The sequence below is a fragment of the Nelumbo nucifera genome, chromosome 6 (assembly GCF_055504915.1).
Source record: "Nelumbo nucifera cultivar China Antique chromosome 6, China Antique-T2T, whole genome shotgun sequence".
Taxonomy (NCBI): Eukaryota; Viridiplantae; Streptophyta; class Magnoliopsida; order Proteales; family Nelumbonaceae; genus Nelumbo; species Nelumbo nucifera.
Window position 1 is genome coordinate 24,537,813 of NC_142654.1, and position 144,179 is coordinate 24,681,991.

Below are 144,179 nucleotides of genomic sequence, written 5' to 3' on the forward strand. Positions count from 1 at the left end.
ATTCGAGTTGTACCTTGGAATGTAGTCGAAAAGGTCATGCATAGGCTGGCCTTAGTAGCTCTGTTTAACTGCATTAGAGCCTAAAAGATCTCCACATGGTCGATAGGGTTGGTGGAACCGTCGTGGGACTCCAATGTCGAGGCCTTGAGGTCTTTGGGTCAAGAGGCTGCCAGGATCTTGGCCGTGAGGGACAAGGCCCGAGAGAATGGGGCCACAGTCGGAGTGCTAGACCTTGTCACCTCTTGGTCTCTCTCCATGCTCATCTGGGGGTCCTCCACTCGCGGGATGAGCCGTCTCCTTACGGGCTCATGTCTAGGGCGTCTCTTGTGCTTGTTTCTATTGGACTCAGGTGTCAATGTGGCATTGTCGATCCCAGTTGTGGTAGTCACTTTGCTAGTTTCCTCGTCAGAGATGTAGATTGTGTCTTGCACTTCAAAGGTCCAGGTCCTTGCTACAGTCGCCGAAAGGTCCTCTGGATGGCATTGGTCCTCTGGGGGTTAGCCGACATGTTCATGTTTCGGCTGGTGCCAAGTTCTCCGTTCGGTGTTGTGTCGGAAACTGCTAATTCTGAAGGGGAGCCTACGACGGCATTGGCCCGATAGTAGTGATATGTTGCTCCCAAGACTGCATGCACAAGTCCATATTCCTGATGTATCGCATGAGTTCCTGAAACTGGGCTTGGTCAACCTCAGTGGGAACTGAAGACGACTTGACCATTGGAAGTTTCCTTCGGTGGAGGTTCCTTCATTCTGAGAGTTTTTTGGAGATGGTGTAGACATGATCGTCGAAGTGCTTGGTTTGGTGAGAAGCTGAACTGGCTTTTCATTTAGATTTCCCTAGACGTCGCCAATTGATGATGCGCAAAATCGCATGCTTCCCTACTGGAGGACAGCTCGGACAATGTGGGTTGAGGTTGGCATACCAATCTTCAAGAGTGAGAGAGAATCAAAGTGTCTGGGGGTTTAGACCTGAGGTGAGCACTCCGATGCTTAAGTCAATCGAGCTAGTAGAGCAAGAGAGCAAGAGAATGAGAGTTATGTTTGCACTAGATTGTGCGTACCTAATAAAGGAGGGTCGAGTCTCTTTCATAGGCGTTGGGGTCTAAATTCCGTGTCTGAGATATCTGAGGATGATGGACCTTATCGGCCCGTTATCTTCGGGGCACGTCTCTCCCACGTTAATGGGGATCCTCATCTAGTCTATCCGAGTCGTATGGAGTTCGGGGTTGTCCACGTTTAGTGGGCGACGTCGGTCTTCAAGGTCCTTGACTTTCACTCCCGAGGTGGAAAATGCTTCCCTATTGTGGGGTTTTCGGTTGGTCTCCCTAGGTCGGTGTGCCATGTAGACCTGTTCATGGGTCGGGCCGAGTCGGGCTCGGGCTCGGGCTGGGCTTTCACTCTGCATTAATAGATTTTTCTAAGGCTCAAGCCTGAGTCCGGCCCGACCATCGGGCCTACAACTTGGGCCCGAGCTCAAAGTCTAGCTCATGCAGCTGCTATTGCTGAAACGACTGGAGAGAGAGTAAAAAATGTATATATTAAATTATTAATATATATATATTCTAATAAATATTATATATTTTATATAATATATAAAATACATATTATGTATCTTATAAAATATATAATGCTGAGTCGGGCCAGGCCGGGCTTTTTTGACAAATCCCGAGCCCAGCCTGAAACACAACCGGGCTTGCTGTTTTGGGCCCAAGGTCAGGCCCACAGGCCTAATTACATGTCTAAGACCAACCGGAGTGCGGGCCAGGCCGTCGGACTACCCGACCCCTGAACAGGTCTAATGCCATGTGTCGCTCGGCCAAATCACCCTCCCTCAGATATTGATGTAATTTCAAACAATAAAAGAAATTTGTCTTTCTCTAGAGCCCATCTCTGATCTCTCCTTCAACAACCCTCTCTCGTGGCAGAGAGATTTGACTCCCCCTTCTTCGGTAACAATCTCAATGTACCAGCCCATCACCACGTTCTTTGTTTTTTTCCCTTTTTTGTGTGTATCTTCTCCGCAGTAGCTCTGGCCGGTTCGTTCTTTCTTTCTTCCAATTCTGTGTTTTTGAGATGCATCGAAAATGAAATTTGCACTTCACGTTTGCACATCTAAAATGTGAAGGTTAGAAGCATGTCAACTATAGACTGGAGTTAAGCTCTGTTTTCAATTAATTTTTCACTCAACTATAACTAGTTTTCAGACTATCATTAATTCATTTGTAGCTTTGTTTGATATTTCGGATCAAGTACAACGATCATTGACAGGTTTGAAATAATCAATCAACACTTGCATTCTTCACCAAAATACAATTTGAGACTTGAGTCCAGGGTAAGTGAATGTTGTGAGCCCTGTTCTCTTTGAAAACTTTTGAATGTGTGTTGAGTGATGACTAGTTTATTTCAAATCCAAAGTTCTGCACCTCGAGAAGCAAATGCCTATTTTTAAGTAGTTGATCCATGCAAGTGTCTCAACAAAATTTCTATCTTGACTGACAGATTCTAAGAATTCGTTAACAAATAATTCAGAGGTTGCCTTTAATTACACGTTTTTGTGAAACAATTTCTCAACCTCAATTGTATTATTTTGACCTCTCTAGACTCTAATTCATGTAATTGGTTTTCAGTAACTATTCCTCTCTTTTTTGATAATGTCTATTTATAATCTTTGTCACAACTAAATTAACAAACGAAGAGTTTGGGTCAGGAGAACTCTGCTACAAGACTAGTATGGAAAGAAAGGGAAAGACAGGGAACCAATGCAAGGGTTAAAAGGATTTCCTTACCTCCCCCTTTCTTTCCTTACATTTTTCTTCAAACCAAACATAGCCTTAAGGAAAGGCTCCTTGCTCCTCTGAGATAATTTTAAGTAGCACCATTGCTAACCAAATAGGAAAAAATTTGCATATACACAAGCTTGTTTTAATCTCATCCAATTTTTGTTTTCATAGATTTTATACTCATTTGTTATAAGGGATGCTAGTTAGGATTCTTTTGTAATTTTAATTGATAGTCATTTCCTCATTTTGATATGCCATACTGCAAAGATCACTTAGAGCATGTTCTTAAAAGTTAAAATTAATAGTCATTTTCAGTGCTTATAGTATAGAACCAATTATTCTTTACTTTATCTTAGTACTGTTCTAAATTGTTTTAAACCTGGTCGGAAGATTTGAATCACTAGTCCAAAGAATCAATGGTGTTATCCAAACGTTATTTTTATTTTTATAGAACAGAAATTTGTTCCCGAGGAATAAAGTGCCAAACGCCTTAATTATTCCTCAAGAACCAGAAGCAGAATTCCTGTTTCGAATCAGGAATTTCCTCAATAATAGAAACTGGCAGGAATGATGCCAAACGGGCCCTTAATATACAAGAATAAGTTTAATTAATCATAGCATTATGTTAATAATATGAAGGTTGGTGCCTTACACTTATAGTCCTACATACAGCTAGGCAGATGCGCGACTGGTTTTAGGTTAAGGTGCACCCACAAAATGAATATGAGTGTGCCTTTCAAAACACTGAAATGAATATGAGTGTGAATTAGAGTGCCAATTGGGTGGGTTAAATAAGGATTGAATACCAACCCATCCATATTCATCCACCGACCCACCATGATCCATCATCAATCCTTGTTAAAGGGTCATAACCCATACTAACCTTAGACCCACTTGACCCATCTATATTGACCCTTAACCACCCTCACCTATAAATACAAAAATGAGTTGGGATGTCCCATATACCCGAAATAATAATTTTTAAGAAAAACATCTCTCTCTCTCTCTCTCTCTCTCTCGGTTGTCACATGGCAGACCCAAAAATAACAAATTTTTTAGAGGAACATCTCTCAAGACTGCCATGTAGCATAAATGGATTGGGGCAACCCGTATACTCGAAAATAACAATTTTTGAGGAATAATCTCTTTCAAGGATGTCACGTGAAAGAACCAGGCCGGGTTGACTCGTATACCTAAAAAAACAATTTTGAGAAAATCATCTCTCTTAAGACTGTCGTGTGACAGAGACAGGTTGGGTTGTCCCGTATATTCGAAAAAACATTTTTGAGAGAGTCATCTCTCTCAAGACTGCCATGTGACAAAACGGGTCAAGTCAACCCGTATACCTGAAAATGCAAAAATTATAGATAAATATAGAAAATAGCAGAAAATGCAAACAATACAAAAAAAATATATATATAAACTACCAGAAAATTGCAGAAAATGCAGAACTTTTGTAGAAAAAATCAGAAAAAATGCACAAAAATACCAGAATTTTCAGAAAATTACAAAAATGTAGAAAAATACTAAAAAAATATAGAAATTGCAGAAAATAGCAGAAAAACTATAGAAAATGTAAAAAAAATGCATAACTTTTATAAAAGTACTTATGCAAAAGTGCTTTCATAAAAGTGTTTTCGTGTAAAAGTACTTTTGTAAAAGTGCTTTCGTAAAAGTACTTTTATAAAAAGTGCTTTTATGCTTTCATAAAAGTACTTTCATAAAGTGTTTTCGTATAAATGTGCTTTTGTAAAAGTGCTTTCGTAAAAGTACTTTTCATAAAATTACTTTATAAAATTGCTTTTGTAAAAGTGCTTTTCTGTAAAATTGCATTGAACACGAAGTTGATAAAATCCATTTTATTTCATTTTTAATTACAAAATGAAATGTGGAATGATGGTTTGGAATTGTAATGAGATGTGAACACACTAGGAGGCTTGAGTTTGAGTCACTTTCACAAAAGCACTTTTATAAAGTAATTTTACGAAAAGTACTTTTACATGAAAGCGTTTTTATAAAAGTATTTTTATAAAAGTACTTTTATGAAAGTATTTTTATGAAAGTACTTTTATAAAAGTATTTTTACGAAAGTACTTTTATAAAAATACTTTTACAAAAGCACTTTTACATGAAAACACTTTTTGAAAAAACTTTTATGAAAGCATAAAAGCACTTTTATGAAAGCAATTTTATGAAAGCATGCTTACAAAAGTACTTTTACACAAAAACACTTTCATAAAGGTACTTTTATGAAAGCATAAAAGCACTTTTACGAAAGTACTTTTATGAAAGAACTTTTGAGGAAGTACTTTCATAGAAGTACTTTTATAATTTATGAGAGCACTTTTATAAAAAATATGCATTTTTTTTGCATTTTTTGTAATTTTTTGCTATTTTCTACATTTCCTGTAATTTTTGGTATTTTCCATGTTTTTTTGAAAATTTATGGTTTTTTCGCATTTTTTATTTTGTGCTTTTCTACACAATTTTTGCATTTTTCTGGTGTTTTCATGCATTTCCTGCAATTTTTTGGGTTTTTTTTTGCATTTTTTTGTAAATTTTTGTATTTTCTGAATTTCTGCTATTTTTTGCATTAATCTACAATTTTTGCATTTTCAGGTATACGGGTTGACTTGACTTGTTTTTGTCACGTGGTAGTCTTGAGAGAGATGATTCTCTCAAAAGTGTTTTTTTTTTTTTTTTTTTTTTTCTGGGTATACGGGTTAACCCGACCTTATTCCTTTAGGTGGCATCCTTGAGAGAGATTATTCTCTCAAAAGTTGTTATTTTCGGGTATACGAGTTGCCCCAACCCATTTCTGCCACGTCACAGTCTTGAGAGATGTTCCTCTAAAAAATTTGTTATTTTTCGGCTATACAGGTCGACCTGACCCATTTATGCTAGGTGACGACCTTGAGAGAGAGATGTTCCTCTTAAAAATTATTATTTCGAGCATACAGGCCGTCCCGACCCATTTTTTGTATTTATAGGTGAAGGTAGATGGGTTAGTATGGGTGAGGGTGGTTAAGGGTCAATATGGGTTGGTCAGGGTGGGTCAAGGTTATGGTGAGTTGTGACCTTTTAACAAGGATTGATGATGGGTCATGGTGGGTTGGTGGGCCAATATGGGCGGGTTGGTATTCAACACTTACTCAATCCAACCCAACCCACCCATTTGCCACTCCTAAACACAACCCATCATGATCTTAATGGGTACCCTCGACCCAACTCACCCTGACCCTTTTCCACTAACCCTAATGGGTTACTTGACCCATATTAACCCGCCAATAGAATGGGTGGGCTCCAATGTGGTTTGGGTGGGTCAAATGGGTTGGGGTCAAGATTGGCAGTCCTAAGTGTGAAGACACCAATATATGGGTGTTGATCGACATTTTCCTAACTTCTACAGAATGAAGTTTTAAATCATGTGAGCATTCTATGTTCTTTTCCTTAATATGGGTGATTAAATTCATATTATTGTTGTAGATTTGCTTTCAAACACTGGGAATTCAAGACCGTGGTCATGTATATATCTTTATTTTTTGCAATTCTGTTGTCATATATATTTCTCTTCTCATGGTGTACCTATAACGATGTGAGGATGGTCTCCTTTCTCCCCCAGCCATTCTCAATCTTGTGTGTTTATTTTTTATTTTTTATTTTTAAAATTGAACAAAACCTAATTGTCCCATTCTACATGTCAATACCGACAATAATGAAATTTATAGTAAGAGGGAAATCCGTCGACTTTAGAAATCGTGAGGGTTCAAGTCCCTCTATCCCCAATCTATCCCCCCAAAAGGCCCATTTTATTCCCTAACTATTTATCTTATCCTCTTTTTTGGCAACGGTTCAAAAAAAATTAGTTATGCTTCTTATTCACTCTACTCTTTCACATTCACAAATGGATCCGAGCATAAATGTTTATCTCTTAGATCGTGGAACTTTTTTTTGACTAAAATACCCTTATTAATGAATCTGATCCCTCTGTAATTGTGAAGGCAAAAAATGTAATTTGAACTACTATTTTTCACCTCATTTAATTAAATCTCATAAAATCTTTCATTTAAAGTAGAGAGTGCAAAAGTTTTATTTGACTAACATATCCCTATTTTGAATTTGATCCCTTTTGAATTGTGAGGGAGAAAAATGAAAATGGAATTACTACTTTTCACCTCATTCAATTCCCTCTCATTAAATCATTTATTTTAGGAGTTTTTTTCTCACTAATAGATACTACTAATTATATCTATATTCAATACTTCAATACATACTTTTTTAATTGACCTAAAAATGAAACTATTTTCTTATTTGGTGATGGGTTAGTAGTTTTACCTTTTGGGACAAATGTGTTAACCCTTGATGTTAGAACTAAATGATAAAAATAAAAAAAAAGCACAAATACTAAAACATAGAAAATCCCTAATATCGTATATCAATCATATTAAGGAAAAATAAGTAGAAAGTAACAAGAATCATTTTTATTGATGATAAAAAATTAATTACAAAATTTAAAACTGATTTAAAAGTTAAATTGTTTTCCTATTTGGTGGTGGGTCAAAAGTTGAACCTTTGGGGTCAAATGCGTTAACCCTTGACATCATAATTAAATAAGGGCGAGAACTATATAAGTGGAGTTCAAATCTCTTAGTAGATGCCAAGAAGAAAAATTCTTCACTACCTTAGATACATCTTTCCTGCCTAATAATGTCCTATGAATATTGGAAAAAGAAGTTTGGCATTCCATTTGGGTCAGGAGCTTTCCTCATGGCCATCTGAAAACAAGGCCTCCTCCATTTTCATCTCCATGACTTCTTTCTCTAATCAATCATTCACCTTCGATGACACTCGAGTTGTTAGGCAGTCTATATCATCCCTTATTGAAGGTCTTTTTTTTTTTCATACAGTTTTTACATTTTCTCCACAAATAATTTCATTTCCATGTCCCTTAAGCCGATCACCTTTGTTGTTTTTTTTTGCTTACTCCATTTTTAGCTCTTCTCCTAAAAAAAATTAGTATTATTATCACCATAATTAAGCAATTTGACTATTGATTTCTGAACCCATAAAATTTCTTCTCATCTTAACACAGTTTCATGTTCCTACTAAATGTCTTTGACTTTTGTCCCATAAAACTCTGATCGGGCCAATTTTAGCTAACATCAAAATACCTTTGAGATAATTCACTTATTTATATATCAAAAAAAAAAACATTCTTATTCGACTTCTCAAAAGAGTTTTGAAGGAAGCCATACTTTCTACCCAATTAATACTGGTTTGATCCTCCAATCTCTGTACCAAACATCCTGGACCACCCTCCCTCCTACTATCTTCATGATCGGTCCACATCTTTTTGAAGTGGAAAATTCTTCTAAACTTCTAGATTTGGTTGAGTAACCAGCAAAAATTGAACATGATTAAAATCCATTATAACAACTACTTGAGTAATAGCCATTTCAAACCTTATCTTCCACTCCATTGTGGCTAAGGCCCGATCTTGTTCTTCTTCTATGTTTTCTAAATTATCCCTTCCATTGGTCTAGGTGAATCTTGGGCCATTACTTTCTATATTTGTTAAACCCCATAGATTACTTTTTTTTTTTAATCACTTCTCTTTGGACATCTGCCTCCCTCCTTTTCTTCCCTTCTCAAACCAAAATTAAAATCCCCTCTAGTCACAATCAGGGAATCTCACTTTTTGAGATACATCTCCCCATTAATCAATAGGGATATCCTTTTTAGACTCATTATTAGGTTCACCATATATGAAAGTACAACACCAGTCACCTTATCATAAAAAAATAAGGAGAAGTACACTATAGCCCATTGCAGAATTCTGAAATTACAGTCCTCATAGTTTACTAGTAACCCCCTATAAACCACATCCTGTCCATGGATTTGGCATCAATCCACGGTCAGGATTCGTCCCACCTGTACAGAAAAAAAATACAAGTGTGAATATACCTAGGGCGGACACCAAGGATTTTTAGTTTTATGGTGGGCTTCCAAAAAGAGTTAGATCCCATGGCCTACCAATAGAACCCACCCCACCCTTCCTAGTTCCAAAGAAAATTAAGTTGTTTCTTACAAATTAAAAAAACTTACTTTCATTTCCATGGGAAAAAGGATATCAATTTTTTTTCCTTCTCTAGAGTCTCCTTTGCTACTTAAACTGTTAAGATAGACCTAACAAGTTGATAGTTCTAACCTTTTTTTTTTTGTATTGATTATTCGCCTTTTGCCCCCAATAGGGGCCCTAATTCAATTTATATGGCATAGTACCACACTTTTTTATCTAGCAATATTATACTCTTCTCAAACGTGGATTTGGAGTCGTTAGTAACGGTGCTCAAAACCACATATCGTCTAGGGCTTACCCAGTTACGTGCCAACTGAGCCACCACTTGGTTGGTTGATAGTTCTAGCTTAGAATCTCCATTTCACCCTTGGTGGTTATTCCGGGACAACCACCTTAACCTAATCATCCTTGACAACTGCTTTTAAGAATCCTAAATTATTTTCTTTTTCTTAAAATTTGGTTCCATTATCCATGGGAGCCATACAACGACTAAAACAACACTTAGTCCTGCCATTGTTAGTTTCTTTTACGATATCATTTTCCAACGTCTTGGCCCAGCTAAAATCTTCCGACTTAGTATATTTGCATGACCAATGCACAGTGTGGTGGGTTTTGTTCTCACTCCCCAAGTGGGTATGCCCATAAAAAAGATTTCTATTTGAATTGGACAAGATAGATAAATTTTTACACCCTAGAAATAAAAAAAAATACAACATTTAAAACATACACAAGCCATTCAGCAGCTAACAATAAAACCTAATGAAACTTACACCTAAATTTGCTAAAGCTAACAAAGTAATCGCATCATTCAATGAAAGGACTACCACTACCACACTTCCATCCTTTCAGTCATTTTTGAGTCGCTTGATTTAATAAACTGTTTTTCAAATTGGATTTGATTTTCTTAGATGGTGTTTGGTTTTATTACCATTTATCTGAAAAAATAAAAACAGGTTAACCACCTACGTATTACTCTAGTGGAATTTGAAATGTTATTTGATTAAACCATTTATTAAATGATTTTTTTCTCAAGTTGTGTGAGAGCTTTCTACTGGAGAAACATCTTTTTTAGGTTTCCCCTAAAAGACGTTTCTCCTGACACTAAGTTATCTTTTTTCTTTTTTTTTTTTTCAATATTCAGCTTATGTGATGCCTAATGTCGTCTAATAATTGTCAAATACATTTTTAGGATCCTTCCAAGTCTAAACTTTAAGTATATTATATTAAAAAGATATAATATTTTATATTATTATATATGTTATAGGTTATATAATGAAAAAAAAATATATGTTGCATTTTATGAGCCATGCTGAGCTAGAAATGATCACCTCTAGAGAGAAAATTTTCAATCTTGAATAACCTCCTGCCCAAGACCAATTAAAGCTACCTGAGCCCATCCTATATTTCATTGGGCCCAAGGTCCATGTGCAGGGATGGGCTTTGGTTGATCTTTTAACTCAATCAACCCATCCAATTTACGCCCGTTATCATAGACTTACTTGCCTTGGTCTCACATTCTCACTCACGCCCGTTAGGCCGTTATTCCCCTCTCTGGACTCTACCTTGTTTCTTTTTTCTTGCACGTGCCAGTTTCACAGGAGGGTGGAGTGGAGTTCCATACTTCCCATCGTGCATTTCACCGTTTCGAGCTTTTTTTCGGAATTGTCGCATGGCTTCCAGCGTGGAGCGCAAGATGAGAATCCAACACAGACTGATGTCCTCTCCTTTACTAATACTAAGAACGAGGAAACAGCACTAGCGATGGATTCCTGTGGAGATGAGTGAATTTTCACTGTTTTAGGCTTGGAGTAGGTTTATTTATTCTGTTTAACTTGTTCTTCTTTCACTCAGCTAGTACTTTTCCAAGTAATCTTCATTTTTGCCGGTTGCTGCTTCTCCGTCTCGATGGAAACCTTTTTGCTACAAGAAAAATACCGCTGTGACCGGAGAAAACTCCTCGATTTCATTTTGTCTGCAGGATTAATCAAAGAATTTCGAACTCCTAGCGGTCCTGTCGGGTTGTCGGCCGTTGATTTGGATAAAATTAGCGTTGATTACGTGCTCGAGTGCATCGGATCAGGTCCTTTTCTTCGTATTTTACTTTACTTGGTTTATTACTTGATGGGTGGGCTTAGAATAGCTAACGCATTATTATTGCTTGCAGGCGGGGTACTGGATCTTTCTGAAGCGACTAAGAAGTACAACGATGAATTTCGTTATCCAGCTATGGTAGTTATTCATTTTTGTTGGTCCAATTGCCATTTACTCAAGCTCAAAAATGTCGTGAGAAAACTTCTTCTATTGATAACTCTGGTCTCTCTGAGTCGATAGAATTGGTAACTCTGAAATGTACGGTGTGTTTTGTATACTTTATATGATGATGAAATTTGTATCCTGTTGTTTGTGATAAATTGGTGTATGTAAACATGTTAAGGGAATTGCATTATGTCAATTAGTTGTAAGAAAGGCAGCTAACTGGGAAAGAAGAATAACTACATTGAGTCCACACTGAACTATAGTTGTCGAGGATGATTGAGGAATGATAACATAGACAACAGAATGCACATGCAGATGCTTGTTTCTGATTGGACCCTTGTCACTCTCAGAGTACGTTGAAGCTAATGCTTCTATATGGTTAGGTTGTATGAACTCTTGGAATCTCTTATTATCGAGGGGCAATGCCTCTAAAGTTTCTTCTTTTTCTGTTGATCATTGGCAATGTCTGTAATGTTTTGACCCTGTGACCTCAGAAACGTCCATGTCTTCAGCATAAGAATGGAAGAAAAAAAGAGAAAGAGATGGTGGTTTAGCTTTAGAGCTTCAAGCAGTTCGAGAAAAGAAAGCATGAACATTGGAAATCTATCATCACTTTATTTGTGCATATGAAGAAATCTTCGTTCCAGTTGTGAAATCAGAGCTTAAACTAGCTAACATATTAACCAAGGTTGCCTAAAAAAGTCTTATTAAATGCCACTATTAGCAGGCTAGGCATGATTGATATCTTTGCAACAGTTTGAGGGGGGGGGGGGTGCTAGGGTCAGGTCGATCCATCTGGGCTTATCCATTACCCTTCTTTCAATTTAATTTAGAGCTACTGTAACCTAATCTATATAAGGTTATTTTTGTCAAATCAATTGCATTGCTAACACAGTAATAAGGGCTGGGTAATAATGATTTTTTTCTAGATTCCGTTTCTTCTTTTAATTGAACCCTAATAGTCCAATTTTCCATATTCGTGTTCATTTTTTCCTTCAAAAAAGATAATAACCTATCCAAGAAAGTAAAGAAATAGAAAATTTATCTTGTTGGACCTTCTGTTTCTTGTCTTTATGTATCTTCTCTCATTTACTTTGAGGTAGCCCCTCTTTATTTATGCCTTTCTTATTGAATTTGACTTATAAGTCTATATTTCTGATCTTTGCCTATATATTTTTTCTATGGTTCCTTTCATGCATCTATTTTCTCTTTATCGATATTTGATTTATGTGCCCATAATTTAACAATGGATATGGCACCAAACAGAACAGATTGGTGGAACAGGATTCATATAGCCGACCCCGTATCATTGGATAAAGACTTAGATGATAGTGATTTATATTTGTTATGGTTCCATTCACACATCAATATGTTCTTTTTCTCTTATTTATTCTTATTATTTGCTTCACTTGAATCTTCTGTTATGTCACTTTCACTTGGTTGTCATTATTTCTTTTCGAAATGATAAAGATAAATAACCTGTCCAAGAAAGTTAAAGAAATATAAAAGTTATCCTGATGGATTTTCTGATTCTTGTCTTGCATTTTTATTTTTTGTTTTTATTTATCCTTTTCTCTCATTTACTTTGAGGTAGTCCCTCTTTATTTTTTCCTTTCTTATTAAATTTGAATTACAAGTTTATATTTCTGCACTTCATCTATGTTTGTTATTGTTCCTTTCATGCATCTATTTGTTCTTTCCTCTTATTTATTCTTATTATTTGCTTCACTTGAATCTTCTGTTTTATAACATTCATTTAGTTGACATTATTTCTTTTAAAATGATTTTTAGCCTCATTTTGGGAGAAAATTTGTGTTTGAACTCTAACGTTTTTTTAATAAATGTAAAAAAGATCTGCTAATTGACTGTCTAGTATATCGTACTTTTAAATGATGAATCTGCAGTTTAAAGAAACAAACTATTTCATTTTGCAGATCAAATCTCCATCAAAAAGCTACTACTTTCTTATTTCAGATCCAGAGATGTCTGGATCTCCTCCTCAGAATGCACCTCCTCAAGTTGAGCTTAAAATGAACCTTAATTATTCCTCATGCTCATTGAATCAACTGGATCCTTTAGTTGTTGAGGAAACTCAAATTTCTGGAGATGAAGATGGTGCCAAATACAAAGTTGCAACTTTTACACCTTGTGAACATATTAATGATGCAAATGTACTCTCATTAGGATTGCCAATGTTGAGTACAGGTATTGGTTTGTTGACATTTATCCATATTTCCATATATTTTTTCTAGAATATAATAAGAATTTCACTAACTAATTGCAATAGAATTGCTAATAATTGACTGGTGCCTTTTCTTTTTCTTTTCATCTTTGTTAATTGACTTCCCCTTAATTATTCCATTTGTTTATGGAGCCACATAATATCATCTTTCTGTCAGACTAATATATTGTTTTAGAACCTTTGAAGGATTATCTGATGATGATTTGCGGGAAACAGCCTATGAAATATTGGTTGCTTCAGTGATCTTTTCTGGGTCTCTCTCTCTCTCTCTCTCTCTCTGGATTGAATTTTCACTGATTTTATACACCCTAAAACTCTCTTTTGCATAACTAGGGGTCAAGTATGTTCTTTTGAAGAAAAAAAGAAGGAAAAGAAGTCTCACATGTTGTCAAGGCTGAGGAGCAAAAGAGATAAATTAAATTCACAATCTCAGACAGCAAAATTCCATTTTGAACTGCCTGACATCATTCGTGTTCAAATGCAGGCAAGGCATGGTATCCATTATTTATTTTTGAAGTCTTAGCAATAATTTATATTATTTGAACATAATTTTAAATTTAGAACCTTGCAAAAGTTTTGGAGAAGCTCTACAACCTGAGATTGGTGAGCTTAACTTTGTTCAAAAACGCAATGCAAATTTTTTGAACTCGATCTTGAGCAGACTATCCTTATGTATAATTACATTATCACCTTTTATTACTACATCTTGTACTCCTGTCAAACATGCAATAAATGAGAAGATTCAGTCCACTAGGGAGATAGCAATCACAGAATTATAGTTTTCTGAAGTAGGAAAAATATGGCTCAAGCAGAACTGATGTTACTCATAGTTTGTATGTATGATTTTGTTATCGGGGAAAGTGTTGTGTAGTTTAATATGCTTCATCTACTCATGTTTTTAAATACAAATATGACACTACTTTCAACGAATTCTTTTTTCCATATTGAGGTTTTCTATAATTCCGAAAATAGGACTAAGTTGATCAGTTGGTTGTTGTTGCTTAAATAGATCTGAATATGTATTCTGCACGTTCCCAAGGTCATTCTTGGTTGTGAACGGTCTTGCTGACTCACTAGCAAGGAGAAGAGTAACGAAGGAGGAATTGGAATTGGAATTGGGGGCATCAGGCCTGGGGATAAGTATGTAGCTCACTTTAAATGCTTCCAGAATTTGAGGGAATTTCAAAAGAAGGTTTTGTGAGTAATTTTTTGTTATCTCCAGAGCTGAATTTGTGAGATGAATATGTTGTATCTTTTGGTCTTTTTACTCTTTTCTGTTGTATGGTGATTTCTCATCACCTCTTGGTTGTACTCTTTTATTACTATTAATATTTTTTTTAATACTCAGGCATGTATTCCATGAAATTGTAGCTATCGGCCTTGGGCTGTTTGCTTGATCCCTTTCTTTCAAACACTTTGAAGTGATTGAGCTTTTCCCTTTCTATGCCAATAAAGCTTTTGTTTAGTGTTTTTGATAGAACAAAGCTTCCAAGGTCATAGTTTACTTCTTATGTGATAAGATTGATTTACCTTGTTTACTTGGGAATGGCATGGGATGCTTTTTTGGCTTCTTCAGGTTCTTAAGCCGCCTCCTAATCACATCTTCATGGAAGGCAAATGGGTGACATTTGTCCAAGAGGTAAAAGAGTGGAAACTAGAGAAAATAATGAGATGTCTAAGAGTATAAATCTGGATTAGTGGTTTCCATGGTTGTTGCCACTACTGTCTCTTTTCCTGACCCCGTGTGGCAGAGGCCTGGATTTTCTGCCACCACCAACAACAGGCCCTCTACTTTCTTACCTGCCTTGCTACCCTCTGTAGTCATACCCTGGTGGATTCTTTTTTTCCCAGACGATCAGGATGTTCATATCTGCTATGCGTATAGAAAACTTCAACCTCCCAAATGGGTTCTTTGGAGAGGATTTTTTATACACACACCATTGGTGGAACTCCCATTTTCCCACAACAATTGCATTTGCTACTTGGGCTTCAATTACATTTTTCTTATTGAGCTTCTCAGGCAAAGGGAAAACCATAGGTAGGAACTCAGGCCAAATAGTGAACGTACAGGATACTGTCTAAAACAATATTAATTGATGTTAGAGTAAGCAGCCAGTCATCCCAAAACCTGCCATGCAAGTTAAATGGTTAAGAGAAAGATTACTGGTTGTGGAATCGTTAGTTGAATTGTGTATTGCTAGTGTTAATGATGATTGTGGAATCATCAAAAGATTACTTATCAGATTACTAAGCAGATATATTCCACCATGAAGGACGTTATTGTGGAATCATCAGAAGATACTTATGATCATCCTAGGCTGCTGGAGAGGTGTTTGGTGGGTCGATTTATCAATTCTGATCCTGATGTAGAAGCTGTAGGGGGTGGGCTGTTGCTGAATGGCGTCCAAAGAGTTTTCTTCAGGTTAGAAAGTTGAATGCTGCTTTTTTTTTTCCCCTTTTTACCTTCTGCAATGTGGCAGAAGTGAGAGATATCTTGAATTGAGAATTGGGACAGGCGTGTTCCCTAGATCTTAGGATTTTTTTTGATCAGTAAATATGTGTTTTATTAAAATTCAGATTGTAAGCATTTTATACAATTTGGTGATGGGACTGTTGATCCCTTTTCCTTACTCTATTTCTTACGATCAATAGTTGGAACCCATTAGTAGGAGCGACCAAAGACATAGGTCCCTTAAGCTTGGTGTGGTTAAACATTTATGGAATTCCTTTGCATGCTTGGTGCTTGGGGAGTTAATGAGGGACACGTGGAAGGAGGCCCACAATAGATTCCAAGGAAATAGTAGAAATAGGCCCTGGAGACTCATCTTTCACTGCCATATTTGCATTCCTCTCCTTGTTTTTGAGCTGGGCTGGAATAAGATGAGGATGAAACTTCCAACAAATATCTTGGTTATGCTTGGGCTTCTTGTAGTGATCACAAAACAGGTCCTTCTTATCCTCTTTCTTGTTCTCACCACTCCCACTAGATTTCGGCTTAGTGATCTCCACAGTTTTCAAGGCGCCAAGGCAAACCTAGGTGACAAGGGAGTGTTTAGTCGTGTAGTTGCCTAGGTGCCCGCCTAGGCATCACCTAGTGTCTCAAAACTAGACGTATTTTTCATAGTATTTCCAGGCCTGTGTCTCAAAAATAAACCTTTTCTTCTGTAATATCTCAGAAATAACCATTTTCTTCATATTGTTTCAAGGATAGTGTCTTAGAAATAACCATCGCCTAGTAAAAGAAGGGTTTCTCTGTTTTTGTCATAGAAAAAGAAGAAAAAAAATCAACAAATAAGGAGAAGAAAGGGCAGAGCCCCTGTTTTTTGTCTCAGAAAAGAAAGAGAAAAAACGATAAACAATATGAAAGAGAAGGGGTGAAGCCCCTGTTATTGTTTTAAAAAAATGAAAGAAAAAAACTTGAAAATGATGACCGTTTCAAAAAACACAGAAAAAAAATCAAATGAAGAACAGAAATTTTAAGGAGCGGATCCCCTGTTTTTGTTCCAAAACACGAAAGGAAAAGAATCAGAGATTTAAGGAGAGTTATTTCTTATCCCAGAAAAAGAAGCTGCTGATCTGATCCTCTATTTCTGTTCTGGAGGAGGAGGAGGAGGAGAAGAAGATACCTGTGTTCGACTGGTGTTACTTGTTGCTTTAAGTCTTCACTCTTTTAAGCCTTTGAAGTCTAAGAACATACCTGTGTTCGGCTGGTGTTACTTGTTGCTTTAAGTCTTCACTCTTTTAAGCCTTCACAATAGTGATTATTCTAGCACTCTAGAGGTCACCAATACCTCCTAGAGCCATCTTGGGATCACAAGTTGATTTCTGATCAATCCCATTTACATCCATCAATGTTTTGAACCGTTGTTGACCCGACCTGTTGAACCATTTGAACAGTTACTTGGCCTTGATTCTGTGTTTGGTTCTTCTAAAACCTGGTATTTGGTCAAAAACCTTCCAACTTGGGTGATAAAATTGTTGGAAGAGAGGGCGTTTTGGTAACACACTTACAGTTTGCAGATGACACTATCCTCTTTTGTGAGATTGGGGACCCTCAGATAGCAAGGAATTTGAAAGGGGTGATAAAACTGTTTGAGGTTGTGTCAAAGCCAAAAATCAAATTTCAAAAGAGTTGTGTAGTGGGGCTGAATTTAGAGGAGGAATTGGGTGAGGTAGCTGAGGAGTTAGGTTGTCTGATTTCTAGTTGGCCTTTGAGATATTTGGGTTTACCATTAGGAGCCAACCCTAGAGAGGGAAGCTTTTGGAATCCTGTGGTGGAAAGGTGTGCTAAGAAATTGGCAGCCTGGAAGAGAAATTGTGTCCCTTGGGGGTTGAATCACTCTAATTCAATCCACCCTAGAAAATCTCCCAATTTACTTCCTCTTCGTATTTAGGATGCCACAAAGGGAAGTGAAGAAAGTAGAGAAGATGATGGGGGACTTTCTGTGGGAGCCTGGAGAGGAAAGGAAGGATCATTTGGTTAAATGGGATTTAGTGTGCAAGAAAAAGGAGCAAGGGGGCTTGGGATTGGGTAACCTAGGAAAGAAAAACTCAATTCTCTTAGGTAAGTGGCTTTGGAGATGGCCTTTGGAGAGGGAAAGACTTTGGCACAAAATTGTAGGGAGTATTCATGGAGCAGCAGGCAATAGTTGGGATGTTGGCGTTTCTCGAAGGGCTACATTGAACTCTCCTTGGAAGGTGATATAAGGCGTTCTTCCCCAGTTCTTAAACTTAATCAGGTATGATGCATGCACTAGGGATAGGGTTCTTTTTTGGGAGGATTTATGGATTGGAACTTTAACCCTCAAGGACCTTTTTCTGTCCTTGTATTCCCTCTCTCGCTTTAAAAATGAACCAGTTCAAAGATTTTTCTCTATTATAAACCTAATCTGCACTAGAATTCTGTTAGAATTAAAGTTGAAGAGATACTAGAGAGAAGAGAAGAAGAGAGAAGAATAGAGATGAAGTTCTGGTTCGAACTGGAGAACTCAATCTCTCTCTAGTCAGCCAGATTTAATTTATATGTTTCTACTCAAGAACAAAAAGACTCCTTTGCCCCCCTACTTAAGTATGGGACACACCAACTAACAGAACATTACACATCAGCTTTAAAACAAAACTATAAAGACTAAAATACCCCTACACAGTCGATACTAACACTCCTCGAGCTAGTGAGTATATATCATATTAGTCCCAGCTTGTTACATATGTAGTCCACTCTCCCCCGACTCAATCCTTTGGTGAACAGATCTGCCCATTGATTTCCTGTGTTAACATATGCAGTATCTATCACTCCACTCAACACCTTCTTTCTCACAAAGTGACAGACAACTTCTATATGCTTTGTTCTCTCATGAAACACTGGATTAGAAGAGATGTGGATTGCAGCTTGGTTGTCACAATAGAGCTTCATTGGAGTGTCAATCAAATATCCCATCTCCTGAAGATGATTTCTCAGCCACACTAATTCACAAGTGGTATGTGCCATAGCTCTATATTTTGCTTCTGCACTGCTTCTTGCCACAATTGTCTGTTTCTTACTTTTCCATGCCACCAAATTACCCCCAAGGAAAGTACAATAACATGTAGTGGGTCTTCTGTCAGATATAGAGCCAGCCCAATCAACATCAGTATATCCCTCTATTTCAAGTTTTCCTCCACTCTTATATATCAAGCCACGACTAGGAGCTCCCTTCAAATACCTTACAATCCTTAGAATTGCATCCCAATGTGGAACCCGAGGTTTCTGCATGAATTGACTCACCACACTAACTGTAGATGAAATATCTGGTCGGGTAATGGTTAGGTAGTTTAGTTTACCCACCAACTGCCTGTACCTTCTAGGATCTTCAACCTCTTCACCCATATCACTGCTCAGCTTAGTATTTGATTCCACAGGTGTTTCAACTAGTTTGACACCTAATAATCCTATTTCTTCCAACAAATCAAGAACATATTTCCTCTGGCACAAATTAATACCATGCTTAGACCTTGCTACTTCTGTCCCCAAGAAATATTTTAGTTTACCAAGATCCTTTGTTTGAAAGTGTTCCTGTAGAAAGATCTTCAACCTATCAATTCCCAATCTATCACTCCCGATAATGACAATATCATCTACATATACCACCGATAAGATCTTTCTAGCCTGCGAGTCATAACTGAAGACTGAGTGATCAACCTGACACTGTTTCATACCAAACTTCTTTACCACTTCACTGAACCTACCAAACCACGCACGAGGAGACTGTTTATGTCCATAAATGGCCTTCTTTAGTCTGCACACCTTACCATCCTCCCCCTGAGCAACAAATCCCGGTGGTTGCTCCATGTAGACTTCCTCAAGTAGATCACCATGTAAGAAAGAATTCTTGATGTCAAGCTGAAAGAGAGGCCAATTATACATAGCAACTAGAGATATCACAACACGAATTGAACCAATTTTAGCAACAGGAGAGGTCTTTGTGTAGTCAATACCATATGTTTGGGAATACCCTTTGGCAACCAGTCTAGCTTTTAACCGCTCTACACTACCATCAGGTAGATACTTAACAGTGTACACCCACTTACAACCGGCAACCTGCTTACTAGGAGGAAGTGTGCTGAGATCCCATGTATGATTATGAGTTAAGGCAGAGAGTTCTTCTTCCATTGCATGGTGCCACCTTGGAGAGGCAAGGGCTGCCTGGACATCCGTAGGAACAGTAATACAAGATAACAAGGAGATAAACTGGCGATGAGAAGCAGAAAGGTGAGTGGTAGAAACATAATTAGAAATAGGATGAAGAGTGCAACTGCGTTTTCCTTTCCACAAGGCAATCGGAAGATCAAGATCAGAAACGGGGGTTGGGGTTGGTGTGGGAACAACTACCGGATTTGTTGACGGGGGTGGAGCTAGAGGAGGAGCCGGTACATGTTGTCGATGTGTATACACTTGACGAATAGGTGGCCGTTCAATAGGAAATTGCACTGGAGGCAAAGACTTGGTCACAGTCGGAACAAGTGGAACAGGGTCCTCAACTGGAACTGGAAGAGGAGGAGGTGGTGAGGACGAAGAAACATCACCTAACCCCGAGAAAAATGGAGTGGACTCAAAGAAAGTAACATCAACGCACACAAAGGAACGTCAGGAACTAGGGTTATAACACTTATACCCTTTCTGGGTCCGGGAATAGCCGAGGAAGATACACTTAATGAATCGTGCATCTAACTTGTCCCTTCCCAGTCCTAGATTATGAACAAAACAGACACACCCAAAAACCCGAGGAATAAGGGGAAACAAAGACAAGGTAGGAAACAAAGTGGTGAAGGGAGAATGAGCTTCAAGGACGGATGTGGGCATCTGGTTAATCAGAAAGCAAGATGTAAGCACAACATCACTCCAAAAAGGTTTGGGTGCATTCATATAGTGCATAAGGGATCGAACAGTTTCCAAAGGGTGACGATTCTTTCTCTCAGCTACCCCATTTTATTGTGGGGTGTTGGTACACGAAATCTGATGGATAATGCCATGCTGTTCCAAATACTCTTGAAATGGTGTATAAAAGTATTCACGACCATTATCAGAACGGAGAATCTTAATGTGTACACCAAATTGGTTGCGAGCATAAAATTTTTGGAAAATGGAAAACAATTCACTCCTTCATTTCATTAGGTAAAGTCACGTCATCCTTGAATAATCATCAACAAAAATAGCAAAGTATTTATAACCATTGTATGACATTATTTTATTTGGACCCCAAACATTTGAATGAACTAAAGAAAAAGGACTCGACATACGATTATCAGCCCTAGGACTAAAGGGAACACGATGATGTTTCCCCAACTGGCATGGCTCACAATCCAAAACAGAAAGATGACTCAACGATGGAACAAGAGACTACAAAACTTTAAGTGATGGATGACTAAATCGACAGTGCCACTGAAGAGGAGAAAGAGATGTCTGAAGAGCTGTTGACGCACTGCCACCACCATCAAGATAATATAGTCCACCAGCTTCATGCCCTCCACCAATCTTCATCCCCGCTTTGAGATCTTGAAAAACACAAGAAGGTGTTGAAGATTAATCAGTTTTATGATGTTTTTCTGAGTAGATGTTTTATGTTATTTGTTAGATAGGAGGTGGGGACCACAGTAATTATGTGAGTCCAAATTTTATTATGTTTTTGAGTGTTATATATGCCGTTTTATGTTTTGCCGCCTTATAAGGGCATAGTTGTCTTTGTACTATTCTATTATTTTTAGTATAAATAATAAGTGAAGGGGGCGGCCAGATTTTTGCTCTCTCTTTCTTTTCAACTTCTTTTCTTCTCCTTCTCTCTTCAAGAAACTACTTTTCTTTCATATTTTTTAATTCAGCAGATTTCTACTTGGTATCAGAGCATCAACTAGGGTTTCTTGAAGTATTCTCATGTAGCCCTAGATCAGCCGACTGCATGAAGTAGTAAAGGGCTGATCGATCTGCTATAGATTGCCCAGTTCTTGGACTTTTTGGTGGGATCTAGTCATCAGGAAGGTGATCTGCTGTTCGACATCAAAATCAAGAAGTACTGGAGTACGGGGAAGAGTCCCAGAAAAGTTGGACTCTTTGTTTTTGATCTGATCTTGGGCGCCCAGGTATTGTTAGTTTTCTTTTGATTTTCTAAAGAGGGCGGTTTGGTTTCTGGAATTTTCTGAGCCTCCCGGAGTGATCGATTCACTCTTCTCTTTGTTGGGAGGCATGAGGAGGAGATAGATTTCTCTCCAGCTAGGGTTTTCTTCTTTCAGAAGGGTTGGTTTCTGTGTGTGTGATATTAAATTATTTTTTGAAGGTCTCCAATCTATTTTTTCTTACTGTTGAACTGTTTGAAATAAGATGGAGAGTTGGAATACCGAGATGAAATCTACTGGTACTGTGGGACTGGGTGTTGGAGGTAGTATTGATATTTTTGGGTTTAGGATCATTACTAAAGCAAAACTTGATGATACAAATTATTTGGAGTGGGCACAATCAGCTAAGATGGCTATTGGTGCCCGTGGAAAATTAGGGTATCTCATTGGGGAGGAGAAAAAACTTGATACAGACTCTTTCCGATGGGTGTAGGAGAATTACATGGTAATGTCCTGGCTGTGTAATTCTATGTTACCTCATATTGCAAAAAATTTCCTATGGGCTAATACTGCTAAGGAGATTTGGGATGGAGTGACTGAAACCTACTCTCAGAAGCAAAATGAAGCCAGAGCTTATCGGTTAAGAAATCAGGTGATAAGTATGAAATAGGGAGAAAAACCTTTTGCTGTGTATTTCTCTATGCTGAAAACCCTATGGCAGGAAATAGATCACTTAGAAACTGTGATATGGGAAAGTGTAAATGATGCAACAACTTATCACAAACTGGTAGAGAGGAATGGGGTTTTTGAGTTCTTGGCAGGGTTGAACCCTGAATTTGACATTGCTAGGTAGCATATTCTTTCTAGGGGGGTGTGACACTCTCTCAGGCCTATGGCTTTGTCTCTGGAGAGGAGACTAGGAGGAATGTAATGCTGAGACGGCCTGGGATTGACCAGTCGGCTATGGTTGGTACAACAAAACCTAAGCCGAATGGAGACAGGGGGAGTAGTGAGACTAGAAGGGAAGATAAGAAGGACTTGGTGTGTAATTATTGTAAGAAGCCTAAGCATACCAGGGACACTTGTTAGAAGCTTCATCCAAATCTTATGCCTGCTCGGATAAGAAACAAGAAGGGAAATTCAAATGTAGCCACTACAGGAGACTCTTCGGCCCCTCTTTCCCAAACTGATTGGGAATCCATTGCCGTAGTAGCAATGAGAACGGAATTGGAGAGGTTTGGACAGCTTATGAGTAAGAAAGATTCACCTAGCTCTAGCCTTCCAGATGGACAGCAGAATGCAGGAGCCAACTACACCACTTCCTTTGCACATATAGGTAGTTCATATGCGACTGCAAATATTGCATCCACTTCAGTTAAGGAGGGACCTCACTGGATTATAGACTCAGGAGCATCTGAGCACATGACTAATGCCCCTTCCCTTTTCAGTTCCTATCAATTGTGCTATGGTAGAGATAGGGTTTTTATAGCAGATGGTTCACATATGCCCATTGCTGGGAAGGGGACAGTTAGAGTGACCGATGATATAACTTTGCCTTTTGTTTTACATGTCTCTAGACTTCATACCAACCTATTGTCTGTTAGTTCTTTGACAAAAAAATTGAATTGTTCCATGACCTTTCTTCCTGGTAATTGTGTTTTGCAGGATCAGGAGTCAAAGAAGATGATTGGGAGTGCTCGTGAGGTGAATAGAGTCTACCTTCTGGATGAGATTTCGAGACATCAGGGCCATCATGTTAGCAGCAACAGTAGTAGTGGGTCAGAGTCAGTGAACCAGATTATGCTTTGGCACAATCGCTTGGGACATCTTTCTTTTAGTTCTTTGAAATGTCTTTTCCCAAAGTTGTTGGAGTCTGTTCAGTTGTCTACTTTGGAGTGTGAGAGTTGTCAGTTAGGAAAGCATTGTAGAGAGTCTTTTATACCAAGTAATAAAAGAAATACCACTTTTAATATTGTTCACACCGATGTATGGGGGTCATATCATATCCCTTCCATGGGAGGATTCCGTTACTTTCTCTTGTTTGTGGATGACTATACACGATATTCTTAGATATATTTGATGAGATCACGTGATGAGGTTCCTAATTTGGTACGATAGTTCCACCAGATGGTTCTCACACAATTTGGAGTGAGAACTAAGGCTTTTAGATCAGATAATGCTAGAGAGTACTTTGAGAAGGACCTGATTGGGGTGATCTTTTTTATTTATTTATTTTGGTTAACTTTTTGAGATCTGTGTCCCAAGGCGGCATGCCCCAAAGGTGCCTTGCCCCACTATTTTCACCAAAAAACCTCTTTTTGGCCTTAAATCACAATTTTAGCATTTTTTCAAATAAAACATTAAAAACTAAATTCAAAAATATAAATTTAATATAAAATAATGCATATATTACATGTATAATATAATTATACAATATTTATTGATAAAATGTGTTGACGTGGCACGGTTTGACTTGTTCGACCTAGACGATCAAACTAGTGACCTGCAACTTGGAGGCAAAAAAGGTTTGGCCTCTGGGTTGCTTTTAAAACATTGACATCCATAATGCTTCAAAATACCAAAAACACCAAGAGATAACAATAGAAAACTTCCTAGACCCAATCAATTTGGTCCAAAGTCAAAAATTGGTAAGCCAAGACCAACGCAGGAACCCTATGAAGGGGAGATTAGCCAAGTGATCTCTCCAGTAACAACACTAGATAAATCGATGTTCTTTAGAAGTGTAAACACACTATCTGAAAAAAAAACTGACCTTGACAGTTCTAGATTCTTTTGGGTGTGATAGAAATTGTAGGCTAGGGTTTCAATCTCACCAAATGCACAAGAAATTGCTTCAGGATGAATCACCCTAGTATAACTTCTAGGAATTGGAAAAACCTCAACTGCTGCACTCGTAGGTTGAAAAACCCTAGCCAAGACCTTGTAGGGCACCTTCTCTCTCCAGTTCTTTTTGGTTTTGGTCTGTCATTCAACAACCAGCACTAGACATCCACCCTCTAAAAAATCCAAGAATTGGGCTTTCTAGACTAAATTGATCAACCTTCTAAGCTTCCCTGTAGTTGGATGATCTCAAAACTGCATGGAATCTCCCTTGGGAAGCCCTAAAAGAGGCTCTGATACCAAGTAGAAAATAGAAATAAAGAAAATTAAGAGAAGAAAGTGAAAAAAGAAGCAGAAAGTTATTGAGGAAGAGAAAGGGGTGCCAAAAGTGTTCTGGCCACTATAATATTTATGTCAAAAATATAAAGTTGTGTACAAGGACAATAATGCCCCCACTTAGGCGGCTATAACTAGAACCACTATAAACAATAAAGATAATGGTTCACAGCCTAGACCTAACAATAAATAATAATAATAAAAAACATAAAAATAAAGATAAACTGTCAACAACAAGAAGAATCTCCCTCAACTCTCTCTCTCTTTCTCTCTCTTCTGTGTCAGGAGGTTAAGTCCCCTCAAAGAAACTTCTGTGTTGAGCATTAATTAGCTCAATAGTTCATTACCCAAAAAATAGCAAAAATTCTGAATGGATAAGTTGGTGCTGGCAATCATTTAGTTTCTCACTAATAGTAAAATATTGCCACTGGAGATCTTTGAATCTAAGATGTAAAAGCATTCTATGGAAGTACAGTTGTACTTGAGCTTCATTGAAGATATTTGAAGCTAATTTTTATCTTAACTTCTATTTCCTCTTGTTCTTGTGGTCCTTTGTCTTCCTTTTGTGTAATTTCTTCCATGCAGTTTACTTTGATAGGTCCACCCATGGATTCTTGTTGCAAAGAGTTGAAAACAGTCCTCTTGAAGTATAGGACTGTTTAAGGTTAGATGCAAAACCAGAAAAATGAACAAGAGAAGATTAAGAAGTTGAGAGAGAGAGAGAGCTGGCGGCAATGGGAGTTAGAGAGTGAGAGGTTCGAACTAAACCTCCCTCTAACACTCTAAACATTTTATTAAGTTAATCTTTGAAATATTACAGAGAGGCCCTTGAGTGGGCAAGAAATTACAAAAACAGAACATTACAGAGTATGGGCCCAGAATAAGGCCCATTACAGAGGGAAACATAAACATAACATGAAATAACAGTCTATGGGCCATTCGGCCCATCTCCTCTACACTCCCCCTCAAGCTGAGCATAGATGTTAATCATGCCCAACTTGCCAGTGTCATGTTGAAGCCTTGCCTTGGAAATACCCTTGGTGAGGAAATCTGCCAATTGTCCTTCCGAAGTAATGAATGGAAGACACACTTCATTGGAAGAGACTCTTTCTCGAATAAAGTGTCTATCAACCTCAATATGTTTGGTTCTATCATGTTGTACTGGGTTGTGAGCAATGTTGATGGTAGCCTGATTATCACAGTACAACATCATGGGTTTGTCATGATCAATCCCAAGTTCTTCCATTAAGCACCTTAGCCACAACAATTCCGAGACTCCATGTGCCATGGCTCTATACTCTGCTTTTGCTGAGGATCGGGCCACAACTGACTATTTCTTACTCCTCCAAGAGACAACATTACCAGCCACCAGACTACAATACCCTGAAGTAGATCTTCTATTATCAATATTTCTAGCCCAATCAGTATCAATGTAGGCTTCAAGTTTCAGATGACCATGCTTGGTAAATAGAATTCCTTTTCTTGGAGAGCCTTTCAGATAGCACAAAATCCGTTCTGCTGCTACCATATGAGTATCTCTAGGAGCATGCATGAACTGGCTAATACAATTGACAGCATACGCAATATTTGGCCTAGTCATGCACAGGTACAGAAGCTTCCCAAGAAGTCTCTGAAAGACCCCTTTGTCTTCCAACAATGTTCCATCCGAAGCTGAAAGTTTGTGACTCATATCAATGGGAGTTGCAGCTGGTCTAGCACCCATTTTTCCAGTTTCAGACAACAAATCAAGGACATATTTCCTCTGGGAAATAAGAATCCCATCTTTGGATCTAACAACTTCTATGCCAAGGAAGTATCTCAACTCCCTCAGATCCTTAATCTCAAATTCTGTACGGAGGAAAGACTTAAGGGCCCGAATGCTTGAGGCATCATCACCAGTCACTATAATGTCATCAACATACACAATGAGATACACTGCTAGAGATCCACTTTTCTTCACAAAGAGAGTATGATCTGACCGTGTCTGAACATAGCCGAATTTAACAAGTGCAGCTCTAAATCTCTCAAACCAGGCTCTAGGAGATTGTTTGAGGCCATAAAGTGATTTCTTCAATTTGCATACCTTTTCTTGCATATCTTTCCCATACATTCCTAGAGGGAGACACATGTAGACCTCCTCATGTAAGTCACCATTCAGAAATGCATTCTTTACATCTAACTGATAAAGAGGCCAATCAAAGTGAGCTGCCAGAGATAAAAGAACCCTCACAGATGTTATCTTGGCAACAGGGGCAAAGGTCTCCAGGTAGTCAATCCCATATGTTTGTGTGTAGCCTTTTGCAACAAGTCTAGCCTTGTACCTCTCAATAGTCCCATCAGCCCTGTATTTAATGGTAAAGACCCACTTGCACCCAACTGGATCCTTCCCTTAAGACAAATTCACCACCTCCCAAGTATCATTCTTGTGTAGAGCATCCATTTCAGACTTCATGGCATCTCTCCATTCTGGAATCCCAAGAGCTTTTGACACAGACCTAGGAATGGGGTTAGAAGCAATTGAAGAGAGGTAAGCAAAGTATGAAGGAGAAAGTAGATCATAGGAAAGGTGTTTGAAAATGCAGTGTGCAGTGCACTTCCGCTTTCCTTTCCTAACAACAATGGGGACATCAAGATCTGAGAATGATGGTTCCAAAGGGGCTGAAGTAGTACCTGTTATCTCATCTGTGATTGGGAGTGTATGAGCCTCATCTTTTGTAAGGGAAACAACTTGCTCATTCTTGGATCTTTGCCTTTGATACACCTTGGGATTATGGGTAGGATGAGGAGGTAAAGAAATAGGAGCACTAGGGCAAGATGAATGAAGTGGCTGATCCTCCTTTGATTCATTTTGTGAGGATACAGGCTTGTTAAGTGACTCAATTGGGACAGGAAGAGGAAGGGCAAATACTTGTGACAAACTCTCCCCCTGTTGACAATGTCCTTCCTGAGAGGAACCATAAAAAGGAGAAAGCTCATCAAAGGTAACATCCATAGAGACATGTCGAGTGCCAGTCTTTGGATCAAAACAACAATAACCCTTTTGTGTGGGGGAATAATCAAGGAAGATGCACTTGTGGGCTTTTGGTTCAAACTTATGCCTCTGGGCACTTGGAATGTGAACATAACAAGTACAGCCAAACACACAAAGAGGAATAAGAAAAAGATCCCTGTCTGGATGAAGAAGATTGAAGGGGGATTTAAACCCTAAAACCCTGGATGGAATACGGTTAATAATAGGTAGCAGTAAGAACAACATCCCCCCAAAATCTTGTAGGAACATGTGAGGCAAATAAAAGGCTTCTTGCAACTTCAACAATATGTCTATTTTTCCTTTCAACAACTCCATTTTGTTCAGGGGTTCTAACACAAGAGATTTGATGAATAACCCCCATGTCAGAGAGATACAAGGATAAACTCTTTTCAAAGTACTCTTTTGCATTGTCAGATCTGAGAACTTTAATTCTGGTATCAAATTGGGTTAAAACAAGCTCATGAAATTGCCTCACAAGTCTTGGGACTTCATCACGGGATTTCATTAAGTATATCCAAGTGAATCTAGAAAAGTTATCAATAAACATGATGGAATATCTGTAACCCCCATAGAAGATAAGTGGTAAGGCCCCCACACATCAGAGTGCACAATATGAAAAGGAAAAGAAGCTCTTTTATTTTCTATAGGGTAATTGTTTCTACAATGCTTTGACAACTGACATGACTCACAATTGAGACTGGACACACTGACTCCCTTAAACAATTCGGGAAGTAAATGACTCAAAGCAGAAAATGGTAAATGACCGAAACGACAATGACTCAACATAATTTGACTGACAGACTCTGAAGAAGTAGAACCAAAGGAAACATTCTTGGGATGATCAAGGCATTGGCCAGGAGTGTCGAGCAAGTATATTCCATTCGCTTCATGGCCACTCCCAATCACTTTCTGAGATTCCAGATCTTGAAAAACACAGTGAAAAGGAAAAAAGGTTACACAACAATTCAATGACTTGGTCAAGCTACTAACAGATAATAAATTGGTATTCAATTTAGGTACATGAAGAGTGGAAGATAAGAGTAAGGAGTCTGTAGGCTTGACAGTTCCCTTGTCAGAAATAGAGGCAAGAGAACCATCAGCTAAGGTGATTTTGTCACGACTAGGAAGCAAATCATACGAAACAAACAAAGTGGAAAGGTTGGTCATGTGATCAGAAGCACCTAAATCTATGATCCAAGGGGTCTTGGGATTACCTGAGATGGATGCATGGTTAGCAGAAGCTCTTATACCTGAGTGAGCAAATGCGGTGGTGGCTGAACTTCCAGAAGGGTTGGATGATGAAGTTACACCTTCAAGTTGGCTGATCATCTTTCCAAACTTCTCATACTCAGTTTTCATGGCTGTCAACTGTGCACAAACAGACTCAACCTCTGTATCTGTACCTTGGTGTGTTTCGGCTTCTTGCAATATTCACAGACCACCTCCTTCTTTCCTGTGCCACTATGAGCTCCTATAATCCCTTTGGGTTTAACCCCCATATTTGCAAAATGATCATTGGTGCTGACTCCTTGAACCTGTATTTGCCTTCTACTCTCTTCACTGTTGACCAAAGCATATGCTTGTGACAATGAAACACTTTCCTTGGACAAAATGTTCTGCTTTGTGATGTCATATTCAGGATTCAGCCCTGTTAGGAACTCAAAGACCCTGTTCCTTTCAACTAATTTCCTGTATGTTTCAACATCATTGGGGGTATTCCATGTCACAACCTCTATCAGATCAATCTCTTGCCATAGAGATTTCAGGGTTGAGAAGTATGTTGCAAGTGATTTCTCTCCCTGCCTTAGATTCTTCACATCACTCCTCAGTTTATAGGCTCTGGCAACATTCAATTTTTGGGAGTAGGTTTCTGCAACAGTATCCCAGATTTCCTTAGCCGAGTTCATCCAAAGATAGTGTTGACTAATCTGTGGCTGCATTGAATTCACAAGCCACCCAATCACTGTGTAGTTCTCTTGCATCCATCTCTCATAAGATGGATCATTCTCTGGGGGAGCTTTCTTGCTCCCAGAAATAAACCCCCATTTTCCTCTGCTACAAATATGGATTTTCACTGATTGTGACCATGCCAAGTAGTTGGTCCCATCAAGTTTAACTGTAGTTACAGCCAACATAGAATCGGCTGGGGTTCCCAAAGTCTGTCCATATTCAGCAGCACTCTTGCTTTCAAGGTCCGAGGAATCCATCATGCAAAGGCTCCAATTAGGGTTTTAATAAGTTTTCCAAGGTACAGGGAATTTTGATGAACTTAGTTTGAGCTGAATCGGCAACAACAACCAGCTCACAAAAAACAGTTCAGTCTTGATAACTGTGACAGTCCAGCTCAGTGGCAGCACTTTCTAGAGTAAGAAATACTATTTCAGCCTTCAAGGGACAACCAACAGACTTCCAAACACAAAGTATTTTAGGTCCCCAACAATTGTTGTCCCAAAGAGAAGAAATAACAGTCCACAGTCCTTAAGAGGCCTTTCGACAAACACTCTGTGTGCAGTAGTTAACACCCTACTGTTAACTAGTAGGAACCACTTCATTAATGTTTTGTATAGGTCCAAAACAAAGGCTGGACAGAATTTTTGGACTAGTACCATCGAGTCCAAACCAGTTTCAGCAACTTGACAGTCCAACAACAGCCGAATTGCACTCCAAAACAACCTAGAAATCTCTGAGTTGAATCAGTCCAGCAACAGCCAAACAGTAAGGCAGAATGAAGGAGGGTTTCAAATACTTTAACAGCCCTCCCAAGCAACGAAAATAACCCAGCAATAACTGAGATAACTTACAGTAAGTGAATCTCTGATTTGAACTTCAAATCAGGCCGAACACCTTTCTCTCTGATTTCAAATCAGGCCGAACACCTTGCTCTCTGATTCTTCCTGGTCACCGAACTATTCTCCAAGTGTGTAGAGACTTGGGCACCCTCCAATGACCTCCAAGAACCAGGTGAATGACTTTAAACTTCCAGCCCTAGAACATCCTCATGCAGTTGACTGGACTAGAACCACATGAGGGTCATGCCAAGCTCTGGCCCACTCTGATACCAAGTTGAAAACAATCCTCTTGAAGTATAGGACTGCTTGAGATTAGATGCAAAACCAGAAAAATGAACAAGAGAAGATTAAGAAGTTGAGAGAGAGAGAGAGCTGGCGGCAATGAGAGTTAGAGAGTGAGAGGTTCGAACTAAACCTCCCTCTAACACTCTAAACATTTTATTAAGTTAATCTTTGAAATATTACAGAGAGGCCCTTGAGTGGGCAAGAAATTACAAAAACAGAACATTAGAGAGTATGGGCCCAGAATAAGGCCCATTACAGAGGGAAACATAAACATAACATGAAATAACAGTCTATGGGCCATTCGGCCCATCTCCTCTACACAAAGAATTGATAAACTTACAGCAAATGATTTATCTCTCTCTATTTCTTGTTTTTTATTTGCCTTGTACTGCTTTATGAGTGTGACTATATTTTCCTGTTGATTTTTCTGTTCTTTCTTTCAATTAGATTTGTTTTTCCTTCCTAGGTTTCTGAAGCTATGGACACTTGCATTAAGCAAAGGTTGTTGGTCTTCACTTCAAGAACAAGACCAATTGATGTCCCTCAAATATCATTGGAGCTTTTAAATGGAATTTTTAAGAGTGACTTTCTTATTGAAAAGTCATACAAGCAGTGGAGGAAGAGACAGGTGATCAACACTAAACATTACTTTTCTTGTAACTCATCCCAGGCTCTTAAATCTACAGATCTGTTATTACTATTTTCTCACAGGCAAATATTCTTGAAGAAATTCTATATTATTCTGCTACCCATACAGCAGCTGAACATATGACCATTAGAAGTTTTCTTGCAAAAGTCAGAAATACTGAGGTACATCATTTTGTGTAGATTTTGTAAATTGTCATGGAAGGGAACTTTTTTGTGTAGATTTGTTTCTATGTTAAGGATCATTAATAATAGTACAAGTTTGGATCTTCATTGAAGTAAATTGGGTTGGATTTTTAGCTTATGTCCTCTTGGCTGCAATATTGTCATAGAGAGGAACTATATCATAAAATAATGTTTGGTTACTTGCTTTCTCTTAGTTCATTCTTTCTGCAAATAACGAATTTTCTTCTTATTCTATGCTATAGGAGTGGAATGTAAAAATGCCCTCTGAATTTTCTGAAGCACTACTAGCTATTCAGAAGTTCACATCAAAGTTGTCATTAGTCCCTGGGAAGTTTGGTATTACGGGTGAAACCTATTATTGGACAGCTGACTATCATTTGAACCTTAAGCTATATGAAAAATTACTCTGTAGTGTTTTTGATATTCTTGAGGATGGTCAACTTGTAGAGGTATATCTTATTTTCCTTATTCTTCAGTTGAAAACTTTGCTATCCTATTTGTTGATATGACCAACTCCTAATAATGTTGGAATCTATATTAGGAGGTGGATGAAATCCTTAGGTTTATCAGATTGACCTGGTCTACTTTAGGCATCACTGAGAGGATTCATGATGCACTATACGCGTGGGTGCTTTTTCAAAAGGTATTATTCCTCTTCTTGGTGGCTCTTTGTCTAAAATTCATACATCATCATCATCATCATCATTATTATTATTATTATTATTATTATTATTATTATTATTATTTTGATAGGTAAAGGACTGCAAATAAAGGAGACTTGAACTTTCATCAACAGGTTGCAGGACAACACACACACCAATAGGCCATGTCTATTCGGTTTGTTGAGTCAAATTATCTCCCTATAACATGGTTCTAGTCAATCAAACCAATAGATGCTTATTGAACTGTAATGTTCTTAATTCAGCCAAAAATTCTATAGATAAAACCTATTTGGGTAGACAAACTAAGTCAAAGGTCTGGTGGCTATGGCTGAAAAGATTGCGAAAGTCCAAAGAGATTCTCTTTGGTTGGAGGTGGTGAAGGAAGAAAATTTTACCTTAGAAACTTCCAACTAGATCTTAGACTCTAACTCCTATTCATACTTCGAAAAAATAGAAACTTTTTTTTTAAAGGTTACTTTCATTCAAAAGGGGGGGGGGGGTGTACAAGAAGGATGAACAAAAACCAAAGCTTCCCAACCTAATTACAAAAGCAATGAGTTAACACTGAAACAGTAATTTTCACTATAAATAAAAATTATGATAACTACTATAAATAGTAATCATGGGAATTACCATAAATGTCAGTGGAGTCCACTGGTCAACTTGTCAGTTTTCACTTTGACCATTACTTGCAGAACTGGAAAATCACTAAATCAGTCATCTTGAAGCCTTTAGTTGGGGCACTTCCACAGTTTGATTTAGCTGTAAATTTTAAGTACTTCAGTACTATGAGTGTACTTTAGTGCCACCAAATTTCAGCCAAATTGAACAAGGTTTGACTAGTCAATCAGTCAATTCTTTTCCAGTTTTCCAGTTGATGATGCATTTTGTGGGTCTACCATCTGATCATCTTTTTTTTTTCAATTTCTTTCTTTGTTTCCATATTTGCATCATATAGCGATTAGAAGAAAAAAGAGCTATATATAAAATTCACTTAGGGAAATGAGTTCGGAAGTTTGAGATAGAGAGAGAAACTTTGTAGAGGACTTCAATTTGACTTATACTAAAGGTTGTATGGGGTGAGTGATAAAAAACTGAAATCAATACTTTTAAGTAAGGAATGAACACGTTGGTTGTTTTCCAACTTTCAAAAGACCTTTGTTTGATAGAGAAGTGGAGTCTATCAATTTATTCAACAGATTGAAGCTTCAAAGACTTGTCCTTCTTCTCTGCATGTTAGATGGTTGAAAGAATGTATAAATGGTTGCTCTATGAAAAAGTCCTTTTATGATTCTATCATATGACATCAGGAGGAATATTCTCATGTCATGGAGTTTGGGGGAAATCCAATCCCACCTAGGGTGGAGCAACTTGCTCAGTCAGCATGTTTGGACAGCATTTCAACTATTTATCATTTGAAATCAAGCGATTTTCAGTTGGTTAGCCTTTGCTTTATAGTAGTCATTGAGGAGTATGTGCATTGTTTTCTTATCCACTGCAGGATGATTGTATTTCTTTGCTCTTTTTAGAAAACCTACATGTAGATTAGTTAATCCATGTGATATCATCTCTATGTGCTCTTGTTTTTTCTGTTGGCAAGAGAGCTAATACTGGAATGGATACAGCATTGTAACTTCACAGTTTGTTGAGGTATAGGATTTGAGAGAAGAAGAAGAATTTTGAAGGAGAAAAGGAATGATAATAGAAGATTAGTGGCTGATATAGCTTGTCATGGACAAGTTTTTAGTGCATCTGGAGTTTGAATATGTTAATTAAGTTTTCGTTTGGCTCAGATTTTTGGTCTATCTTTGATCTCTTAGAAGATTATGATGTTTTTGGTTTTGCTTCTGGATACATTCCTTTATTTTTTTTCTTGGTTGTTTGGTGAAGTGACATGTCATCACATTCTTAAATGTATTCAGTTTGTAATTTTTTTTGATGGAAATTTCTTTAGCATATTAGAAGAAAATTGTTAGTCACTTGTTTCTTGGTTGTGAGTTTGCATAAAGTTATGGGACAATTGTATGCTCCTTTTTGAATCCCAGTGGCAGCTACTGGATGAGTCCCCACTTTTGTTTTGACATTGGTCTTTTCTCTTCCTGGTGCAAAATGGGGTAGATCATCATCATAATCATCTAAGCTTTGTCTCAACTATATGGGGTTAGCTACATGAATCTTGTTTTTCCATTCTGTTCTGTTCTGTGCCATATCAGTTGTTAAATTATGGGCACTTAGATCAATTCTAATTACTTACACCCAAGTCCTTTTCAGTCTGCCCCTAGCTCTTCTAGCTCCACAAAAGGGGGGGGGGGGGGTTAGATCACATGCAAATATATGAGGGCAGCAATGCAATCTTATAGAGCATTTGGGAAATATTCTCTAACGAATCCTCCACCTTGATATAGTCAGCGACTGATTTGATTACCATCAGAGTTGCACAATGAATACTTACTTGAGAGGAGCTAAAAGATTTTTCAGTAGATGCCATGGTTGGGGATTGTTGTTAGAGTTGTTCTTTGTTTTTGATGTTAGGGTGCTATCAGTTGTTAGACAGTGTATGCCCTTAGCTCCAATCAGATTGATGTACTTTTGACATTTATTGTAAATGAATAATAGTACATAATTGATTCATATTATATATAGTGTGTTTCTATGTAATACCTTTAAACTGGACACTTATGAGACTCGTGTTAGTTTAGAATCTTCACAGCTGCTGGATAGACCTGGGGAGGTTTATCCTACCAAGACTGACACTAATGTGCTGCCAAGTCGATTGGGGTGGCTTGTCTCAGCTGCCAGGGTGAGACCCGAAGCACATGTAGTGTGGGTTTACTTGAAACCCTAAACCGAACCATTTTCCAGTTATGCCCTGGACCTTGGAGACAGATGGGCAAAACTGGAAACTTACACTTAACCCCTAGACTCGATTATGGTATTGCACTAGGTGTTGGATTGAGCTGTCTTTGATATGCCAATCAGTGAGATACTTAGTGGGGGTCAAAACCTAGGTATGTTGGGGTAGTCTGAGAATTCACCTAAGTGGGATCATAGTGACAGAATCAGCCCCTTTGTCGGACAAAGTGAATGATCGGGGACAACACTCTCTCTGATGGAAACCTAAACTGCTGGCAGTTGATTTCAAACGTGTTTGAGATTTGTTTTGCAAAATATATTTATATAGATATACATATATTATGTTTTATGAAAAGGTTTGCAAAAATGTTTTAATTCCCGAGATCCATGTGAGTAGAGAGTGCGACACTATACCTTGCAGTCGAATGAGAGGTCCTCTCTTATCGGGCAGTGTTTGATCATTATGGGCTGAGAGGTTAAGTGTAAAACCATTTAGGGCTTATAAACCTGATGGGTTAATCTCACTTAAGTCCTTAGTCCTTGGGCCTTCATAAGGTGGCTGGACCCAAGGACCATTTAGTGTAAATGTTGGGCCTGCTAAGAGCCCATACTGATGGGCTCAAGGGTTCACTGTCTTCAGTAGTGAATTCGACCAAGCCTTGTAACAGAGGCTAAGCTGAACCCATATGACTTTTGTGGAGATCAATGTTAGGGTCCCACGCCATACAAAGAGAGCTAAGTTAGCTAGCAAATTAAAAGGAAAGTGAGCCTGATAACTTAATGGGCCTAAAACCCAACTCGAACTGGGTTAATGAGATTAATTAAAAGTGGGCAAATTTGAGTTTAGATCTGCTTCTGGATCAGCAAGAGGATAAGATATGTCTTATCCACTTAAGAGTTCAGATCCAAATAAAGATTTGGATCAAAGAGAACCCTTTCCTGATAGGATTAGAAAGCTGATCCAGAGAAGTTATAAATAGAGGGAGAAATCCTTTTATTAAACACGTGCTGAATCCAGATCTTCTCTTTGTTCTTGCCGCCCTACCCAGTTCGATCTCCATATTCTTGGACTGATCAAGAATAGTTCTTGATTCAGATTCTTGCCAGAAGAATCAGATCTGAAGTTGTGCTCACATCCCTTGCGTGATCCTTGCTGAAGGATTGCAATTCTTGCTGAAGAATTGCTTTGCTGATCCTACCTCATCCTAAGCTGTCATATTCAGTGGAGGTGGGATTTGGCGACCTCTTTGGGCGTGAACACCTACGTTGGGAGCTACTTTTGTGGATTTTGTATAAGGTATATCCCTCCCTTAATCTTGGTTACAGATCTGGTCCAGTTTGTTTCAAGAACGAACCTTGAAAAATGCTGTTTTTCTAAATCAGGGAATAGGATTCCTGGAAGGGAGAAAGAAAAATTTTCAAATTTCGCCCAACCACCCTGCATGGTTCGGCCATCCATATGATGGATCTCCCTTCCCTTCATCAGCATGTTCTTTTCTTGTTTTAATTATTTTATTATTAGGGTGTGCCGCTAGGGACATGTTTGTAATTTTATTTTCTTTTAATTACTCCATGCTATTATAAATAAGAAGCTGGGCACCGCCAGCCAAAACTTTTGACTCTCGAAACAGATTTCTTTCTCTTTCTTCTCTTCTCTTCCGTCTTCTCTCCTCTCCTCTCCTCTCTCTTCTCTTTCTCTCCTAGAAAGAAAACATGGTATTGGAGCTCAATTCTGGCCTATATGAATCCTTTCTCTCCTCTGAATCACACATTCCCAGTTTTTCCTGATTTCTTGGACAGTGAAGGCAAGAAACCCTAACCAGATTGGTCAGATCACCCTGTTACTGGTTTTTCTGGGTTCTTCCTTGGTCATAGCACCAAGGTAACCCTAGTAGGAGAGGGCTGATGCTGTGAAGGCTTCCTTTTCCTTTGGCCGATGCTGTGAAGGCCTTTTCTCTCGGTTTGCACCTTCGTACAGGTGCTGTATAGGGGTGTGTGATCCCCTTTGTCATAGGTAAGTGCTGTAATTGGTTGGTATGTGGTTCTTTTAATTGTTGGATTGTTGCTGGACTGTTTCTGTGGTCTCTTTAATTGCTGGACTGATTTCAGCTGCATTTCTCATTTCAGAAGTAGAAGTTTTTGGTGTTTAGTGCCCTGATTGTGACAGTGAGAGGTAGTAGTTGGGTGGGGACTGGTCTTGTGCACCTGTGGTTCTGTTTTTTGTAGTGTAGATTTTTCCCTCAATGGTAAATGATGATTCTGCTTCATCCGAGGTTACATCAACCTGTAGTATAGCTGGTATGGGAGTTGAGAACATGGTGTTTCCTATGCCAATTATCCCATTAAATGGCCTGAACTACCTGGAGTGGGCTAAAGGGGTAAAACTTTATGTAACAGCATGGGGAAAGCTGATTATATAAATGGAAGAGTGAAACAGCTGAACATGATAGGTGGGACCAAGAGAACAGTATGGTGATTTCCTGGCATCTTGCAGCCATGGAATTGATGTGAAGAAGAACTTTATGTGGGCAGGTACTGCTAGTGAAATATGGAAACAAGCCAAAACCACTTATTTTGAGCAAAGGCACTATGCCAATATTTACTAGTTACAAGCTGAATCGTTAACCTGTAAACAAAGGAACCATAGTTTGTCAACCTATTATTCAGCCCTTCTTCAGTATGGAAAGAGTTGGGTCACTATCAGGCTATAGAATAGAAACATGCCGATGATACTAAGGCCTATAAGAAGCTGGTTTCTTAGCAGCGGGTTTTTGCCTTCTTGTTGGGACTAAACCCCGTATATGAACCTCTTAGAGTTCAGATTTTAGGAAGTAAAGAGTTGCCTTCAGTTCAAGAGGTGCATGCCCTTGTTTAGTCTGAGGAAAGTAGGTGGAGTGTGATGGTTACAATTGAGGGGGAGCAACATATGGTATTAGTTGCAATGGGTGGTAATAATATGGGAAAGAAAAGTGATTCCAAGAAAGTTGATGAGAAGGACAAGTTGTTCCATACCCATTGCCGGCGTTCAAGACATACATGTGACACATGTTGGGAGCTCTATGGGAGGCCAAAGTCGACTGTAAAGAACCAAGAATAGGGTAAGGTGCAGGGTCAGAAGAAGCCTAATACAACACATAATGCAGCAAATGTGGCAACTCAAGATACTTAGTCTGCTAGGGTGTATTGGGTGTTTACAATGAAAGTGTGAAACACAAGGCGGACGGGACAATTGAAAGGTACAAAGCAAGGGTGGTAGCAAAAGGGTACACTCAAGTCTATGGTGTTGGCTATGATGAGATGTTTGCTCCAGTAGCTAAGATGAACTCAATTCAGGTTCTTCTTTCATTGGCTGCAAACTTTGATGGGAATTGCATCAATTGGATATAAAGAACGCCTTTTTAAATGGTGACCTGGTGGAGGTGTACACGGTTCAGTCCCCAAGTTTTTGTGCCAAAGGAAGTGAAAATAAGGTGTGCAAGCTAAGAAAGTCTTTCTGTGGTTTAAAACATCTCTTAGAGCATGGTTCAGTAAGTTTCATATGGCGGTCCAGCAAGTAGGATTCAAACAATGTTAGTCTGATCACACTCTCATTGTGAAGAGATGTCAGGAACAGGTTGTTGTGTTGATAGTGTATGTGGATGATATCATCATTACAAGAAACTGGACCTCAGAAATTCAAAGTTGAAGGCGTTCCTAGCCTCTCAATTCGAAGTAAAAGATTTGGGTCCACTAAAGTACTTTCTTGGAATTGAATTTGCTCACTTAAAAAGGGGCATCTTCAATTCTCAGAGGAAGTGCATCCTTGATCTGTTACAACTTACAAGACAAGTTAGGTGCAAAGCCAGCAGATACTCCTATGGATGTTGACCATAAACTGGGTGATTGTGATGGTGAACTTCTGAAAGATGTTAAACAATTTCAATAGGGATGCAAACAGATCGGATCGGATTCAAATTTGGGTATATTCGAATCTGATCCGACACTGTTCATGACAGATCCGATCCGATTGGATATGATAGGACTTGATTTGAATTCGAATCCTATCGGTAAGTCGGATCTTCAGATCTGATCCGATCCGATCCAACTTATTTTCTTTAAAAATAGATAAATTATTAAAAGAAAAATAAAATATACTAATTTAAATAAAGTAACAACAAAAAATACAAGTATTTTTTAATTATTTTCATCATATATATACATGTTTTTTATAAAAAAATAAATAATCTAACAAATTTATAAAAATATAATATAAAAAGTATATTTATAAATAAATAAATAACATATATATGTATTATATATATTTATATTTATAAATATATAATATATATCGGATCGGATAACGGGGTGATCCAAATCTGATCCGAAGATCCGAACAGGGGTGATATGAATTCGACCAAATAGGATCGAGTCTCGGATCGGATTGGATCATGACCCGACCCATTTGCATCCCTAAATTTCAAAGGTTAGTGGGAAGGTTGCTTTATTTGTCCATGACATGTCTAGACATTGCTTATTCAGTTGGGGTTCTGAGCTAATTCATGCATTCCCTTGAGAGACCACACATGGAAGTAGGGGTGTCCATGAAAAATTGAAAAACCGAACCGAGAAAACCTAACCAGAAAATGAGGTTAACTGAACTAACTGATTTAGTTTCGGTTTGGTATTTTTGAAAAACCAAAGGACCGGTTCGGTTTTCAGTTAACCTACAAAAAAACCGACAGTTAACTGAACTGACCGGTATATATATTTATATGTATATTATATATATATTTTTAATATATATCACATATTTTCTATATATTATATGTAAATATATATTCATTATATATATGTATATAAATATATACATATATTATATATCATTTATTATATGATATATATTTTTATAATATTTATAATATATTATATATCATTTATTATTTATAATATAATATTATACATATACTTATATAATATATATTATAAACAAAAAAAACCAAAGAGCCAAATTGGTAAAAAACCGAAACCAACGGACCGGTTAACCGGTGGTACCGGTTCGGTTTGTAAAAATTGCCCATTGTTCGGTTAACCGAACTGTGGACACCCCTACATGGAAGCAACAGAGAGGATTCTTAGGTATGTGAAGAAGTATCCATGAATAGGTTTGCTATTCAGTAAATATAATCATTTTAAGGTGGAGGTCTATATAGATGCTGATTGGGCAGGTGTTGTGGATGATGGAATGTCCACAAGTGGGTACTGCACATTTGTGGGAGGAGACCTAGTGACATGGAGAAATAAATAACAAAGTGTAGTTGCGAGGTCAAGTGCTGAAGCGGAATATAGGGTTATGGCACATGGGGTGGATGAAGTACTTTGGTTGAAGAATCTTCTAGGGGAGCTTGGGGTTACTGTTCACAATTCTATGTCCCTTTACTGTGACAATAAGGCAGCTATGAACATTGATAGCAACCTTGTCCTACACGATAGGACCAAGCACATTGAAGTGGACAAACACTTCATAAGGGAAAAATTGGAAAAGGGGGAAATCTGTACTCCTTATGTCAACTCCAAGGAGCAACGAGCTGATGTTCTCACAAAAGGGCTTCCATACTTGTAGCACAATGAGTTGTGACAAGTTGGGCATGATAGATATATTCAGCCCAACTAGAGAGGGGAGTGTTGTTAGAGTTGTTCTTTGTTTCTGATGTTAGGGCGCTGTCAGCATGTTCTTTTCTTGCTTTAATTATTTTATTATTAGGGTGTGCCGCTAGGGGCATGTTTGTAATTTTCTTTTCTTTTAATTACTTCATGCTATTATAAATAAGAAGCTGGGTGCCGCCAGCCAAGACTTTTGACTCTCAAACAGATTTCTTTCTCTTTTCTTCTCTTCTCTTCCCTCTTCTTTCCTCTCCTCTCTCTTCCCTTTCTCTCCTAGAAAGAAAACAGGGATGACAGGTGGTTGTTAGTCATACACTAGAAGGCAAGTAGCAGCAAGGATTTTGCTTCCTCCCTCTTAATGATTCATCAAATTAAAATTTTGATGGCTGTTACATTTAAACATTAATTGATTTTCAGTTGTTCCACTGGATAGTGAGGCCCTTGTGGGGTTGGTAGTGTCTAAAGTTGCAGAAATAGGAGGTTATTCTTATTATTGTTGTTGGCTTTCTTTCTCCCCTTAAATCCATTGATCTTGAAGAGGGACTCTGTCAGAGCTGAGGAATCAGCAATACTGCAGGGGTCGAGGTCGGTTGTTGATATTTGCTTTGAGGTATGAGGCTATGATCAGGTTAAGGTGGAGAGAGACTTGCAGGTATTGATCGAGTGGATATGTAGGGAACATCAGGTTGAGGACTTTTATTCAGGAGCAATGATCATATGAAAGTTGAGGTTTATATAGATGCGGATTGGGCTGGATCTATTGTTGATAGAAGGTCCACATCATGATACTGCTCATTCCATTGATCAAAAGACAAAATGATACTGCTCTTTTGTTAGTGGAACGTAGTTACATAGAGTATAAGGCTGTGGTCCTAGGTACTTGTGAATTAATCCCTTTGATGGTAACTTGAAAATTGTATTAACTTGTGAACTAAAAAATAGAGTATGTATAAAGATAGTTGCTCCAAAATGCGCCCTACAGAAACAATATACAACATTTTCCTCTAGTGGTCCTCCAAAATGGGTTGAATGGGTCAACCCATGATGTCATTATATTCTGCATATATATAATTGAGATTTGAGGCCAAAAAGATGTATTTGTTGCAAAATTACTGGGCCAAGGTGCCTCGAATTGCACAGATCACGAAAAATTACCCAAAATAAAAAAACCTTGATCTGATCACTGAGCAAAAAGTTGTGTCCTTCAGAAGTTTCTGCACCTCTTCCCTTTTTTTTTCTTTCTTTTTTTTCATGTTTGTGTGTGTGGATAGGCTAGGCCTCCATTTTTTTCATTTTCACCATCTATAATGCAAAAAGGCACCCCAAAACCAGTGGTTATAATAAAAAATTTAAACCTAAAAGGCTAAAAGTAAAAAAATATAATGTAATTTGTAACTCGTTACCTGTTGTCAAGTGGGTTGATGGTTCAAACCCGACCCAAGTCAATGGTTTTTGACTGATTACTGGGTTTGGGGTTAACCCGACCCAGACTTATTGCTGCATGACGGTTTGAAGGGTTTAACTGCCCAGGTCAATGAGGGGTTGAAAACACTGATCATTAGTAGACCTAGTCAATTCAACTGAGTGGTCAGTTGACTAATTGATGCTTTGATGATAGTGACTTAAGCATACATAAAATATGTATAGTTTGATTATTTGTTACTTTGATTGTTACTAATTCTGAGCTTCATAGAAAAGATAACCTAATTAGTGTTGTACTGATGATTAACTTCATTTGCTCGTGTTTCCACTTCATATTTTTATAATTCTATAGATTTGATCTGTTTTTTATCAGGAGCTTAAACTTTTATTGTTTGTAATAATATGTTATAAAAGAAGTAGAATGATTTATTATATGAATTTATACAATGAAATACCTCCTAACTTGGTAGATCAAAACTATCTAGCATGCCCAACAACCACCACACACACTTATTCCCCCAAGAGGGCAGAACCCCAAAATAGTTGCTTTCTGTGAACACCTTGCCCGGTTAGAGCATCTGCTAGGCTGTTTGCAGACCACTTCACCCCCTTAAAGTTTCCTGTCAAATTCCTTATCAATTGTTTAACTATTATCAAAGTTCAGATCTGAACTGTTGAAGTATTAGATTGTAAGTAACTGTTTGTTCTTTGTACTGTGGTTCTTCTATACTTGTTTATTTCATATAATTGCAAGACTATATTAGATTAAGAAAAAGAATTTTTCAGATTTTAGGGAAATTTTGAACGGGAAAATTTCATATTCTAAACAGCATTTCCCCCTGAAGTTTGTTGAGACAGGTGAGCCCATTCTGTTGGAATATGCAATTCTAGAGATGCAGAAAGTTTTATCAATTCAGGATGATAATGCAATGGAAGGGGCATATATGAATAGCCTGATCTGCTCAATTGGAATCAATGGCTGTAAAATGAATATAAGTTTGGTCGATGCTATTTTTATGTCAACGAGCATTTGGTGTGACAGTAAACTGCAAGATTATCATTTGCATTTTGCTCAGGTCAGTTCTTCTTCTTCATCCATCTTGCTTTAATATTTTCCCACTATTAACCCCATTTTGTCTTATGGTTCCTCTTTTTTTTCCCAATTTATATCCTTCTTTATTCTTTAAGTCTATTGGTTAATACATCCTGGGAGTCTTTCCTTAATACCTTGAGATGAGATCATTGCCTTGGGTGCTCAAAGAAACTTCCATCACATATGTTATGCAAATACTTGTTGTATACTTGTATGTTATCTACTAAGTTTATAGGTTAATAAATCTTGCTTCACTGCCCTATGGTGAGATAGTAACTTTGGTTCTTAAAGAAACCTCACATTGCTATTTAGGCAATTCATTTAAAATTATTTGGTTTTCTTGTACAATTTGCTTCAGTCTGTTAAATTTCTTTGTTAAATTCTTTTGCTCTTTAACTTGTACATTTTTTTTCCCAGAATCCCACTCTCTTTGGAAGTGTTGTGACCTTAGTAACAGTAGTTGGGATCCTCAGTGCTGATGAATATGGTGAATTCAAGGTTAGTAGGATATCTACCATAGGTAATGGGTACTCAACTCAGAAAAACTTTGTCCTAACTATATGGATTTGGAAGGTATTGTGATACTGTAACATAAATAATCTCTGTCCTTGTTTCAATTTTTTTTCTTTGTAACTTCAGTGCTTGTTTTTTGAAACTTCAATGTCTTATTCCTTAGTAGACTTCTTTTCTTAATACTCCATTTGGTTGCACTTGAAATGAATGAAAACAAACCATTTCTAGAATTGCTATTTTATGCATTTGGTTGCAATGTGAAATGGCTCTGAGGAAGATGAACATTATTTAAATAGTGAATGGAAGTTGGCCTTCTGGACTCAAAACTTGTGGTGACGGTATATATCTCAACCATTCAGTTTTTTCCCTAAGTCGAGATAAAAACCAAGAAAATCAAGAAAATGATTCATTTTCCTATTGAATATCATTTATGAAGAAAATCATTTGTTTTTTAATTCATTTTACATGCAACCAGATTTTGTCTTAGTGGAGTTTATATTTCTTATTCTTGCCAATCTTATAGACAGTTCATTAAGACACTGAAGCTTAGTGAAGTTGTTTATTAAGTGTAAATAGTTTTTATATAGTGATAGTGTACAGGCATAGATTCTGCTGAAATCAGGCCTCTGGTCAGATACATTACGAAATATGGTTATACTGATGGGAAGTGAAAATAGAGCTTAATGGTTGGACAGTATTTTTGTAGCTAACCTCAAATGGTTTGAATTAAGGCTGAGTTGGGTTGAGAGTATGAGAAGCGAAAAAAGAAAATGGAAGAGTTTCAGATTTGAAACACTTAGAAGAAGTTAGTAATTTAGAGTTTCATTGATGAAATGTCTAAATAGCAATTGGAAAAGAGATGCAATTGCATGTGTACATGCAATGGAGAATAATTTCATCTTGAAGGAGAAATTTATGAAATTGGGTAATTTTGTAGTTTTTTACAATAGGGTTATTTTTTGTCTTTTGTTCACCTCATTAGGAGTAGTTTAGTCTTTTGAGTTGATTGGGTATCCCAACAAATAAAATAAAGAAGAGACGTTGATGGCTATTCAGTTTTTGCTATTCTCTTCACATCATGAACTGTTTTCTCTTGTCTTTATCTGTTATTCCTTCTATGTTCTCTTTTAATTTTTTGATCAGCAAAAAAGATTTCATTAAATATTAAAGATTAAAACTTGGTACAACTATTGGACCTGGTAACAAGAGTTTACAAGTTTGCCCAGAATAGATTAGGTCTGTCAATTCCTTGTTTACCTAGAACATCTTCCCCCCATTTGCTACTCTTCTCACCCAGATGAAATTTGAATTCAATTGCTTTGCAATGACATCAATTTCCCTAAAAGTATGCCTATATTTCCAAGGTGCTGATTGAGTTGCTTTGCCCATTGAATTACTAGTTGTGAGTCACCTTCAAGTCCCTTGTCTTTGAGGCCAAGCTGTCATGCTAATCTCAATCATTCATTTTAGCTACTGGGGCAAAAGTCTCCTGATAATCTACTCCATAAGTCTGTGTATATCCCTTGGCTACCAGTCGTGCTTTGTACCTTTCTAATGACCCATAAGATTTGTACTTAATTGCGAACACCCATTTACATCCTACAACCTTCTTGTTTCTCGGTAGATCCACAACTTCCCATGTGTTGTTCTTTTCTAGTGCCTCCATTTCCATTCTCATGGCTTTTCTCCACTCCTTATTAGAAAGTGCCTCGACAAGAGTATTAGGAATTGGAATGGTGTTAAGGCTGGCTAGAAAACTTTTATGGGGTTCAGAGAATCTTTGGAATGACACAGATTTGGCTAAAGGGTACAATGGGCGTTTGGTACATTCTCTGGTTCCTTTTCTCAGGGCAATAGGTAGGTCATACTCATACTCAGACTGTGAAGGTACAGGTTCAGGTTCTGAACATCCCTCAGTTCTAGGATTAGGAGTTGAATCTTAGACTTGCACAAGTTGAGGATCTGGATTTCTTCTCCTAGAGTAAACCTGCATATATCTCACATCATCATGCACATCATTGGTGGGGTTAACAATGTTTGGATTTGGTTCAATGGTCGGGTTGTTTGACTCTTGTTGAGGCTCGAAAATGTGGGGCTCAGAGGAATGTGACTCAGAAGGATGTGATTCTTGACGGTTGGATGACTGTGAGGAGGGTAATACATCTAGGGAGAGTAGATCCGAGGCCTTATCTTCCATTAATGAGGGCTCCCCCTAAAGATAAGGTTGAGTGAAAAAGGATTGTCTCTCCTCAAACGTGACATCGATGGAGGTGTAGAATTTTCTGGTGGCTGGATGATAACATTTATAACCTTTCTGAGTTGGGGAATATCCCAAGAAGACACACCTGATTGCTTATGGATCTAATTTTCCCTTGACATGAACAAAGGCAGTGCAACCAAAAATTCTTGGTGTGAGATTATTTGAGGTTCGAATATCAGGGTAGAATTGAGAGAGGACTTGTATTAGGCTTCGGTTGTCAAGAACTTTAGATGGTAGTCTATTTATGGTGTATGCAGCGGTAAGGACAACTTCCCCCAAATATTGTTTTGGGACCCGGTTTTGAAAGAGAAAGGCTCGGGTGGTTTGCAATAGATGGCCATTTTTCCTCTCAGCTACCCCATTCTGTTGGGGAGTGTTAACACAGGAGGATTCATGCACAATGCCTTCTTTCTGGAAAAATGGGAACAAATTCTGATTAAAATAATCTGTAGCATTATCAGATTGAAACCTTTTAATTTTCACACCAAACTGAGTTTGGACCATGTTATGAAAGTTGGGAAGAATGGTGCCCACATCAGATTTAGACTTAAGAAGAAAAATCCATGTGACCCTAGTGCAATCGTCAATAAAGGTGACGAACCATCTAGAACCAGTAATGTTGGGAATTCGAGAAGGGCCCCATATATCCGAATGAATCAAATAAAAAGGGATTGAAGAAGTGATGATGATGCCAAATTAAATGAAGGATGACCGAAAGGTTTCAACATCAATCCCTTTAAACAAGGAAGGAAACATTGTTTTTAAAACAGAAAATGAAGGATGACCAAAACGAAAGTGATGATGCCAAATTAAATCTTTTTTGGAGGTAGATAAAAATGACTCTTGTGTGACATGCATAACAGTGTGAGATGGTTTGCTGGTTGCTTCAAGGTAGTAGAATCCATCCCTTTCCTTAGCAAGTCCAATCTTCTTCCCCGAAACCTGGTCCTGAAATACACAGTAAGAAGGAAAGAACACAATATTGCAGTTCAATCCTGGGTGAGTTTATGTATAGAGATAAGGCTAGTGGATAACTTAGGAACTTGAAGCACACTTTTAAGTAATAGGGATGGAGTAATCTGAATATTCCCAATTCTTGCCACTGTGGTGAAAGAACCATCAGCAACAGAAACTTTCCTACTACTAGGACAGGGTGTATAGGTGAGAAAATGTAGTGAAGAGGGTGTCATGTGGTCAGTAGCTCCAGAATAAAAAATCCATGGAGAAACACTAGTCGAGACATGTAATCCTAGAGATAAAGACTCACCTGAGAGAGCAAGAGAGGTAGAACCACTTCCTGGTTTCAAGGATCCCAGGAAACCCCTTAGTCTTTCAATTTCTTCATCATTAAATGGCCCCTGACTTGAGTGTTCTTGCTGCGGGATTGTGGAGACATTATGGGCTTGTTGAACTGCTTTCGAAACTCCTCGATTGCCCCATTCTTTGCTGGATGTGGGAGGTTTCCCATGAAGTTTCCAGCAGCGATCTTTTGTGTGTCTGGGCTTCTTGCAATAGGTGCACCAGAGGTTATCATTAGAGTCACGGGTGGTTGTGTCACGAGTCAAGTTGTGATTGTTCTCACCCTTTGAACCACGGTAATTTCCTTCCCTTGCCACCATAGCAGAACCTTCGGGATCTTTAGGCTCAAGCATGATTCCACGACGGCTTTCCTCAGCTCTGACAAGGGCTATAACTTCATTCAATGGAGGCGCTTCTTCTTTGCCGAGAATTTGTATTCGGACCTGATCAAATTCAGCATTCAGTCCGACCAAAAAATCATACACCCTATCTCTTTCAATAAAATTCTTCAAGATCATAGTGTCATCGGGTCACTTTGTCTCAAGAACCCGATAATGATCAAGCTCATGCCACAAATTTTGCAGCAGATTTGCATACTCTGTAATGCTTTTGCTCCCTTGTTTGGCCGCCACTGTCTTCACTTTGACTTCATAGACATGAGCAGCATCATGGGCTTTGGAATAGGTTTGTTGGACACCGTCCCAAATAGCCCTTGCAGAGGGAAGAAACATACAAGTATCGCTAATTTCGGGTGTCATTGAACTCCACAACCATGACATAATCATGGAGTCCTCTTCGTCCCAAGCATCAAAATTTGGCTCGCCCAATTTTGGCCCTGTTCCAAGAAGGTGACTAATTTTTCCTTTTCCCTTCAAATAGGTACGCACTAGTTGTGACCACTTCAAATAGTTCTGGCCATTTAGTCTATATGTTGCCTGAATATTCTGCAAATAACCGGTATGAGGATGAGAATTCATTGCTCCATCGGTTTGGACGGGAGCACTTGTTGCAGTCACGTCGGACATTGTCAATGGAGGAAGAATAAGGCTAGCGGGAAAGGAGAATAAAGGAGGAAAAGAAACACTGCTGATTACAGATCAGCACTAAAGGCCAGAAAAACACGAAAAAAAAAACTGGCAATGAAGGCTAGAAAAGTAGGGGAAAGATTTGGCAATGAAGGCCGGAGAAAAAAAAATCTCAAGGTTGGCAAACCTAGAGCTCTGATACCATGTTTTGAAATGGTAAAAAACTGATCTTATCATTCCATTGCCAACCGACATATTTATACAGTAAGCTGCTGCAATAAATAGAAAACATCTTCCTAAATCAATCCCTATAATTAAGGGACTAACTATTTTAATCCCCATATTTAAGGGATTATACTCTTCCACAATCCTAGGAATACATATTCACACATTCCTATTTTTACACAACTACCAAATATAGATGCTAACTACCAAATATGCATCTACACCAGTAACTCCACGTTTTCCAACATATACCTTGATTTTTGTCCACAAGAAATTTCTTATTTTTTAAGAACCACTTTTAACTCTACTTTTAGTCTCCAACATTTTGATCTCTCTTCCACCGTGCACTCTCTCTAAGCCTCCTTAATATCAATATCCTTATTCTTTTCGCAATTCTGTCCTTTGACACCTCTAATCTTCTGAATTCATGTTTATTCCATTCTTTGATTTTTTCTTTAAAAAATTTCAACTTTTTGGTGAATCTTACTCAGTGATTTAAAAGGCGCGCCTAGGTGCATTTTGGGGTATGTGCCTCGCTTAGGTCCTAGGCGCAACCCTTTCAAAAGGCGCACGCCTGGTGCGCCTGATGCGCCTTATGCCTTTGCCCTTAGCTCAGCTCCGAGAACCCCCTATTTGCTAATGTTGTTCATTCATTCATTGCAATAAAATATCTTCTTAAAAGGCAATGAAAGTTATAAAATCATTATTTTTTATGTGAGAATTAAGAATTTAAGACCCTAACATAGACTTGTTCGGGCTTGCCTGGAGGGGTGTGGTACAAAGGCGACTCAGAATCAAGAATGCAATATCTTTTACATCACATTAGCTACTTGAAGCAATGCAATTAAGGAAAAAAAGAGATTGTGGGTTTTACATGCTTGAAAGTGCTTTATATGTTTGCTTTTATTTTTAAATTTTCATTTGAATACGCTTTACATGTTATGTTTATGTATTTTAATTTTAGATAATAGGTTTTTTAAAACATTTATTTTAAAATTTAAGTTTATATTTTTTATTAACATTATGCTTCATATTTTTTGAATTTTCTGACTTTTTAGCTTTTATTTTTGTAATTGCACCTTGCTTAAAAAGGCGCGTGCCTTGCCTTGCGCCTTAGGTGCAAATTGGCCCTTGCGCTTTTTTTTTTTTTTTTTTTTTGTGCCTTGAGCTTTTAAAACACTGATCTTACCCCCTTTTATTGATATTGATTCCACTATCCATCCACTATCCTTTAATTTTTTCAAGAAAACTTGAGTCCTCCAACCACATCTTTTCAAATCTAAATTGGGTGGGTTAATTGGATGATGGATTATTTGAGGAATACATGCTTCTTAATTATCATCAATGGTTCCCCTAGAGGTTTCTTCTAGGCTTCCAAGGGTTTATGAGAAAGAAACCCTTTGTCTCCCCATGTTGTTCACCTTGGTGGTTTAGATTTTTAGTAAACTTCTAAAGAGGGCGAAGAAAATATTTTTAGAGGTTTAAGAGTGGGGGAGGAGAACCAAGTGGTTTCCTATTTGCTTGTAGATGATACTTTGATTTTTGGGGAATTCAGGGGTATTCAGGATGTGACAGCGTTGAGACAAATTTTGGAGATAGTTGAAAGGGTAATGGGGTGAAGGCCAAATTTTGGAGATAGTTGAAAGGGTAATGGGGTGAAGGCCAATTTAGGGAAATGTAGGTTGGCGCATATATGGTTGGAGAGGGGAGTGATGGAGGAGGCAGCTACTGTCTTAGGTTGTGAAATTTGAGATTGACCAATTAAGTACTTGGGGATTCCTGGCTGGGGGACAACCCAAGAGGGGTGACTTTTTGTGATGGTGTCATTGAATGTTTTGTCAAAAGATTAGCTTCATTGAAAGAGAATTATATTTCCAAAGGAGGGAGACTCACTTTAATAAAGTCAACCTCGTCCACCCTTCTGGTGTATTTCTTGTCAAATTTTAAAGCCCTAGTAGGGCTGCCAATCTTGACCCCAACCCATTTGACCCACCCAATCTATTGGTGGGTCAATATGGGTCGAGTAACCCATTAGGGTCAATGGAAAGGGGTCAGGGTGGGTTGGATCGAGGGTACCCATTAAGGTCAGGATGGGTTGGGTCGCGTGGGTCAAAGTCAACTCTATCTATACTCGCCAAATCTCAAAAAATAGAAGTTGCAGTGATTAGAACTCAGGCCTCCTAGTGTGCCCACATCTCATTACACTTTTGAACCACCATGGCACATTTCATTTTGAGATTAAAAGTGAAATAAAATAGATTTTATTAACTTTTGTATCCACATGCAATTTTATACAAAAAGCAATTTAATGAAAATGACTTTTACGAAAGCACTTTTACGAAAGTACTTTTACACAAAAGCACTTTTATAAAAGTACTTTTACGAAAGTACATTTACAAAAGCACTTTTACACGATATTGATAAAAAAAAGCACTTTTACACGAAAGCACTTTATGAAAGTACTTTTACGAAAACACTTTTATGAAAGCATAAAAGCACTTTTATAAAAGTGCTTTTATGCAAGCACTTTTACAGAAGTACTTCTGTAGAAGTACTTTCACAAAAGTACTTTTGCGAAAGCACTTTTATAAAAGTGGTGCATTTTTTTTGCATTTTCTGCAAATTTTCTGTTATTTTCTGCATTTTCTGTAATTTTTTGGTATTTTTTCTGCATTTTCTACAATTTTTTGGTGCTTTTCTGCATAAATTTTACTTTTTTAGTGTTTTTCATGCATTTCCTACAATTTTCTGGTATTTTTTTCTGCAAAAGTTCTGAATTTTCTGTAATATTTTAGTATTTTTGTTGTATTTTTCGTAATTTTCTACAAAATTTTGACTTTTTTTTTGCATTTTTGCAATTTTCTACTATTTTCTGCATTTATCTACAATTTTTGCATTTTTAGGTATACGGGTTGACCTGACTTGTTTTTTTCACGTGGCAGTCTTGAGAGATTATTCTCTCAGAATTTATTATTTTGGGTATATGGGCCATCTCGACCCATTTTTGTATTTATAAGTGAGGGTAGGTGGGTTAGTATGGGTGAGGGTGGTTAAGGGTCAATATGGATGGGTCAAGTGGGTCAGGGTGGGTTAGAGTTTGGGTAGGTTATGACCCTTTAACAAGGATTGGTGATGGGTCATGGTGGGTTGGTGGGTCAATATGGGTGGGTTGGTATTCAACCCTTACCCAACCCAACCCAACGCACCCATTTGCCACCCCTAAGCCCTAGTGAGAGTTGTAAGGAGAGCTGAAAATTTAATAAGAGACTTTTTGTGGGACCCAGGCCAGAATAAGAGTGGCTACCTTTTGAGGTGGGAAGAAGTGTGCAAATCAAAGGTTTTGGGTGGGTTAGAGTTGGAAGGATCCAGGATAGGAATGTGTTTTTGTTATGGAAGTGGCTTTGGAGATTCCCAAGGAAAAAAGAGGCTTCATAGCATTTGGTGATTTGGAGCATTTATGGGCTGCAACCAAATGGTTGGGACTCTGGTTCAGCTAGAGGTGCAACTTTAAGAAGTCCTTAGAGAAGTCAATTGTGGCATTACTCCCTACCTATATGCAGCACGTTAGATTTGATTTATTATCTGGACAAGAGGTGAAGTTTTGTGAAGATATTTAGTGGGGAAATAGTGCTTTGTGTTAGTCCTTTCCCCGAATTTATAACCTTTCAACCCTGGAAAAGAAGACAATTGCTGAATTGGTCACTCTGGGGGAAAATGGTGGAGTGTGGAATTTGGGTTTAAGAAGGCTGTTGAGGGATTCTGAAGCAACCAAGTTGATTTCCCTGTTGGATATATTTCAGGAAGTCAACCTTTCTTTGGATGGAAATGATGAAAGGTTTTGGGCACCAACCACAATGGACAACTTTACCTGTGCTTCTTTCTTTAAGACTTTTGAGCCACCTCCTGAAAACGAACCTTTTCCCTTCAAAGGGGCTTGGTATGGTCCTATCCCTCCTAAAGCCAAGATGTTTTGTTGGGAGGCTGTCAACCAAGTTATAAACACCTGTGATAAACTTCAAAGAAGATGGAAGTTCTGGGATCTTTCTCCTCATGTGTGTGTGTTCTTTGTTGGAAGAGTGGGGAAAGTACTAATCACCTTATGTTGCATTGTTCCTACACCTCTAGGTTGTGGCAGCTTGCTCTTGGACTGTTTGGAAAAACTTGGAGGGCACTTGCATTGTTCCTACTGGTCGTTCTTTTAGGTTAACCGAAACCGAACTGGTACCTTTGGATTTTGAAAAATACTGAAATTTGAACCAAATCGATTAGTTGGGTTAACTGGATTTTTTTGGTTTAATTTCCTTCAGTTTCGGGTTTTCGTTTTTTGATGAGCACCCTAACTGACATTTACTTGTATTTTTTATCAGCAACAGTTGAACAGTTTATTAGGAAGTATATTGCCAAAAAAATGTATAGTAGTGTGCTAGAAATCCCTTTAGAGTAGCTAAGCCTTGGCTTAACCAACCTTACTTTGTTAGGAGTACAACCCTGGGGGATTATGCTCATATTCCTACATGTGCAATGCAGCTATTTTCTGTGATCAATTTATTTTGAAAGTTTATATAAATTGGATTTCAATTTCATCAAGGGTTACAAAGAAGAAACCATGTTGCATTCCTAAAACACTCCTCTCATTATTACAGAAGCTCATAGTGTAAAATAGAAATTCAAAAGGGTTTTAGGAGTTGGTAAATATGTGAAAAAAGTAAATAGCATTTTAATTGAATTAATGAGAAGAAAAAAATTGATCTTTTGCTTGATCTAGCCACTAGTTATGGTTGAATTAGCCGCTGGTATACAAAGATGGGATTATGCAGATATACCATAGACATTTGCTAAGAAAGGGTCATAGGGGGGTTGCAACTGCAAATGTTTCAAGTATAACCTTGTATGCAAAGAACACCTTGCTACCAAAATTTTTGTTGAATAGAGCAATAAAGCCATGCAGGAAAGGATATGTATATTTTGTTGAATTAATTCACAATGAGTGATGTTCTCATTGTTCTTAAAACCCTACACATGTTGATCTTTACTGCCATGTTGATCAGTAGAAATACTCATCTGAGCTGTCCTTATATAGCTTGACATCCATGTTGTCATACTTGCAGTTAATTAAACCTAGTCGCAGGAGTGAGATGGCTTCTAGGTACTTCAAAGAGTATGTTGAAAAGTCAATTCAAGCTGCATATAAGCGGGTTAGTCATGCCATCTACTGCTATTTTACTCTTCAAATAACTTACTGAGAACTGTTAAATAAATTAATTTAAGGTTTTTTTTTTATTTTCTTAGGTTGTTGATACCTTGGATGCCAAATCTAAGGTACAGAGGCAGCATCCTCTTGCTGTGCTTGCTGATGAAGTAAAGATTATTGTTGAGAGAGAATCTTCTGTGTTTAGCCCTGTCTTGTGTCAGTGGTTTCCTGAAGCTGGGATCATCTCCTCTATGATGCTGCATGAACTTTATGGTGCAAGAGTGGTTTGTTTATAATTACTATCTCTATCTTTTATTGTCCGTCCAGGCTATTACTTTTTAGAGGCCAATTCCATATAAATCTTATTGTAATTGGGATTTGCTTTTGTTGATTTGTAGAAGCCATTCCTTGACGGAGTATCACTTCTTACAGAAGATGTTAGATCGGTGCTCCCTGCAGCTAATATGTTAGATAACCTCCTAACTCAGCTGTGTTATGTGGCATCTGGAGAAGATAAATTTAATTCCCCTTTCACCAAGGACATGAAGCATTATCAGGTTGGAGACCTTTTGCCAAGAACATATCGGCCAAAACACATCTTTACACATTTCTTAGTGCTTGAAATGAATATCTCTTTATCTCATTTTTATCCAAGCTCCAGCATCTTCTTATGCCTAATTTCCTAAACCAACGTTCCAAAGCTCCACCATATGACATTTAGGAACATATATACAAAGGGGTTCCATTCCATGCTCATACTCTTTTGATCTTTTTGAGTTTCATGCAAAAGACAAAGAGAACCAAAAACAAAACATGCAACACAGTCATTCACTGTCAATTTGTAAATCCCTTACATTTTCCTTCTGTAACTTGAGAGAGTTTTAATTGATTTAGCTTTCTACCAAGCACTCACCAAATTTGTCTATGTTAGAATTTCTGTGCAGCTAATTCCTTTTCCATTTTTCAAATGTCCAGTATCTGGTTTACTTGTATTGGTTGGAATATCATTGTTTTATCTATTCGGACATCTTATAGATATAGTCAAAGACTGAATCAGGATTAGTTGCTTGACTTCATCATTTGTGCACAGATTGATGAAATTTCTGGTCCAATTATTCTTGATTGGCTGAGTGCTCAATATGGGCATATCTTGGAATGGACAGAACGCGCTTTCTCTCTTGAGGTTGGTTTTCTGTTGCTCTGATGTTTTTGCTTTCTAAGGAGTGTTGTCTAATCTTCATTTACCATAACTGCCTGATGAAATGGGGTATGAACCTTATAAATGTTAATAAAGTAACCTTTAGAAGTTAACCCTCACCCCCTCAAAGTTTGCTGTATGAGTCTTGAAATGCAATTATGTTTACTCAGGTTCAAGCATTGTTGCTACAAGGTTGTCATTTCTATGATGCAGGATAGATTTTAAATTAGAATTTCTATATTAGTTGAGACTCCAGATGTTAGCTCATTGGTTGAACTACTAGATGTGCAACTATTGAACTTGTAATGTTTTGCAACCTCTTGAATTTTACTTTGAGCTTTCCTCAAGCTATAATCCTTCATTTCTCATTAGCCAATCACTGGGCAATCCAGTAAGATGTTGCACCAAAATGATCAATTTTCATTTTTCTGAGAAGAGGAAAATGTTGTGAATCAAACTAGCATCATTTATCAACTATGATATCTCATTATCTGGATACATGTATATCTTTGTGACTGGCTTTTACTGCTACTGTGAGACCAAGGCAGAGTGATCTATTGTGGAAGTCTGAAGCACAGTACTCCTATTTTTTTTCTCTCCCCCTCTTTCCCACTTATACAAGAGCATTAACCTGAGAAAGTGACAAAACATCCTAAGAATTTGCTGTGTAGTAATATCAAAGTTCATGTTAAGTCCAGCTAGGAATTCAGTGGCATGGTTCTTCTCAACAAGTTTATGGCAGTGGCACTGCTTGGCATCATCGAGATCTTTCCATACCACTATCTCATATTGATCAATTTCCTCCCTAAGAACTCATAGAGTGGAAAAATATTCCGAAACTTGTGAAGAGTCCCGATGATGTATTATATTACTGTAGTCCTTGTTGTATCGTATCTCTTATTTTCTTGTTATTTTCTTCTTTAGCCCTGTAAGGGCTTTTTTGTAAATATTCATATTTCACACACATATTCTGGCTCTTGGGGTGGGGTTGATTGATTCAGTTTTCACCCCAGACCTCTGTCTTCTCTTCTCTTGTATGAACTGCTTGTGTGACATGGTATCAAAGCGGGTTGCTCTATAATCTGTGTTTGCTCCATGCTCACTCATTAGTCTCTCAAGGGTTGTTGATTTCTGGGTGAATTGACTGAAGATAGGGTTGTTTTGATCAACCCTAACCCTAGGTCACTCTGTTCTGCGATTTCAGCAAGAGAAATATTCTTAGAACTCTCTTGGAAGGCATCTGCTTGAAGTGAAACTTGATTGGCTGTGTCGCCTAGGCCAGTTTTACTCGCTTAGAAAATTTCTTTGAGATTTGACAAGCTTTGGAGGAGTTCTGATCTTCTCTCCAGGTTGGCAACAGGTTTCTTCTTCACTCTTTGCCTCTTTGGACTGGTTCATTCCCAAGTATTCATGCAAGCTTCGAGCACTCCATTTCTGGCTGCAGTTACTTCTGATTAAGGAGTTTCTCTAGACATACATTGCTCTTCTTTAAGCTGCTCGTCTAAAATCACTTGGTGGCTGATTTGAACTGCACAGAGTAATCCCCTTTCTGGAAAACTTCCATATCAGGTTGGTGAATCCCTCTGTTTTCTCAATCGATTGTTGATTATCCTTGGAACCCTAGGTTTGGTGCTGTCCTAGGGTATTCTCACTTTTCAGTTGCTTGGTAGAAGTTTGTAATCAGTTTTGGAGGGTATTTAATCCTCTCCTCAGCTCAACAGTCCTGAAACACTTGGGTTTGGATTGTCAATATTGTATACTGCCTGGTTGGTGTTGTTCTGGGTAATTTCTTAGAGGATATCGATTCCTCTATAGGGTGGCTCTTCTTTGCTACTTGTCCAACTGAAGTTGTTTGATCATATATATCTTCTGGACCTGATTTTGCTGCTGTTTGTCTGCAATGTTTACTTCAGCCTTGTTGTCAAGTGCTTTTTTCGGAGAAAATCTTGTGTTTGATTGCTGTGATACTACTTTTAGTATTTAAATTGTTGCTGAATCAAGTAAAGTGGTTAACAACCTTGAAATATAAATATCAGTGCTGCTACTTTACTCTCTGGATTGTTTTTTATTTATTTGTGATGGTTGAAAAGATAGATATTATTTCTGTGAAATTTGATGGAACCAACTACAGTATGAAGTTCCATTTCGATTTCTTTGTTGAGGGAAAGGGACTGGAAGGCTATTTGAATGGGACTATTTGTAAATATGATGAAACAGACACTAAAGCCTTTACACAATGGAAGTTGAACAATGGGAAATTAGTCTCCTGGATTCTAAGCTCCATTGTACCACACATTGTTGTTCCCATGAGAAGACCGCAAACAACCTATGAAATGCATTCCTATTTGAAAAAGGAGTATCACCAATCCAACTTATCAAGACAATATCAGATTGAGTATGAAATATTTGCTTGCTTCCAAGGTGATAAAAGGATATAGGAATATTATGCGGGTTTCATTGATTTATGGGCAGAATATGAACTGGTTTACATTGACCCATCAGATTCATTTGAGTGTGTTAAGTATCTGCAACAACATTTTGAGAAGAGGAAGGTGAACAAATTCCTTACGAGACTGAGACCTGGATATGAGTTTAGGTCTAATATTTTGAGTAGAGGCACCCTTTCGGATATTGATTCTATGATGGAAGAGTTGTTGAGGGAAGAAACTAGACTCATCATTGTTGCAAACATGGAGGGGAAGCAACTTGATTCAGGTGCTGATACCTTTTTTTTTTTTGCACAAGAGAGTAAGAAATTTGGTGGAAAGGATCTTTCTAAAACCCAATGTTATGAATGTAAAGGGTTTGGACACATAGCTTCACACTGTAAGAAGAATGTTTGCACTTAATGTAAACAACATGGTCATATCATTTTGGATTGCCTAGTTCATCCCTCCAAGAGTACTATGAAGAAGAATTAGCCACGAACTTATTAGGTGTCTAAGGGACAGATGATCGATGCCTCTACTTCCAAAGGTGAATCTTCTGCTCCCACGAATAAGGAAGAGCTATGACAATTGGTATCCTTTGCTATCTCATCTACCTTTTCTGCTATTGGCCTATTTGGTGAGTTCTCTAGTTACTGCACTTCTCCCTCTCATGTTTACATAATTGATTCTAGTGTTACGAATCATATGGATGGAGCCTACCCTGAACCAGCAAACAAATTTTCTGAGACCCAGTGACCCACCATAAACATATTGTCATTGTTAATGTTGAGAAATTGGATATCATTGGGAGTGATGATTTGTGTCTCAAACTCTCACCTTCAAATTCCTTTTCCCTCACTTGGACCTTTGTTCTTAAACTTACTGTTAACCTTATTTCAGTTGGTCAACTGGTCAATGAAGGTCACATTCTAACTTTTTCCTTTGATGGTTGGTTGATTCAGGACCAATGCACTGGGAAGGTGAAAGAGAAGGGGCATAGTTTGGGCCGTTGTTTGCATTGGAGTTTGAGAAATCTCAATCAGCACCATCCTCTGCTTATTTGAGCTCTTCTTCACTGAATCTTGATTTGGGTTAAAGAAATAATGTTTGGGATTTATGGCATAAATGTTTGGGTCACCCAAACTTTGAAAGTTAAACTTTTGTTTAAGTCTGGTTTCATTAGAACTAAAATTCCCTCTGTGAAAACTTTTGATACATCTTGTGTTTCTTGTTGTTTGAGTAAGAGTCATATTTTTCCATTTACTCACAAAGCTGAACACGTTACTTCACCTTTTCAAATCATACATAGTGATGTATGGACTTCATTTATTGTTTCACGATTGGGATACAAATATTTTGTATTGTTCATTAACGATTATAGTAGGTACACTTGGATCTACTTTGTTAAACACAAGTCATAAGTCTTTCCAACCTTTCGGTTATTTCATGCTATGGTTCAATTTGGTTTCAATCAAGTGTACAGATTTTACATTCTAACTTAGGGGGAGAATATAGTGATGGAGAATTTTTGGTTTATTTGAAACATCATGGCATGCAATTTCAACGGTGTTGTCCAAGCACTCCTTAGCAAAATGATGAGGCAGAAAAGAAGAATGATTGTTCTAAGTGTTGTGAGGACTCTTTCACAAGAGTCACATGTGCCTCAGTCATGCTAGTAGTATGAATGTGTATCTAATTAATTATATTCCTTCATCGGTTCTTGGTAACATGTTTCCTCATCACAAAATGTTTGGCTGCCCTCTAGATCTTTTCCATTTTCATGTTTTTGGATATCTATGTTTTGTACATCTTCCCTCTCGTGAACATTCCAAGCTTTCAACTCAATCTGTCATGTGTGCCTTTGTGGGATACAATCATAACCACAAGGGATTTCTTTGTTATGATCTCTCTGCACGTCATATTCATATTTCTCGGAATGTGTTTTTTCTTGAGCATATCTCTTTCTTCTTGAGAGTAGCCATGTTATTAGCACCTTCTATTTTTGTTTTGTATGACTTTGACTCACTGGATGCTTCGTTTTTAACTGCTGTAAAGGATCTTCTCGTCTTTTCTCGCAAGTGAGTTCGTAGTCTAGTGCTTGCTGTGCCTACGACCCCCATCCTCTCGGTCTAGATCATTCGTCAATCTCAGACAACCCTGTAACTGACATTCTTGTTTGTGATCCCTTTGTTTCTCTTTCTATTCCTTTGCATCATTCTTCTCGTATCTCTAGACCACTTGATTGCTATGGTTTTCCTTACATAGCTCCTTTTCTATTGTTTTGTCTTCTACAGATATTCACCGCTCTTACCAGTAAGCCATTAGCAGTCCTTAGTGAAGAGGTGCCATGGATGCAGAGATTCAAGCTTTGCACGAGAACGACACCTGTGACCTTGTCCTAGCTCCTTAGCCTCCTTTAGATGGCTTTATTATTGGGAGCAAGTGGGTCTACTTCATTAGGTTGAAATCTGATGGCTCTCTAGATCGACACAAAGCTCAACTTGTGGCTTAGGGCTATACACAAGAGTATGGCATTGATTATGAGGAGACATTTGCTCCCATGGCCAATATCACTACAGTTTATGTTCTTTTATCCCTCTCGGCAATACACTCTTGGACTATCTCTCAATTAGATGTGAAAAATGCTTTTCTACATGGGGATCTAAAGGAGACAGTATATTTGAGACCCCCTCCTGGGTACTGTAGTGATCCTTACCTTGTTTGTCGGTCAAAGAAATTTCTCTATGGGCTGAAGGAAGCTCCTCCGGCATGGTTTGAAAAATACAGGGATGTTGTTATGAACATTGGGTATAGTCAGTGTGCTTTTGACCACTCTCTCTTTGTCCGGAAAAGGCCTCAGAGTATTACGATTCTTCTCTTGTATGTGGATGACATGTTGTTGACTAGAGATGATATAGAGGGAATTTAGGACCTCAAGTATCTTCTTCATAGTTCCTTTCACATGAAGGATTTGGGTCCCCTCACCCATTTCTTAGGACTTGAAGTACAAAGGAGCCACTGGGGATATTTCATTTGCCGGTATAAATATGCCACTGGTCTTGTCAAATTGGCCAAATCAAATGGTTCTTTACTGCCTGATGTCTCCCTCCATCGACAACTTGTGGGGTCTCTCATCTATCTCACTATTACTTGTCCTAACATCTCGCATGCATTTCAGGTTGTGAGTTAGTTTGTCTCTGCTCCTTATCAACCCCATTTGACTGTTGTACATCAGATTATTCTCTATGTTCGGGGCACCTTATCACAAGGACTGTTCTTCTATTCCTCTCCCCTCCACTTGAGGGCCTATGCTAATGCTAATTGGGTGGGCTGTCTTGACACCTGTCGTTCCACAATTGGTTGGTGTGTCTTCATGTGATTCTCTGATCTCATGGAAATGCAAGAAACAACAAACAGTTTCCAAGTCATCTAAGAAAGCAGAGTACAGGGCAATGTCATCTGTATGTAGTGAAGTTGTTTGGCTTCAGTCTCTATTTAGGGAACTTGGTCACTCTTTATCTACACCCATCTCTCTGTATGCTAACAACACTAATGCTATAAAGATTGCTTCTAGTAGAAAGCTTGCTGAATTAAAAAAAATATGAAATAAAAGGAGTTTCTTGAAGAAGGAAGGAAGAGAGAAGGAGAAGAAGAGAAGAAGAGAAGAAGAGAAGTTGAAAAGAAAGGAGAGCAATAATCTGGCCGCCCCCTTCACTTATTATTTATACTAAAAGTAATAGAGCAGTACAAAGACAACTATGCCCTTATAGGGCAGCAAGACATAAAACAGCATATATAAGACACAAAAACATAATAAAATTTGGACTCACATAACTACTGTGGTCCCCACCTCCTAACTAACAACTAACATAAAACATCTACTCATAAAAAACATCATAAAACTGTTTAGTCTTCAACTAATCCTGTCTCTCATGAAAGGGCGAAGCATATTGAGGTGGATTATCACTTTACTTGAGACTTGTTTCTTGCTGGCTCTATCTCTCTCCTTTATGCCACCTCATATATGCAGGTTGCTGACATCTTCACAAAGGCCATGATGAGATCCAAACATTTATTTCTTATGAGAAAACTAATGCTAATGCTTTCGCATTAGTTTGAGAGGGAGTGTGGTGAGATAGCAGAGAATACTAGTTGTCGTATCTCTTCCTTATTCAAGGGACCAGAAGATTAACCTTTGGCAATAGAGGCATCGGATGTTTGTCCCTTAGACACCTGATAAGATTGTGGCTAGTTCTTCTTCACAGTACCCTTGGAGGGACAAACTAGGCAGTATGGAATGATATGACCTTGCTATTTACAATAAGTGCAGACATTCTTCTTCCTGCAGTGTGAAGCTATGTGTCCAAACCCTTTACATTCATAACATTGGGCTTTAGAAAAATACTTTCCACCAGATTTCTTACTCCTTTGTGCAATAAAAACTGTATCAGCCCCTGAATCAAGTTGCTTCCCCTCCATGTTTGCAACTAGACCTGTTCATGGGCCAGGTAGCTCGATGGGCCAGCCCAACCCGATCTAAGTTGGGATTGGATAGGTTTCCGGCCTCCGGGCTTAGGCCTAAAATATCGGGCCCAACCTTTTTCCGGGTCAGGCTCAGGCTTTCTCAGAAAAGCCTATCCCGAGCTCGAGCCCAGTTTGATAATGTATTATATAATAAAAATATATTTTATATAATAAAAAGCATATATATATATAACATATTTTTTCTTTATTTTTCTTCTGTTTTTTCAAGTAATAATGAGCTTTCATTATTTTTTTAGGTTTTAATGTCTTTTAATATAAATAAAATAGTTTTTAATGGAACTAATAAGGAAAAAATATTTTTCCAAATTTCTGGCTGGGCTCGGGCTCAAGACCTAGGCTTGATGGTCAGGCCGGGCTTGGGCTCGGGCCTAAGCATATTATGTTAATGTAGAGGCAATGCCCGACCCGTGAACAAGTCTATTTGCAACATTGATGAGTCTAGTCTCTTCCCTCAACAACTCTCTTATCACAGAATCTAAATCCAGAAGTTTGTCTCTACTCAAAATATTAGACCTGATTATCTCATATTCAGGTCTCAGTCTCATAAGGAACTGGTTCACCTTCTTCTTCTCAAAATGCTGTTGTAGATACTTAACACACTCTAAATCTGATGGGTCAATGTGAACTAGATCATATTCTGCCAATAAATCAATGAAGCCCACATAGTATTCCTGTATCTTTTTATCACCTTGGTAGTAAGCAAATATTTCAGACTTAATATGATATTGTTTTGATAAGTTGGACTGGTGATACTCTTTTTTCAAATAGGAATGCATCTCATAGGCTGTTTGCAATCTTCTCATGGGAACAGCAATATGAGGTACAATGGATCTTAGAATCCAGGAGATTAGTTTCCCATTGTCAAGCTTCTATTGATCTTAGAATGGCCCATAGGTTGTTTATTCTTTCTTGTTATTTATGTTTCTTTTCTGTAATGGGCCTTATTTTGGGCTCATCCTGTCTATATTAAGTTCTTTGTAAATTCTTGCCCACCTAAGGGCCTCCTTGTAATTATTCAAATATATCTTAATAAAAGAATGTTAGGGTGCTGAGAGAGAGTAGGCTCGAAACTCTCATTCTCAGACCCTCATTGCTGAACTCTCAAGCTCTCCTCTCTTCAGTTTTCTTCATGGTATCAGAGATTGACCTAATAGAAGCTGTACCTTGGGACACCACCAATGATGCAGAGACCTACAGAAAATTGGTTGAAAGGAACAGGGTATTTGAGTTTTTAATTGGACTAAACCCAGAATATGATATCACAAAACAGAATATTCTTTCCAAGGAGTGTGTCTCTTTGTCACAAGCTTATGCATTGGTGAGTAGTGAAGAGAGCAAAAGGGCTATTCAGGTTCAAGGGGCTGATATGAATGATCACTTTGCCAATATGGGGATTAAACCCAAAGGGAATGCTGGAACTTCTAGTGGCATAGGAAAGAAAGAAGTTATATGTGAGTACTGCAAGAAGTCAAAGCACACCAAAGATAAGTGCTGGAAATTACATCCTAATCTTGTTCCCAGTCGGTTTCAGAAAAAGTATGATAGTAAAAGATCAGGAAGTGCAAATGTAGCTATCGGGCCAGATAGTGAAGAAATGCCTGCTTCTGCACAGTTGGCAGCCATGATAGCAGAATATGAAAAGTTTGGGAAGATGATCAGTCAGCTGAGTGATGTGAAGAAATGCCTGCTTCTGCACAGTTGGCAGTCATGAGAGCAGAATATGAAAAGTTTGGGAAGATGATCAGTCAGCTGAGTGATGTGACCTCTTCTTCCAACCCTTCAGGAAATTCTTCTGTTGCTTCAGCATTTGCTCATTCAGGTATAAGGGCTTCTGCCAATCATGCTACCACTTCAGGTAATCTCAAGATCCCTTGGATTATTGACTCAGGTGCTTCTGACCATATGACTAATCTTTCTACCCTATTTGTTTCATATGACTTGCTCCCTGGACGTGATAAAATCACTTTAGCTGATGGTTCACTTGCCCCTATCTCTAGTAAGGGAACCATCAAGGCTACGAATTCCTTGTTCCTACTTTCTGCCCTTCATGTACCTAAACTAAATACAAATTTGTTGTCTGTAAGCAGTTTAACCAAATCACTAAACTGTTGTGTAACCTTCTTTCCTTCCTACTGTGTTTTTCAGGATCTGGAGTCTCAGAAGGTGATTGGGAGTGGCCATGAGGCGAACGGAATATACCTGCTTGATACCCCGGAACAATGCACTGATCATCTTGGGAATGCTGCTCTTGGATCTGTTTCTTCAGAGTCTGTTAGTCGAATTATGTTGTGTCATCGTCGTTTTGGTCATCTGTCTTTTTCTGCCTTGAGTCATCTTTTCCCTGAACTGTTTAAGGGAATTAGTTTGTCTAGTCTTCATTGTGAGTCTTGTGAATTGTCAAAGCATTGTAGAAACAATTATCCTTTGAGTAATAAAAGATCTTCTTTTCCTTTTAATATTGTGCACTCTGATGTGTGGGGGCCTTACCACTTACCTTCCATGGGTGGCTATAAATATTTTATCATGTTTATTGATGATTTTTCTCGGTTCACTTGGATATTCCTGATGAAATCCCGTGATGAAGTTCCAAGACTTGTAAGACAATTCCATGAATTTGTTTTAACCCAATTTGATACTCGGATTAAAATCTTCAGATCTGACAATGCAAAAGAATACTTTGAGAAAAACCTATCCTGCTATCTCTCTGACACGGGGGTTATTCATCAAAGCTCATGTGCTAGGACCCCAGAACAGAATGGGGTTGCTGAGAGGAAAAATAGGCATATTGTTGAAGTTGCAAGAAGTATCTTATTTGCCTCACATGTTCCTACCAGGTTTTGGGGTGATGCTGTTCTTATTGCTACCTATCTTATAAACCGTATGCCATCCAGGGTTTTGGGGTTTAAGTCTCCCTTCAATCTTCTTCATCCAGACAATGACCTTTTTTCTTGTTCCTATTCGTGTCTTTGGCTGCCCCTGTTATGTACATGTTCCAAGTGTCCAAAGGCATAAATTTGAACCCAAAGCTCAAAAGTGTATCTTCCTTGGTTATTCCCCCACACAGAAGGGTTTTGTTGTTTTGATCCAAAGTCTGGCAATCGGTATGTCTCAATGGATGTCACCTTTGATGAGCTTTCCCCCTTTTATGGTTCATCTCCAGAAGGACATTGTCCACAGGGGGAGGATTTGTCACAGGTGTTTGCTCTTCCTCTTCCTGTCCCTGTTGAGTCTCTTGATGTGTCTACTTCTCCTTCAAATGCATCAAGGGTGGATCAGTCGTTCCTTTCCCCTTGTCCCAGTACTCTACCTCCTCGTCCTATCCTCAATCCCAAGGTGTATCAAAGGCAAAGATCCAGAAATGTGCAGGTTGTTTCTCCTACAACACATGGGCCTCATACACTTCCAGTCACAGAAGAGACAATAGGTACTGTTTCAGCATCTTTGGATTCATCCTTCCTTGACCTTGATATTCCCATTGCTGCTAGGAAAGGAAAACGGAAGTGCACTGCACACTGCATTTCCAAGCACCTTTCTTACAGTTTGCTTTCACCTCCATACTTCGCCTATCTCTCTTCTGTTGCTTCTCATCCTATTCCCAGGTTTGTGTCAGAAGCTCTTAAGATTCCAGAGTGGAGGGATGCTATGAGATCTGAAATCGATGCCCTATACAAGAATGACACATGGGAAGTGGTGGATTTGCCTGAAGGGAAGGATCCAGTCGGTTGCAAGTGAGTCTTTACTATCAAATACCAAGTTGATGGCACTATTGAAAGGTACAAGGCCAGGCTGGTTGCAAAAGGCTATACACAGACATATGGGATTGATTATTTAGAGACTTTTGCACTTGTTGCCAAGATGACATCTGTGAGGGTTCTTCTATCTTTAGCTGCTCACTTTGACTGGCTCCTTTATCAATTGGATGTGAAGAATGCATTTCTGAATGGTGAATTACATGAGGAGGTTTATATGTCTCTTCCTCCAGGGATGTATGGAACTGATATGAAAGGGAAGGTATGCAGGCTGAAGAAATCTCTTTATGGACTAAAACAGTCCCTTAGAGCATGGTTTGATTTAGAACAACACTTGTTAACTTTGGTTATGTGCAGACATAGTCCGATCATACTCTTTTTGTGAAGAGGAGTGGACCTCTGGCAGTATACCTCATTGTGTATGTAGATGATATTGTAGTGACTGGTAATGATGTTTCAGGAATTCATGATCTAAAATCTTTTCTCCATACAGAGTTTGAGATTAAAGATTTGGGGGACTTGAGATATTTTCTTGGTATAGAAGTGGCTCGATCCAAGGATGGGATTCTTATCTCCCAAAGGAAGTATGTTCTTGACTTGCTCTCCGAGATTGGAAAGATGGGTGCTAGACCAGTTGCTACTCCTATTGATATGAGTCATAAACTCTCAGCCTCAGAAGGGACATTGTTAGAAGACAAAGGAATCTTTCAGAGACTTCTTGGGAAACTTTTGTATCTATGCATGACTTGGCCAGATATTGCATATGCAGTCAGTTGCCTTGGCCAATTCATGCATGCTCCCCGAGACACTCATCTGGCAGCAGCAGAGAGAATCCTATGTTATTTGAAGGGCTCCCCAGGAAAAGGTATTCTGTTTGCCAAGCATGGTCATATGAAACTTGAAGCCTACACTGATGCTGACTGGGCCGGAAACATTGATGACAGAAGATCTACTTCTGGGTATTGCAGCTTGGTGGCTGGTAATGTTGTTTCTTGGAGAAGCAAGAAACAATCGGTTGTTGCTCGGTCCTCTGCTGAAGTAGAATACAAGGCCATGGCACATGGAGTTTCTGAATTATTATGGCTAAAATCATTGATGAAAGAACTTGGAGTTGAATATGACAAGCCAATGATGTTGTACTGTGATAATCAGGCTGCCATCAACATTGCTCACAACCCAGTGCAACATGATAGAACCAAGCATATTGAAGTTGATCGACACTTCATTAGGGAAATGATCTCTTCGGGTGAAGTGTGTCTTCCTTTCATCACATCTGAAGGACAGTTGGCAGATTTTCTCACCAAAGGCATTCCCAAGGCAAAACTTCAGCATGATACCAACAAGCTTGGCATGATTGACATCTATGCTCAGCTTGAGGGGGAGTGTAGAGAAGATGGGCCGAATGGCCCATAGGTTGTTTATTCTTTCTTGTTATTTATGTTTCTTTTCTGTAATGGGCCTTATTCTGGGCCCATCCTGTCTATATTAAGTTCTTTGTAAATTCTTGCCCACCTAAGGGCCTCCTTGTAATTATTCAAATATATCTTAATAAAAGAATGTTAGGGTGCTGAGAGAGAGTAGGTTCGAAACTCTCATTCTCAGACCCTCATTGCTGAACTCTCAAGCTCTCTTCTCTTCAGTTTTCTTCAGTTTACAAACTGTCCCATTTAAATAGCCTTCAAGTTCCTTTCCTTCAACAAAGAAATCGAAATGGAACTTCCACATACTGTAGTTGGTTTCATCAAACTTCACTGGAATAATGTCCATCTTTTCAGCGATTACAAATAAAAATAAACAGTCCCGAACAATGTAGAGAAACAACAGAGAAACCAGGTGCAGTTGATATGTATAATCAAACAACTTCAGTTGTACAGTCAACAGAAATATGCCACCCTATAGAGGAATCAAAATTCCCCAAAAGTTTGCCAAGACAGATCCAACTTGGTAGTTCTTAGTGTTAACAGTCCAAACCAGCAGTGTTCCAGGACTGTTGAACTGAAAGGAGAGTGAAATACCTTTAGAGCTGATAAAGAACTACAACTGAGTAGTTAGGGATAAGAATACCCTTGGGTGACACCAAATCTTGGGTTCTAAGAGAAATGTAGCAGCCGATTGAGCAGAAGAGGGAAATAAACCAACCTGATATGTGTAGGTTTCCAGAAACTGCTGCCCTAGAGAGGAGATCAGAACTTCATTGGGACTGTTCACATCTGCTAGATGCTTCAAGGCCTTGAAGGTATGATCTATCTTCTGAGTACACTCCGATACCAACTTGACGTTAATTATCTGAATAGATGAAGAAAAATAAGTAGACGAGAGAATAAAAGAAGGAAGAAAAATGTCAGTTAGGCTTTAGTGCTTTTAAATGTCCTAATCAACTAATCTATCCTTTTAATGTTAAGCAATAAAAGACCAATTTGCCCTTAGGCAAGTATACAACAAACCTTCTAATATTCTATAACATGTATTAGGCAATTGTCAAAAATCTCTCTCTACTAATTAGCTCAACTGATCAGGATTGGTTAGACCTGTTCAATGACATCCATAACTCTGATTTGCTTCTTATTAGACCTGTTCAATGACATCCATAACTCTAGATTTCACCAACTCAACCAATGACTTTTTCACCTAAATGACTCTAATTGCAGTGGTCCATCATCATTCTTCTTCATTGGTCTATACCTTGTTTGATTAATTAGGTGAAGGATGGAACTGAAGGATTAAACTTTGTGGGTTGGGGAGTTAAGAAAGTGGGATACTCTCAAAAATTTTGGAGATGGATGAATAATAGAAATCATCATTACCTTCATAGAATTTATCATTTCTGTTATGAACACAACCCTATCCTCAACAGAAAAGGTAGAGAGTTGGGCAAGAGAAATGGGTATTCTAGAATCTGGATGCTGAACTCAGTTTGAAATTGAATTTTGGAATAGTACTGAAAATCACCAAGCTATAAAGGGGATGATAAAAGTATTAGGGAGAAAAAAGGATCAGGTAGGGTCTGTTTTCTGTATAGAGTAATAGAAATTTCTGTTTTCTTCAGTTTTTAAACCATTCTCATTACTATCGAAATTATAATCCCATTGAATGATGCCCTGGATTATTGTCTATACGGTTTCAGTTGCAAAACAGAGGCATACACTAATTGAATTGGTTGGGATCGCAAGAAGTTCTATTTTGACCTGCTTATATTTGTGTTTCCTACATAATACAAGTGTTTACTAGTTCATTGTATTACTTATTATTGTATTTTTAGATCCTATAATACATATTCTAGGACTTGTTTGCTTACACAGGATTGGCAACCTTTGTCTTTCCAACAAAGGCAAGCTGCATCAATAATTGAAATCTTTCGAATCATAGAGGAGGTATGTTTCTTATTGAGATAGGTATATACTTTTATGTGGTCCTTTGTTGCTCTAATGTATCAAATATGTATTTTTCATTAGAGGGTCTGCATTTACATATTATCAGAAGTAGTTGTGGTAGGTCATTGGTGAGTGGTTGATTCCTTGATTTGGTGACATTGTTTTTATCACTTGACCTTTTTGAGAAACATTTCTTTCTTATTGCCATTTTTTTCTTTCTCAAGCATTTATAGTTTTTTTCCATTTAGTTGTGAAATGTTCTTTTTCCTTGTTAGTGGATGGTTAATTTTTTTTCTTTTTTTGCAAACTAACACAAGAAATATGCATTGCCTCATTATCACTATTTAAAGACTGGATGAGTATTGAGCCATTTACAAGGATGGCTTGCTTTAATCTGGCCAATTACCTGCAATCCATTAACTGATGATGCCACTTCCCTACTTAGTATGCAGTATAAGTTAGTATACATGCATGAACGTGTACTTGCACAGGGTCACATTTTATTTCCACATGTAGAATTTAGCCATCAACTAATTACTTACCCAGGGTATATTTTGCTGCTACTAGTAAAATTTTACTTACCCCAAAAGAAAATTAGCTATTAAAGAAACCATATCCCCCCCCCCCCCCCCCCCCCCCAACACTCACACACACACAACAACAACAACAACAAAAAAAGATTCATTGGAGCTGGAGACAACTCTTTTCTGTTTTGCCTCTCTACCTTTTATTAGTTATCAACAGATGCTGATATACTCTCTCTCTCTCTCGATGGTTCAGAGGAAATAAAGTATCTCCTTGGATATAAAATAATTGAGAAAAAAAGTACGCAAATAAAAGAAAGAAAAATGAAAGGGAGATGTCTTTTTTTTTCCCCTCAATGTATATCAAACCAAGTGGTCTATATATTTTTAAAAAGACTTAACAGTTTGTACCAGAACAATTCTGTCAAGATTACATACTGAATCGGTTAATTAGTGAACTAAACCGTTAAGTTGTGTGGTCATGGGCTGAATGGTGCAATACTGCAATCCACTTTGGTGTTAAAACATAAATTGTCACCTTCTTTTAGGACAACTTCTATGGGGAATTTTGTTGTTTACTGGTATTCTGGAGTAGCTGTTTGTGCTATTGGTTCATTCGTTGTCACTTACATTAAAATTTTCTTTTTCTTGTAGACTGTGCATCAATTCTTCAGCTTGAACATCCCGATGGACATCATACATTTGCAGTCTCTAGTTTATGTAATTTTTAAAAGTTTGGAACTCTATTTGCTGAACATGATCAATCAGTTAGGTACAAATGCACTACTCATCAATATATTCTAGCATCTGTATGATTGATTTTTATTCTCTTTGAGGATTTGAAGATAGTATTCATTTCTTCTTTAATTTGTTTTAGAAAATAAAAGCATAAGTTATCTACAGTGCTTCTTAGCAAACTTCTTCTTTCTTTGGGGGGGGGGGGGGGTATCTATATAAATGAGGGTGTGATCAGACCTGAACCACTAGTTAAATAAATGGGATGTATCCCAAAAACTGTCCAGCCACACTCAGATTAGAAGAAGAAGAAGAAGAAGAAATCTACATACTGCATACTAACTTATACTGTGGGCAGTGTGGGAAGAGATGAAGGGTGATGTGGAGAAATCTACTTAAGCTCTTAAGTATTTAGAAATCTACTGCTATGGGTCAAATAATTGGTGCTTGTCCCCTCATGTCTGTAGCCTTTTCTTGTCCTTTTAGTGCTCTAATTTGGGATTGGTTCTCCTTTCTCTTTGATTGTAGGTGGACTCCTCCCACAAGCGTAGTGGAATTATTTGACCCTAGCTTATTCCGACAACTAAAGAAGAAAGGAAGGGTGATGTGGAGAACAACGAGGACAGCTATCTTGTGGGCAGTGTGGGAAGAGAGAAATAATAGGATTTTCCAAGGGAAAGAAAAATCAGCTCCTGAAGTTATTGAAGGGATCACCATCAAGGCAGTACATTGGCTGAAAACTCTTGACTTGTTCAAAGATGTCTCCATTAGATGAGTTGACTAGAGGCTGGAGTATTTTAGCAAGGTCTTTTACTTCATCACCTACCATACAAGCAGTTTGGTCCCCTCCTTTGCAGTGTAATGTCAAACTGAACTTTGATGGCAGCTCTCTTGGGAACCCTGGACCTTTTGGAATAGGGGGTGTGTTTAGAGATGCAGAAGGAAAAATCCTAACTATGTATTCTGGTCCAATAGGTTTGGAGGACTCGCTTAGAGCTGAAGTGTTGGCTCTCCTCCAGGGGCTCAGATGGGCCAAGTAATTGGGCATTCAACAGTTAGAAGTGGAGGGAGATTCAAAATTAGTAGTAGGTTGGCTGCAATCAAATAATTTGGGAACGTGGTCCCTTAGACAACCTATAAGGGAATTATTGAGCCTCACAAGGGAGCTGGGTGCACAAGTTTATTGGTCTAGGAGGTCAGAAAATGCTTTAGCTGACAACCTAGCAAAACAAGGGGTGAATCGGGAGGTTTTGTTTTGGGCAGTGTTGTAAGTTATTTTTTGTTCAGGGGTCACCTTTCACTTTAGAAGGTGACAGTTGTTCTTCTGGTTTTATCTAATGAAAGTTACCGTTTCCTATCAAAAAAAAAAAAAAAAAAAGAGTTACATAGTAATCCCTTAAGCGCCAGATTTAGCTAAACTGTCAGCTTCAGAGTTTAGCTCCCTCGAACTCAGCCCATGTGAGCATTCAAGGAGGAGAGGATGTCTCTCGCTTCAGCCAAGTAGAGAGCTAAGACCCAAGGCCCACTGTCAGGGTTAGTGAGCCAATTAGTGGTGTTGGCTGATTCTCCTTTAATGGTAAGATTTAATAAACCCAGGTCTCTTGCAGTCCTGATACCGGTTTAATGCTGCCATGATTTCAGCCTTTGTTGAGGAAACTATCTCAATTGGCCTACTAAAATCCCAACTGATAGTACCATCTCTTCTTCGAATTACGCCTCCAATAGCTGCTGCACCTGGGTTTCCGAAAGCACTCCCATCAAAGTACAAAGTTGTCTTCCCTTCCTCGGAAAATCTGAAACTGCGGGAAGTGTTGAGGTGTATGTGATTCGAGTGAAGAAAATTTATGGCATTTCTTTGGAGGTCAGCAAATGTGACACCTCTGAAATAATTTGAGTTGGAAGTCCACAGGAAGCATCTGTAACAGATTAGACAAATAAGCTCCTCACAGTTTTTTGTTCTGTTGGTAAACACCCAATTATTTCTCTTTTCCCAAATGCTCCAAAATATAGCATGTGCAGCAGATTGCCATAAAGTTTTCCCTCCTTTGCTTAAACCTCTTCCTGCCCATTGTCCTAAGCATTCAACCACATGTTCTGGAAAACCCAACTGTATTCTAATAATGTTAGGAAAACGTTTCAAAATTTTCTAGTTTCCTCACAGTGAAGCGGGATGTGGTTGGCAGATTCCCCGGCTTTAAGACGGAAACAACAGACATGAGGGGATAGATAAGACCTTCCATGGTTCTTTTTCTGAAGGAGATCATAAGTGTTGATTTTCTTTAAGCTGGCCTGCCACACACACACAAAAAAAAAAAAAAAAAGACCTTGGAAGGGATATGGGCACACCAAATTCTCTTGTAGGGGTACCGTATTGATCAGTGGTTTGTTCTTCCCTAACAAAAGCCTTGAAGCAAGATTTGGTTGAAAACTTACCAGATGGGTGAAGGGTCCACACATGAAGGTCAGGGGAATTTTGGGAGAGGTATACCTCTCTCAGGGTGTTTAAGAAGTTAGTGATTTCACTAAGTTCCAGGTCCCTTAGTGGTCTCCTAAGAGTTAGGTTCCAATTGAAATGGAGGGGGGGGGGGGGGGGGGGGGAAGGGGGTAATACCTGGGATATGGAAGCTTCTTGGTTTGAGGTAAGGCTGAAAAGGCGAGGGAAGGAGTTGGCCAAGGTTGAGTTACCCCACCAAAGATCAGTCCAGAACTTAATTCTATCACCCTTGCCCACCTTATATCTGATAAAAGAGATGAAAAAAGTGTAAGTTGAGGTTATACCTTTCCAAGTGAAGCTTATACTCGATTCAAGTGAAGCTTGCTATCCCAACTGTTGGTGTGTTTCCCGTATTTGCTAGTGATTACGGCAGTCCATAGCACACTTGGTTCTAAGGGGAATCGCCACAACCTTTTACTGAGAAGAGCTGTGTTTCTTTCTTTCAAGTGGCCTATTCCCAACCCACCACCCACCTTTGGTTTGCAGACCTGAGACCACCTCACAAGGTGAGAGCCCCTTTCCCCACCTTCCCAAATGAAATTTCTCTGAAGCTTTTCTAACTGAATAGCTATCTTGTTTGGCAAGCAGAAAATAGAAAGGTAGTAGGTTGGTAGGTTTGCCAGAGAGGTTCTAATGAGAGTGAGTCTCCCCCCTTTGGACAGGTAGTTCCTTTTCCATGAGGCTAGCTTCTTCTCACATTTTTCTAGTATTGGTTCCCAAAAACTTTGATTTCTCGGATTCCCTCCAAGTGGCATCCCTAGATAGGAGAACGGGAGATTCTCCGCTTTGCATCCCAAGATCTGTGAAAGTATTCAAGGAATGTGTGCCAACTAGATTTAGGCCAACGATACTGCTCTTAGAGAAGTTGACTTGCAGTCTAGAAATCCATTCAAAGTAGGTGATGACCCTTTTCAGATTTGAAACAATTTCTTCATCAGCCTCTAGGAAAAGGATAGTGTCGTCTGTGAACTGGAGATGTGAAAGACTATCAACTAAAGTTTGCCAAACAAGATATTGTGAAAGACTAAAACCTTCTAATAAAAATGGTGCTTTGACATTATGAGCTAAATATTCCAAAGCTTGTGACATGTACCTGACTATCAACTAAAGTTTGCCTTATGACAATAGTGAGATTATGAAACATCTCTATATCATGCACATAGAAAGTTGATCAAGGACACCTACTATACTTCTCAAGTCACTTCTAATAATAGCAGAGGAGATATGCCTTAACTCTTCTAAGGTTTAGACAATCATGAATGGCAGAAATTAATGTCCATTTTTTCCAGGGGCTTAGAAATTAGAAATACACCTTGAAGCCATTCTTCTGATATCAAGCAATATATTCCCCACTTTGGATTACCTTTGAAATCATCATCAACCTTGAAGATATGACTGCTGATATTGGGTTTCTTCCAGCTGAGTTAGATTTTTTTTTAGCACAAACAAGTTTAAGCAGAAAGAATGGATTGAATAGGATTAGTAAATTACATTTTATATAGACAGACATGACAACATGATATTATTTCAGTAACATTGTTGCATGCTTAGTGGTGTGATTGAAGGGGAAAACGTTCCTTTTGTTTTTTAATCAGAACAGTCACAGATTTCCTCCTCACATACTTGTAGTTGATCTTTGTGTTTTGAATTGTTTCTTACATCTGTTTCTGCACTGATTTAATCTTTGATTGTTATGCAAAAGAAAGAAAAGTTTATGGAAAAATGTTCTTTACCAACTTATAAGAATCTGTGTTTTCCTGTTTCATTCATCTTGTAGTCTGAAATAATGATTATGTTGTCTTAAACTGCAGTTGACAAGAACCACTTGTTTCCTGCTGTTCCTGCTTTGACACGTTATAAGGAGACTATGGTACCCATAATCAAGAAAAAGTTGATCCAGAGTAAATTTGTGGAAGAGGAAGTACTGGAAAAGTTGAATGAGTTGACAATACCTAAACTATGTGTTAGATTAAACACTCTTCAAGTAAGTGCCACTTAACCATTCAAACTCATACTCTGTTTAGTATTCTGGTGGCAGGTATTTGCCAACATAAGAAATAAAAGAGAAATTGCATTCTTCTCTACATTAGAATTAGATGCTAGTAACTTGAAGAAAGCCATTGCTTTGATTCTTCATTATTAGTTATTTATATTAGTTTAATATCAACTCAACTTAGCCTTAATTCAAACTATTTAGGGTTGGTATACAAATCCTGTCCTGCCATTTTGCATTCAACTTAGAGACCCATGTGTTCTGATCCCCATGCTAAGCTTTCCCTTCCCTTGACTTGGCTAATGCATCTGCCTGTGCATTTGTAGATATTGGAATCCATCTGAATGAGCTATTCAGATGGTTTTTCTGTACTTGTCTGATCATAGATCTATATCTCCAAGGAGTTTCCTCACCTCTAGTCCAGCTTAGTATGACTTTGCAATCATCTCGGTGTTCAAGGAGTTGTTGAATCCGATTGGCCCTGAATATCTGAGCAATATATTGCCAAGATGGTCTCTAACTAATCCACCAATGCCTGCTGCACCCGGATTCCCAAGACTACAGCCATCAAAGTTTAGTTTTAATTTCCCTTCTCCAGTAACCTCCCATTCCACCTGCCTAGTGGGAGATCTCAACTGAAACTCTGCTATTGTTTGCCAGCCCCTTATCATATCATCAGTGGATACCATAGTTGTCAAGGCAACACCTAGGTGATAAGGCATTCTTGGAGCTGCCTCGCCCAAATGCCTACATATTTATATGCAAGACACCAAATAATATTTTTATATTTTTATTTTTATGTTATTAATAGTAGTAAAATAGATATTATTAGACTAAATTATTCATATTATGGGTTTATAGTGTTAGTATTATTATTCTTATACTAGTTTCTTTTTATTATTTTCTTATTTGTTTGGCCCTGAATATCTGAGCAATATATTGCCAAGATGGTCTCTAACTAATCCACCAATGCCTGCTGCACCCGGATTCCCAAGACTACAGCCATCAAAGTTTAGTTTTAATTTCCCTTCTCCAGTAACCTCCCATTCCACCTGCCTAGTGGGAGATCTCAACTGAAACTCTGCTATTGTTTGCCAGCCCCTTATCATATCATCAGTGGATACCATAGTTGTCAAGGCAACACCTAGGCGATAAGGCATTCTTGGAGTTGCCTCGCCCAAATGCCTACATATTTATATGCAAGACACCGTATAATATTTTTATATTTTTATTTTTATGTTATTAATAGTAGTACAATAGATATTATTAGACTAAATTATTCATATTATGGGTTTATAGTGTTAGTATTATTATTCTTATACTAGTTTCTTTTTATTATTTTCTTATTTGTTTGGGTTCAATTGATACACAGATCAATCAATTAAACACTTAAAGACTTTAAAACCTGAATTAATAAGTAAAAAATAGCTTGAAGATTTTATCCAATTGACACACAAGAACAATCAATAGTACTTCTTCTTCCTAGGACCAAAACAAGGGCTCAGCCCTTATGTTCTGTATGTTATCATTCCTTTCTTATTTTTTTCTCATAAATATGTTGGTTTTCTATCATTTGATATGGGGTTTATACTTATTTCATGAGGATTATGATAATTATTAGGTAAAGATTACTGCATGTTACTAATGAAACCTAGGGAACTATCCTAGGTTATATATATATATATATATATATATATATATATATATATATCTTAAAAAACTCATTGCCTAGGTGACACCTAGGTGCCCGCCTAGGTGAGTAGGTGACAAGGTGCTCTCCTATTGCCTAGCTTCGCCATGGTGCCTTGAAAACTATGGTGGATACACCTTTGAATTCCTCATAATCCAGGCTATCAATGAAGGTATTGATGTCTTTTTCTATATCCTCAACATCCTTGCATTTCTTTCTTCCCAAATTCCCCACAAGGCATTGATGTATCCTTAGGTCATTCCTTACCATTTTAGCTTTTCATTTACTTTAAGTCTTTGGCTTGCTTTGAGCCTTTTACTTGCACCTAGTTGTTACCTACAGTTGTAGTCATTGGTTCCCTATTGCACATGACCAAACATCTCAGTACAGTGGCAGTAACAAAAGGCCTGTAAAAAACTAAAATAGGCCGATGGCCCATAAACTAAATATGAAACATAAGAAAGAAAAAAACAACCATTAATTCCACTTTTATTACTTTCATTCTAGTCTCCCCCTCAAACTAGCACTAGCTAGCTTGCCTGAAGAGAAATAATATAATAATTGATAACAAAAAAAGACCTATAACAAAGACTTAGACTCTTGCTCTCCCTCTAAAAATTGTATTCTCTCACAAATTTAATCAAATACGCGCAACACACAAAGGATTGTGGTGCTAGAAACAGTTGAACAAGTTACAAAATAGAAACATGCATTATCAATTGTCTTCAACTGAAATAAATCAATTTATAACCAAAGAACCACTCTCCCTGTCTTATAATTGTCAAATCTATTGTTCCTTCAACCTTTAATTGGACATTTGAGCTCCTCCCAATAGTGTGCAAAACTAGATTGGCCTTCTAAATACACCAGATTCCCTAGAAACTCTAAGAATCCAAATCATCCACTCTAAAGTGATCTAAATAGACTAGAAATACCTATATGCCAATTGCAACAGTAGATTCCACGCAATATGCTGAACAGAAAACTTTCTCTGGTTCTTGATTATTTGGAGCATAGTTTCAAGACTTTTCTTTTGAGACCAATCAACCTTCAATTAGTTCTCCAAAAAATCATCTAAAACTAGGCAAGTCATCATCATCGTCCAAGTCTTATCCCAACTATATGGGATCAGCTACATGAATCCTGTTTTGTCATTCTGTTCTGTTTAATACCATATCCATTTTTAAATTATGGGGACTTAAATCACTTCTTACTACAACCCATGTCCTTTTTGGTCTACCCTAGCCCTTCTAGCCCTTTCAACTTCCAACAGATCACTTCTTCTTACAAGTGATGTTGGTGGTCTTCTATGGACATAACTAAACCATCTTAGTGTACTTTTTCTCTCATTTTTATCACCTATTGGAGCTGCTCCAAAACTAAATCAATTCAAAAATGAATAATATCTCCACCAATTATGAACCAATAGACCAAGAATAGGTGGGTGCTTGCTCCCTTCCTCAAAAAAAAAGTCTCTTTATCACTTCCTACCTTTGACAATTCCCATCTAGAGAACAACCTCTAGTGACCAAGGTTTAAAATGTTGATGTTAGTGGAAATGTTGGTCATCCAAATATAAGAAACATGTTGGAAATATCGTATGGAAATATTGTAAAAATTATAGACATGGTGGAAACTTTGTAAAATATGCAAAGTATAGAATGATATTTTATGGAATGATAAAAGAAGCATAGGCACACCTTTTTAAATTGTTATCTTGTTCCAAGATCATTAAACAAAGCTAAGAAACTAAGGTTATAGACAAAAGAATATGTTCTAAAGTTGCCTTGTAAACCTTAAGATTCAGAGTTTCATGATAGAATGAGTTAAAGGAAAATTTAAACTCATAGAAAATGTAAATGGTTGTAATAGATCAACGAAATAATCTATATCACAGACAAAAAATTAATATTTAACTTCATGTTTGAAATGAATATTGAGCTAGCTCAAAGTGGTAATCATGTAGGTGGACAATAAAATTGTTACTTCACATTATCTACAATATTGTCACCAACTTATGTTATAATACCATCTCTTGGGCTCCACATAGTACTGGTAGTGTTCACTGGGGAATATGTCGATTCCAGTAAAATTTAATGTCGCTACCCATGGAACTGGAAATGGAAATATATTGTGAAACTGTCTCTTGTACTCCACATGGTGCTGATAGTGTTCATTGGGGAAATGCTGATTCCTGTCAAATTTTGTGTTGCTACCCATGGATTTTTTTTTTTTTTTTTTTTTTTTTGAAACAGGTAAAGTATTGAATTGCATTAAAATATCTGCAAAAACATAAACATAAGCCCATGTACAATGAGAGCCTGTACAGTGGGAATATACAAAAAGCGTCAACAAAAGAAAGGTCCAGCTTGCAAAAGAGAAAAGCTGGACACCCCTGAACGCCCTTTGTACACTTACCAATAACACAAAAAGCCTACAACCTTGTTTTTTACTGAAATCACATCAGAAAAGTTGTTGTCAAAGATTCGGCTATTCCTTTCCTTCCAGATGGCCCATAGGATGACAGATGGAAAGATCCTCCAAAGCAGTTTTCCCCTAGTGTTCAGACCCTTGAGGGACCATCCTTGCAGAAGTTGAAGAGCTGATTCAAGTAAGCAAGACTGAACTCCAAAGTAGGAGAAAGCCATTTCCCACAGTTGGGAAGAAAAACTGCAATGGAGGAAAATATGGTTGGAGGATTCAGGAGTTCCATTGCACAAGGGGCATAGGATGTTTGAAAGTAGCATCCCCCTTCTAAGCAGCTGACCAGTGGTTAGACATTTACCCAGCATTGCAGTCCAAACCAGGAAGGAAACCTTGGAAGGGGCATGAAAATCAAAATATGTCATGGGAATATTAGGCTACCCATGGAAATGGAAATATGTCATGGGAATATTAGGGAAATTAGGGACATTTTAAACCATGCTAGTGGCAACAATCAAACTTGAAGAAAATCTCTGATTTTCCCTTGATTTCGTGCAAAATCTCTTGGATATTTTCTTGGGCATCAAAAAAATTCTGAAAGATTCCCTAAAAATCTTCTGAAGAACCAAGCCATTTAAGTATGACACATGATTACTATTTTAGGAAAACATATTGTTTGTAGTAATTTATGAACATATTATTTATAGTAATTATCATAATTACTATTCAGAATAAAATCATGATTTACTGTTTATAGTAAAAGCCAGCTCTGATAACAGGACCCCCAAGAGGACAAAGATTTAGAATAGGGAGATCGAAGTAAATAAGAACCGAATGAAAAGTAGCCAAAATCAATGGAAAAAGGAAGAACAAACACCTAAGGAACCTCATAGTTTAGATATGATCATAATCAACTTCAGATATGATCATTATCAACATCATCATCAGAGTCTTCTTCATTTTGCTGTTATACCATCATCATCATCCAAGCCTTATGGGGTCAGCAACATGAATCCCATTTCACCATTCTGTTCCGTTTAATGCCATATCCATTATTAACTTATGGGCACTTAAATCATTTCTAAGTACTTCGACCCATGTCCTTTTTGGTCTACCCTATCTCTTCTAACTCCTTCAACTTGCAGCAGATCAATTCTTCTTGCTGTGATACTATCTACTCCAATAATTTAGAAATAATTAATTAAAGAAGTAATTTAAATCTGGTGTTAAAAGAAGAGAGTAGCAAAGATAGAAGAATAAGAGAAAGAAGGGAACAAGAGTGGAGATAAAATCAGATTGTGGGAGTCATAAGTGACCCCCAAACTCTCTTATATATTTGCTAGAAATATGTAGAAAATTGCAGTAGTCCACCTAGTAAAGGGGCAGTAGCAAAATACTGTTAAAAAAAATAAAATAGGTCCATGGCTCAATGACAATAAGTTCATAAACTAAATAAGAAACAGTAGGAATCTGCTGAATTAAAAAATATGAAAGAAAGTAGTTTCTTGAAGAGAGAAGGAAGAAAGAAGGAGAAGAAAAGAAGAGAAGTTGAAAAGAAAAGAGAGCAATAATCTGGCCGCCCCCTTCACTTATTATTTATACTAAAATAATAGAACAGTACAAAGACAACTATGCCCTTATAGGGCGGAAAAACATAAAACAGCATATATAACACTCAGAAACATAATAAAATTTGGACTCACATAACTACTGTGGTCCCCACCTCCTGTCTAACAACTAACATAAAACATCTACTCAGAAAAACAGCATAAAACTAATTAATCTTCAACAGAAACATAAGAAATTACAAGATCAAATGCTATCATCATCACCATCATCATCATCATCATCCATGCCTTATTCTAACTATATGGAGTCAGCTAAAAGGCAGAACCATTTGCTCCCTGACTGTATCTTCTATGCTATGCAAAATAAAAAGTTTAATCTCCAGCCTCATTTCTTTCTCAATGACTGTATCTTCTATGCTATGCAAAATAAAAAAGTTGCATCTCCAGCCTCATTTCTTTCTCCATGACTGTGTCTTCTATGCACCCCATCATATTCTACAGTTTCTTTCCCTTCATGATTATTTAAGTCTCCTCCGGTAAATATCCTTTCCCCAATTGTAATTTCTTGAACTAGTTTATTGAAAATTTCTCAAATTTTCCTTTAATTTTTCATTTAATCCTACTTGAGGTGCATAAACACCAGTTATTTTAATTATCTCTTATCCTAGGATGAGTTAAATTAATATAATGAGTTAGTATTGGTGTGTCCATGCGTATCTAGATGCACCAATACGGATACGAATACGATTTGCCCAATACGGGGCCTATTGGTGTGTCCATACTTTGGCATCTAATGTTGATTAGAGTCAACATAGACAATGAAAGTCTGGATTTACTTTGTGAAACAAAACTGTGCATGTGCAATATTTTTCGTAGTTACTTTTTTTCTTATTTTTTTATTCTTATGCAGTACACTCAACACCAAGTTGGCATGTTAGAAGATGGTATCAGAAAATCCTGGATGCTTGTTAAACCTTGTCTCTACCAAAGATGGAGTAAGTTCTATCTTGTTATCTATTGTTGGGCATGTTACCTATATGTACAAATTGTAAAGGATCCAGTGGAAATCACAGAGACATTTTGATTGTGTTTGGTACCATTTCTGTTTCTACCTGAAATGTTTTGGGTTGATGGTGAGAGATATGTCACTTCAGCAAGAATGATTAGACTTCACCCCCCTGGAGCAAGAAACGTCAATTTGACGTTTTTACAAACAGCATCCCGCACATGCATCAAGGCATGCCTATTTCAACTATAAACAGCCTAAAATAACAGTTGTACGACAATTTGTATTGATCAGCCCAAAACATTTCAGATAGAAACAGCAATGGTACCAAACACAACCTTTGTTTCTAAAATGAAGGCTGCACCTACAAACAAATAACAGAAAGATCACTTAACTGAATTCCAAAAAAAAAAACAAATCTTTATTCAACATTTCAGATAGAAACAGCAATGGTACCAAACACAACTTCTATTCCAAAAGACAAATCTGTACTCAGATAATGTATTCTTCTCCAATTTCTCTCATATGAAGTAGAATTCTACCCTTGATCTTCAAGAGATAGGTGAAAAAGCAAGAGAGGAAAGGAGAAGAAGAAAAAAGAGAAAATTTGGGAAAAGTTGTAATTGGTTTCACAATACTTATTGCCTTCTCTTTTTAATTCTTCTGTATAATTAAGTGTAAATTACAATAATGCGCCATTTATCAAAAAAAAAAAAAAAATTACAATAATGTGCTTGGTCCAGTGTGGCACATTATTTCATCCAAAGGTGATCCCAAAGACTCTTAACAATACAAGTAATTCTTTCCATCAAAGTTTACTGCGGTAATTTGTATTCCTGGCTGAATACCCATGCCAATTAATACACTGGTACCACTTGAACTAGTCTGATTATGGAAAATACCACTTGTAGAAGACAAAATTAATAATACCACTGGCCACTGTACTGATTAAACTAAGAATAGAAGAGAAATTTATCACTCCCAAGTTAACACCCAATTACACTTGATTAGAACTTCTAGGGGACTCAAACGCTTCCTGGGATTTAGCCTAAAGGAATCAATATAATTGTAAAACAGCAAGAGAATGATATTGGTTTCAAAAGCAGAAATCCGTATAGTCTAGCAACATCATCCAAGCTCCACATGTGATCTATGATGACTCAGATACAGATACAAGTACAATGGATATAGGAAAGAGGGAAACAGCTCTCCATTTCCTAAAATCCCCAGACATGGAAATGGGTACCAGTATCCCATAAAATATGCTTGTATCATGCTTTTATATCAAGTTTTTGTAGCCAAGTGTTATTTCTTACAATTTATGTCTTGACAAAGCTACATTTCTAATATGTATAGAATTTTTAGCATAATTTGTTAAAATATACCATTTTACATATTTTAAAAGTATTAATTCTATAGAGTACATCTAGAAGTGTCCATGCAATATCTGGTAACTATTGTGTTTGATACTGCTACACTAGGCATGTACAGGTATCTGGGATCATAGATTGTGACTGCGTGTAGTCTAGGAAGAACATTTCTTATGTTGGGTCTGGGAGGAGATAATATACTGCTGCTTCCTTGATACTAAACCAAATCCAACCAAGTCAGATTGTTTAGATCAGGAAATATGATTAGGGTCGAACTGTTACAGGTCCAATCCCCAACAACTTCAAGATTATATCACAACTAGAAAACTCCATACTTGATTCCTTTTGTATTCTCTTCAAAACAATTGCAAAAAGGTCATATATACACACACCTTCAAAAACATTGAAAAAAATTACTTTGTCGAATCCAATAAAGATCTATCAAACTGCAAGATTCATCTGATTCATAGTTCTGTGTTCATAATGGTACTGGTGTCACCTAACACCATGATGTCAGAAAGGTATCATGTTGCTGTCTTTGTTCCTCTGTCAATTGCTCTGTTACAAGGTTGTCTTCTTAGATAATTAGATTAGTTTGTAGAAGAGAAGACAGAGAAGATGAGAGTACTGAAGGAGAGAAAGAACTTTTTGGAGAAATTGTGGAAATAAGTTACATGCCTATCCTTCATTCTTTTTATTCATAAATTAACTTATATGAAGATTATATTAATACCCCTGATATGCGTTTCTCTTCTATGCTAATTGGTAGTCCCAACTCCCAACGATTCTTAACAACATGATAATATTCTTGAGGATTTAAGTTGTAATGTCTTCATTATGCAATTTTGTTCTCATGATAGGGCTGTTAAGCAATAATTTCCATGTGTTTCAATATTATGTCATGATATACCATTTGAAAGATTACTGTTCAGATAAAGTACTTGTCTTCTACAGAGAAAGAACAGCTTCCCGGGCCCCTGAAGGAAGGCATAACAAGATGCTTCAAGTCAGTTGATGAGATCTTTACTGCCTTTAATAGCATCAAGAAAACTACAGTTGGTGCAATTGACAAGATCTGTGACTTCATTGGTGAGCTAGAACTCTACTCTCTGCTTGACTTTACAAATTTTTAGTCAGGATTATAGCTGATTCAAAAAATAAAAATGAAAACCAAACTAGGAGTTTCTGCCTGATTGAATGGGGAGGGATGTTAGTGGTATGGGCTGTAAGAGATATCAATATTTAGAAAAAAAAAATCAGGGGCTTTTTCTGGAAGTAAGCATCTCAAAACTCATGTATCATAGAAAAATGGGTGATTTTTTTCGCATTTCTTCTTTAAGTATTTGTTGCTTTTGTGGCCTTGTAGCAGAATTGCCCATCTTAATGAAATTTCTTTTTATGGATTTTTCCCTATAAAGAATGGTATGCATTTCTGGATGTTTGCATGCATATCAAGGTATGCTGCTAGATAGATTAACATATTCATCACTTGGTTTAACACTAACAGTGTAAAGTCCACTGATTAAAAACCTGGAGGCATGAAACAAAGTATCAGGACCTTTACATGATGCTTGAGAGCTCAAAGCTTAAGCTTCATGACTTAATATTTTTCTATAAAGAATGAAACTAAAATAAGAAAAGGCATAGAAATATGCACAAGGGTTATATTTTTTATGTAGGAATAGGATTGCTATATAAATGTGTGGTAAAATAAAGAGGAAGAGAAGAAGAAATAAAGAGGGAGAGAAGAAGAAAAACTTCTGTATTGATAATGTGTTGATAAAACATGTTGAGCATACAACTTAAATAAGAAAAGATAGGAGAGACAAACTCCTAGAATCTCTCTCAATTAGGGATTGATTAAATCTTTCCCTTAATCCTAGGATATGACTTTCCTAATTTTATTCAAATCTAATCTTTCGTAAATTTATTCAAATCTGTAATCAATCAAATCAAATCTTTCTAAATTTGCAGCAAATCATATCTTTCTTAATTTGCCGCAAATCATATCTTTCTTAATTTGCCGCAAATCATATCTTGCCGACAAAATGAATTAATGATCACATAAACAAGGACCATAAGAATATTTGGAGCTTTAAAGAAACTTTAAAGAAACTTTAAAGAAACTTTAAAGAAACCCATCACTTATTACAAGCCCTTTGATAAAACAGCATTGAAACTAAGTTTATAGTTTATACTTGAAAGTAGTTTTAGATATGTTAAATTATAGATACATTACCCAATGTAAACATAAATAACATATCTATATACAGATAAGTTATTTTTATGATGAGAAGCCTACTTTCGTTAATGTATTTCACACATGTTCTTGGAACAAGACATCTTAAGGTGTAATGTGGCTACACATTCAGATCTGAGCCTCAAATTGATCATCAAAGCATTTCCCTCAAGCCTCAAGATGTAAGTATTAACAGTGTTCAATTTAAACCTATGATGTTTTTTGTGCAATGACTTCTTGTGTGCAAATAGATTCATAGATATAGATCAAGATAGAAGCTGAGTAGACACTGCACTGAATCTTGAATGATGATCAATTTACCAACAACTAATGTACTTTTCGTATGCCTTTACTACAATGTGGCTTGCTATTGTTAGGAACTTAGGATCTATCCAAGATGCTTGAAGTTCTTGATGTTGGAAGAATCCAAAAATAAAATATATATTTGTATGGATAAAAACTCCAATTTCAATGGTGCTAACCCGTGAAAGTATGTTTAAAATCAAAGGAGATGGCTTAGGTCTTTTCCTTTTCTTCCCCCCCCCCTGAAAAAAAAAGAAAAAAAGGAAAGGGAAATAGTTTAGACCTTATGAGAACCAGGTCTAGGAGATTGTTAGAGAATGCTGGTAATCTGGTAAGAAATTGCTTCCTTGAATCCTCGAATTAGCCCCTTCTTGGCCCTCTAAATGCTTTTCTTAATGCATCCCTTGTGCTGGCTGAAGTTAAAGTTTTCAAGAATGGACTTTGAGCCACCAACATCCCCAATACCTTGACCTCATATGAGTGTTCTAGAAAGAAAGAGGCAGCAATTAAGGAAATTACCAAGAGAAGGCATTAGAAAGTGATGCTTCAAGTATGCTAATGCTTTACTAAAACAAGATAAAAATCTTGTTGAGAATGATATGATGATGAGGGTAGTCTTGTCTCTATAACTCTAATTTGTAATGAGGGATATATAAGTCATTTGATGTGTATTTTATTTGACTTATATTTAAGTTAATGAATTGGGGCATGTACCCAAGAAGGCATTCCTTCTATTCTTTTGGTCTTTCTCTTCTCTTCTTTTTCTCTACTGTTTGCACCTATTTAAGTTAATAACCTGTGCTTTTACAAGCTTATGCTTTGAAAATAATTTTGTTTATTTATGGATTAGTTGTGGTTTTAATTCATCTTGTTATGTTCCCTAAGCACAGACAAGCTACAAAAGTGATGTTTGACATCCTAACTATGAAATCCAAGGTGATGCTTCATCTTCCAGTGAACAAGTTCTGGGATAATTTTTTTGGAACTTGCAATTTTAATTTTCTGCTTGGTTGGATGTTGTTGTGGAATGGGCTTGGAATTGTGAATCAACATTGGCACTACTGATTTGAATTAGGTGCTCCATCAATTCTTGTGGTTGGCGAAAACTTATCCTTGAATTTGCCATTGCCTTTTTGGAGTTCTTTAATGCATGTGCATAAGTATTCTGTAACTCAGATTCTAATATTCCACCAGTGGCCAGTTCTCTCTCTACTGAATTAGGTAAAGGGTATTAGAATGATTTTCAGTGGTAATAATCCCACTCAAGGATCTCAAATGCTTTTTAATTTTCTTTTGAAACCTGATATTTCTGGGAAATTTCCACAGGGTGAACATATCCATAAGGAAATGCATCTCAAATATTTGAAATGGGTGAGATATCAAGCTTGCATGGAAGATTATTCCTCTGCATTTTTACTGGCTTGTTTTGACACATCAGAAGTTCCAAAATTTCTGTATGTTACCTTTATATACTGACCTGCTGGGTATCTCCTTAGGTAGACCATCACTTGTCTTCGTAGAATTTAGCTTGTCACCAATGGGAGTCAGATCTCTTTATGTATTTATCATAGGATTATTGACTCTTCTAAACAATTATGCCTCTCCTTCAAAAGAGAGTGCTAATGATGTCATTAGTGGAGCTGTTGGAGCTAATAAAAGTGATCAGCATGTGGTGATACATCAACCCAATGGCTTTGGCTTGTAGCTTGCTAGACAATACGTCAAGTTTCTAGGCTTTGGGTGACTAAAGGTGACCCACAGTTAGAAATTGTTCATACAATGGAAAGGGGTAGTATGGTATTTCATGTACCATCTATCTATGCATATATGTTCTCTATTGGGATCACATTAGGGTTAATGGAGATATTCTATGTTCTTCTGGTGCTAAAGAAGCTAGGTTTGTAAATTCCATTTGAGAATATAGAGAAGTTCCACAGGATTTCATCTGTGGAAGTAGGCAAATCACTCAACCACATTAAGTATTAGGTTCTCTGTGTATCTGTTTTTTTACTTCATTTTTTTGTGGCTTGCTTGCTTTTCTTACAATGCTCCTGCTCTTTCAATATATTCAATTTTTTAACTGTCTGAACTGAACTGAGTAAACATGTAGAGAGAGCCTCATCAGCATTATTTTTGGTGATCATATAGATGATTGTTCAATTCAAATTCATTGATTTTCTATTAAATTGTAATTCCTCAAGTTATTAGAGTTTTGATGATGGCAGAGGGTGTTAACCAGTGTCCAATAATTTTCTAGGGGCAAGGGTTGTCTTTTGGGACCTGAGAGATTCATTCCTGCTTCTTTTGTATCGAGGTGATATTGAAAGTGCTTGCTTAGATGGCATTCTCCCACAACTTAATTCTGTAAGCTAGTTATCTAGTGAAGTTAAAAATAATCTCTTTGACACTATTACACTTCATAGAGTTATCTCTTTTTTAAACTTCATTCCTAGTGAACTCATTATAACCCTTGGATTGTGTTGATATAGATCCTTGACTACATATGTGATTTGATCATTGATATTCTCAGAGATATGGTTATTTTAAGTGTTTGTCGAGCATCACTGGTACTGCCTGACCCTCATAATCTAGCTGATCAGTCTCAGCTTTTTCTGTATTTAAATTTGAATATTCCTTATTCAGGAAGGCTTTGTTTGGGTGTTGTTGGATGGAGGACCTTCCCGTGCCTTTTCTGAGACAGATTTCCAATTTATGCAGGAAGACCTTGATATATTGAAGGTATGATGCTCACCAGAAAATTACCATATCATATATACCATGTTTTACAGTTTTAAAACTGGTGAAGGAAATGGACTTTATTGATCAAAAAAAAAAAAAAAGGAAATGGACTTTGAATTTCCAAAGGATGTTGAAAGGGCTATACTTTAAATCCTTATTTTATACTACCATATATGAAAAGAAACTCTAGAATTATAATGAATACACATACTTAATAAAAGAAACTCATCAAAAGATTTTAGGGTCCGTTTGGTTTCCTGGAAGTGGAATTGGAATGGCAACTATTTGTTAGGTAGGAATGGGATTCCGATTCCCATTCTTGGGGGAATGGCCATTCCAGAGTCTGTCAAGAAGAACTTATGATAAAAACCCCCAAACCCTAATATTAATAAAATGATAAAATATTATTAAATTTTAAGATAATAATAATATATTATTAATAAAATAATAAAACATTACTAAATGAATAATAACAAACAAAGATATTAACTATTAAATATAATAATAAGTATAAACAACATATAAATACAATATAGTTAAAGTAATGGTAAAATAATAATAAAATAATAGTACTCTACTAAAATATTAATAAAAAGCAAAGATATTATTTATTAAATGATAATCATGGCAGTAATTAAGTACAAATAAAATATTAATAATATTATAATTAAAGTAATAATAAAATACTAGCATATTATTTTTTAAATATTAATAAATTAATTTTAAAATAATAAACAAAATAGTAGAAAATAATAATAAGATATAATAAAGTAATAATTATTAATAAAATATAATAAAAATATTATTGAAGTAATAATAATATAATGATGCATCAATAAAATATTCATAAATCAATGATAAATACTAAGATATTAATTGTTAAATACTAATAAAATAATAATAAAAAGAAAAAATATTATTTATTAAATAATTCTAATTAAGTACAAATAAATTTAAAGTTTTATAATTAAAGTAATAATAAAATACTAACATATTAATTATTCAATAATAAAGAAAATAATAGAATATTAGTAAATTAATAAGAAAATAATGATAAAATAATAATATTTTATTGTTAATAAAGTATTCATAAATTATTGGTAAATACTAAGATATTATTTATTAAAGAACTAATAAAATAATAATAACAAGGTACTAATAAAGTAATGATTATATATTCGTAAAATATTAATAAAGTAATAATAAAATAATAAATAGACTAATACAAAATTGAAAATTTTCTGTTGATTGTGATTCAAACTCCAACTGAGCCAAATAGCAACAATCGGAATCCAATTCTGATTCCTAATTGAACCAAACATGCGTTAGGAATAGGTGATTCCAATTCCGATTCTGATTTTGGTTCTGTCCGCAAACCAAACAGACCCTTAGTAAAAAATAATGACTTCCTAGTGGTTTTTAAAATGATTATGGGAGATACCTTAAAACAAGGTCTAGTACTAGAAGAAAAACAGTCCCAAGGAATGAAATGACTGATTTAAAAGTTGTGAAAAGATGTTAGATAACAAAAAGAGAAGAGGAGAGAGAAGAAGAATAAGAAGTTGGCGGCAAATATGTCGAATGTTTTCTCTCTTCCCTAATCCTTTTCATTAAAACATAATTTACAAGTTTTGATATTTATAAAGAGGCCCTTAATTGGGCGATTAACTTAATTAAGCATAACATAAAAAAAGGCCCATAAGTTAGAAGGTCCATTAACAACATAAACAAATAAAAGCATTGTATGGGCCATTCGGCCCATTCTCTCTACACTCCCCCTCAAGCTAAGCATAGATGTCAGTCATGCCCAGCTTGCCAGTGTCATGTTGTAGTTTGGCCTTGGAGATTCCCTTGGTAAGAATATCAGCTAATTGTTCTTTAGATGAAATGAATGGTAGACAAACTTCTCCAGAAGCCACTCTTTCTCTGATAAAATGCCTGTCAACTTCAATGTGTTTAGTCCTATCATGTTGCACCAGATTGTGAGCAATGTTGATGGCGGCCTAATTATCACAATATAGCATTAATGGCTTATCATACTCAACACCTAGTTCCTCCATCAAGGATCGAAGCCAAAATAACTCGGAAACTCCATGAGCCATAGCTCTGTACTTGGCCTCAGCTGAAGATCTGGCAACAATTAATTGTTTCTTGCTTCTCCAAGAAACAATATTACCTGCCACCATGCTACAGTATCCAGAAGTCGACCTCCTATCATCAATGTTTCCCGCCTAGTCAGCATCTATGTAAGCCTCCTGTTTCATATGACCATGCTTAGCAAAAAGAATTCCCTTCCCAGGAGTACTCTTCAAATAACATAAAATTTGTTCTACAGCTGCCATATGAGTGTCCTTGGGAGCATGCATGAACTGGCTAATGCCGCTGACAGCATATGCAATGTTAGGCCGAGTCATGCAAAGATATAGCAGTTTCCCAAGTAACCTTTGAAACACTCCCTTATCCTTCAATAGTTCTCCATCAGAGGCAGAAAGTTTGTGACTCATATCAATAGGAGTAGCCACTGGTCTTGCACTCATCTTGCCTGTTTCAGTGAGCAAGTCTAGCACATACTTTCGTTGAGAGATAAAAATTCCATCCTTAGACCGAGCCACTTCTATGCCAAGGAAATACCTTAACTCCCCCAGATTTTTGATCTCAAACTCTATATGAAGGAAAGATTTAAGATCATCAATCCCTGTCACATCAGTACTAGTCACTACTATATCATCAACATAGACTATAAGATATACCACCAATGAATCTCTCCTCTTCACAAGGAGAGTATGATCGGACTGAGTTTGTATGTAACCAAATTTAACAAGGGCAGCCCTAATCCTTTCAAACCATGCCCTAGGTGACTGTTTAAGTCCATAGAGAGATTTCTTTAGCTTACACACTTTTCCCTCCATATTTGTGCCATACATCCCTGGTGGGAGAGACATATAGACCTCCTCATGTAATTCTCCATTCAAGAATGCATTTTTCACATCAAACTGATAGAGTGGCCAATCTGAATGAGCAGCCAAAGATAGTAGTAGAACTTGCACAGATGTCATTTTTGCAACAGGAGCAAAGGTCTTCAGATAGTCAATCCCATAGGTTTGTGTATGGTCTTTTGCAACCAGCCTAGCTTTGTACCTCTCAATGGAGCCATCAACATGGTATTTAATGGTGTAAACCCACTTACAGCCCACTGGCTCCTTCCCTTCAAGCAAATAAACCACTTTCCATGTGCCATTCTTATGCAGAGCATCTATTTCAGTTCTCATAGCACCCCACCTCCATTCTAGAAAAATAAGAGCTTCTGATACTACTTGGATATAGGGTTACAAGCAACAGAAGAAAGAAAAGCATAATATGAAGGGGAAAGTAGACCATAGGAAAGATGTTTGGAAATGCAATGTGCAGTACACTTCCGTTTACCTTTCCTCATAGCAATAGGGACATCAAGATCTAGGAAGGATGGTTGCAAAGGGATAGTATCAGTACCTGTTGTCTCTTCAGTAACTGGAAGCGTAGGAGGCTCATGTGATGTAGAGGAAACAATCTGCTCACTTTTGGTTCTTTGCTGCTAGTACCATCTAGGATTAAAGAGGGGGACGAGGAGGTAATGGAGGAGGAATAGGAATATTGGAAGGAATATGAGATGGTTGTTCCTCCCTTGACTCATTAAGAATAGAAGAAGGTTCAAGAGGAGACTCAACAGGGACAGGAAGGGGGAGTGCAAACAACTATGACAAATTCTCCCTTTTTGAACAATGCTTCCCCAGAGAAGAATCATAGAAAGGAGTGGACTCATCAAAGGTAACATCCATTGAAACATAACGAGTTCTGGTGTTTGGATCAAAATAGCAATAACCCTTCTGTGTGGAGGCATAACCAAGGAATATGCACTTGTGGGCCTTGGGTTCAAATTTATGTCTTTGGGCACTCGGGATGTATATATAACAAGTATAGCCAAAGACACGAAGGGGGATAGGAAAAAGGTCCTTACCCGGATGAAGGAGGATAAAGGGAGACTTAAAACCCAACACTCTGGATGGCATACGGTTAATTAGGTAGGTTGCAGTGAGAACAACATCCCCCCAAAATCTTGTAGGGACATGTGAGGCAAACATGATACTTTTTGCAACTTCAACTATGTGATGGTTCTTCCTCTCAGTAACTCCATTTTGTTCTAGAGTACGAATGCAGGAACTCTGGTGAATAACCCCAAAATCAGTGAGATAAGAGGTTAGGTTTTTCTCAAAGTATTCATTTGCATTGTCAGATCTGAATATTTTGATTCTAGTACCAAAGTGGGTAAGAACAAATTCATGGAACTGTCTCACAAGTTTGGGAACTTCATCTCGGGATCTCATAAAAAATAACCAAATATATCGTGAGAAATCGTCAATGAACAAGATAAAATATCTATAGCCTCCCATAGAGGGTAAGTGGTATGGCCCCCACAATCAGAGTGCACAATATGGAATGGAGAAGATGATATTTTATTACTCAAAGGATAATTGTTTCTACAATGTTTTGACAACTCACAGGACTCACAATGAAGATTGGACAAGTTAATTCCCTTAAACAGTTCTAGGAATAGATGGCTCAAAGCAGAAAAAGATAAATGACCCAAACGAAAATGACATAACATGACACGACTAAAGGACTCTAAAGAGATAGATCCAAAAGCAACTTTCCCAGGTTGTCCTTGGCTTTGTCCAGGAGTATCCAACAAGTATATTCCATTCGCCTCATGGCCACTCCCAATCACTTTCTGAGACTTCAGGTCTTGAAAAACACAATAAGAAGGAAAGAAGGTTACACTGAAGTTCAAGGATTTACTCACAAATAATAAATTAGTATTCAGTTTAGGAACATGAAGAACATATGGAAGAGAAAGGGAGTTTATAGCCTTGATGGTTCCCTTGCCAGAGATAGGAGCAAGTGAGCCATCAGCTAGGGTAATCTTTTCACGGCCAGGAAGCAAATCATAAGAAATAAATAAAGTGGGAAGGCTGGTCATATGATTAGAAGCACCAAAATGAATAATCCAAGGAATCCTATGATTACTTGAGATAGTTGCATGACAGTAGCACATATACCTAAATGTGCAAATGCAGAAGTAGTTGAATTGCCCTGAGGGTTGGAGGAGGAGGCTGCACTCTCTAGGTGACTGATCATCCTCCCATACTTGTCATATTCTGCCTTCATAACTGCTAACTGTTCACTAGCAGTCCTCTCATCAGTTAAGCACCTGTTATTATCTGGAACAGTGGCTATGTTGGCACTTTCTATCTTCACATTATCAGCCTTCTTTTGGAAACGAGGTGGAAGGAGTTTCAGATGCAGTTTCCAACATTTATCTTTTGTAGGTTTTGGTTTCTTGCAGTACTCACACACAACTTCCCTTTTTCCTAAACCACCTGAACTGCCTGTAGTCACCTTTGGTTTCAGCCCCATATTGGCAAAATGGTCACTTGGGATGGCCCCTTGAACCTGGACCAGCCTCCTGCTCTCTTCACTACTTACCATGGCATAGGCTTGAGACAATAATACATTATCCTTGGCTAAGATATTTTGTCTGGTCATGTCAAACTCGGGATTCATCCCTGTCAAGAATTCAAATGCCCTGTTTCTCTCAACTAATTTCTTGTAAGTTTCAACATCATTAGTACTTTCCCAAACAACAGTTTCCATTAGATCTATCTCTTGCCATAGAGATTTCAGCATTGAGAAGTAAACGGCTAAAGGTCTCTCCCCCTGCCTTAAATAATTCACATCACTCCTTAACTTATATGCCCTAGCCACATTCAGCTTTTGCGAATAAGTTTCAACCACACTATCCCATATTTCCTTGGTTGAATTCATCCATAAATAATGTTGACTGATTTGTGGTTGCATTGAGTTCACTAACCATCCAATGACGGTACAATTCTCTTGCATCCATTTTTCATAAGATGGGTCATCTTCCGGAGGAGCTTTCTTGCTCCCGAAGATATAACCCCACTTGCCTCTGCAGCAAACATGAATTTTTACTGACTGTGACCATGCTAGATAGTTGGTTCCATCCAGCTTGACTGTGGTAATAGCCAACAGAGAGTCAACGGAAGCTCCCGGAACCTGTCCGGATTCAGTCCAGTAGAAATCACTATTTGCTTATTCAGTCAAGCTTCTTGTGAGAGAAAGAGGGGGAAGGTAAGATTTCAGTAGTAGAGAAGGAAGAAGAAGAAAAGAGTAGGAGGTCAACTAGGATTGTGAGAAAGTTAACCCTAGCCGCCTACCTCTCATTATATTTATAATTAACTTAAAGATGAGATATTACAAGGATGCCCTTAGTAGGGCGGCTACTAAAACTGAACAGTCACAACTTTAAAAAATATAAACTAATGGGCCTAGGCCCAACAACTTCCTAACTAAATAAAAACAAACTAAAATAAAACCGGGCCACTCAACACTCCCCCTCAAGTTGGGAGTAAATATCACACATTCCCAACTTGCGTAGATCATGCTCCAGCTTGTTCTTTGCAACACCTTTTGTGAGAACATCGGCGAGCTGCAGATCAGAAGCAATGTATGGAAGGCAAACTTCTCCAGAAGTTACCCTTTTTCTAGTAAAATGTCTATCCACTTCAATGTGTTTAGTTCGGTCATGCTGGACTGGGTTATGGGCAATATTAATTGCTGCCTGGTTATCACAGTATAGCATCATGGGTTCTTCTGCCTGTACACCAATTTCTTCTAACAGAGAAGGGATCCAGAGAAGTTCTGAAACTCCATGTGCCATGGCCCTGTATTCGGCTTCAGCACTTGATCTTGCCACCACTATTTGTTTCTTACTCTTCCATGAGACTAGGTTACCCCCAACTAGGGTGCACACTCCTGAATTTGATCTCCTGTCATCAAGGCATCCTGCCCAATCTGCATCTGTATAAGCCTCTAGTTTCAACTGTCCATGATCAGTGAACAATATGCCTTTGCCCGGGTGTCCCTTCAGATAAGCAAGAATCCTGTCAACTGCCTCCCAATGCTGGACTCATGAAGCATGCATGTATTGACTTACTACACTCACTGCATAGGAGATGTCTGGTCTTGTCATACACAAGTATAGCAGCCGACCCACAAGTCTTTGATATCTCTCCCAATGTCCTTTATTGGTTCACCTTCTGATGCATTGATTTTATGGTTTTGATCAATAGGGGTGCTGATTACCTTTGTTCCAAGTTTCCTTGTCTCTTGAAGGAGGTCCAAGACATACTTCCTGTTGTAAGGCTTGAGTGTTCCGTGTAACTGATGTTAGTGGGACAGTTTCAGTTTACTTTCTTTCCTTCTTTTCTTATTGGTTCTTATTCTAGGATATGCCGCCAGGGGCATACTTATATTTTTGCCTTTTTATAAAGTTTAATATAAATAGAAAACTGGCGGCTGCTAGTATTGAGTTTTTTGCCTCTCCTTTCTATCATCCGTACCTCTCTCTCTCTCTCTCTCTCTCTCTCTCTCAATCATCACAAGGAACTACATGGTATCAGAGCGGAACTTTTGGGCTGGAGAAGACCTACGATCCTAGCATCAGTCTTTCCGAAGGGGATTGGGATGTGACTACTTTTGTTTCAGAAGGAAAAGGAAAAAAACCTAGCGGCGGCTTGTTTTCTTTTAATTCTCTCTGGCGACTGTTTATGCAGAAACCCTAGTCAGTCTTGCAGCTGTACTTCTGCTGAAACCCTAGTGGCTCCATGCGACAGTTACTGAAAACCCTAGTTGTGTCTGGCCGTGGGATGGTGCTGGTCTGCTGAAACCCTAATCGAAGAAGGGTGTTGATGGTGCAGTGAAACCCTAGCAGGTTCTGATCTAGTGTTGAATAGGTGTGGTTTTGTTTCAGTTTATCTCAGTATTCTTTGTCCAATGGTGCGTAGGGCTTAGGCCTTGATTATATGATTACTAGTTTGAATAATTGGTTGGTTAGAGTGGGGGAACCACATTCGGACTGACAGTAATGTCTGTATCGGTGGTGCTGAACCGATGACTGGACTCCTTATTGTTCTGTTTGGACGTTGTAGTGACTGATTTCTCATTCTCAGCAGTAGTTCTTGTGCTCTCAGCAATATTGAATAGCTTGTTGCTCACATCCTAGGAGTAAACCCTGAGTTGCCACATTCTAGTTGTGGCGGTTGTGTTGTTAGGTGGCATTTGGACTGGTTGGTTGTAGGTTTCAATGGCAAGTCAGGAACTGACCTCACTGGGGAACACCTCAACCCGCAACACAGCAGGTATGGGAGGTGAAACCATGGTCTTTCCCATGCCAATCATCCCCTTGAATGGTCTGAACTACCTGGAGTGGGCTAAGAGTGTAAAACTCTATGTAACAGCAAGGGGTAAGGCCGGTTACATCAATGGAAGGGTAAAAGAACCTAAGGGTGATACAGCTGAACATGATAGGTGGGACCAAGAAAACAGTATAGTGATGTCTTGGCTCCTTGCAGCAATGGAACCTGATGTGAAGAAGAATTTTATGTGGGCAGACACCGCCAGTGAGATCTGGGAACAGGCCAGAAGTACCTATTCTGAGCAAAGGCATTATGCCAAGATTTACCAACTACAAGCTGAGTCCTCTACCTGTAAACAGGGAAACCGTAGCTTGTCCTCATATTATTCGGCTCTTACCTCCATATGGAAGGAGTTGGACCATTATCAGGCCATAGAGTGGAAGCACGATGATGATGCTAAGGCCTACAGGAAGCTGATATCTCAGCAACGGGTGTTTGCTTTCTTGTTAGGGCTGAACCCTGTATATGAACCATTAAGGGTGCAGATTCTAGGAAGCAAAGAATTGCCTACAGTGCATGAAGTATACTCCCTTGTCCAATCTGAAGAAAGCAGGCGGAGTGTGATGGTTACAGCCGAGGGGGAGCAACAAGTTGCCTTGGCTGCGGTGAATAACAGCCCAACAGGGAAGAAAGGTGATCCTAAGAAGGCAAATGATAAAGATAAACTCTTTTGTACCCATTGTAGAAGGTCACGACATACACGTGACACCTGTTGGGACATCCACGGGAAACCCAAGTGGGCAGCAAAGAATCAAGGGTAAAGGTCACGTGAAAAGAACTAGTGCAGCACATGTGGCAACCCAAGATACTCAGGTTGCCGGTAGTACCCGGGACTCTCCTAATAAACTTGACCCCAAGGAGGATATAATGAATTCATTTAGAGAGCATCTGGAATCTTATGGTAGGGCATTGCGGCAATTGGATAGCTCAGTCACTGGTACTCCCTCTACCTCCTTTGCATCTACTTCAGGTAATGTGGCTTCTGCATTCCATGTCACTCCCACAGATTCCCCTTGGATTATTGACTCAGGGGCCTCAAATCACATGACCGGTAAGCCTAACCTATTCCATTCTTATAGCCTTTTGTCAAGAAGGGATAAAGTGAGACTTGCCGATGGTTCCTTCTCTTCCATTGCAGGTCAGGGATCGATATCCCTTCCCCATGGCCTTAACCTGAATTGTGTATTGCATGTCCCTCAACTTCCCATAAATTTGCTTTCAATTAGTAGCATTACAAGTTCTTTAAACTGTAGTGTAACCTTTTTTGCTGATTCATGTGTCTTTCAGGACCTAACTTCTGGGAGGACGATTGGTAGAGGAAGCCTGGTGGACGGTCTCTACATTCTCGACAACAAAGCTAGTCTTTCTGTGTCATCCTCAGAGTCACATAGTCAGTCAAATAAGAGTCAAATTTTGTTGTGGCACAGTCGTTTAGGTCATGTTTATTTTGAAGTAATAAAATGTTTGTTTCCACTTTTATTTAAGTCGTGTTCAGTGTCAGAGTTCATGTGTCAAACGTGTCAGTTGAGTAAACAATGTAGAACAACCTTTCATTCCAGCAATAAAAGATCAAATGTTCCTTTTCATATTGTGTATTCTGATGTATGGGGGCCTACAAATGTAACCTCTGAGGGTGGATATCGATAATTGATGATTACTCTCGCTATACATGGGTAATCCCTATGCGTAGCAGAGACGAGGTTCCAAAGATAGTGCAAGACTTCCAGAGGATGGTGTTTACACAGTTCCATGTTGAAATACAGATCTTCCAATCCGATAATGCGAAGGAATACTTCCATGGGGAGCTAAATGAGTTCTTCGCCTCCCATGGGTCTATTCATAGAAGCTCATGCGCCAGAATACCACAGCAAAATGGGGTTGCAGAAAGAAAAAACAGACACCTCCTTGAGATAGCCCGTGGGATGATGTTCCACATGAATGTTCCAAAGAGGTTTTGGGCGGATGCTATACTTACAGCTGCGTATGTCATCAACCGCATGCCCTCTAGAGTATTAAATTACATGGCCCCTCATCAGTTACTGTACCCTCAGTCTCCTTTATTTTCCATCCCCATGAGTCTTTGGTTGTCGGGCCTTTGTCCACAATTTGTCTCCATCCAGAGGTAAGTTAGACCCTCGGTCCATTCCTTGTGTCTTCCTGGGGTACCCATCCTCTCAAAAGGGGTATCGGTGTTTTGATCCAGTCAGTCGTAAATATTTTGTGTCTATGGATGTGTCCTTCTTTGAGTCCGAGCCATTCTTCCCTCCTCCTCAGGGGGAGAGCCGTAGTGTGGAAGAGGAGAAGCAGGTTCAGGTGTCCTTTCCTTCTATTCCGGACCTCACTCCCTTCCGTGTCTTCCAGCGTACTCGTCGGAGAGATCAGCAGTGTGATAGAAATGTGGAGCAGCCAAACACTGAGCAACTGACATCATCAGAATCCTAGGAGGTAAGTCCAACCCCTAACCCTTCTCCCACTGTGGACGACCTAGACATCCCTATTGCTCAACGAAAGGGAGTCAGGTCGTGCACTACCAAACACCCCATTACCCACTTTGTTTCCTATGACCACATCTCTCCCTTGTGCCGAGCCTTCCTATCGACAGATGACTGCATCCCTGTTCCCAAGAATGCTGTAGAAGCCTTAAAATTCCCTAAGTGGATAGATGCCATGAAGGAGGAGATTGATGCCCTCCACAAAAATCAGACTTGGGAATTGGTGGATCCTCTAGAGGGGAAAGAACCCGTGGGGTGCAGATGGGTGTTCATAGTTAAGCACAAGGCAGATGGAACAGTTGAAAGGTACAAAGCAAGACTAGTAGCCAAAGGGTACACACAGGTATATGGAGTTGACTATGATGAGACTTTTGTCCCAGTGGCTAAGATGAACTCGATTAGGGTTCTCCTATTCTTAGCTGCTAATTTTGATTGGGAATTGCATCAACTGGACATCAAGAATGGCTTCCTGAATGGTGACTTGGAAGAAGAGGTATACATGGTTCAACCTCCTGGATTCTCCGCCAAGGAAAGTGAAAACAAGGTGTGCAAGCTACGAAAGTCTCTCTATGGCTTAAAATAGTCTCCCAGAGCCTGGTTTAGTAAGTTTCACATGGCAGTTCAAGAGATGGGGTTCCAACAGTGCCAGTCTGATCATACACTTTTTGTGAAGAGATGTCAGGAGCAGGTTGCTGTATTGATAGTGTATGTAGACGATATCATCATTACAGGGAGTTGGAGTTCAGAGATACAGAAATTGAAATAATTCCTTGCATCCAAATTTGAAGTGAAAGATCTAGGACAACTAAAGTATTTCCTTGGGATCGAAGTTGCCCGTTCAAAAAGGGGTATCTTTGTCTCTCAAAGGAAATACACCATTGATCTATTACGAGATACAGGTAAGTTAGGTGCAAGGCCAGCAGACACTCCTATGGATGCGGACCACAAGCTAGGTGACTGTATTGGTGAACCTTTGAAAGATGTAAAGCAGTTCCAAAGGTTAGTGGGAAAGCCGATTTATCTATCCATGACCCGTCCAGATATTGCCTATTCAGTTGGAGTTCTGAGCTAGTTTATGCACTCTCCTAAGAAGCCACACATGGAGGCAGCAGAGAGAGTCCTTACATACATGAAGAAACATCCAGGAACAGGCCTACTATTCAGTAAACACAATCACCTGAAGGTGGAAGTCTTTACAGATGCTGATTGGGTAGGAGCAGTGGATGATAGAAAGTCCACTAGTGGGTATTGCACATTTGTGGGAGGAAATCTGGTGACCTGGAAGAGCAAGAAGCAAAGTGTGGTAGCAAGATCAAGTGCTGAAGCTGAGTATAGAGCTATGGCACATGGGGTGGCTGAAGTCCTTTGGCTAAAGAACCTCCTAGGTGAGCTTGGGGTTGCTGTTCATAATCCTATGTCTCTTTACTATGACAACACGGCTGCAATAAACATCGCCAGCGACCCGGTCCTACATGAGAGGACTAAGCATATTGAGGTGGATAAGCACTTCATAAGAGGGAAACTGGAAAAAAGGGAAATTTGTATCCCTTATGTCAACACCAAGGAACAACTTGCTGATGTCCTCACAAAAGGACTTCCGTGTTCGCGGCACAATGAGCTAAGTGACAAGCTGGGCATGATAGACATCTTCAGCCCAACTTGAGGGGGAGTGTTGTAAGGTTTGAGTGTTCCGTGTAACTGATGTTAGTGGGATAGTTTCAGTTTACTTTCTTTCCTTCTTTTCTTATTGGTTCTTATTCTAGGATATGCCGCCAGGGGCATACTTGTATTTTTGCCTTTTTATAAAGTTTAATATAAATAGAAAACTGGCGGCTACCAGTACTGAGTTTTTTGCCTCTCCTTTCTATCATCCGTACCTCTCTCTCTCTCTCTCTCTCTCTCTCAATCATCACAAGGAACTATACTTCCTTTGAGAGATAAAAATTCCATGTTTCGATCTTGCAACTTCAATGCCTAAGAAGTACCTCAGTTCTCCAAGATCCTTAATTTCAAATTCCTTATGTAGGTCCCTTTTCAGACTATCAATCTCACTCATATCATTCCCCGTGACAACAATATCATCCACATAAACAATTAGGACTGACACCAAAGATCCCCTGCGCTTCACAAATAAAGTGTGATCGGATTGAGTCTGAGTGTATCCAAAAGCAATCAAGGCCTTTCTGAATCTGTCAAACCATGCTCTGGGAGATTGTTTCAAGCCATAAAGTGACTTCTTAAGCTTGCATACCTTTCCCTTTTCAGTATCATTGTAAAAACCAGCAGGAAGATCCATATACACTTCTTGCAGGTCCCCATTTAGGAAAGCATTCTTCACATCCAGTTGAAACAAGGGCCAAGAGTATGAGGCAGCAAGAGAAAGAAGTATCCGAATGGAGGTCATCTTTGCAACTGGCGCAAAGGTCTCTAAGTAATCAATGCCATAGGTCTGTGTGTACCCTTTTGCAACAAGTCTTGCCTTGTACCTTTCTATACTTCCATCTGCCTTATATTTTACTATGTAAACCCATCTGCATCCAACTGTCTCTTTGCCTTCTGGTAGGTCCACAATGTCCCATGTCTGATTCTTAATTAAAGCTTCCATCTCTTCCTGCATAGTTGTCTTCCACTTAGGTTTGGAGAGCCTCACTAACACCCTTGGGTATAGACATTGAATCAAGAGAGGAGAGAAAAGCACGGTAGGAAGGAGAAAGTCCACTGTAGGATAAGTACTGTGAAATACAATGAGCAATACACTTTCTTTTCCCTTTTTTGAGAGCAATAGGAAGATCAAGGTTATCTGTAACAGAGTTAGTAGGATCAATGGGAACTGAAATAGTAGCGGGACTAAGAGGAATACCTGAATCCATGTCAACCGAATCTGGAGTCTCCAAGGGATCGACAGGAAGTGGTGTGAGTTCTGCTGTAGTGGAATCAACCGCCTTGTAAAGTCTCTGTCGTGAGTAATGCTGAGAAACAGAATGCAAAGGAGGTGGCAAGGTAGGTGCCACAGGGTGGTGGTCAAGCACAGGAGTAGACATTGGGATTGGAACTGGGAGAGGAATAGATTGCTGACTTACTTCCCCAAAACACTCTCCCTGAGAAGGATTCTTTGAGAAGTACGTGGATTCAGAAAAAGTGACATCCATGGTAATATATCGGCTCCCAGAGATTGGATCATAGCAGTGGTACCCTTTCTGATTCTCTGCATATCGAAGGAAGACGCACTTCTTTGCCTTGGGATCAAGGTTCGAGCGGTGAGGACCAAGGATATGTGCAAAGCAGACACACCCAAACACCCTGAGAGGAATATGAAACATCTCCCCCTGAGGAAAAAGAAGACTGAATGGAGTGCTGAATCCAAGTATACGAGAGGGCACCCTGTTAATCAGATATACTGCTGTGAGAACTGCTTCACCCAAAAAACGAACCAGAACTATAGATGTGATCATCATGCTTCTTGCAGTCTCAACAATGTGTTTGTTCTTCCTTTCTGCAACACCATTCTGCTGTGGACTGTAGGGGCAACTGCTCTGATGGACAACACCATATTCTAACATATATGAGGCAAGATGTCTTTCAAAATATTCCCTGGCATTGTCAGATCTGATCACCTTTATCCTTGTTCCAAACTGTGTTAGTACCATCTGATGAAATTGCCTCACCAAGGATGGTACCTCATCGCGGGATTTCATCAGGTAAATCCAAGAGTATCGAGAGAAATCATCCACAAATAACATCAAAAGAAGAAGAACATCTTTTATTACTAGGTTTAAATGAATGTCTACAATGCTTTCCAAGTTGACAACCTTCACACTCCAGACTTGACAGACTAACAGACTCAAAAGTTTTGGGAACAAAGAACTCAAAGAAGAAAAAGGTAAATGACCCAAATGATTATGCCAAAGCATAATTTGACTCACAGATCCTGACTCACTGTCCCTGCTGACATGATGACTCTGATGAGGAGGAAGTACATCTAGGAGGTAGATTCCATTCAGTTCACGACCACTCCCAATCATCCTCTTTGAATCTAGATCCTGCAAAATACAATGTCCAAGAGAAAAAATTATTGAGCAGTTCAGGTTTTTAGTCAAACTACTAACAGATAACAAATTAGTACTCAATCTGGGAACATGAAGGACAGAGGGTAGACAAATAGAATCACTAATCTTGGCAGATCCCTTCCCAGCAATAGGAACATGGGATCCATCAGCTGTGGAGACCCTGTCTCTGCCAGAACAGAGCTGGTAAGAAGAAAAAATAGTGGAGCTATGGGTCATGTGCTCTAAGGCTCCAGAATCTATAATCCAAGGGGGTCCCTCCTTTCCTGAAGTGGAAACATAATGTGCAGTGGCGTGTGAACTACCTATGTGAGCAAAGGAGGTAGAGTGGACTCCGCCAGTGCCACCTGTACCTTGTTGTCCGTTTGCGGCTGAACTGGAACTGGTTGTATCCCACTGGTTCAGAAGTAGCCCATATCTCTCAAGTTCAGCCCTTACTGCAGCAACTGCAACAGACTCCAGAGCAGCTGTAGTAGGAGGGGCTGGAGTGTCACCAGTAACTGCCACGTGTGCATTTCCCTTCTTATTCTTCAATCTAGTCGGCACAAGATGTGGGTGAAGCTTCCAGCAAGTATCTCTTGTATGTTTAGGCTTCTTACAGTAGTCACAGATCAGATCTCTTTTGTCTTCTTTCTTTATTTCACTGCCACTTTGTTTAGGTTTCACTGCACTTACCATAGTAGACTGATAAGAAATGAGGTTTTTCATCATCACATCCCTCCTGCACTCCTCCCCTGACACAAAGGCATATGCTTGGGAGGGAGTGACACTGTCCCTGGAAAGAAGATGTTGTCGTGCAATATCATACTTAGGATTAAGGCCAACAAGGAATTAAAACACCCTATACTTCTCTAGATGTTTCTGATAGGTAGTTGCATCCTTAGTGGTTTCCCAAGCAAATGTCTCTAAATGGTCAATCTCCTGCCACAGGGTTTTAAGGACCGAAAAATAGGCTGCAACAAATCTATCTCCCTGCCTTGTAGCAATAATCTGATTTCTCAGTTGATAAGCCCTAGCAACATTCTCCCTTTGTGAATAGGTTTCTGCAACCCCATCCCATATCTCCTTAGCCGTATTTGCCCATAAAAAAATTTTACTTATATGTGGCAACATGGAATTACACAACCAAGTCATTACCATATAATTCTCCTGCACCCATCGGGAGTTGCTAGTTTTGGGTTTCACCTCTTCACCAGTGATGTACCCTAATTTCCCACGAGCACCAATGGCCATCTTTGCAGATTGTGACCATTCCAAGTAATTTGCACCATCCAACCTAACTGTAGTAATGGTCCCAGCTCCGAAGGGGTCTCTAGCACCTCCTCCCATTGGTCCCATTTCACTCCCGGGCTTATTTTCAACTCTATGGCCCTCCATACTTCTCAAAAAAGGTAAAGAAAATAACTAAAACTTGCAGCAAGATCAAACAAAGCATCTTTTGGAAGCAACAACACTTTCTTGGTGTCCTGGACTTTCTTTCCACAAAAGATTCCTTTTCTATGGGATGGGAGAAGAGAGAGAAGAGGCAGCTGCCCTCTCTAGAAGCCTCCAAACCAGGCAGGACTTGAACCGCCCCTTACAAAAAACTCCACGGAACCCTAAAAAATTAGGGCGCCACTTCCTAGGTCAAAAATGAAGAGTCCAACAAAAACAGGACTCTTCCCCTTTCTCCAGTTTTTCCTGATTTTGATGGGAAACCCTAGACCAGCTACAGGGCACACAGATCCATCAAGAAAATCCAAAAACTGGGCTTACCTGAGAGCTTCGATCAGCCTCTTAAATCACCATGCAGTCGGCCGATCTAGGGCTGCATGAGAGAACAACTTCAAGAACCTTCGGCCTGCTCTGATACCAAGTAGAAATCACTAGTTGCTGATTCAGTCAAGCTTCTTGTGAGAGAAAGAGGGGGAAGGTCAAGATTTCAGCAGTAGAGAAGGAAGAAGAAGAAGAAAAGAGGAGGTCAACTAGGATTGTGAGAAAGTTAACCCTAGCCGCCTACCTTTCATTATATTTATAATTAACTTAAAGATGAGATATTACAAGGATGCCCTTAGTAGGGTGGCTACTAAAACTGAACAGTCACAACTTTAAAAAATATAAACTAATGGGCCTAGGCCCAACAACTTCCTAACTAAATAAAAACAAACTAAAATAAAACCGGGCCACTCAACAAGCCCCACACTTGATTGTGGTAGATCCTATCACAATGATCACTTGCTACAATGCCATTCTAATATGCTCCAACTATCCACATTCTCCACTAATCATAAGTCCAAGAGTTATCTGGAAGTCCAGTTCAGTGTTCCACAAATACCAATACTTTTTTTTTTATAGATATCCACAAATACCAATACTCATACCTCGGGTCTAACTCTAGTGGGTGAGACAAACCACTCCTTCCCTTAAGGCAGATAAGTGTGTCAACCTTGTTAGAATAGAGTGCCTGAGTCTTCTCACTGGTTGAGAATAATTAGTCTACATATTGACAATGACTGTCTGTAATCACTATAATGATTATCGTAGTCCTAAAATGCAGATCTAGGGCTAATGCACACATGGACACCCAATAACACATGTAACTGAACTTTTATTCATAACAAAAGAAGTTTACATCACATATTGGATTCTGACGGCATACATTGTCCAACAAAAGTAATATTAGAAGTTATTTAATTTTAACACCTATCAAGCCACTTCTTGTGCATGTTATGATCTTCCCTTCTTTCAAAAATGGGGGAGTTTGTTTACTTACAGCCAACCAGCACAAAGCAAAAAACAAGAGGTTCCAAAGTGTACATTTTAGTATTTTAAGGAAAAAAAAAATATTTTGGAGGGTGTGGAGCATTGGTCAGCAGGGAGAGACCCCTTCCCATTGGCTCTGTCCATGTGCATGTTGCTATTTTGTTGTATATTTTGTTCTATTGTGATTGGCTAAAATCTTGAACAACCATGGCCTGCTAAGTAAACAAAACAAAGGTTATGGGATACACAGTTTATGTCACAGTAAATGCTCTGTGGTTGTGTGAGAATTTTTGTAATGTTGACGAACATAATTCTGGTTCCTTATTTTGTAGGATTTTTTTGTAGCAAATGGGGAAGGTCTTCCTCGTGCTGTTGTTGAGCAAGAAGCAAGATTGGCATCACAGATCATAAATTTGTTTTCCCTTCAGGTTTGGCAAGTAATAGTTTATCAGTAATTCCACTTGATTGAATAATCTATGAAAAAAGATCCAGTTGATTGAATAAATGAAATTGAGGTTAAATTGCCTTTATTTGTGCAGACAGAAACTGTAATAGGAATGCTAATGACTGCAAGTGAACAAATTTCCACTAGAATGGATCAGTGGAGTCCTGGCAGCAGGTCTATTGAAGATGCTCACACTTTAATTCGAGTGTTATGCCATAAGAAGGACAGAGAAGCATCTAAGTTTCTCAAAAAACAATATCAGCTTCCTAAGTCTTCAGGTAACTATCATTCTTTGATTGGTTCCACTATTTCCATTATATTTCTGATTTTCATTTCTAAAACACTAGTTCATTTGTTTAGTTTCATGTGCTTAATTTTATCTTTAGGGCCATTATAGGCATAGGCAGAGCTACATTGTCATGAGGTTGAGCAATTGAACCAACATGGCATCTAAAGTCCTCAAGGAATTATTCACAATTTATGTTAGTTTTAAATTCTTTTTTCAAAGTTGACCCCACTCAAATAAAAGTTGTGGGGTCAATTTGAAATATATAAAAAGATTTGACCCCCTAAAAGTAAAGCTACCAAACTCCATGCATGAGTTATCTCTTGTGATTTTTAAAAGTTGATAGACATTATAATAAAATAATCAATTTGATCAAAAGGTTAACAAAAGTTGGCTTAGTGTAAAAGCAATCCAAAGTCTGTTGTGACCAACGCAACAAAGGGGAGAGAGAGAGAGAGAGAGAGAGAAGGAAAACAATAAAAAAAGCTTAAAGAAAAGTGAGAAAATGGGATGGTTAATAATAAATGTTTATATATTGGTGTTTTTTTTCTTTTTTTGAGTTTTTATTACTTTAGTTTTGGATGCACCCACTGACAAGTTACTGGGTTTGCCACTGATTATAGGTTAGGATTTTTTTTGGGTTGATAATATGGTTTAGTAGGGTTAGTATCTTCTGCAACCTGGGTGTATTTTTCCCTTCTTGGCTTCATGATCTTTCAAAGATGGATTGCCCTTCTGATGTGGATAGTAGGTGTGACTGTCCTCCTAGAGGGTTGGTTCATTTGGCCTTCCACCTTTTCTTTTATTTTGGTTTCTGTAGGTTTATTTATCCTTTGGTGTTTGGTTTGTCCTGTGTTTAGTTCTATTTGTGCTTGTTGCTTATTGTTTCTGTTTGGGACACGAGTCATTTTTCAGTTCATGTGGTCAATCCCATGGAAATGATCAAAGGATCAATTCCCGTCGAGTCATTCCTCACTGAGCTGGAATACCTTCTCAACCTGTTGGAAAGCATCAATTCCTGTCGAGATGAATATAATTTGTTGCATGTCCTTAGTGGAGATGACTAGCGACCAGTGTTATCTGTAGGGAATGCAGATCAGACTTGAGAATTAGGTTTTTATTTGACAAAAGTGAGTGCATTAAACCCGGTCTGAACTATGAAACTGCACAGACGGAAACCTTAACAGTGCTTAACATTTTGTGCCCAGAAGTGAAATGTACAAAGGGTTGGGAACCAGTTGCCATTCTGCTATTTTAGAGCCATAAAGAAATTTCAGAATTAATGGCATTTTTTTTGTTGGTTATCACAACCAAGTTTTTCATTTCACCTTATTTTATTTCTTGCTTGTCTGTAGAATACGATGGTGCATCAAAGGATTCAATTTCAGTATCACCTCTTGTATCTGATTTACTTAAAAGAAGTGGGTCATTCCGCTGGACTGGAAAGGGCAAGAGAAGTTTCAAGTTTATTAAGAAGAAAATTCAAGCGTCCACCTCCGAAATTAGGCAAGTAACTTGGTAGCGTAGATAATGGCCATTGGGAACTGTCGTCCTGTCGTCCTGTATTATATTGTAAATCCAAAAGAGGTATTTTTATATCTATCAGAAATTTTTTAATGCTCTAAATCATTATTTTAGAGTGGAAATCCGTGTTGTGTCTAATAATCCCGTTATTTCCTTTTAAGTTTCTTAATTATGTCAAGTCTTAGCCACCAAACAAAAAGTACAGAATATCCTTGAGATCAGCCTTCCACTTAAAATACTTGTTCATGTAAGAATCGAGAGAGAGAGAGAGATACGAAGAGTCTATTATTTTTGTTTGGTTGTCTTTGACTTTTATTAATTAATTTGGTATAATCAGCATCAGTAAAGGTTTTTATGTGGAATATAGCATTTTGCATGGATTTACTATGAATTAACTAATAAGCCTAACATTGCATGTAAGATTTTATTTATTTATTTATTTTTGGTAAAAGGAAGATATCATGTTTGGTCAAACACAAATATAGGCTTGAATCCTAACTTTTTACTTAGATTAGGCGACTCCTGTCCCACTATATATATATAGCAAAATGAACTAAAAAAATCTTTTTCTTTGTGGTGTTTTCTTTTTGTTATTGTTATTGTTTTTTTTTTGATAAGTGTGGGTAGTTGTTATCTCTTATAGACCATATCATCATTATAAATAATGAAAGCTGTCAATAGTGCACTTTCTCTCTTAGTGAATAGTGTACGGTTAGATTGAGTCTCAAGAAACCCAATCCATTGCAAGGTGCCTCTAAAATGATTTAACTGGGCTTAAGGAAATTGTTTAAACCATAAAAATATTTTTTTTTTTCCGTTTTAGTTTTGCCAACTTTTTCCATTTTAGTGTAAAATCTAAGTGGTAAAATCTTGTAGACTTTCTTGCAAATAACCATTGAGGAATATATTCTCTACATCGAACCAGTAAAATGGCATGACTAATGGTCAATAATGTAAAAGAAAATCCCTATTGAGTTTATCTTGGCAATCAAAGAGAAATATCCTGATAACACTGTTTTCTGAGTACATTCTTTCACAATAAGCCTAGTCTTGTACTTTTATCACTGTATATGCAGAGTTATTTGCATTGCCTGTTTGCCTTTTTCCATGTGTAAAAAGGGGCATCTGTCATTATAACATACTGGAAAATACAATGTAATGTAGAAGAATGATGCTTACCTTACGCACTAAAATAAGATAAAGATCACAAGAAGCTTAGCACGTCAATAAAGAAGAAATAGGTTGAGAAATACCTATATTATCACTGCTTCCTGTGTAATCCCTGGGGGTTTCCCGTGTCTTGTACATCTCCTGTACTTTCTCTCATTTAATGAAATTCCGTTACTCTTCCCTAAAATTAATTGAAAGTGTTTAAGATGCCTAAGGTTGAATAGCAGTAGGAAAAAGCTTCATCTCATAAATCTGCATCTCATTTTTGAGGATTGATACCAGGAGGAAGAGGGATATTAGATACCACCAGTCCACCAGAATCAAGTAAAGGAGGATAATTAGAAACATACACTACAAACATTTAATTTTACCACTTGTTTGTATCAGCTACATTTTTTTTGGACATGCCTTTTGATTTACCAGCTCTTTGATCCATAAACATTGCCCTTTTTATATAGACGTCTTATGAAATTTTCTTTTTTATCTTTTTTGATTAAGTCTATTACACAGCACATCAGATGCACCTCTCCACTTCAATCACCTTTCTATATGTGCACATTTCAGTCTGATCTTTGCTTCTCAGAAGTGTTAATGACAAATTGTCAATTAATCTGTTCTCTTTAGGATCTCTTCTCCTTCACCTTTGATCCTGCCAATCAGTTGCGAGACCATCGGAGAAGAAATTGTTGACTAAAATTTTGTACCCGATTGAGAGGGCTTCCATACAGCGGCTTTTGGCTCTATAAGGTGGGCCTCATACTAAAAGCCTAGAAGCTATATTTGGTTAAAAACCCAGCAAACCAGAATATATTTTGTTTGTTATGTAGCTATAATAGTTCGAACCAGGAGAAGAGAAGAAGAAGAAGAAGAAGATGAAGAGAACAATCGAACTTGATAGATTAAACCCTATCAGTTGACCTTTAATATGGATTAGCTTCTAATTAGTAGTATAAAGACTAAACTGCCCCCATTAAGTATGGGACAGGAAGTCTCTATTAAGATTGCCACATAAGCACATAACTTAACAGAAATAAAATGACTAATCTACCCTTATTCAGCTAGTTCTAACACTCCCCCTCAAATTGGAGAATACATGTCATATACTCCCAGGTTGTTACATATATAATTCACTCTCCCTAAGCTTAAGCCTTTTTTAAACAAATCTGCCTACTGATCACCTGAGCCCACATGTTCTGTGCTTATCTCTCCAATAAGGACTTTCTCCCTCACAAAGTGGCAATCAATCTCTATGTGTTTTGTTCTCTCATGAAAAACAAGGTTGGATGAGATGTGGAGTGTAGCTTGATTGTCACAGTACAATTTCATAGGTCTATCCATGGAGAACCTGATTTCTTGTAGGAGATTCCTCAATCATACTAATTCACACGTAGTGTGTGCCATGGCTCTGTATTTGGCTTCAACACTGCTCCTTGCCACAACCGTCTGCTTCTTACTCTTCTATGTCACAAGATTTCCTCTAAGAAATGTGCAGTAACCTGTACTAGATTTTCTATTAGACACAGAGCTTGCCCAATCTGCATCTGTATACCCAATTACTTCAAGTTTTCCTCCTAGTTTGTACAATAACCCACGGCCTAGAGCTCCCTTCAGGTACCTTACAATTCTAAGAACTGCATCCCAGTGAAGTATCCGAAGGTTCTGCGTTCACCACACTAACTTCAAAGGAGATGTCTGGTCTCGTGTTAGTTAAATAGTTCAGCTTCCCCACTAGCCGTGTATACCTTCCAGGATCATCAAATATTTCCCCTGTATCATTGCTCAACTTAGCATTTGGCTCCATGGGAGTTTCAGCCGGTTTTGCACCTAACAGTCCTGTTTCATCTAGCAGATCAAGAACATATTTTCTTTGGCACAGGTTTACACTTTGTCTTGATCTAGCAACTTCTATACCCAAGAAATACTTCAATGTCCCAAGGTCTTTTGTTTGAAAATGATTTTGCAAAAAGACCTTTAGTTTATCGATTCCCAATTTGTCACTACCAGTTATGACAATATCATCCACATAGACCACTAATAAAATCTTTCCGCCTTTTGAATCATAGTTGAACACTTAGTGGTCAACCTGGCATTGTTTCATTCCAAAATTCTTCACTACTTTACTAAACTTTCCAAACCAAGCACGAGGCGATTGTTTCAACCCATAAATTGCCTTTTTTCAGTTTGCACACCTTACCATCCTCCCCCTGAGCAACAAACCCAGGTGGTTGCTCCATATATACCTCCTCCATAAGGTAACTATGAAGGCATTTTTAATGTCAAGTTGAAACAATGGCCAATCATACATAACTGCTAGGGAAATTAAGACACGGACAGAGCCAATCTTAGCCACTAGAGAGAAGGTCTCCATATAGTTCACTTCATACAACTATGAATAACCTTTAGCAACAAGTCTAGCCATCAGATGCTCCACACTACCATCTAGCAAGTATTTAACAGTATACACTCATTTACAACCCACAACATGTTTACCAGGTGGAAGAGTAGTTAGCTCCCACGTGTGAATATGCTGAAGGGCAGAGAGTTCCTTCTCCATTGCTTGCCGCCACACAGGTGAGCTAAAAGCCTCTCGGACATTCTTAGGTATAGAAATAGATGACAATAGTGAAACAAACTAGCGATGTGAAGTGGAAAGGCGAGATACTGAAACAAAATTAGAAATGTGATGGAGGGTACAACTATGTTTACCTTTTCGTAAAACAATGGGAAGATCAAGTCCTGAAGGTTCAGGGATAGGAGCAACAACAGGATCCGCAGACAAGGCAGAAGCTGGAGGAGCCGGTGTCTGTCGATGAGTATACATGTGCCAGATTGATGGTCGTTCGGTAGGGATCTGCACTGGAGGAGGTGAATGGTCAACCCCAACTGGAACACCCGGAACGGGATCACTGACTGGAAGAGGAAGAGGAAGCAAAGGTGGAGACACAGATACTTCAGGTCCCGAGAAGAAGGGGGCCGACTCAAAAAAGGTGACATCAGGACAGAAATAACACTTATGAGTAATGGGATTGTAACACTTCTACATTTTTTGAGTCAAAGAATAGCAAAAAAAGACACACTTAATAGAGCACGCATCCAGCTTGTCTATTCTAAGAATCAGATTGTGAACAAAGCACACACAATCAAAGATACGAGGTGCTAATGGAAAGGGAGACAAGGTGGGAAACAAAATAGAGAAGGGAGATCGACCATGAAGAATGAAGGAGGGCATCCGATTAATAAGGAAACATGCAATAAGTACAGTATCACTCCAAAATCGTTTAGGAATACTCAAATGATGAAGAATAGACCAAGCAATTTCAAGGAGATGACGATTCTTTCGTTCAACCACCCCATTTTGTTGAAGAGTGGATGCACATGAAGTTTGATGAATGATGCCATGTTGTTCTAAATATTGTTAAAAGAAAGTAAGAAAGTATTCACGACCGTTATCTAAACGAAGAATTTTGATTGGAACACCAAATTGTGTACGTATTTCAGCATGAAATTTTTGAAAAATGGAAAATAATTCACTTATTTCTTTCATTAAATAAATCCATGTCATCATTGAACAATCATCAATAAAAGTGACAAAATACTTATAACCATTATAAGACTATTTTAATTGGGCCCCAAACATCTGAATGAACCAAAGCAAAATGACTCAACATACGACTTTCAACTCTAAGACTGAAGGGAACACGACGGTGTTTTTCATACTGACATGATTCACACTATAAAGACAACAAATGACTCAAAGACGGAACCAGTATCTTGAGTGCCTTGAGAGATGGATGTCCTATTCGATAATGCCATTGTAGAGGAGTGACTGAAATCTGAAGTGCAACTGACGATCCACCACCGTCAAGGTAATACAATCCACTAGCTTCATGCCCCCCACCAATCTTCTTCCCCGTATTGAGATCCTAAAAAACACAAAAGGAAGGGAAAAATGTAATAGAACAATTAAGAGTCTTGATTAATTTACTAACAGACATAAGATTGAATGGAAACTTAGGGACATATATAACAGATGCTAAAGAAAGAGAAGTCGTGTCAACATTACCAACACCACAGATGGGAGAAGAGGAACTGTTAACAAGGGTAACAGTTTGAGATGTGGAAGTTTCAGAGAGGGAAGAAAATAAACCTGGAGTCCCGATTATGTGATCAGAGGCTCCAAAGTCAATAATCCAGGGAGAGGGTTTGGATGATAGACAAGATATACCTGAGTGGGCAAGGGTGGCAGTAGTATGTTATGAAGTAGTCTAGAGGAACCTCTCATACTTATCATGCGGTACACTCACCATTTCCTTCCCAGAAACAGATGTAGATGTGGAAGGAGTTAGATCTGCCTGTTGGTTATCACTGACATCAACCCCACCAACTACTACATGATTGGCCCATGTAGAAGGCGGACCATGGAGATCATAACAAAAATTCACCGAATGTCCGTCCCTGCCACAATGGGTACACTTCCTTGTAGAGTTACTTTTTCCTTTACCACGGCCTCCCCCTGAGTCACGGCCACCACCATGACCTCCTCGGGAGGCATGTCCTCCCCCTTTAGTACCACATCCACCTCCTCTAGCTATCACAAATGCTGATCTGTCAGACTGTGTGGGATTCTCTGTAGGTCCCAAAAAAATCCTACGAAGCCGTGCAAACACTTGCTCAAGTGTAGAAATAGAGAGCCCCTCAATATTTGGGCCCTAATTGATTCATATTCTGATTTCAACCCCACTAAGAACCTAGTGACATCTATTTGTTCCCTCTGTTGTTGTTGAACCTTAACATCTGGAGTAAGGGGATGATAGACATTGAGTTCATTTCTGAGGTTCTTCATATTGGCATAGTACTATTCTAGGATTTTATTCCCTTGCTACAGATCAAAATACTCCTGATAGAGCTGATATACCCTTATAGTATTATCCTGCCCAGAATAAAGCTTCTTGGCATGTTCCCATATGTCCTTAGTTGTATCTAAGAATATAAAGTTGGCATTTATTTTGGGTTCCATGCTATTCCATAACCATGTCATTATTTGGGCATCTTCCTGTTCCCAGTCATCAAACCCTGAAGAGCCAACAAACGGTTTATCTTCCTTCACATGCTTCACTTTCCTTTTTGCCTTGAGAAAAACTTCCACTGACTTGGCCCATGGTACATAGTTCTCCCCATTAAGTTTAATTGAAGTCATATGCACACCCAAATAGTCAGAGGGAATCACCACACTAGGTTTTTGATCGCTACGACCATCTCCAGTTGCTGCCATGATGCTCTTCTAATGCTACTTCTAATCTGAATTCCCGGTAGCCAACTAAGTACTGCTGTCAGGAGTTTGATGTTCCAGACACTACAGCAGTCCCCAAACACAGTTGATAGGTACACAAACTTTTGTTCTTGTTCACACCACTACCGATTTCACAAAATCATGAATCACATTGACATTAATTCAGCAACTCACTGACTGCATACAAGCCCTCTTGAAGCTGCTTAATAGAGATTGAACAACACAAGCACCACTACACAACCATAGTTGTCACACATGGTACAGATCTGTTTGACTTTTTCAGAGGGCACTACAAGTCCTAAGAAAACATAAACTACTGCCACTGCAGTAACCTGTCATTCAATTCAGGTCACTTGTGACTAACAAGGGCTTCAAAACAACTATAGACCAACATAAAAGGGTCAAACATACCCTTACACCATTCGGCCACTGTAAACACAACCTATTCTTGGACCTTTTTCCAAGAACCAAAGCTACAAACAACCTAGTTCTCTAGGTTCTAATTAGTCCCTGTAGATTTTGAAGGCTTTCAACCCAAAAATACCAACAACACAAAAAAAAAGGAGGTAACCAACCTTTGATGGAGTGCTTCAGTCGACCATCCACTTCTGAAGTTGTTTTCTTGAAAAAACAGACAAGTTCTACGCAGAGGAAGAAGGACTGAGATGTTCTCAGACCTAGGTTGAATCTGTGTTCTCCATTTTTCAGCCCAAAAAGAAGAAAAAAAAATGAGGTCACGAATAGAAAGGAGCAGATCACGAATCTGTGAGGAGATTTAGAGAGCAACGTCCTGCTCTGATACCATGTTTGTTTTGTAGTTACAGTAGTTCGAACCAGGAGAAGAGAAGAAGAAGAAGAAGAAGAAGAAGAAGAAGAAGAAGATGAAGAAGAAGATGATGATGATGAAGATGAAGAGAACAGTCGAACTTTATAGATTAAACCCTATCAGTCGACCCTTAATATGGATTAGCCTCTAATTAGTAGTATAAAGACTAAACTGCTCCCACTTAAGTATGGGACAGGAAGTCTATTAAGACTGCTACATAAGCACGTAACTTAACAAAAATAAAATGACTAATCTACCCTTATTCCGGCTAGCTCTAACATATTTTAATTGAGCTAATAAATCGATTTTCCAATAAAGATAATTTCAGTTGTTTCTTCAACATAGATCAATCATAGCTGATGCCCTCCCAAACGGGCTCTTTATTTAAAATCTTGATTCAAATAATAAAGATGTGGTCACAGGACAAACCGAGACCCCCTTGTGATTTTTGAGCATGCTAGTGTCTTAATTAAGCACCAACTTGATGTGATATTTGTCTTTTTCACTAATACTATGTGTTAAAAAATCACTTGGGGCCTCAGGTTTTTACTACCATGATGGTCATAGGAACATAGGAGATATTCTATAACATAATTGTCTAATTTTTACAATTTATATGATAAATAAATTGGAAGAAGGCATTAATAAGTAAATATTAACCAATAAATATTAATTTTCACAAAATGGTAATAAAATAATTTTAAAAAATAAAAAGTATTATTTTATTAATAAAAACATTAAAAAATTAAAATTTAAGCAAACAAAATAATAAATTATAGTAAGACAAGCATAGCATCAAATTATTTATGTAAACTAATCAAACGAAATAAAATGTTATAGGAGGATAATCGTCTTCTTCTCCTTGTAGTGGAAAAGTGCTTCGAATGGTAGAGAAGAGCTTCAATTATAAAATGTTGTAGGATAAAATGAGGGGTGTGATGTATCTTATCAATAAGAAATTATATAATAGCTGGGAATTGAAGTAGGTGTTTGGCATCGGTGTTGGGAACATCACACTATTTTTTGAGAAAAATGATGTTGGGCATGTGGAGTTGTAAACTTCGTTTTTTGAGAAATGGTGCTTATTTTTTGTTTGGAACCGGTGCTGTCACATAGGTTGTTTTTTGAGAAAATAGCACTAGTTTTGTTTGGTATTAGTGTTGGCAACAACGTTTTCAACATGGTCTATGTTATCCAACGTCCAAGATGATGCCACATCACGGTAGCAATGCACCATTTTCTCAAGAAACATTGAATTTGGCATTGCTCCATATCATACTTTTCCAATTTTCAAGGTGTGGTCTGGAGTAACTATTTTTTTCTGGAAAAACGGTGCCAAACAAGAGAGTGTTGTTTGAAGCACCACTTTCTTTGATGTGGTGCCTATGTGGTGTCGATTTCTAAGAAAATGGCATTTAAGCCAAACCAAGAAATCAACCACAAGAAAAAGGCATTGAGGAGATTTTGAGTAGTGGATGGGGCTGGTCCACAACATATTGTGGACTACTCCTATCCACACCAAACCAAACGCCATGATCATCATGTGGCATGGATCGAAATGGTCCATCCACGAGATGGCCGTGATTTCAAACACCATCACAATCTCCTAGGTTTAGGTTCCAAATAATTGACCTCTCCAATCTACTTTAGGTAATAGGACTCCATTACAACAAATGTTCGACCCTGGATGTGCTCAATTGTTATCAAATCAAACTAATCAAAAACTTAGATGCCATTTGGCAAGTCTTTTTTGAAAGATCTAAAAGATCTAATTACCAAAAGACGTAGTGGGTTTTTACATAAAGATTTTGACAGCTTATAGACCGTTTGGTTGGAAGCGTGGCTTTCTACACGAAAACGAGATGAAAAAAAAAGGCAAGCAGCTTCATTTTTAGCTTCCCAAAATAAGCTCGAATTGAATTTCTCGTTCTTTTCGGGATAGAATCTTTCGGTGGCTAAATCTTCTCCAAACCAAATAGGAAAAGACAAAAATACGGGCTATTGAACTTCTAAACAGTCGTTAGCCCATGCAGAAAGGCACACCATACAGGGCCTTGATTTCCTCATTTTTCCTTGACGAGTCAACTCACCAGTCATATGGCAGACTGGGCTCGATGGACTTTTAACTTTAAGTAGAGCCGAGTTTTTAAAACATCTGTTTCAAAGATGTTTTAAGGCGAAATCAGATTGGCGCCCCACAGGACACGCCTCACATGCACATCTCAGTCTCATACTGAGATGTTTCCAATACACGGCTGAAATGGGCTTTGTGCATGTGTGGGGTGCACTTTGTGGGACACTAATGCCAATTCTTTTAATACTAATTTCACCCAGATGATTTGAGTTGATCAAAACTCATCTAACCCGGACTGGACAGTTGAACCATTGAACTACAGTGCAGCTTCCAGATTGGCTTTCAAAACATTTATTTCAAAGATGTTTTAAGCAAGCCCTGGACTGGAAAACTGAACCGTGAAAATTAAAAATTGGTGACCTTCAGAGGTCTCGCTTAAATGATGGTTTTGACGGGTTAGATGAACAAACTGCCCAATTAACCGATAACCCGGAGAGCACTCCGATATTTACTCCGATCCGAATCTTAAAACATTTCAATCAAAATCAATGGAGTCTGGAAATTAAAATGCATTATTTACATTTTAGGAATCGCTGCCTTTATTACGCTTGACGACAAATACGTTGCAGGAAGGAAGGAAGAGAGAGAAACAAAAAGAAAAGAGAAAATCGCGTGCATGCGCCGCTTTTCCGCCCAAGCACGCCGTGCGTGGTGTTGACTTTGCTGCACCGGCCAACCTCTATTCCTACTCCACCGCTTTCCTTCCAACTTCTCCACAGCAATCGGGGTCACCGCCGGCATGCGACCTCTGAAACGTCGGTGGATGCTCCCCAAGCGAGGAGAACATACTCACCGGAATGCCAATGGCCATCCCACACGCACCCGAACCTGGGAAGTAGGTTACATGACTCAGACCATTGATCGGTGCAGGTTTCTCGAGACAAACAGCTGGAATGGAACTGTAATCTGGGCCGACCCACCTTACTGCCACATTCACATATCCTTCCCCTGTTGATCCGTCTCTATCCCGCACACGGTAGCTGAGGTGCCGGACGGAGCCCGGTGGGCGGAACCCTTCGATTAAATCGCTGCCGGGAATCTGACACCAGCCCAGTTGAGTCTTTCTCAAGAGTGGACACTTGGTAAAGATTTGGAAGTCGATGGAGCAGTACTTGCGGGAAAAGAAGGAGGGGTCAATGGGGAGTAGGAACTTATCGCCCCAAGTGGGGTTGCTGCCTCCTCCCTGATCGACCCTCGTCTGAAAGTAGACATGGCGTCCTGTACCAGCGTAATCTGGCTTGCTTGGATTAGATAGGTCGGTGGTGAGGATGATGAAGGGTCGGAGGCGTTGTGAGAAGAGGAAAGAGGAGATGCTCTTAAGGCCTTGTGCTGAAAGCACTGTGATCTCCAACGTGAAGGGCTGGGCATTCATGTTATTCGACATGATATCTGCTTCACTCACCATAAGGCAGAAACCTGATTGATAGATAGATAGATATATAGTGGAGGAGAGAGAAGAGGAGGAGCATTGAGGGTTGTCATTTGTCAATTCTTGGGAGCTTCGAGTGCAGGTCGGGTGCAGTTTCCAGTTGGAAACTTTGGAATAAATATAAAGCCTAAAGGGAAAGGTCTTCGGGGGCCACGTTGCCTTACAGATTAGAGCCTGTTATCTTCTTCAGTGGGGAGGTCTTGAATCTTGACTGATGATTGATCCACTCGGTATATATACCACTTGTTGGGCTAGGCTGGGCTGGGCCCCAGACAGCCATACTAGTCATGTAGCCAGCTTCTAGCCTCACTCACCTCTTGCCCCCCAAGTTTTCAGTGAGCTAGCTAGAAAACTAGAAAGTAGAAATCCTCCATGGGAGATGGAAGAGCTGTAGAGATTCAGCAGACTCCAGCTGAGTTTTTTCCATCTGAACTAGCATTGTTGGTACTGAAATAAGTAACTAATGCATCCTTACGTATTCTAAGACTAACCATATGTCTCTTCTCCCCATTATTGTGGTATGCTCAACATAAAGACAATACAAAAGGGTTGGGCCAATCGATCCATAACCTGACCAGAGCTTGGCCAATTAACCAAAAACCTGGTCCTATTTTAGTGATTCGTTCAGTAATTAGGACCACATAATTCAAGCATAGACAGGAGGACCTTAATTTCTTCCCCCACTAATAAATCTGTGGGGCTTAGCTTGACTATATGTCAATTTCATTGTAAGATGTTGAGAGGAGCAAGAAGCTGCAAGTGATGGTTATTAGTTGATGTATATCACTTGAAAGTATATTGCCTTTTGGATTCTATGGAAGCATTAGAAAAGATTCAAATAAACAAGGCAATTCTAACATGGGATCAGTGTAGGCATTAGAAAAGAATCATTCTTACAAGTTTCTTTTCCTCACCCTGTATTCATAGAAAAAATTTTGGAACCTGAAACAGCTTGCCATTTTATGGATAAATGACTTAGTAAACAATCAATGCAAGGTGGGGTTAATATGGGAAACCCAGTGGGTCCCCCTATTTGATGAGCGGTCTGGATTAGCCACAGGCTCCCTCCATACCATATATAGGAGGGTTGGTGTGAAAAACTCCTAACCCCACTAATGAACCCTTTTGTCTTTTACATATAGAACACACAACACAGTAGAAGAATTGAAATGTGTGGGAAATGAGGGAGTAACTCCAGTTGTTGACATTTTTAAACGAAAAGATTTTTAGGTAGCGTTTGGTTCGTCATCATCCTAAATTAATTTATGGCAAAAGACTTAAAATATACCCTGAATTTTCAGAAATTGACTTAAAACGTTACCCTGAGATTTTAAAATGGGCTTAAATATATATTGTGGCTGACTCAGGCCACTAGACTTAAATATGCTTTGTAAATTAATTTAAAAATTTTAAAATACTATTTTCTCCTTTTATGTCCTTTTGACAATGGATTACGACCTACGTTACCTTTGGCTACTATGAATCTTTCATTGAGCTTTAGAAATTGTCTTCAGATTGGTGGCCACCCAGTTGGTTAAATGCATCTATGAATCTCTAGCTCAGCATAGTCCCTTTTAGACGAATTTTCAGATCTGTGGTAAGAGCCAAACAAGCATAACCAAAAAGATTAGTGCTTTCAAGAGATCCTACAAATGAATCCCATGATACATTTTCCTGAAAATTAAACCAGAAAATAAAATTAATAAAACTAACATGTAATGATAAAAGGAAAAAAAAATAGAAAATTTAAACGCTGAATATACCTTTCTGCTTTACTTGAGGAATGGGTGCCCCAAAAATCTTCCAGACCAAATAAGTAATCAGCACCCATAAAAGCTTTGCAATCCAAAAAGGGGGAGGACACGTCCATGGAGGGATAATAGCTGTACAAGAATATATATTTTTAATCGATTTTACTTTTAAATTGGGTTCTAAAGCCCAATAAATGATGGCTGTACAAGAATATAACTGTAAATTCTTTCAACCCTAACCAATCAGTCCGGTTCAGCTTGACCCAACCGAAACCCAAAATCAATCTGATTTGTATTGGACAAGGTTTTAAAAACTGACCTGGAACTAGAACCATTTTGACCACCAGTTTCTGGGTTGACAATTCTATTGTCCAGGTTAAATGGATGGTCCATTCCAACTTAAAAAAAAAAAAAGAAATAAAAAATAAAAAACAACAAAAAAACATAGAATGAGTCAAATAGGTTGACAATTCAACTGCTCGGGTCAATGAATTATTGATCAAATAAATGATTTTTGGCCAAGAACCAAATTAATGGTAAAATAGAACCGATTGCTTGAATGATTCTTGAGCCAAACGGCCTAATCATCTAGGTCAATCAAGGTTGAAAAACACTGGTATTGGATTAAACTCAGGCTTGATTAGTATACTCGACTTGACCTCATATTGGGCAAGTCCCAAATCCAAAGCTTACATCTTAGTATTGGTCATGGGTTGACCCAAAATTTACACATATTAGAGGTGTTCCTGAGTTGACCCTCAATCCGATCCAACCCGCGGAAGTTGCACCTTAATGCCTGCTTTGCTTTGCTTTTCCGGTTTTCCCAAGGGAGAAGTGAGAAGTCTACCACGAAATTATGTTGTAGATTCTCAAATGTTGTACACGTGAGTTACATGTTGGTGGGCCCGAGCGAATTTTTCTTTTTATCAAGCCCGAGAGATTGGAGCATATGTATTGGAGTAACACAAACATCATCATCTTCATCTTTTCATAGTGGATCTTTTTAGTGGGAGACAGAGACACCTTACCTAGCTTAAAAGGAAAAAAAGGTAATAACACTTACTTGGTTATGGTGTATATATGTAGCCAAGGTGAAACACATTGTATGAACAGTCTAGATCAGTTTTGTGTCCTCTAGGCTATCAACAAGAAAAATAAAAATAAAATATTTTGCTGTATTATCTAAAATTCATCATTAGCCTTTTACATTTTTATTAAATTCACTCACCCTAACTTTTCAAAATTTTGGGAGTCTGAACCACCTGCCAATAAAATTTTGGTAGGTTTCACTTTCATAGTGAGATGTGTGGTGTCAGACCAAGTTGGTAGGAGATCCCAACTCGAGTTTAAATTGTTTAGTTGTCTAAAACTCACCTTCAGTTAAGATTTTCATTAGATAATGGTATAAGAATTTAAATATCTTATATAATCAAATTACCCTGAATGGTCAATCAAACTTATTAAATATTTTTATAACAAAATTATCCCTTACTCGAATCCAAGCCCACACTAAGCCTGCAAAATTTAGAATCAAACTTGAGCCTGATACTTTTATATATGGTAAATGGACGATTTAACAAAAATCTAACATAAAAGATGAATTTTGGATAATAAAATAAGATCATTAATATGGGATTTTTATTTGGTTTTAAAAAAGTTATGATAAGTTTAAGAGAGATGAAAAAAAAAAAAAAGTCATATGGTGTACCAAGAATTTCCAAGGACAGATCAATCGATGTTTCTGATAAAAATGAGGCGGAAAGACGAAACATACACCTCAACAACTTGACTTTTATTCCATTATTTGGCTGCCAACTCCTTCCCTTACACTTCAGTGGGGAAAAAATGGCTCCATCTTATATCTTTTAAATTTTTTTATTAGGGTCAGTATAGGGAGATGAGATGGCCAGGTGGGTTGTTCACTTGTTCTAAATTTCCAATCCTTAATGGCCGTTTCCTGTTGCTTGATTTCAGCGAGCTGCTTTCATTGAACAGTCATCTTCAAATCAATCCAAGTTAACCAACATTCTGGAACGAGCGTTGGAGCTTAGATTGGGCCAACCATCTCGATCCATCAACCCCAACTGAGTTTTAGGTCTTTTTATTTATTTATTTATTTATTTATTTTGGGTTTGAGGTGGGTGGGTGAGGTGGGGGACTTTCTTATTAGTCAATGTTTTGATGGTTAGAGCTGATATTCAACCTGAAAGATGTCCAGTAACCAATTTCTCTCGGTTTTTAAATTGGGTGGCCTAACCTCTAAATCGGAGTAAATCAAATAAATAGAAGGGTTGTCTGGTTCCCATTTTCCCAACTGCATGGTCCACTCTGGCTTTACAAAATTAAGTTATGAATTGTGACCTTGGAATGTTTTGAACTGAGCCCTTTGCAAGTCTGATAGTATTAGAACTAGGGCTGTCAATGGGTTGGGTCTGATCTGACGACCTGAACTGATTGGGCTGGTTCTGGTTTCTATTTGAGTCTTAACATAGTGTCTCGATTATTATCAATTCAGAATCGATTTCACCCAATCCCAAATTGATTCAGACCCGATTAAATGCATTTATTTATTTATTATAATTGGGTCCATAGGGTCAGACTTGATTGTCTCAAGAACTGATCAATTCGTTTATGGGTCTAAAAATTACAGACCTTATCGGTTTTGAATCCTCAATATTCCATGTCAGATCGGTTCTGATTGACAGCCCAGACCCACTGAGACCGGATCTGCTCCTCACATCTAGCGCTTCACACGCACATCCTACCATGCATGGGGAACATCTCCCGTACTTATTAATGAATATTCACGAGAGATGTTTCCAATGTATGGTGGATGTGCATGTAAGGCGCCTATTTGTGAGGAGCAGATCCTGTCACAGACTCATTAACAGCCCTAATTAGAACTTTCTGTTATGATCAATGGTGAAGATAATTTTCTTGCAAGGGCTACAAATAAATCTAGGGATATGTGGGTCATTATGTGAGGGACAAGCCTCAAAAGGACACATTACTTCTGGATGGACTTGTATTCCTTGCCAAGGAAAGCAAAAACATCCCAAGCATTGCAAAAGGGAATATATTCTATTTTCTCTAATTATAAGGGATCAATTTATGAGCCATTACTTAAGTATTGATTAAAATACGGGTGTTGGGTTAGCCAGCCATCCAGGCCCAACAGGAGAAATGCTGGGCCTTGTATTTTTTTTAGGACCAACCCGGTTATCTTGTAGAAAATACCAGTCCAATCTATGTAATTTGTAAAATCTTTGGCTGGGCTGGGCCATGTTTGATTTGGGCTAGTTGCATCCTAATCCCAAGAAGATGGGTATGACCAGTGGTTGAATTGACCAATTGAAACCATTAGCCTGTTATGTAATGAATGTATAATATTAGAGATATGTTTAATTTTTTTGTATTTTTTTTATTTTTTTTTTAAATTTATATTATTGGAAGTATCACCATTGACCCATTTGACCTATAACATTTGAACCGCTGATGGTTTGTACTGATGCAAATGTATGGGAGTTAAAATGAGTTGAATACAAGTTTTGGGTTATTTTTGTTTTAGGTTTTACTTTTTTGGATGCCGATAAAATAAAACAAAACCGGAAGCAAAAGTAAAAAATAGATCTGCATTCTTCTCATTTGCATTTACATGCAGTTGTACTAATGCAAATGAAATTGTATTGCAAACAAATGAAGCTTTGGATACAATTTTGAAGTAATTTAGACATTTGGCTCAGTTCAGTCATAAATTCATAATCCCAGATATTTGGGGTCAAGTACGTGAATGATGTTCCGCCATTGTGCTTGAGCCATACTTTTCTTTTGCCAAATTGAAAATCCTTTAATCATTTATACCAATTCCGGTCACATGTAATTTTCAATTCCAATCTTCAAAAGTAGGCGAAGCTTTATTTATTTAAAAACAATTGAAAATAAAGCAAAACCAAATAGTTGAATTAGATGCCAATAATTAATGGAAAGCTTAAGATGGAGCTTATGGGACTATGGGTCTCCATCAACATAGCACCATCTGTCCGAATTTGTATTCAAAACCGGTATGATTGCAATTCAAATGCAACTCATTTATAATTGGTTCAAATTTTGGATCTAATTACCTCAATAAAATTCGATATGATCTGATTAGACCTGCAATATTTAAAATTTTGCATACAACTGATAAATATAAATCTATTAGCAGAGTTGGTAACGATGTTATATGTCTATTAAAGAGTGGTAGGTTCAACTGTTCAAGTCTTATAAAAGTTATTTGAAAGTCATTTTAGGGTTCGACAATAAAAATTTATAATTAAGCAATCAACCAATATCATAAAAGTGGTCAATCAAGTGGTATTCATAAAAAATCATAAGGGTTGATTTGTTAAAGTTTTTATGGTATTATACCTTTGTGGCATCATAATCTTATCCGTCATTTTATTAGTGAGAATAATACCTGTAATAAAGATGTACTTCTTCAACATTATATCAACACTAAGGGGCCATTTGACAAGTAATTTTTGAAAGATTTTTTGGAAGCTCGGATAATCGAAAGACGTAGTGAGCTTTTGCATTAAGATCTTGACAGTTTAAAGACCGTTTGGTTAAGGTGTGTCTTTTCATGTAAAGACAAATTGAAAAAAAAAACAAAAAACTTTATTTTGAGCTTCTCGAAAATTGCCTAAAATAAGATTTGCACGTCTTTTCGATGCAACATTTTTTGGTGGCTATATTTTTTTCCAACTAAACAGAAAAAAAAATGAAAACATGGGCTTCCGGGCTTCTAAAACGCCAACAGCCCGCATGATGCACCCAACGGGGTCTAAGTATGTCAAAAATGAGAAGTGTAGAAATCATTTTTCTTGTATACATTTAAGTAGGTTTTTGGTACCATTGTCAATTATTTTTATAAACATGTCACATTAATACCATTACCATGTTACTTTAACCATCTACTTTTCTTGTTTGATTGAGGCACTTCAAGTTAGGTAAAATTACCATTAATTACAAAAACATCAAAATGAAGTTTCTTGTAATGACATCCTACCCCCAACAGTACAGTGGAGCTAAGATTTCTGAGGTGGAGGACTGAACAGTAAAAACCCCTTTTACTTTTTGGTCTATGTCACACCTAATGGCACCTAATAAACAATGTTCGTAGAACCCAGTGCTAATAAATAATGTTCAAATCCTGTTAGTTTAATCCGGTTCAGTATGAATCCATTATAAATGGATACTTTGGACCATTCTGGACTAGTCTAGTTCAATGTTTGGACCGCCTAAATTGTTCAGATTGGTTTCAATTTAGATTGAGTCCAATTCAAAACTCGTCCATTGACACCCGTACCCTTATCTTATGTCAATGGACTGGATATTAGTTCAATCCAATACAATCACATATAAATCCATTGCAAATGGATCAAGCCCAATGAGGTCCAATCCAAACCCGGCCCATTGGCATTCCCTAGTTAAGATGATGGGGGACGGGCTGCCTAGGGGTGTTCATGAAAAATTGGAAAACTGAATTGCATTGAGGAAATCAAACCAATCGGTTAAATATTTATATATTGCCTACATATTATATATAAATATATATTATTTATAATATATAATATTATCTATATATTATGTATAAATATATATTAGACCTGGTCACCTGTTACGCAACATATATATACAAACTTCTGAAGTCCATAACTTTGTGCTTGGTTGTCTAATTGGGGTGATCTTTATATCGATTTTAGATGATTTTTTGGGATCTATACATTCAAAAGGGCCAAAGGCGCCTTACCCCCATTATTTTTTTTGCAAACCCCCCATTTTTTGCCTCAAATCCCAATTTTATATTTTTTACAAATAAAAATAATTAAAATCTGAAATAAAAATATAAACTAAACATAAGATAATACATGGATATATACATACATACATACATACATTTATATCCCATGTAAAATGTACTTATACATTTCATTCAGTCTTTAAAACACTAATTTTTATTATATATATTTATAACATATTATAAATACAGAAAACCAAAAAAACTAAAAAATTGAACAGATTGATCAGTTAGCAGACTGTGATGGGCTAAGGCTAAATTTGGGAGTGCAAATTGAATAACTGCTTAAAAATAAGTGCTTATTCTGGTAAAAAAGCACTTACTTCAAATATGGATAATATAGGCATTTTTAAAATAACATGGTGGGCCAAAACATGTCAGAAAAAAAATAAACCCAAAATTTGGAGTTGTTGAATAAATGCTTATCCCAGAGAATAAGTATTTATTGGGAGGGTCACTGCTTAAAATAAATGCTTATTTGGAGCACTCCCAAACTTAGCCAAAGTTGCCACTTGCCAATCAAGATGTGGACCATATGTATCAACTAATTAATGTTCCAAATAACTTGAATTTATGACTCTTTTAATAAAAATACAAGATTCGAATCAATTTTATCAATGGATACAATATAATTTTAAGTACATTCTTTAGCAAACACGGATTTATTTACAATAGTTTTTCTTTAAAAAATAGAAAAATAACATTAAAAACTTCAATAGTTTTTTCCAAAAAAAATCATATCAAAATTCTCTCTCAAAAAATAAAAATGAAATAAAAATATTTTTAGTAAGTTCATTACTATAATATTAAAAATACAGAAAATAATTAAAAAGAACAAGAATTAGGTTATTAGAAAATAATTAAAAAGAATAAGAATTAGGTTATTAGAAAATAATTAAAAAGAATATTTCTAACTAATTAACTAATATTTGAAAGAATATTAAAAATATAGGAAACAATGAAATTTTGTGAGATTTAGGAGAGAAGTTTCAAGAGGTTTAAACACTAAAAGGTAAAATAAAAACATAAAAAAGAAACGACTCTAATAAAATAAAAAGTACAAATAGTAAAGGAAGGAGGTAAAACAATTAAATAAATGGAATGTTGGGAATTCAAAATAATATTTAGTGGGTAAATATATTAGATTTCCATTGCATTTCCGTGACTCAATTCTCATGGTTCAATCAATCAATCATTTCAACAATATCCTTTTCCGCACGTTGGAAGTTTCTCTTGTAAACCTCGATGGTTGACGGAGTCTCGTTTATATAAAAGTATTAAGGTCTACGTGGCAAGCATCCTCGATCATTCCTCTCCCTTTCGTCGAAGTCGAAGCCATCTTCTTTCTCGCCGTTTCCAACCGAAACTGCCAACCAAAGCTTACCCCTCTTCTCCGTATAACACAACACAGAAACAGCGCCTCTCTTTCTCTCCCCTTTCTTCACACGTTCTCTTCTCCAACACTATATATATATATATATATATATATATATATATATATATATATATATCAACTCTCAACACAATCCCATTCAAGATCCTAACTTGAGATCTCAACTGAAGAAGAAAGAAAACTCAGACTCCCCAAAAAGGGTTTCAAAATCTAGACTCAGGAGATTAATTAATGGAGAAGACATCTCTGGTTTCCTTAGAGATCAACGTGATCTCCGCCCAAGACTTGCGCCTCCATCACCGTTCTATCAAGAAGAACGCCTTCGTCGTCGTCCGGACGGACTCCCAGAACTCGTGCTCCACCAGCGTGGACACACGGGGCGGGAGTTGCCCCTCCTGGAACGAGAAGCTCAGCCTCCCGTTGCCCAACTCCGCCAAGTTTATTACGGTCGAGGTGCAATGCAAGACTCATTCCAGAATCAGAACGGTAGGAACCGCCAACATTCCGGTCTCGGATTTCATCGGAGATTACACGCCCTCTTTCTACCAGCACTTTCTCAGCTATCGATTGAGGGAGCCCGACGGTGAACGTAACGGTATCGTCAATTTATCCATCAGGGCGGTGGTACCACAGCAATACAACCTTCGTCCCTCTCCGATGCCACCATTATTCGGAGCAGGACTACTTGAGGCCGCTGAGAAGAGGTCCGGTGGGATTGCTATCGGAATTCCGGTGGCCTATGGGCGGGTATAGAACATGATTGTTAGTTCTTTCATCTTCGGACGGAGTACGGTTCAGGCTGCTATGAAAACTGTACATATACCAAACTGCTAAAATTAGGAATTGGACAACCAAAATGGCCCAAACACCAGGATTCAATTGAACAAGGATCAATTTCTTTCTGTAAACTACAATCCCCTTGAGTAATTATATCATTTATTCAGTTGCACTGGAAACTAATCAAAATTTATATAGAATTCATAAGCACCTAATTCAATAAGAATCTTGATATAATTGAATAAAATGCTGTGTAGAAAGTAGAAACTGAACTGCAGTAGTATTCTAATAAGCTAGAGTCCGACTATGATAGCGCGGCACGATACATCGAAAAACTGAGAACCAGTCAACCGATATTCAATAAAATTCACGTTGTTTATATATAAATTAATTATAAACTAGCTTATATGACCAAGGGGGATCAACTATCAAGTTCCTTGGACAAAAGAATGGAAGGGAAAACAAACACAGATCAAAATTTGGAGATTGTAAGTCCATGGACTATGGGGAGACCTTCTCTCTAACTACATTCTACTGGCGAATGGAGTAATGTCTATGTGACGAAACTGTTGTCTCCTTAGATGAGAGGATGCATTAACAGAAGTGATACTTCCACATTCAAGAGCTAGCAAAAACTATGGGGGTTTATGTACTGAGCAACGTCCATTAACTGGTGGAAGCATCAGAACCCTTGGATTGAAATTTGTCAATTGGGTGTTGGGATCAGAAAGAGAGAGAGAGAGAGAGAGGATTAATATTTCCCAAGTAGCTTTGCGGACCGCAATGCTGCAACTGGGTGGGCTTCAGATTCGAAAGCACATCTGCTGCGACTGTGGTCACAGCAATCCTTTGTGATCACCCCATGAGCTTGGGTTTGCTGCTCACACTGCTATGTAGCCAATCACAAATGAACACTCCATTATTTAATATATTGGTATGTTTACTTGTGATTGGTTACAAATATATAGCAAGTGATACACAGTGCAGCAGATCCCGATCGAGTAGTATTTCAATGGGGTCACAAGGGAATAAGTAGTTGGTCACCACAATCCACATACGGTACTCCATATGGATTGAATAAATTTGGGTATGTTTAGATTCAAAATTGTTTTTATTAGCATTCTGCTTTGAATTGCATCCCATACATCAGATTTGGTATGAATTCGGAATGCAATTAGATATTAAATAAAAATAAACTACATAGGACTTTGTTATTGTATGTGATGAACAAAATGAATTATAAAACTTGAATCTGACTGTTTTAGTAAACATACTAGATTCAAAACACTTTTAATGAATAGAGTATAATTTTAAGCGCATAAGCATGTAGTCTTAGATCGATCAAATTGAATTGGATAGTAATGGACTCAATTCAATTATTAGAGGATCAAGTTGGATCACCCATAACTACATCTGCACCGTGTTTCACTTGCTACATAACCAATTACAAGTGAATATGTCATTATTTCATATATTGGCATGTTGATCTTATGTATACCGAACACTGGTATGTTTATTCATAATTAATTACATGGATTCAGCAGATTTGAAGGCGGTTGGTAGTTGGGCACCACAACCCACATATATTACTGCAAATGGATTTAAAAAAATTGCATGTTCTTATATTCAATTTTGTTTTATTAGTATTCAGATTTTAATTAAATCCCACATGAGATTTGATTTGAATTCCAAATGCAATCAGATATTAAATAAAACTAAACTAAAATTGATTTACTGTCATACTTAAGTCGAATTCACATTTTTGTCTCACAACACATCCCAACCGTGTATTGAGAGCATCTCCCAATGGCAAATACGGGAGGTGTTCCTAATACAGATGTGGACTCACTTAAGTCTCAGTTTGAAAATAGTATAAATACAAATATGTATAATATAAATACATACAAAATAATATAAAATACAAGATTTTGCACTCTACATATTTGTATCTATACTCCTTCCAAAATAGTATAAATATAAATATGTACAATGCAAATACACATAAAGTAATACTCTTTTCAAATAGAGCCTAATGAACAAAATGAATTAAAAATTACCATATAACTTGAATTTATGACTCTTTTAATAAAAATACAAGATTCGAATCAATTTTATCAATGGATACAGTATAATTTTAAGTACATTCTTTAGCAAAAAAAAAAAAAAATCAGTACATTCAAGAATGTATACTTAAATCAAAATGAGTAGGCTCATATTGAATTGGATAGCGATGGAATTATTAAAATATCAAATTCGGGTCACCCTTAACCAGATCAAATTCAAATTCAGACAAATAGATACCACTGTTTCCAGCCTACCCAAACCCAAATATGAATATAAGACTTTTGACACCGTTGGATTGAATCAGAAGTTAGACGTAGACCTAAGTGCCCCCCTTGGAGAATAATAAAATTCATTCCTTACCTTTGATAGCATAATTATCTTATTGGAGGGTATTCTTGATTTTGGTGATTTTACCACTTCAGGCAATTCTTATTTTTTGGGTAGCCCGTAGCCCGTCCCCTAGGGGCCGGTAATGGCAATTACTCCTAGAATTTTTATTTGTGATAAAGATTCCTTTGAATTTTTAGATTTTGAGTGAGTTTTATTTTTTATTTTTATTGTATTTTCATCATTCATAAAAATAACTCTTATTTATCATATTTATCATTATTGAATATAATGAATGCACAATATTAGTATTCAAATGTTTTCTACAAAAATTATGTATTCTTTAATAATTTTTCGTGTTTCTATCATTTAAAAAAAATTTATTATTTAATTATAACATCATTTGTTGACACATTTGTCCTAAAAAGTTGACTAGTAGACCCACCACTTGAATAGGAAAATATTTTTTATTTTATGTTCTTTTTAAAATTTGTATCTCATTTTCATCATGAATAGAAATATTTCTTGTTTATCATACTTAGTTTTGTTTAATACAATGACTATACAATATTAGAGATGTGCCAAAATTTCTCATATAATTTTTGTATTTTTATTTATTTTTAAACTTTCATAATTTAATTATGACATCATGGATTGACCCATTTTTCCCAAATGGTTGAATTACCTATCTGTCACTCATGTGAAAGAGTGGTTTCATTTTCAGGCCGATTTTAAATACTCAGGTATTGTATTATTCAAATTATTGAATATAGATTTAATTAGTAATATTTATTGGTGAGAAAGAATAACACCTCAAATGTAGGATTTAATGAGAAAGAATGTAGAAAACCCCTTAAATATAGGATTTGATGAGAGAGAATTGAATGAAAAAAAGAGTAGTGTTTCAGATTACATTTTATTCCCTAAGCTAGAGAGGGAGCAAATTCAAAAGTATGGTTAGTCAAGGAAAATTCCACAAAGCTCATTTATTTAATATACCTTGAATATAATATTTAATGAGAGAGAATGAGAATCAATACCTTAAATATAAAACTTAACGAAAAGGAATACGATAAAATTAAAAATAGTGGTTCAAATTATATTTTTTACCTACACAATAAGGACCAAATTAAATAATAGGGGCATTTTAGTTAAAAATTCAAAATCTAAATCTCATTCCCATTTTAATAGTAATATAATATAATATAATATAAATATAAATAGTGATAAAGGACAATACCCATTGCTGGCTGCATAGAATATTTTTCATCATCCAGAGGGTTATGTTAGACATTTTAGTCCTTTGGCTAAATTAACCAGGTATTAAGGTAGGTTGTCGGCTCATTATGATATAGAGAACCCTTACGGGCCAAATCAACTAATTGATCAAAGAACTGAACAACGAATAGTTGGGCGTTCAATTCCAGACTGATGGCTGCTTTTGCCCAGCTAAACTTCTTATTGATGATGACTGTTTATCCACTCCCCTATCAATTAGTTGTGTATCTAAAATTGTTTATCTTTATTTCGATTAAGGCTGTTCTCTATATTTTAGGTAAATAGGGGAGGATGATAGTGAGCCCACTCATCAGGCCCATGCATCGGCTCATACATCAGCTAACCCAGATGGATCTGTGCAGCACTTTAAAGCCCGTTTGGTCGCTAAAGGTTTCCATCAACAACCGGGCATCGATTTTATTTAAACCTTCAGCCCCGTAGTGAAGCACACCACTATTCGCGTTGTACTCTCATTGGTAGTTACCCTAGGTTGGTCACCCCACCAATTGGATGTTGAATGTGCATTCTTGCACGGTGACCTTCACGAAGAGGTGCATATGGCTCAGCCGCCTGGCTATGTGGACCCTACTCATCTAGATCATGTTTGTCGTATGCACAAATCAATTTATGGGCTCCGCCAAGCCCCCCGGGCCTGGTATGACAAATTCAGGTCCATCATAGTAGAACTGGGATCACACCTCTTCATTTGACCCGTCTTTATTCATTTATCATCAGGATGGCACACATGTTTTACTCCTGCTATATGTTGACAATATAATCTTAACAGGCAACAACCCATCTTTCATTTCATCTCTCATCAAACAGCTCAGCTATTTGTTAAGATGAAGGACCTCGGCCCGTTATCATATTTTCTTGGCATTCAAGTCGACCGCACCAGTGATGGATTATCACTTCACCAGTCCAAGTACATCTTAGACTTGCTTGATCGTGCAGATATGGGTGGCTGTAAACCAACTTGTACACCGACATCATCTACAAAAATCGATGCCTCCTCAAGCTCACCCGTAAAGGATCCAACCACTTACAGGAGTCTAGTCGGTGCACTCCAATATGTAACTCTCACCCGGCTTGACATCGCTTTCCCAGTCAATCAAGCCTGCCAACATCTCCAGCACCCCACTGAAGCACACCTAACCGCTGTGAAATGGATTTTGAGATATCTTAATGGCACCATCTCCTCCAGGCTTTTCTTCACACCAGGCCATATTCAGCTAAGTGCCTACCGTGACGCTAATCGGGTTGGCTGTCCACTGGATCGCAGGTCCACTAATGGTTTTTGTGTGTTTCTTGGGCCCAATCCTATCTCCTGGTGTGCCAGGAAGCAACCCATAGTTGCCCACTCATCCACAAAAGCTGAATACCATTGCCTTGCTCACACTGCTGTGGAAATCTCCTGGTTGTGCTCCCTATTCAAAGAACTTCATATTCCCATTCTCCCCACTCCGGTCGTCTGGTGTGACAACATGTCAACTATTGCATTCGCCTCAAATCCAGTTTTTCATGCTTGCTCGATACACATCGAAGTTGACTACCACTTCGTCCGAGAGCAAGTCGTTCGCAATTTTTTGGATGTCCGTCACGTACCATCTAATGCTCAACTAGCAGATCTCTTCACCAAAAGCTTGCTAGCTACTTGTCTCCTTCATCTTCTTCGCAAGCTACACGTCTATGAACCCCCGTCTAGCTTGAGGGGGGATGATAGTGAGCCCACTCATCAGGCCCATGCATCGACCCATACACCAACTAACCCAGATAAACCTCATCCATACGCTAGCTTACCCAGATAAACCTCATCCATACACCAACTTACCCAGATAAACCTCATCCATTGTAACTGATCAAGATAAACCAAACCTCTAACAGATCTGATATCTATTTGTATATATCCTTGTACAGATAATCCTATCACTAAACAACTATAAATACTATACTAGCAGGGATCCGTGCGATGCACAGGAAAATCTGAAAGATTTAATAATTTTATTTTTCATTTAATGTTGTTATAAAAATAATTATTGTTAATTGAATATGAACAAATATTTTTTAATAAATTTAGTTTTATTAATAATTTGTAGTAATTTTAATAATTTTTAATCTTTTTATTATTTTTAAATGAAATTTTGATTAACTTTAAATAAATAAAAATAATTATAAAATCTAACATTTTTATTAATTCCACTAATAATTAACAATTATATAGGAATGACAACGGGGTGGGTTTAGGGCAGGGCACCCCATCCCTTTTCCTGCCCCATAGTCAAGACACTTTACCCCATCCCCGCCCTGTCCCCAGTGTCACGCGGGTTCAGGGCAAGGTAACCACTCCTCAATGTCGGGCGAGTTTAGCAGCAAGGCACCCCACTCCTCATCAAGGATGGAGAATCCTTGAATTTCCTTGCCCCACCCCTAGTATTGGGCGGGTTCAAGTTGAGATGTAAATTGGGTTGTGCTGGGTCGACACGACACGACCTGCATGTGCCCCGCACAAAGTGCGAGTCATGCCATGCTGGCCCACGAGGCATCTCGAGCCATGCCTCCCTCCTCTAGGATAATTTGGGGGTCGGTTTGGCACGACCCACGGCCCAAGTCCATAGGGACCTATGCCGTGACGTGGGTTGAGCTAGTCCATGGGTTGAGCCTTGGGCGAAGCCATACCGTACACCAAGCCAAGCTCAAGGCAAGGCACCTGCTCCCCGTCCAAGGTTTTTAAAATTGGACCGGATAAGGAACCGTTCTGGGGTTGAACGGTCCAACTGTTTGGTCCGAACGGATGACCCGCTTTGACAAAAAAAATTAGAAAAACAAGAAAATGACAAAAAATGTTATCTAGGTTTACGGTTCGACCGCCCAGGTCAACAGTTCGCTAACCAAATAAATAGTTTTTGGACAAAAAGTGGTTTTGAGGTGAAACATTGTCTGGTTCCCAATTTTTTCGCTCTAACCATCTGGTTTGATCTAGTTTTGAAAATACTGTCCCCGTCAACCCAATATTCAATTTGATGATAGAAATGATCAAAATGATATATTGAGTATCAACTACATGGTAAATTTCTATTATTGTTAATTGAAAGATTTAATAAATTTCCATTCAGTCGAACCTCAATCCCCATCCCCTACCTTGACCTCGACTGGGGATTCCTATTAATCCTCATCCCTGCACCCCCCCCCCCCCCCCCCCCCCCCCCCGAAATAATCCCCATCCCCAGCCCCATTGGGTCGGGGAAGTCAGGTCCCCGTCGGGGATGGGGAAATTGTCATCCCTAAAGTGTGTTCTAATAAATGACCCTAATAGAAACACATAAGAGTATACAATTGTTTTATATTTTTAACTTTTTAAATAATTAATAATTATTCATATTTTATATACTACTTTTAATAATTTTTTTATAATACAAAAATAACAATAATTAATTTCAATTAGGTTTATTTATCAAACTGGTTAAACCAACCAACCCAATTAACTCGACCTGAGTTGGTCGGTTTTCTAGTATTTTAGGTTGGCTTTGGTTAAAAAATTTCCCAATTCGATCAAGTTGGAGTAGTTCCACTTTAGCCATTTGTAAATCGACCAAAATCGAACAACCTAACCATGGATATATATTAATATTTTATATTTTAAATATAATTTTTAATATGAAAAAGTAGGAATTTTCCCATGTTTCTTAGTCTAAAATGTTTTATATCATAAATCAAATTTCTAAATTTATTATTTAATAATCTCACTATAATTTTTAAAATAAATTAAATTTTTAAGTTTAAATCTTTTGAACAGACTAACCAAACCAAAAAATCGACACAAACCAATACAACTTGAGTGGGTCGGTTTTCACAAAAGGTTAGTCAGTTTCAACTAACCAACTCCCTAACCTAACCTGGTCGATTTGGTTGAGCAAATAGCCTACAACCTCACTGAACCAACTCATGAACACTCATAATTTCAACTAAATTAATAGTCTTACCTCTAATAAATAACAATAGTTTAATCTCCAATAATTATTGAAAATTGATAGAAAAAATACAAAATTATTGAAAATATATTTATAATGAAAACTACAATAATTACAAAAAGTACTAAAAGTATATTAACTTAGTCAATAAATAGTATAATCTCAAATAATAGTTTAATCTCTACTAAATATTAATCAATAACTTATAACATAAACACAATAAATACAATAAGTACAATAAATTAAATTTAAAAATTTCAACAATAGTAATTTAATCTCCAATAATTATTGAAAATTTTCTATTGAATAACTAAAAAAAATAAATTTATGCATACTTATTGAAAATACATTTATCACAAAAGACAATAAATATTAATTTTAGTATATATAATTATATAATAAATATAGATTAAGAGTTTAAAATTATTATTAATAAATATTATTTTTTTGAAAGTTATTTTCTCAAATTATTACTTGATATAAGTGAAATTAATTATTTACAATTTTATGTAAAAATATTAAATTATTATTAATTTCAATATTATGTTATAATTATTTTTCTAATTTTTAGATTTTTTTTAATTTATTTACTTTAACTATTTAAAATCTAGTTATGTTAAAATATAGTTATGATAAATATTTTTTCTACTTTGAAGAAATTTTTTAAATTTATTACATAATTTCGTTATTTTAACTATTTAAACTCTAGTTATGATAAATATTTAGTTAGTTAAATATTTAAATAATCTACAAAATGTTTAAAATTTTTTGTTATTTGAATTTTATTTATTTAAAGCTATTACATATTATTAAATATTTAAAAAACATTTAAATTGATAATTTATAAAAACATAATTTTAATTGTCATTACATAATGTAGTGATATATTTTGTAAAAATATAAAATTATTTTTTGTGTTTTTAATAAATATTTTAAAGTTATTTTATAATTTTATTAGAATATTTAAATAATTTTTAATTTTTTTAATCCAAACTTTCTTTAGATAGATATAGATAAAAAGTAGGGGAGAGGATAAATAGGAATTAGAGATAATTTAGGAGAGAAACTCTCTACTAAATTAGAGATAATTTTGAAGATAAATAGGAATTAGAGATAATTTTGGAGAAAGTGGGGGAGGTAGTTTAGGAGAAGAGATTATTTAGGTTATTGAGAAAGTACTTCTCATTGATTGTTTCAAAAATGACATGGAATTAAAAAAATAAAAAATTCAAAAAAGGAGGAAATAGATAAATAGCTTCTCTCAAAGGAGAAACATGCTAACACGGCAGGACCAGTTTTAATATATATATATATATATATATATATATATATAGAAACGATCACCCCAAGAAGCATGATCTTTCTGTTCAAATCAATTCTGTATTTACTTCTTTAGAGGATTGAAGCCTTTGCCACAAGATTCAACAGAAAAAAATCGTATGGCCCTTTTTGCATTAAGACAAATCAATACTAAAAAAACGGAAAGAAGGGAAACGAATACTTATGCAATACACCATTTGGTGAAGGATGGAAGCTGAATTCAGTGTAATTGACCATTTGACTTACAGTTTTCCCTATGCTCTAAGGTTGTATTTGTTTTGAAGGAAAAAGTAAGAAAAGGAAAAAAATGTAAAGAAACTTTTATAAATCTTGTATAGGTTTTCTTATGTTTTCCTTCCTTTCTCTACTTTTTCCTTCAAACCAAACATAACTTAACCGAGGTGGAATTCATATATTTGGTTCTTTGAGTCGAAGGCTCAAACAAATGTTCAATGTGATAAATTTGATCTTGCATCGGAATGATGATATCTTGTTGAAATTTTTATGCTGTTATGCGGGAGACCGGATCTGTTCTATTTATTAATTATTATTCATGGGAGATATTCTCAATGCATGGTGGATGTGCAGGTTAGGCGCCCATTTGTGAGGAGCAGATCCCGTCGCGTTTATCGAGAAGACAAGGTGATTACTGAGGTGGGGCTGTGGGGAGCCGGAGAGCCAAATTCGGCCTGCTGGTATGGGGGATTGGGATTGGGTCCCCATTCCCCAACAACCAATAATATTGGTAGATAGAAACACGTGGCATTTTAAAGAGAATTGGTGCATTAATCATCTACCACATGTTTGTATAGAAAAATTACAACAGAAAAGCACGCAGTTCTAGGCATTGCAGGCAGGGGACATTGACAAGAGAGAAAATGGTTCAGCGTCAACTCTCACTAACCCACCAAGCCAATACAACTCTGCTTTTGGCTTTTCGGTTCGATAGGAAGAATATATAGGGATTGCTTCATCTGCCACCACGGCGGAGCTCGGAGTGGAGAATAATGCCAATAGACCGCTGGACTACGACTACGATGGATCATGGATGTATAGACAGACCACCTAAAGATAAGCAGAAGATGAAGATGTACACTGTCACATAATCAATGGAAGTGCATGGTAAAAAACTAAAGATATGCTGAAGGATCAGAAATTCAGAACCCAGAGTGGCGAGCAGCTGATCCGGGCACCGGGCTCACCCACACCCGACCGAAAAGAAAATCAGAGTCCTACTTTCCCACTTCCTACTTCGTACACTAGATAATGCAATATCAATAAATTGCTACTGTTCCTTCATATTTCTTTCCTGCTTTATATTTCACCGCCGATATTTACCACCACAAAGGATCCAAGTCATCCAACCAACCAACCCAGACGACTAATGAGCTAAAGTCTACAGATGATTATATAACAGGGAGCAAATTTTCCCCTCTGGGACTAATTCACAATTTCACATCATCATCATAGCCATCATTATCATGGCCATTCTACATAAATGTAATGCTAATAAATAAATGAAGAAACAGAAAGAAGCTTCTTCATTGATTCTTATACCTACCAGAAAGGTGAATAGAAAAGAAAACGGAGGCCGAGGAACCAAGAAATTGGTTCAGCTGACACGTGCCTCCAAGCATCATGCATCCTCCTATGTCTCCCTTACGGGGCAATCGAATCTGTACCCTACTCCAGTACCGGTAGTACTCCTCTCTAATTTTCTGGATTCCCTACAGTAACATTCGCTCAATTGCATACCCTCTGGTTAGGTTGAGGGCTGCATTTTAACCACGGATGCTCCTGCTGATCCGGCGGTTCTGATTTCACTTCGGATCTCGGAGGATCCTCCTTCTCCTCTTGCTGCTGATGTTCCTGCTCCTCATCACTTCCTTTCGCGCGTTTCACGCCAATAGAGACACCAAACAACCTTGGACTGCCTTCCTCCTCCTCCGTCTTCACTCGGCTCTGGCCCACGCCGGTATCGGCATTGTTATCCTCCGCAAATCGCTTCACTGGCAATAGATCCAGCGGCGACGATGGCTTTTCCGCTAGGAAGCTAGCGTTTTCTTGCTGGCTATTCGCATACTTGGTCATCAAAGCAAGGATACTGTTGCAAAGGTTCTTCATCTGTGTTAATTCGTGCGTCAGATGCATATTCTCTTTCCTAAGCCGTTCGTTCTCATCGAGAAGCTCTGCCGTGCTGCTGCAGCTTGTCGTTCTACACACCGTAGCGGCAACGGCCGATGGGGATGAAGTCGAGGATACCACTTGGTCATCACCGGAATTTGTCGGAGACCCTGTCCGAACGGCCGGAGCCGTGGCTGTCGTAACAGTAGATACAGCTGCAGCCGGTGATATTTTCCGGCGATGAATGTCGCAGAGAAGTTTTTTTTCTCCTCTACGGAAGCAGTCGTTTGCGAATTCCCATCGATCAGGAACAATCTTTCGGAAGCCCTGCACGATTGGGAGATATAAAGAATTAGATTTCTATAGACATTGAAAATAAAGAAAGATCGTATCTTGGAGCTAAAGAGAAAAGAAAGGTAATACATTTTTTAGGCATTGAAAAGCATAAAGCAAACAAAAAATAGATTCTTGTGCGGTAACAAGAAAAGATACTAACATATGTGTTAAGTTGTCGAACGAAGCTTGAAAAATTGTTGTGCTTGAAATATTTGGGAAGCAGATCTCTGGCGAACTCGGCCGGTCTCCAGACTATGAACGTGGAACCGTCCTCGTTCCACGAAATCACGTCGTCTATCGAAGGATCATCCACAAGCTGGTACGTTTTGGTGAGAAAAGGTGTCGGCAGAGATCTCTGCCCATCGCCAGTCGTTGATTCGCCGATCTGTTCCACCGGCGGTGGAGCCATGAGCTCTAGCAGTCCCTATCCCTATCTCCAGAAACGAATCTAGAAAGAAAGGAGAGGTATTAGAGCGTAAGATCTAAGATTAGAGATGAGAAATCTACGCGGAGAAAAATCTAGCGACGAGAATTTTCGATTAGGAGAAGGAGGGATCAATTCATCGGGAAGCTTGAATAAGATTGGGATTTGGGAGGGGTGTAAACCAGGGGAGAGAGACGAATCGGCGAGATGTTTCTCTGTTGGGAGGTGGTGGTGGTGTTTCTAGAAACTTCCGTTGTGAGAAGGTAGGATTAGCAATTTAGCAGCACAAAGAAAAGGAAGGCAACGAGGAGAAAGGAAAGCGTCCCCACAGCCACGGGGTGGGAGAAGAGAGGACAGGACAGAAGAGAAGAGAAGGGAAAGGAAGGCCCAAGAAGTTCCCTCCCGTCTTACGTCTTTTCCAGAAGCTTCTCCCCAGTACTCCTCCCCTTATCCGGTTCTTTATTCCACGTGTCGGTGAATATCGTGGAGTCATTTACCATAAAAATTCCCATATGGAGATAAGGTTACGGCATCTACAGGAGAAACCGGTGGGGATGGGTTAATAAACCGCAGGGCTAATAAACAGTAACTGGAAGGCTTGCCAGCTGGCGCTTGCATATAATAAGGAAAAAACTTAAATTTTGATTGAATGAAGATAGAAGATTTGAAGAATAAATTAACACGCGTTGACAGTAGCGTGCATGCGTGGAGGTGGAGTAAAAGATGCATTACTCGTTTAAATGCAGACCGGCAATGGCAATCGCAATTTTCACCCTACTCAGTTGGTTGGACAGATTTTTTTGGGTAAATTACAAAGGCCCCGACTATGGGGTCTGTGACAAAGACCCCTGTACTTTATTTTGCGAAAAAACCCTTTGTACTATGGTCATGAGATAAAGATCCCTCTTGGCCATTAAGTCAGATGATGGAATGTATTAGATTATCAAAATATCCCATTAAATTTTTTCTTTTTTTTCTGCCCTTTTTTTCTTAAAACTTAACATATTATTTTTTCTTTTTTCTCTTCTTTTCCGTTCCCTCATTGTTTTCTCTTATTCTTCCTCTCTCCCAACTCTCAGAAAAGACGAAAGAAACTCATTTCTCATCTTCCCTTTCTTCTCTTCTCTTGTCTTCAATCTCGTCCTGAACTTTGACCCCTCTAAAATCCTCCTTCCACATTATAAATAAATTATTGAGATTTAACCCTTTTTTTGTTAGTTTGAATAGGTAAGGCAGCCCAATGCACGAGGCTTGCTCAATGGGAAGGGATAAAGGTATGCAGCCTTACCCATAATGCAAATGCATACAGATTTTCTCTCTTTAGTTCGTCCACACTTCACGGGAAAATTTTCTTTTTCTCTCCAACCAATGGTTCCATTACCTTTCTCGATTTTCTTTTTCATTAGCTTATCTATCCTTCCTTTTGATTTCTTTTTAAATTTGCTTTTGATAACCCCATTTGTTTAATGGATCTCAGTCGTCGTTAAAACTCCTACCTCTTTATCTTTTAATCCTTTTTGAACTGTTGATATTAGTTGTAATAGATAGGCTGATGATCTTTGGTGGCAATTTCTTTTAAAAGGATGTGTTTCAACTTTTCCTTACTCTTTTCAATATATCAGTTTTGCATTTCATCATTGAGATGATATGTGGAGTTCTTTAGGTGGTAGATTTCTGTTATTAAGCATTGTTTGTCATTTTCAACTTCTTACTTGGTACTCTTTTCGATATACGGGTTTTCTGTTTTGTCCTTGAGATGATATGTGGAGTTCTGTTTTCTGTTTATTCATGGAGAGAATGAGATGTTTTTCTTAGGATAAATTTGCATAGATAATGAGCCCCTTCTTCTATTAATTGTATCTTTTGTTAATAAGCGTTATCTAAATCAACAAAGTGAAAGGAGAGCGTTTAGTGTCTTGCATTGTGGAGTCATAGATTTAATTTCTTCTATTTTTCTAATTTGATGCTTGTAAATATACAAAGGGATATGATCATAATCACCTTTTGTTGCAGAAATTGAAAAAATCCTCTCAAGGAGCAAGCCTGGTATTAACCAGGACAAACTTGCAGAAACTCTACAATTTCAAGGAGCAGAAAAATCCAAAGATATTTTGAAATCATAAGTTTGACAAGGGAAGAAATAATGACGGCCACTGTGGAGGTTGCAACAGAGAACAAGGATGAAGACAAGAAAAACATTTTGGTAGGCATTCGAATGGATAGATATGGTCAAGACTTGATTAATTGGGCCCTTATTAAAGTTTCTGAACCAAGGGGAGCGCGTAGTTGCAGTCAATATTTGTTGAGAATCTGGTAATGGTAGTTGTCTTTTTTTTTTTTAATTAAAAAAGCAGTAATGGAGAGAGAGATCGAGATTGAATTAGATGGGTTCAATACCGATACTGTTGTGAAGGAACAGAAGGGTAGTATTGGAAGGTCAGGAAAGATGAACAGTATTTTTCTCGTCAAGTTATTACAAGGGTAATATAGGGATTAAAAAATATTGTAATGGCCTTTTTGAACAGAAGACTAAGGGGTCTTTGTCTCACGGTCATAGTACAAGGGGGGCCTTTATAATTTACCTTTTTTTTTAATTTCCCATTAGTACCTTGTAAAATTTGGGCCTAGTGTCATTACTTTAAAATGCAATGATTTAATATTCGAACTTTTAAAATATAACAATGGTTACAATCCAATATTCACCGTTAATCACCAGTTAAATGACATGTGAAAAGATAAATGCTTTTCGGGTTTCATTTAAGGGATTATAACTGATAAGGGAAACTTTTTGATCTTATTATCAATAAAAATAATCTTTTCAAAATAATTTATAGAATAGGATAATTTTTTAAAAAAAAGTAAAAATACTGTTCATTTTCTTTCTCCTTAAATAATTACTGCATACTCTTGCATTAGTGAACACAGGAACAAGATACAGACCAATCTCAGAAACATAAACGTCACAATCAGAAACATAGACAGACGTCAAGAACCGGACTACTATATTTACAGGAAGATATATGCAGGGAAACAATTGAAACTACAGTATTTAAAACATATATACATATATACATCGATTCAAGAATTTCCATTATCCTCGATACCTAATTAACAATATGCGAAGCGAAACCTTGACCGCTTCAGCAGACCGAAACTAGTCTCATCGAGACCTTCTCCCTAGAAGGATCTCCAATGCCACCCGCCAGAGTCCGAACCATCCTCTTGAAGGCAAAATGCATGCAATTAGAA

General features: G+C 37.8%; 4 protein-coding genes across 17 annotated transcripts in view; 2 read left to right on the forward strand and 2 right to left on the reverse strand.

Moving 5' to 3' along the window:
• Positions 1 to 10,442: 10,442 nt before the first annotated feature.
• Positions 10,443 to 110,643, forward strand: LOC104612733 (DNA topoisomerase 4 subunit B (DUF810)). 14 transcript variants are annotated; one of them, XM_019200335.2, is made up of 27 exons: positions 10,443 to 10,666; positions 10,837 to 10,938; positions 11,023 to 11,087; positions 13,049 to 13,319; positions 13,543 to 13,609; positions 13,690 to 13,840; positions 31,691 to 31,852; positions 31,936 to 32,034; positions 32,298 to 32,504; positions 32,597 to 32,698; positions 43,478 to 43,708; positions 44,143 to 44,223; positions 54,156 to 54,242; positions 54,337 to 54,522; positions 54,637 to 54,795; positions 55,329 to 55,421; positions 69,459 to 69,530; positions 70,709 to 70,826; positions 75,095 to 75,267; positions 81,869 to 81,953; positions 84,289 to 84,423; positions 88,134 to 88,240; positions 88,366 to 88,443; positions 88,520 to 88,615; positions 106,558 to 106,662; positions 106,765 to 106,948; positions 108,312 to 108,842. In XM_019200335.2, the coding sequence occupies exons 3-27, from the start codon at positions 11,085 to 11,087 to the stop codon at positions 108,476 to 108,478; spliced, it is 3,219 nt and encodes a 1,072-aa protein (XP_019055880.1). In that variant the 5' UTR covers positions 10,443 to 10,666; positions 10,837 to 10,938; positions 11,023 to 11,084; the 3' UTR covers positions 108,479 to 108,842. The 14 variants fall into 14 exon arrangements, 13 of the variants coding, with proteins under 13 accessions (XP_019055880.1, XP_088745622.1, XP_088745621.1 ...); XM_088889496.1 differs by having other exon boundaries at positions 106,558 to 106,653; XM_088889495.1 differs by having other exon boundaries at positions 10,447 to 10,666; positions 11,023 to 11,141.
• Positions 110,644 to 128,543: 17,900 nt separating this feature from the next.
• LOC148790677 (BON1-associated protein 2-like) lies at positions 128,544 to 129,065 on the forward strand. The gene has a single exon (XM_088890329.1). It carries the CDS (start codon positions 128,544 to 128,546, stop codon positions 129,063 to 129,065), a length of 522 nt encoding a protein of 173 aa, XP_088746455.1.
• A 10,366-nt stretch (positions 129,066 to 139,431) lies between these two features.
• Positions 139,432 to 141,751, reverse strand: LOC104612735 (heat stress transcription factor B-2b-like). Its single transcript, XM_010280292.3, has 2 exons — positions 140,667 to 141,751; positions 139,432 to 140,497 (listed from the first exon to the last, which is right to left on the reverse strand). Exons 1-2 carry the CDS (start codon positions 140,913 to 140,915, stop codon positions 139,790 to 139,792), a joined length of 957 nt encoding a protein of 318 aa, XP_010278594.1. The 5' UTR covers positions 140,916 to 141,751; the 3' UTR covers positions 139,432 to 139,789.
• Positions 141,752 to 144,070: 2,319 nt separating this feature from the next.
• Positions 144,071 to 144,179, reverse strand: part of LOC104612736 (uncharacterized) — a 573-nt gene continuing 464 nt past the window's right edge. Inside the window, exon 1 of the mRNA XM_010280294.3 lies at positions 144,071 to 144,179. This exon is cut by the window's right edge and continues 464 nt beyond it. Within this exon, the coding sequence (XP_010278596.1) occupies positions 144,071 to 144,179 (109 nt within the window).

Coding starts and splice junctions, on each gene's coding strand:
- LOC148790677 (XM_088890329.1), top strand. CDS start 128,544: ATGGAGAAGACATCTCTGGTTTCCTTAGAGATCAACGTGATCTCCGCC.
- LOC104612733 (XM_019200331.2), top strand. CDS start 10,764: ATGGAAACCTTTTTGCTACAAGAAAAATACCGCTGTGACCGGAGAAAA. Junction 54,243..54,336: donor TTCAAGCTGCATATAAGCGG/GTTAGTCATGCC, acceptor TTATTTTCTTAG/GTTGTTGATACCTTGGATGC. Junction 70,827..75,094: donor GAACATGATCAATCAGTTAG/GTACAAATGCAC, acceptor CTTAAACTGCAG/TTGACAAGAACCACTTGTTT.
- LOC104612735 (XM_010280292.3), bottom strand. CDS start 140,915: ATGGCTCCACCGCCGGTGGAACAGATCGGCGAATCAACGACTGGCGAT. Junction 140,498..140,666: donor TTCGACAACTTAACACATAT/GTTAGTATCTTT, acceptor CCAATCGTGCAG/GGCTTCCGAAAGATTGTTCC.